Genomic DNA, 144,179 nt, shown 5'->3' with positions numbered 1-144,179 from the left:
TTTCTGCAGCTCTTGCACTTTTTTGTTTGTATCTTTCCTGCTTTCCTGGCAGGAACACCTGGTCTATTGGTCTCCTTTTCTCTGTACATATACCAGCTTTATAATATCCTCTAACAATAAAAGAGAAATTGGGGTCATCAAGAGGTCGTTTCCATAGGAAAAGAAGGATGATTATGCTAAGGGATTGGCAATGGAAAAATCACAAAGACATACGAAAATTGTCTTGGGAAAATGGGATTCATATGGCTCTATTTCTAATAAAGAATAGACATTGGAGGGCAGAATCCTGTTATGTTGGTAGCTTTTGCACAATTGAAATGATAAAAAATTGATTGTGACCTAACCTGATCTCATGAAAAATTGTTTATTCAAACACAGATGAATAAGTATGGCATTGAACCTTTGTGGTCCAGATTTAATATTCAGCATCAATCGTAATTAAAATAAAAAATGCCACATGTTGTTCTAATTGTCATGATCTAAAACAGTGGTTCTCAACCTTCTGGCCCTTTAAATACAGTTCCTCATGTTGTGACTCAACCATAAAATTATTTTCGTTGCCATTTCATAACTGTAATGTTGCTACTGTTATGAATCGCAATGTAAATATCTGATGTGCAGGATGGTCTTAGGCGACCCCTGTGAAAGGGTCTTGTTCTAAAACAAGATTGGTTTGCTTTAAAAACAAAAAATCCCCCAACTGTCTAATGATCCATAAACTATGAGCATTTTCCAGAGATTCAAGGGATGCTTATACTTATTTTTCTAATGAGGTCTTGGAGGCAATACCAAGAACATCAGTATCCTTTAAGGACTAGCGTTAGCAGGGTCCTGTGACATTCCAACTGGGCTGGTGTGGGGAGATTTTGTTGGCATCAGTAGCCCAGAGCACACATCTTCTATTTGTGTCCCTGTTGTCCGTCTTGGAAACCAGTGCCCTTAAAACGAAAGATTAATGAGTTCGTCTTCAGCCCTGCTTTAGGCAATCACATTTATCCCTCATCATTCTGCTTCCTCAGCCCGGCCATTTAGCCTCTCCTTACACTCCTGTCTGATATTACAAATTGTGCTGGGTAATTTCCCGCAGCCAAAACAGGAGATTTAGAAGCACCTGGGAGTTCTGGAAATCTATCCTGCCCGTCATGAAATGCTTCCTGTCCTGGCTTAACAGCCCAAGGGAGAGAAGGAATGAGACTACGTCAGGGTATTGGGACCACTACAAGTAATAGAATCATAAAGCCCACATATGGAAAAAAAAAAAAGTTTTCTTTGTAAGAATTACTATCTTGACACCCTATAACTAATATAAGTTGAGAAATTTCTTAAACATTACTTAACCTACCTACCTTCACATGACAAGATTAGTTTCAGCAGAATTATTTCCTGGAAAATAAAAGGTTTTAGTGGATAATTGATACTCCTAACCTTGGTATTAAAGAAGTTTTTGTTAAAAAAAAAAAAAAAAAAAAGGAAAAAAGAGGCAAGGTGTGGGTGGGAATTAGCTTACTTGAACCATTGCAATGAACATATAGTATATTCCTAATGTACAGGCACCTTCAAGCTCCTGTTTCCTCACCAAATGCTGGAGGAAAGAGATTTATATTAAAGGTTGGCTATGTAACTATGGGAACTGATTATTTTTCTTAAATCAAGGAGAACAAAAAAAATCCACTCACATTTTATTCATCCACCCCCCAAGCTATTTATATAGTTGAGATTTAAACTTATTAGTAGCTTGGAAAAATTGTACATTTATTTTCTTTTAACAATTTTTTTTTGATAAATTTTGGATTGTAGTGAACTTGCCTGATTCTTTTCTTCAAGTGGATGTAGAAGATGTGGGAAGAGGAGGCATAGGATGGTTCAGAGTCCTGACCACCACTGTCAGTTCCCACCTCGGTTTTACCAAAGTAAAGCACAAGCATGAGTATCCTGACTTAGAGAATCTTTTCAAAGTTTCCAAATGGAATTTCTACTGAAAATATGCTGAGGACTATTTAGCCAACCAATTACTCACTATAGCTACCCTCCGAAAGCAGCCCTCCCAAGTAGCAGATGCACAGAGTGAGTTCTTAGCCTCCAAAATACTTGCCAGTAGGACTAAGCATTATCAACATGGGGAATTTGGTCAAATGTATATTTCCCTCCAGAAACAAAGAAAATCAATGGTCAAAACTGTTAATGACTTTGACAACACAGAGTTACAAAAGAACATCCCAAAGAATGTGCAGGGGCTGGAAGTACCAACATCTTAAGGGCAATTTCAAGTTTCTTTGATGCCCCTTCCCCATATCACATGCAGAGTCCATGTGCTTTTAGACAAGGATATACAACGATTATTCACACTGAGGCATAAGAGGTGAAACAGCTTAATGTGTCCCTTTTGGTATGGATTATCATTCCCGAAATGCACCAGGACTAAAACCAGTTAAATCTGTAAAAATGCACAGTGAGATGACAGGTGAAGAAGGTCATAAAATTATCTGGGCCCTTAAAATCTCATTAAGTTCATATGCCTCCTCTCTCTATATATATTTAGGAAGCATTGCATGGGAGAGAAGTCTAGAGGAGGCTAAGTCAGAAGTCTGTTCATCTTTTTCATTCTATTAATTCCATTTCCCAACTTCAATTTTCCAGGTATTCAGTAATTGAAAATTACAATTCAGCCAAGTCCATAGGATGTATGTTATGGATTGACTATCTCCCTTTTTCTCTCTCTCTCCTATCTCTATCTCTATGTCTCTCTCTCTCTCTCAGTGAATTACCTAGGTGTTTGGTTTTTTTTCCTAGCATCACATACACACGGTTTGGGCTAAATTTTGCATGGGGTCAACTTATTTTGTAAACCTGCTATATGCTTGGCAAATCAAAGCTGCACTACCCACTGGGATTTGAAGCCAGAAGACTTGAAATCCAACCTCTCACTTCTGACACTTCATCGCCTTTGGGAAAGTCATTTGACAAAGATGATTCACTGACAAAGAATAAACTTTGGTCAGTTTCCTCTGCGCTCTCTTTCTGACTACTCCTCAACGTTGGGCTTCAATGCCATTCCTTGTAAAATCCAGTCTCAGCAAGAATCCTGCCAAGTCAGTTTATTGAGAAATCCCTTCCTCAGTATCTGATCACCCTCAGTATCTGATCTATTTCCTCATCCCTCACCCTTGGTATCTGATCACCCTGGCCTACCTTCAGTTAGAATTTGTCAAGTGAAATAAATCTAGCCAGAATCTCCCCTTAGCCTGAAAGCTTCTTGTTAGTAATTTTCTATCCACCGGAACCCCCTCCCACATTCCCTGTTCCTTGTCTGTAATTCCCACTTGTTCTTGCTGTTTCCGATTTGAACCCAGTGAAATATTGAACCCTCTTTCCCCCTATTACACATTGTTTCTATAAAATGTATCTTCCCTGCTTTAACATCTGTGTTGCTCTGCTTTTCTTTAACACACGTACCCTCTTTGAGCATCAGAGTTTTTACTTGTGAATAGAAATAACACCCTCTATAAAAATCTTTGGTTAGGCTCAGGTGAGAAACTAAGAGGCGTTAGACTATTGTTAGCTGCTATGATCATTGCAAGTTCATAAGCCCTTTCAGAAGAGCTCCAAAATTTACAATATTTTGAATTTTAAAAAATTCAAAATTTTCAGCTGAAATTTGCTAAGGAAATGCATCTTAAGTGTTCTCGCCACAAACAAAATGGCAGCTATGTTAAGTGATGGATATGTTAATTGATTGTGATAATCATTTCACTATATATGTATATTAAATCATTACATATGTATAACTTAAGAAAATAAAGCTAATTAGCATCCTGTGTATATATGCCAATTATTAGATTCAGTGGAGTCTTGGATAGCATCTCATTATTAAACCTATATTTATTTGTGAAGCAAAATGGACTACTGTTCCCACTCAGTGGGATGAATAAAGACTATCTCTACTTTTATGACAGTTTAGGACAAGTTTTACTCACAATTAAATTACAAAAACTTTCATTTCAATAGCTTCTCGGATTTTGGAATAGATGATGAGAAATGGCCAACCTGTATTCTCACAACTTCAGTATTTAATGCCATTCCCCACTTTGGGAAGTCCAAGCAGGTTCACTTTTAAAGAACATTTATTAAATGTCTTAATGTGTGAGGCACTGAGACCTGCCCATCCAGTTGTGTGAAAAATAGAAGAACAAAAAGAGATAAATTGGACATCACCAAAATAAAAAATTTAAAAAAAAAAAACACTTTTGTGCATCAAAGGACATTCTCAAGAGGGAGAAAAGGCCACCTGCAGGATGGGAGAAAATAACTGCAAGTCATGTATCTGCCATGGATCTAGCATCCAGAATAGATAAACAAAGGAAGCTCCAAGAGCCAGAGACCCGTGAAAAATCTGCAATGTTTGGGCCCCTCGACAACTGAGTTACCACAATTAGGTAGGTTATTGTGAAAAATGATAACAACTAGAAGATGAGAAAAGGGAACTGCTAAATAAGAATTGTTTTTTACAGTTCATAATTTTGAAATGCCTCGTACCCCTGGCCTGAGTTTATGTCAATTCCAGAATACAGTCGTTCATCCAGCAACAATGGAAATCTCATCGAGTTGATAGGTGGCTCTGCTTGCGTTTTCATTGTTCCTCATTTAAGCATCACTCCCACTCTATTTTCCCCAGCTTTTTGTGTCTATTGTATACTATATGAAGCCTTTCCAAATAACCTTTGAAGGAAGCAGTTTGACATGCTAAATTAAACGGGGCTCCAGAAACGTTTGTTTTAGGCAGCAAAACAAACTCAACTAGACAAAAATAATGCCGAGCCCATCGGATCTGAAACCATATTTCTCCTTGTCTGCATGTTAAAGGGCCATAATGTAAATGAATGTGAATCGCTTGGTGAGCTGCGAGGAAATAAGCTGCAAATTGCAGAGCTGGCCAGTGAATGTTGAACTTGGTGGGAAGTGATGCTACCGCAATGGGTGGGGAGCTGAGCCTTCATTAGAGAGTCTCATTTCTCACTCATTTCATTCCCAGTGATAAAGGCCAGTGAAGTGGATCTGGGTAATTGCAAACTTCATTGCTACATCCATTTAGGACAAATGAAAACTGCTAATACTTTTTTCCTTTCTATCTCTTCTTCTCTTGCTTTTTTTTTTTTCCATCCATGGGATTTTCAGAGAGCATTTCCAAACTATTGGGAGGATCAAATTCTTTAGCAGTTTGGACATTTCTATGGCCTGTGGGCACCAGTGCAATTTTCTCTTTTTTAAATGAGATGTGATAGGGTCAGCAGATGATAAAGCAGAGTTATGTTCTGATGGCCTAGATATCACAACCCTTTCTACTGCCAAGAAACACACACACACACACACACACACACACACACACACACACACACACACACCGTAAGAGTTTCTTCTTTTATACGGCCCAGTAGTATTCCATTGTGTAAATGTATTGCAGCTTTTTTATCCACTCATCTACTAACGGCGGACTTGGGCTACCCATCAGTAGGAGAAAATCTTACCTTTTGCAACAACAAGGATGGACCTGGAGAGTGTTATGCTAAGTGAAATAAGACAGAGAAAGACAAGTACCATATGATTTCACTTATATGTAGCATCCAATGAACAAAATAAACTAACAAACAAAAAAGAAACAAACTCATAGATACAGAGAACAGATCAACCGCTGTCCGAGGGGAGCAGGTTTAGGGGAGCTAGATGAAAAAGGTCAAGGGGTTAAGGGGGGGCGGGGACTCATAGACACAGACAAGAAATGGTGATTACCAGAGGAAAGAGGGGTGGGGAAGGTAGAAGAGGGTAAAGGGGCTAACTGGTGATGGAAGTAACTTGACTTGGGATGGTGTACACAATACTATATACAAAGGATGAACTATAGAATAAATTCAATAAAAAAGAAATACAAATTTAGAAAAGCCTCAAAAGAAAAAAAAAGAAAAAAAAAACTCTACTTATCTAAGTAAAGGCTCCATAAGGAAAAGAGGGAAGCACAGAAGCTTTTAGATATTATTGGCAACAGAAAATAGACTTTAAAACCATTCACATCAAAGGTGTCCCTTCAACTGCATTCAAGGCTTTTTTTAAAGTTAAAGATATTACAATTTGATAATCACTCTAAGTAGATTTTGTGGGATTGCTCCGATTGTCAGTTTTTTTCTAATTAAACCAAGGGAAATAGCCCCATTTTAATCTCCTAGCAGTAACTAGCTAGTGTAACCCTGATTCACGGTTTTATAAGGTAGATATTATTATTAGTCCATTTTCCAGATGAGAAAATTGAATCAAAGAGAGGTTAAGTAATATGCCAAAGTCAGAAAGTGGTAGAGCCAAATCTTGCTCCTTAGTTTTCCAAATCTGAGTTCTATTACCTCTTGCTGTGCTGTAGGCTGCAGACTAAAATCCAGATCACTTGCAACTCACATCTCTCCCTCATTGGCTGAGTTCTGACAGGTCTCTTGAAAAGAATGCTGAATTTCACTATCAAGGTCAAAGTCCATAAAAAAGATTTATCTTATGCTGATGCCAGCACTTCCAGTTGCTGGAGGGAAGATAGAGACATTTTCTATTGAAAATGGGTTCCAGATTCCCTTTTGCCTCCCTAATTCCTTAACTTTCAGACAGTATGTTCCAGACTCTCAAAATCACTCAAAAAGAGCAAACGAAATCAAAGAGCTAAATCGGGGGGGGGGGGATTTTGTTTGGGCATTTTGATGAGAGAGAGAGAGAGAGAGAGAGAGAGAGAGAGAGAGAGAGAGAGAGAACTTTTGGATTCATTTTCTAGACCCTAGAACTTAAAATTCCAAAATTAGTGTCATCCCCAGAAGAGTTCATTACCTCTCCTTCTCTCACATGCCAGGAGCAGGCACAGGGCTTGTTTCCCCATTGCCAGCTGTTTCAGAAGCCTGGGGCCTGCTTCACCTCTAGGGACGTTCGCTTTAACCTTTCACTCTCTTTGATTTTTATCATATAGCCATGTAACTAAATTCCAATAGTCAAGTTTCAAGGGCAGGGAGGCAAAGGCTGGGCAGTTGCATGTCGCCCAAGCAGATGGCAGACACTCTCCTGGAACAGTGTGCTCGGATTCCATCTTGCCCAGCAGGTATGGGGAGTGCTCCTCGTTCAACACATGGGGCGAAACGATAGAGTCAGTCTATCTGCCTAAAGAATGAAAGCCTCTTCACCTACTTCCGGGAGATAAGGGGCAATGTATTTTGAATGTACACTTTTATCTCTCCTTGGCAGTAAAGATGGTTTCCATCTGATAGCCAAACCATAAGGCAAGCAAAGCTAACGGGTCTGATTTGGAGACAGCATATGGACCCCTGGGTTCAAATAAATGCATCCTTTCTTCTTCCGTTGCCTAAAGCTTTTCAAATGTTGAGGAAGAGCTTTCAGGATGGAGTTTAGAGACGCTTCCTCAATTTGTTTAACTGTTGCTAATAGCCAGGTGTTATTTCAACATCTGGTGGAAGTCTGTTTTAAGATTTTACTAAGAAGACATCGGCAACATCTCCAACCTTGTTAAATTAACAATGTGTTGGGAAGGCCAGAGTAAAATTGGGGTTACCTCCACTGCAGGAAAATCTGTAATTAGTACAGACTGTGGAACGAATGTGATACTATGAAACAAAAACTTTAATATATTCATACCTTTACCCAATTTTCCCAATTATTGGAAGTGTACAGCAAGAAGATATATATGTTGCCTTATGTATAGTACCAAAAATTAATTGTAATATTCTTTATTGTTTAAATAAATGTTGGCACATCAATAACATAGAATATTGTGTTCTAAAAGCAAATTTCATAAATATAAATTGAAGTAGGATTCAAACCTGTTTAAATAGATTATTCAAATTTATTTTTTAAAATAAAGAATATACACACAGATATGAAAAGCATAACATTAGGTAGCTCTGGATGGTGAGATACAGATAATCTTTATTTTGTATTTTATGTGTTCTTTCAGCAATAAATATATATGATAATTAAATAAGGAGAGAAAGTCATTTACAAATTAATACCATGCCATTTTCATAGCTGTCTCAGATCTATGCTATTATTTATAAAATGATCACAAACAAAAAAGCTGGTCTCGTCATTGCATCAGAAATCCACCAAGATAATATTTGGCACAAATATAAATGTCAAGGTACTTTTTTTTCTTTTTTACCAGTTTTTATTTTAATGTCCCTTGCATTTAATGGAAACATTCTGATTTTCATCAGCTGACTTTTAAAAACATGACAATATATGCCACTAAGTCAGTTAATTACAAGTAACATTAATATGAAATGAGAAATACAATTTTGGGATCATATACTCTTAATATCTCACACAATATCTACTGGTATAGCGTCTTTGTATTTTTTTTTAAAGGCATTTCCCCCACGATTCATTTCTTTAAAAACCTGCTACACAGCTCAGTCCCCAGGTCTCCAAGAGCAACACACAGAGAGGAATTCATATACAGGTTAAGTGGCAATCAAAGTCACTCTGTGGCCGAGCTCTTAATAAAGTGCAGGTCTCTGTGTCTCAGGGAAGGTTCTCTCCAAGGTGGTTTTGGTGAGAACACAGCGTATTCGGAGCTGAGTATTTTTCATGTTCTTCTAGGAAAAGGCAAGGAGTTTGAGCAGCACTGCAAAGAATACTAATAGGTCCCCTGGCTGAAGCATTTTTAGCTTTGCTGGAGGTTTTCCTTAAATCTCCAAAGGACACAGTTAAATTGAGATTCTAGAGATCACTTGCTGGGCAGTTTGGTTTAAATGACTTAATGGAGCATCCTCAGTGGCTTGACATAGAACCTCCGGATATTCTTCACCCGAGCGAGACTGGCCAAATGGCACTCTATTGATGCCACCAAAAGATTTGTCATCTAGGATGACCATGTTGGCACCATTCCAAGTTACATCTGTTCCCTGGCAATACGATGCTGTGTGTTGGGTTGTAATTTTATTACAGCCTTGCTTAAAACATTTCATTTATGTATATGCAGGGTGTCCTAAAAATGTATACATACTTTAAATAATTATTACTTCCAATGGGTTAAATCTGAAAAGAAAGAAACATCAATTGAGCTATTAAAAATGTATTTGTATACATTTGGGGGGGGCATCATATATGACTTTGGAAGTCTTTAGCCTATCTCTGCAAATCCTCAGATGAATTATCAACGGAAAATGTTATTTTTTTAATGCGTTTTGAGTTCAGATGTATCAATGTAAATGTCTGGAATTCATTTGCTTTTTCCCTTCATGTAGTTAGTGACCTTTATCACAGCTATTGCATATCAGCTGACTTGGGCTAAAACCTTGACTTTCCCCTAATTGTTGTCATGTGGTTAAAGTTAACTTATAGTCACAGATTAGAATATGACATTCCTCAAGAAGACCAAATCAAAGGGAAAAAAGTTCCACAACTTCAGAGTCAAATGATTTTAGGGTGTTATTATGTCAATCAATGGCCGAAAAATACTTGAATCTCTTTTCTTTCCTATATTTAAAAGTTTGGACAATTATATACTTTACAAAGTGTTCTCCCTGATATTTCCAGTACTCAACTGGCACCATACATAGTTATTACAATATTATTGACTATATTTAGTATGGTCTACTCTACTTCCTTGTGACTATTTTGTTACTATCAGTATATGATTGTTTAACCATTGTGCTGTATACCTGAAACTAATACTGAATGTAAACTGTTACTGGAAAAAAATTTTAAGTTTAGAAGATTTGAGAAGCAGAAATTGTTTAAAATAATAAGAAACAAAATGCCTTGATAATTTCTGGGGTTTTTGTAAATCATTACAAGTATTTTTATGATATTAGTTTAGTTATGTATTCATTTTGAGAAAATTAATTTGATATAACTTAACACAAACAAAAAAACACAATGTTCAACTCCTCCAATTAGATGAAGATAATTTTTAAGTTGAAGCCTAATAAAAGACATGATCACTTCTTTAATTTCAAGAAGGTTTTATACTACTTTCTTAGGAGAGTTACCATCTAAAAATAAAGACTGCTTTTGTTTGATTAATCAGATGACAAACATTGCAAGAAGATATTTCTCGGAAAATATTTTCTGCAACAACAAAGAAAACCTACTTCAAGGTGGAAATGCTCATGGCTTCTAAAATAAAACTTGCTATCTTGGATATTCTTCAACGAAAAGGAAGCATGTCAGGAAATACAAGCCTTCCCCAGACAATTAGAAAAAAAGTTACTCACCAGTATAGATGTCACTTCATAGCAGAGCATTTAATAGTGCTATTTAAAGATTCTCCAAATATGTCAGCACAAATCATTAAAATGTCTTCTGAGTTAAGATCATTAAAAACAGAATTCTAGTTGACTTTTAAAAATGTTTATGAATCTCTAGTAACATTAAACCTATTTCAGTAATACTTTGTTTTGCCTTGTGTCTAAGGAATACTTGATATCCTTGGTTCATTACTTGTCTTATAAACAGCTAACTTGATTATTTAATCTGGATAATGTTCTTGGTGTTGTTTAGAATCTCATATTTAAATAAAAGGAGGGGTTTTTGGTGTTTTTTTTTTTTTTTTTTTTTTTTTTTTTTTTTTTTTTTAGCTGTAGTATATGTGAGCTTCTAACTCTACCTGAGAAATGTGTAAGTAGACATGTAAAAGAGGACAATGATTTGTTTGAAATTCCTCTTATTACTAAGGAGAAGTGAGAAGTATTGATTAATTTTAGAGTTAAAGTCAAATATGCATGCTGAGATTTTCAGAGAACCACTAAAAGAAATAAAAATAGAACACATATCTTTCAAACCAATTCCAGTAGGAAAAGAAAAAAAGAACTCATAAAAGACAGAATTTAAGCATAAGAATAGATGAGATAAAAGGAAAAAGAAAAAGGAGAGCAAGAAAATAGACAAAACAGAGCTGGTATAACTACATTAATTATAATCACAATAGAGTTTAAGACAATAAAACAAAATATTTATCTGAGAAAGTAAGTGGGTCATACATAATTATAAAAGTCATATCTCATCAAAAACATGTAACTATTCTCAAATATGCCTATTTAATAGTAGTCAAAATATGACACAAGTGACAGAAATTGAACACGCCCAATTATTTAACACATTATCCCAATTATTGATAGAAAAAACAGGCAAAAAAAAGTGGCAAAAGATAAAATGGAGATAACTTTAGCTCAATCTGATGGCGTTACATAGAATTCTGTAGAGAACAATTAGGAAAAACAAAAACAACAATACTTGTTTAAAACAATTAACCCAATTTTACTAAACTATCAAACAATTCACAACACATACCAAAAAATTAATATGTTTCATGCTGTATTCTCTGACTTAAGTGAAAACAAATTGGGAATAAGTCATTAGTAATATCTACCTATTAAATAGATATAGACAGTCAAGATAATTTATGGATCAAATAAGATATGAGAATTAAATTAGAAAAGTTTTAGAGCTGAGTGTTAATTTAAAATTATATACTAAAAATTAAGGAAGGCAGCTAAACTAGTACATAGAGGAAAATACATTTTATATAAAAATTTTAAAAGACAAAATTAAAAATTACTACAGGGACTACAGCAAACTAACATTTACTATGGAGCATGTGTAGAGGACTTGAAGCAATAAAAAAATAATAAATAAAACGCATGAACAAATCAATGTAAAAAGCTCAAACATAACAGGAATCAAGGAAATATAAATCAAAACCAAAATGAGAGACCATTTCCATTCCTGAGATAGACAAACATTTAAATGTTTTATAGCAGGAAATGGCAAGAATGTGGAAATGAGAACTCTCATATATTCCTGGTGGTAATTAAAATTTGTATAAACACTTTGGAGACCAATTTGGTAATATCTAGTAAAGCTAAAAATAAAAATTGAATGTTTAATCTAGCAACTGAAATCCTACATATAAATCTAAAGGAATTTTCATTCATGACATGAGATATTAAAATAATGTTCAGTAAAAGAGATTTCATGATACTGAAAAATGTAGGACAGCTGAAATGTTCATCAATATGCTAAAGTAAAATTTAAATTCTTATATATTTGTAAAATACTGTGTTTATACAATAAAATATTAAATGTGCCCAGCTGTGTGTGGCTCAGTGGTTGAGTGTTGACCCATGAATTATGAGGACATGGTTCAATGCCCAGGTTACAGGCTCTATGCCCAGAAGAAGATGTGCAGGAGACAGCTGATCGGTGATTCTCTTTCATCACTGATGTTTCTCCCTCTATCTCCCTCTTCCTTCCTCTCTGAAATCAATAAAAATGTTTTTAAAAATATAGTAACTATATTTTAAATGAATTAATTAAAACAACCCTCCTCAAATATAATCTTAGGCACACAAAAAAGCAAAATGCAGAATGATTCATAGAGTTTGAAAACTTTTAAGTTTAAAATATGTAAAACAACACTATATACTATTTATTGTCACATGTGAATACAGCAAATATTTGAGAAAGGAAAGAGGTTAGTGTAATAGGTGAAGCGCACAAGGGCTTCAATTATATTTTAATTTTTTAATGAGTAAAAGATCTGAAGCCAATTTAGGATAACATTAAGATCAGACAAAGTTAGTTGATGGGTACACAAGTACATGAGTACTCCTGTTACTACTTTGTACTTTACTGGGTGGTGAAATAATTTATAAATTTAAACTATTTCTTAATACATAAAAGAATAAAATAACAAAACAAAACTTTGTACCGTCAACTGGGACAAAAATACATTTTTCCTCAAAATACAAGAGAATATTTTATATGTGTATAAGGTGTATGTTATAAAAAGAAAAATGACTTATTACCTTGGCCCAAAACATGGTGCCTTCTTTACAATTGTTGAGACAATTCAAATAAAGATAAATGAGGATCTGAAACTGGACACAAAATTATTAATGATATGAGAAGGCTCATTAAATTTTATAATGAGGAAACGTGTGGACAATATTAGCAATTTTATTATGAAAGAATTCATCTTAAAATGATTTGGCTAAAACTAACACAGTAGAAACAAAGTTCTTGCTTTGGCCCTGAACTTTCTGTTTGATAGAATCAACTTGACACCGTCCTCACACAATAGTCAAAAACTTAATCCAATGTATTTTGTGCTACTGAGAACAAATGTAGTTAAAGGAGTTCATGGGACAAAACACTCTGTACAATTTTGAATTAAATTCTGCCTTGAGACACACATATCTAACTCATTTGGTTTCTGATTATCCTCTTGGTTTTCAAATTTCTAAAGCTTATAAACCAAGAGACCAATGGATGAAAAGAGGAGAGAGAACATTGGCAGCAGATTCTGAAGTTACTCACTTCAGGCTAGTTCTTTCAAAGAGCCATTATATCATCAAAATGTGGGTCAAGTGATTTCTGCTCAAGTAAATTGTTACCCGAAATAAATACACTGGGGCTTTCTGGAGGAAACTGTAGAATAGAAAATTAGTAATTAGTACATTTCCAGGTTCTTACATCATGTCTAAAATGTCTGCTTTTACACTTAGGATTCTGAAGCCAGACTTCAGGGCCGCCGTATGTCACATTGAAGTAATGGGCCTGATGACAGGGACCGCGCCAAAATTCCCCCGGGACCTGGAATTTTCTGTTCACATCACTCCTGGAGCACTGTCTGTGGGCAGAATAGTCTACCTAGGTGCCCTGAGTTCAAAGTAACTGGCAAGTTAGAAAAGAGAAATACAAATTCGGTACCTGCTTGCACATGGTGTAAAATCTACTCACTCAAAAAATATTTGTTTAGGTTCTACTATGTGTTACAGTCTCTCTGATACTGAACTTTAGACTCTCCTCTGAACCCTATGTCCTGTCCTCAAGCCTACCTGGCCCAGTTACAGCAAGAATCCTGCTCAGTGAGTTTAGAGGGATTCTCCCAATGTTGATATCTGATCTCCCTGGCCAGGTCTATGGGAAGAATCCTGTTAAGTTGGCTTAGCAAGAATACTCTCCTACCCTTGACATTTCTTCTTAGTACTTTTCTATCACTAACCCCTCACCCTGATTCTTGCCTTGCTCTATTCAGAATGGAGCCCAGTTCCATACTCGGGTCTCTTCCTTTATTGCAATAATTTCTAAATAAAATATGTCTTTACCATTTCAACTACTATCAGGCTCTGATTCTCACTGGCAGGGCGAAGTATTGTGCTAAGTTCTGAACAAAATGACTCTTGTCCCTACTTTCACGGATCATTGAATTTACTAGGAGACCAGCATTAAACACAATCACAGACATAAATGACCACTTAGAGTCAGTGTCCTTGATGTCGTTCTGGAGGCTATGAAGGAGGCAGATGCAAGTTCTTATCTCTATCTAGCCAGCAAAGGTTCAGTCTAAAAAGTAAACCAACCCGAAGTACTTAGGCAAAAAGGGAAAGGAGGTACTTAGGGAATTGTAGGAAGAATTAAAGGAGCAGAGAAAGGGAAGTGACAATGGAAGTATCAAGATCAAGAGCACATCCGAGTGACTGTCTCTGGGAATTAGGTACACGCTGCTGCACTGCAGCCTCCATCCCATCACAACCATTCTAGACATGCATGTCTCAATGACCTTGCTAGCTGAAACGACACAAGGAGGGCCTCTGCCTTTCAAAATGTCTGAGTGAAACCTAATGGTGAAACCTAACTCCCATCTAGACCTCTAGCAACATACTAGGAAATGCATGTTTAGACTTAAGACTTCTTTAAAAAAAAAAAAAAACAAAAAAAAAAAAAAAACACTTAACCTGACCTACCAAAAAAAAAAAACCCCAAAAACAAGAACAACAACAAAACAAACAAACAAACAAATACGTCTTTAGTGCAGCAGGGCACCCAGAAGGCTATAGGAATGAATGCTGAGAGCCAATTGACTATTTCCCTTTGGCTGCTCAAGACCTGGAACTTTTTTAAAAATAGCAATTTTAATTTTAACATGAGCTTGCCTATCATAGAGCAACTATTCTTTATATCAATCGAAAGAGGCTTATCCTCTCCCCAAGTTTTATTAGTCACTGTATCCATAGCTGGGTTATCATTATCCTTCATCTCCAGCCAGAATCCTAACCTGATCATCTGTAACTTAAGAACCAAATTAGAAATATCACATTTTATATAAAATTGTAGGGGAAAATAAAAGAGGTAAAAAGGAAACAGGGCAAGGAAGGAAAGAAAATTCCTTATTCTGGCCATAGCTGGTTTGGCTCAGTGGCTAGAGCATTGGCCTGCAGACTGAAGGGTCCCGGGTTCGATTCCGGTCAAGGGCACATACCCAGGTTGCAGGCTCAATACCCACTAGGAGGCATAGAAGGCAGCTGACCAATGATTCTCTCTCATCATCGATGTTTCTATCTCTCTCTCCTCCTCCTTTCCTCTCTGAAATCAATAAAAATAGATTTTTTTTAAAAATAAAGAAAATTCCTTATTCTGCAACTGAGCTCAAAACCACAATTGTTGTTTATGACACCTTATGTCATCTTCTTATTCATTTAGCTATCGACTTCAGCCAGCACCATAACTAGCCAGGGCATCTTTGCCAAAGTGATGTCACAACTGAGTCTTCAATAGTTGTAAAGGCCAGTTGCTTCAGGAACCTCGTGGCACATGATAACATAAGTAAGTTTTATTGATATAAGTCAATTTTTCAATATTTTTACTATAAATGAATCCACTGCTCAAAAACAATGTTATATGGGTCACTATGATGCTACCTCATTAAGTCAGTCAACAGATGCAGAGGCATGGTGATGAGAAAGGCAAATCCATATGCAGCATAATTGCCTGTTCCAATATGAATACATAATTACCCTCCCCACGTGGAAGGAATCCAGTGCCATTGGCTGTCATCAGATAGATTACTGACACTCTAGTGACTTATACAATGTGAGAGTATCAGCATTTGTCTCTGAGATTGTCAGCCTGGGTAATAAGTATTGGCTATACCCAATAAGCCATGTTGTTGATTCTGTGTTTAACCTACATCCTTGTTGCCATGAACTCTTTATTCATGAATCCATTGATCAGGCTGGTGAAAGAAACTGCTTACCAATCATATAATGGGTCATTGTATTCATATAATTATTGAGAGGGTCCTCAGCTAGGAATGTCTTCATAAGAGAACTCAGATAGGGCATTAATATCCATATAGGCTCTGCCAGTTCTGAAAGGTCCCTCCATATATCTGTTTCCCATACCTCCTATTATCAACCTTCCAAATTTTATCCATCTTTCCAGAAACCTTTGTTTTTAAGCAAGGTAAGCAACAAATGTACCGCCGAAAGATCGTCTCACTTGAAGATTTCTCTTCTCTAGTTTTACTGGTGAATAGGTATTCATTGAAGAAGTGGCAATGCAACAAGATAAAACCCATTGGGAGAGTACACCATTGCTCAAGCAACAAATTGGAGCATTCAGCTAATCTTATATATTTTGTCTCCAGTTGATATAGGCGTTTTGTTGCACAAGCTCAACTTTACGGTAAGGTGATAAAAAACATAACCAAACTGATTAGCGTGATCACTTTGTAAGTTATATAAATGTCTAATCACTATTTTGTATACCTGACACTAATATAACATTGTACATCAAGTGTAATTGAAAAATAAAAATATGTAAATAATAAATAAACATAATAATTGTTGCATGATCACTTGAGGGGCCAATGGTCAAGTGTTTGGCTTCTCTCAGCATCTGTTAGCAAGACAGGATATTCTTCTCAAAAGGAGATTAATAATTTCAGGAAAAAGACACGATTTGTTTTAAAACCCCAAAGGTCTACATTATTAATCTCCTATCAGATTTGCAAGATTTTCCAAACGGCATGGCCATCTGCCTCAAACACTTTGGGCACCGTTGAGCTTGCTGAATCGCTGTGATCACCACGTGGCAGAGAGAACAGCTTGCACCACAGCCTGGATAAGCTGAAGAGTCTACTCTTGTTCTGGAACAAACTGAAAACTCACAGATGTAGTGATTACTTGGTAAAAGTATTAAAGGAGCACATCCCCAAATAGTATATGTTGCTTTCAAACATTCAAGAAGCCCATAAAGAACTGGGACTATTTATTTGGCAGGGATAATCACACATGCCCCCACTGAACTCTCAGAAATTTGAACAAGATATCAGTTCCTGAATTTTCATGAAGGATTTTCTCCTACTTTCTGGCATGTGAATCCTGGATCTGTCTATATCATTTATTTCCAGCTCTTCAATTTCAGTCACTTGATGTCATTAAATAGTAGAGCTGTGTGACATCCTCTGGTACAGTGAGATAATCAAGGGCCCTGGGAGTAATTCATGCTATCACCCTGAAACATGTTAATTAAGATGAAAGCAAACCACTTTGGTGTTCTTTGCTTTTTGAGATAAAAGTAACTAAATTTCTAGGTTAATGGCTGAATATGAGATGTCATAGTTCAGTCGATTTGGTTTCAGTAGAGACCACATCTTCCATAACAGCAGCAACTGGAGTCACCACTTGATTAAGTGTACATTGATCTGATATTTTCCCAAACATGCCAACTTTTTCATGGGTGAAAGAAACAAGTGAAATGGGGCTAAGACAGAAATCACCACCCCTATACTTTAAGTCAGGGAATTGGGTATGTGGCTGTATTTGACACTTCATTGTGATCATTAAAACCAGGCTTCTATTTGTCTTACCTGTGCTATTTCTTCAGTTGTACAATTTAATACAAGTTAAATTGATTGAACATCTATTTTACTCATAAAGTTATGATGAGTGATTGTCTACTCTTAGAAAATTGGTCAATTTTTGTCCTACTACTTTATTTTTGATGACCATGTCCTCTCTGAACTTGGCCAAACTGTTGTCCTTTGACCTCTGTCACTCCAAAATTCCATCATTCCCATTGAAACATGAAGCTCATTTCAAGGGTCTACAGCTTCATCTCTGTCCATAAGAAAACAGCCCTCATCAATGTATTGATAAATGCCTTGGAAAAAGAAATACCCTACGGACTCTCTCATGAGACATAATTAGAGGTTAAAGTGAGTCACATGATAGATAAATTACTCCAATGTTACTATTTCCCTAAGTTTCAGATTCTACAATATGCCAAAGAACTCCTTCCCTCTCAATTTACTTTTGTGTGAGTTATGATTGAGTCCAGTTTTTCAATCAACCAACCCAGAAAGCAGCTATCATTCAGGACTGCTTGGGCAAAAACATATTAGATGCAAACTCCGATAGGTGCACCTATATTGGTTAATTTGGACCAATGTATTTATGATTTTTCTAATCTGCTGCAGTTCCCTTCAAATCCAATGCCACACATACTCCCCAGGTTTTTTGCTGATAAAAACAACAAACTCTTGCTAGTTTTTTATGTCTTAGCCTTTTCCTACTGGTGCACACTTTGACCTCTACTGACACACTGGGAACCAATTCTAACTCTAGGTCTGAAGACAGTGAGTTGGTGAGATTAGACCATGACGAGAAATGGCATCCCTTACACATTAGTGACCTCAATGGAATTAGTTCTCCAAGGAAGGAAGAATGAGAGGCTTCTATTAGTGCCGGGAGCCAGTCCATCCTTGCTGTTTCAATGGACCTGGCATATATGGCATACTGTTCTTAAAATGTTTGCTCACCTTCTTGGCACTATGTGTTTTAACCAAGGTCTCCTCTCTGAGAAAGGTTGTTTCCCCAGGTAGGGATTTTCCCCTGAAGTTAGGGAGGGAATAAAACCCCTCAACTAAGTGCCAGGCGGGTAATTAATCACTTTAACTATGAACAATCATGTTTAAGCTACATAATCTTTACTCCCTGGAATGGAGATAAGAAACGCCCTAACCTTTGTAATAGAGATTGATAGGATTGAATCAACTGGTATAAATACAGATGTAACAAGACAGAAAGAGGCAGAACTTAGAACACAGAACCTAGTCAGAACCTAGACACAGAACCTAGAGACAGAACCTACACAGAACCTAGAGACAGAAGAACTTCACTGGAGAGAACATGGCAAAAGATCCTGGACAGAAACTGGACACAGAAACCTAGAGACAGAACCTGGCTACAGAACCTGGATAGAACATGGCAAGAGAACCTGACTAGAACCTGGTGACTGAACCTGGCTGGAGAACCTGGAGAATCTGGCTGGAGAACCTAGCAAGAGAACATGGACACAGAACCTGGCTGGAGATCCTGCCCAGAACTTCGCTGGAGATCCTGAACAGAACTTGGCTGGAGATCCTGTTAGAGATCCTGGCTAGGCTGCTGATCAACTGAACGCTGTCTCCGTGTCATTCCTTCTTCGCCGACTCTGTCCACACCTTTGGGGACCCCTGGACCTGCTGGGGCAGGACCCCAGCATATTAGCAAGGTAAGTTAAATGGATTTGGGATGTTCAGTATAGTCACAATCATCTAAATCCACCTAAAATTCACATTCAAATTCTCCTAATCATTCCCAATCAATGCCATAACTTTCACCAAGAAAAGACCTGGTGAGGCTGCGATTTAGCTCAAATTATAATTCAGCAATAAACAGGATCAGATACTCTACATTTTTTCCCCCAATAGCAGCCCTGCAGCTACAAGATATATATTAAAAAAAAATATGGGAAATAGTCATGGATGCTCCCTAGGCCTCTGAGTTGCCTTGAGCAATGTATTTAAAACCCAGAGATTGTTATCTTTTTCTACACTCTTCAGTTCAGCCAGAAAAAGTTAGCCTACCCCGCAATTAGTATATTTATATTTCCATCATAAAATTCTATTGAAGAAATCACAGTCCATCAAAACCTTGGCTTTGTAGGTATTTCATATCATGTGACCTCAGGCAATAATTTCAGTAGCTGATTTTTTTTTTCCTTTTCGATGCAAGCCAAGAATTACCAGTGTTCCATTATGCACTAATAGGTGAGTCTTCTCTTTTATACTCAACCAGGTTAGGCAACAAATACCAAAGTTATATCTTTGAGTAAATAGACCACATAGACCTGCAACCAGTTTTGGTACCAAATACATTATCTGACATGATAAAATGCAAAAAAAAAAAAAGAAAGAAAGAAAGAAAGAAAGAAAGAGAAAAGAAAGAAAGTGATTCCAGTTATTTTAAGCAGGAGAAGATTTAATGCAAATATTAGATTGCACAAAATCAGTGAAATGGCTGAGGGAGGAGAAATCTGAGGCCACCTCCTACACTGTTGTGTCCAAGGTCATTCTGCTATAACCTTTATCCAGTAATCAGGGCTCTCCTGCTACTGCTCTTGACCCCTGTGAAGTTAATGACTGGACACTGCAACACTGATGATGGATGGCTAGCTACTTCGCCTGACTCCCTCTTATACTTAAGCCCAAACATTAAAAAGAAGATAACCTCCACTTCACTTCTGCCATGAAAATGTTGCACATGCGCTTATAGTGGGCAGAGCCTAATTCACATATGGAACCTTATAGGCCAAGGGGTCTAGCAAATGTGGTTGATTCCTCCTGGAAAGAAAAGTATCCAGAAAAAAATTAAAAATGATGAACACCAATCAGACATATCTAGGGCATTGTCTAAAATATTGACTCTCACAGCTTGTCACCCCGGCATTAAATATTGGATTCTCTTCTTTTATCCTTGGAGGTTGTCATGGTTGTAAAAGCCCTCTCTATTGTTAGTTTTCACTTTAGTGGGTTTTAGCAGAAATATGACAGACTGAATATATTGTGGGAAGAATAATAGTATTGCCACCCACGTCATGGAGAACTACACTGGATGCCCATGCTTCCCAGGCATTTAAACTCATTTAGTACTTACACTGAATCTACAGGTGAAGCAACTCGCTCAAGCTCACATGACTATCATAAAGCCTGGCACCTCCGCTGTGCTGCAGAAGAGCCTCTGGTAGGATCTGCACTTTAGAAAGCTTGACACTAATTCTCTCAAGCTATTAGTGAGACGGAATAGGCGGTGGCTTTTAGTGATGTGTTTGCCAGGTTGTCTGAGTAGTTTGCTATGTTTTAATCAAGCGGCTTAAATCTCTTTGCAGAGATGCCAGACTCTAAGCGAGAAGGCTGATCCTGGCTAGTGAGAACTCCGCACATGTGTGCAGTCAGAGTAATATTCACAAGGCACATTGATTAAAAAGTGGGGGATTTATGGCAACAAATGGTTCTGCAATGGCAGAGGTCTTCATGAGAGGACGTAGTCTTTATTATTATTATTATTATTATTATTATTATTATTAATGGATTCTGACTCTTCTAATTTGCTTTTGGAAAGAAGGTTCTCAGTGGCTTTCCCAAGGACTGAAAACCTCTGAAGATATCTAATTCTTGCTATATATACTTTGGTGACTCAATTTTATTTCCCAAGGGAAGCTGGGTCGTGCCCTGTATTAAAAGCTAGTAATTGCATGATTCTAAATATAATCAGCAGGTTGGTGGGGTCATTAATCCACTGAGTGCCTTGCTATCCTGATAACATACACATTTTGGGGAATAAAGTACTCAGGAGTGTCAATTCCAGATTTTCTTAGCTTTTTCTGCAGGATGGTCTCCCCCAAGCTCATAGCAGAATTGGTGCGAGGGAAGTGGATAGCTTTTAATAACAGTAGTGCAACTGTCTAGTACTTGGAAAGTTAATGCTTTAAACTACCTTGGAATGTTTTTGATAACTTCTTGGTGTAGATGTAGATTTTTTCGCATTTTATAAACCTGATTATTTAACTTATACTCATGCCAGAACTGATTCGTATGTTTAAATGTATTTATCCATATGTCCACAAAACATGCTGCTTTTTTCCTAAAAATGTATGTCACACCACAATTTAGTTGCCTACACTTTAATAACTCTTCTGTAAAACATGGTGGGTTTTTTTGTTTTGTTTTTTAAATTTTGTTTTTGATGGGTTTGGGGGGCTGTTAAAATGCTAACTATTTTGCGTGATCATTTTATTTTTGTCTTTCTTTCCTCTTTATTCTAGTTTATTATTTTTCAGGTTACTTTTCTTTTTAAACAGACTCATTTTATAGTAATTCTTTCATTCCTAAAAACTTTCTTTATTAAAATAAATTATTTCAAAAAAGCATGTCTCTGAAGTTTTGAATTTTTCTCACTATAGAAAAATAGTTAAGATTAATAAGAATGTGTTTTTACCCCAGACTTGACCTTTGACTTACTTGTATTTAAGCAGCATGAGGGATGTTCCTGAACTGCCAGGTAAAAATTTTATGTTTGGAAAAAATACTATTAAATAATTTTATAATATATACTTTAATAAATTCCTTTTAAAATGCTATTTTGGTCTTTTAGGTAGCATAGCACTAAACTGATTTTTAAAATAATTATTTTACTAATTTGGTTACATTTTATTAAATTCTCTTTATAGAATAAACTTTTTAAATTTCATAACAAAGAGCTAATGAATGACTGCCATAAATAATAGCTTGTAAGAGAAGTGAACGGATAATAATACCTCAATCTGATTCCCAAGGAGCACTTTCCAACTATACAATTAAAAGCCATTCATTTAAAATATCAATCTTTAGACTGTTCCAAATTATTGGAAAGTCTGAATTATATAAACATCTTTAATAAAACAATATTTCATTATAAAATTCAGGTGTGTCATGTAATCAAATGAGGTTATTGTTTGCTGGCAGGGATTCTTAGGCAACAACTTGAAGGCTAAACATTTGGAAATCAACATCCATTCTTATCTTTAAGCAGTTTTATAAATGTTTTTAAAGGTTCTCGAAAGAAGTATTTTCTAATTATTCAAAACTCATCCTTTATTTTTAAGACCGTATTGTATACTATTTTTAAGTTTCAATGATAAGAAGTGGAAGAGTCAAGTGTTGAAATCTGTTCTGTTTCATCAAAAATAAAACACACTTAGCATTTTTATGGATATTCTTCTCATAATTCCCTTTATGCTGAATATTTAAAGCTTAATCACTATTGCATAAAAGCCCTGCAAAGACAGAAAATGCATTCAATATTTTAAGAAACAGTTCTGCTTTATACAATTTTTATTGTAGAGAAATCTATCTTTGATAATTTATGGAAATAATAAATTTATAAATATGCCTATTTAGTAATATGGCTTGACTTTTCATATTTTGAGGGAACGTTAATTGAGTGACAAAGAATGAATTTGTTTCACTTGCTTTTCTTTCTATTCATTTGTGATTTTGAGTCATAAGAGACTTAAACGAATTCCAGTCACTGCACTGAACTCTTGATATAAATTACCCCTTTGACTCCTTACAAGTATCAATACTCCATTTTACATATGAGCACAGTGAGGCTTAGAAATATGAAAGAATAGCACACGGGTATGAAGTCGAAGTTCTTCAGGATTCCACAAGTTCTGCTTTTAATGACTGAGCATGTTGCTTCCCAAACAAATTGAATTTACTGTTGCGATAACTAAAGGGGGTCATACCAATCTTTCAAATAAAGTTAACAGCACTGAGTGTTTGAATGCTTCCTATTTTCTATCCTATACACATCTCCCTAAAACGTATAAAAACATAGAACATAAGTCAGCCCGATTAACTAACACTAAACGTGGAAAATTAACAAGGATGAAATAGAACGTAAAGTCCAAAGGGACTTAAGAAATCAACCTCTATTCCTTTCACTAGAAGAAACAAGGCAGAGAGATGAATCCAAGGGAGATCCGAATTAGGAGTTGGGTAGCCTGACTTTTTGGACACTAATTCCATATATTTCAGAAAGGAGCTGACATAAACTGAGCACTTGGTGTGTGCAGGCATTATGCTGCACTGTTCTTGCTGAGATGAGTTTTGTAATTACCCCTTGCACAGAAAACAAAACAAAACACAAACATAAAGTTGCCCAGAGGCCCAAGGTCCTGGGCTTTGGCTGCAGCAAGTATGAATTTAGCCATAGACAGCTTTGAACTCAGAATGAAAGGGTTTCATCATGTTTCAATAATTTAGCTCCCCATCCAATAGGCTGCAGAGAAATGGCTCTTCTCTCCATTGTGATTGACCTCCATCACAAAGCACGAGATTCTCCCTTCAGATACATTAGTGGAGCATGCTCTATTTCAGCCATGAGAGCTGATATGTGAAATATTTAAGAACAGAAAGAGATGGGGGCCAATCTATCAAAACAGACACTGGCCCAAACAGAATAGAAATTGGCTGTGGACCACAGGAATGCCAGTATTGATTTATAACTGCCCTGAAACCAATTAAACTCTGCAGTCAAGGACTCAGAGAGAAAATAGTTTTCCCTCTAGCATCCAAATATCCCACCTTCTCCATCTATTGAGCAAGGAAAACAGGATAAAAAAAGAAAAATAATGCTAACATAGCCCCCAAGGAGTGTGCTGCTTTGAGCCTATTTTAACTACCATCAACAGAAAGTGTACAGAAGAAAAAAACTACCATGATCCAGCCAGAGCGGATGCATTCTTAATTACAGCTAGATATCAAGATTAAGAATGGTATTGATTGCAAGAAGTAAGTGTGGGACAGCTGGTATACCATCATGTCTGTAGCACAGAGCCATGGAAAGTTCCTCCTTTGGACGCTACCATCCCCACTATCTGCCAACCAAATGTGGATGTAGATGCCATGTTTGATCATGTAGTAGAATAAAATAAAACTATGTCATTTTTACATTAGAGATGTTTGAAACCAAGCTATTCCCTTGATTTTTTTTAAATGTTTCAATGTCCCAATGTCTTCTGGACACTCATTTTAGGGACTATTTGATACTCACATTTCCTGAATTAATTTTCAACTATAACCACACCTGTATGTGCCCTTTAGATCCAAGAGGAAATATAATACACTGAAGGGAAGGCTATTCTTTTTCTCTTCAACAGTGCTGTTCAGTGGTCCCATTCACCATGAGACAGAGGACCTAGTGCTCTGTGTCACCCTGTGGAACCTCACTTTCCCAGACACCTGGGGGTGGAGGGGGCATGGAGAGAGTCTAGGGAAAATGGGAAAATGGAAAACTCCCTGTCAGACTTGTACTGATAATGTTTGCACAGATTTGTAGGAGATTTGGGATACTAATTACATTTAAAGAGCTGATCTTTACAAATAATTCTGATCTGAATACTCAAGAAGTTTGGTGTCATCACGTAAAGTTGGCAGTATGTCACCCTGTGCTTGTGAGTTGGGTTTGGCTGGAAAATAAATGGTGCTTGATATCATTTATTCAGTCCCAGCGACTGTGTTAACTGCTCTATATGCCTTCAATTCTGACAACTACCATATGTGTTAGACTTCTCTGTCTCTGTTTACAGCCAAAGAAATCAATGACCATAAAGTGTAATTTATTAACAGGGCCAATTGGCAGGTCAGTGGCAGAGGCAGACTTCCAAAAGAAGCCAGCCTGATTCAAGTCTGAGTCCTTAATAATCACCACTGTCCCCGGCCTCCTTTATGGGGATATCCTTTCTAGAAGAGAACTATCTATTTTCATGATAATAACCCCAAATGGCACAACATAAACCTTTAAATAATTTATGCCATATTTTAGAAATAGGCTAGAACACAGTGAATAAGCACTGTCTCTTTTGATATTGCTGATGGAAACAAAAAAAAAAATAATCTACCTCTGCTTTTACAAGTGAAGAATTCATTTTGACTAGCAAACTGTCAAAATGTTTGACTTTGACTTTGCGTCTGCCATACTTTTCATGATGGTGACATTATGTTACAACAGTTCTTTAAGATATTTCTATATATGCCATTCTGCAAGCTGGCTCGGAGCTTTGAGGTTGTCTGTGAAATGTAAAAAGGATGTTCTTCAAGTCATTGTAATCGTTCTCTTAGCCTTCCCTGTGGGTGTAGACATATCCTGATTCCATCTAAAGCTTTCAAGTCAGATTAATGTGCGGCCAGCCAATAATCCCAAACATAAAATTTCTGTAAAACATGGGCAACCGAGAGCTTTTTAAGAAAATGTGTATGTTCTGCTGCTTCTTGTAAAATGCATATTGTGGTGTTTGAACAAGGCTTACTGGGCATATTTCAGAATTCCACAGCTCTGTCTGAGGCTTATTTTGAAGTCATCTAGCCATAGGGATGGACAAAGCAGCTGGTATTTGAGCTGCTGCTGTGGGTGGAGACCTTATCCCACAAGGAGCCTGCAGGGCCCCATGTGCTCCATTTACACTTTCTCCAAAAAACGTGTGCTGGGCACCAGCCAGAGGCTAAACACCTTACTCAGCTCGGAATGAGATACAATTGACAGAATATGTGTTCTGTCTCCATGGGGCCCAGAAATCAGGCCTGGAACAGACCCATGAAAAGTTGTCTTACAGAGGTGCATTAAACGAAAGTGTTTAAAAGTTATATTAACTGCACCAGGGGAGTCAGTTACTGACAGGTGTGATTCAAGAAGCTTTAGGGTTAGGAGCCATTTGAATTGTCTTAAATGAGAACCATGTCACCAGGCAAAGGAGAAAAATCAATGTCATAGTATGAAAGACCTTGAGCAAAACTAGAGCAGTATGAGGATCTTGGGATCGCTTGAAGGTAGCCTGAAACCTTGTTTGTTTATTCACTTTAAGCATATATTGAAAATAAAGCACAGCCTGGCTGGGTTGCTGCGGTTCAGTGAGTGAGCATGGAACTATGAACCAGGAGGTCACGGGTCCATTCCAGTCAAGGGCACATGCCCGGGTTGCAGGCTCAATCCCCATTAGGGGGCATGCACAAGGTAGCTGATCAAAAATTCTCTCATCATTAATGTTTCTATCCCTCTCTCTTCCTCTATGAAATCAATAAAAATGTATTTTAAAAAATAAAGCACACAATGACTGAGGAAGAAATACTTGTAGAAATGCCAGAGAGAAATGTGTGCTTTGACATATATGTGACACAAATATTTTTTAAAGTAAGACGGTGTCACAATCAGGCATTCAGTTCACCTGGTCACAGACTGGAGGAAGGGTCTTAGCCGTGATAGAGTTAGGAAACAGAGAAGCAAACACATGTGAGAGAGCAGGTACTAGTAAGTGCTGGGCTATGACGGTTGGCTGACTAAATGTTGGAGGGTGAGCGCTCAAAGAGGGCAACATGGCAGCAACAGCCTAGGATATGGATGTAAGAGAAACACATCAATTGGTTGCCTCCTGCACGTGCCCCAACCAGGGCCCAGGCCGGGAAGGAGCCTGCAACTGAGGTACATGCTCTTGACTGGAATAGAACCCGGGACCCTTCAGTCTTCAGGCTGACGCTCTATCCACTGAGTCAAACTGGCTAGGGCCTGGAGAGATTGATGGTCCAGTTAGCTCTCCTGGAAAACAGGCTCTTTGGCAACAAAATGTACCTGGCTCAGCAAATATTTACTGAATGGAAACAAAACTAAACAAAGGCCCATGCTACCCAAGCCAAGGAGTTGAGTAGACTCTGAGCTAGCACAGTATTTGATTAGGAAAAGATTGACCCAATATGGAGTTTTAAGATGTCACTGAAATGATAAGAATCCTCCGAAGGGTATATTGAAATTTTTATCTAGTTTAGACTTTATACCAAGGGAATGGATACATGGAATTATCAGCTGGTGCATGTGCTAAAATGACATCTGGTTTGGAGTATGACATTAAGAATGCTTTATCAAAAAAATGCTTTATCCCTAATGTTCATATGACTAGTGAATATAAAGCTTGTGTAATATCCTCTAAAACATTCATTCTCCATTTGTGCTATGAAAACAGCATAAATCCAAAAACTGTTTTGCTAATGCCCTAATAGATTCTGACGTGTGAGCATCTTCAGCAAGATCTACAAAATACTTAGAGCAACCTCTCCAGTCTAAAATGAATTTATTACTAAAAATAACCTGACTCACATCCTTTTAATAGTTTGCTCAGCTCACCCTGTGGGTGTAGACATATCTGATTCCATTTGAAGCTTTCAAATCAGATAAATGTGCAGCCATCACATAATCACAAAAACAGAATTTCTTTTAAAATATGGGGATGGACTACCAAGGAAGTTCAAAAACATAGATATTTTGAGGTTTATAAAAATTTTCCCTTGATTTGTCACAAACACTATTTAATATATGCATCCAGAGTGAAGAGATATACCTCCATTATCAAAAGTCTAAAAAATCAACTACAAATTTGTCCTAAAGGCTAGTCAGTGTTAAGGCTAGTCAATTTATTAAGAGGCAAGAAAACAGTTGAAAGTCCATAGAGTCATGCTTGGGGTTAATTCCTGACTCTGCCATTTTCAGGAAGCTGAGTCTTAAAATCTGAAAAAAATAATAATAGAATACACCTTACAGAGTAAAAGACAAAACGCAATCACCTCTATCAAAGCACTTGGAATGCAGTCTTACATATACAGTGATGCTCAACAATTTTGGGGTGCTATTATTATTATTTTAGTTTGATTTCCATTCTGGCACTCAGTGGAAGTTTAAGAGGTTGCATGTGTAATTATCAAATATAATTCTTCCATTTTTAAAGTGCTTGGTATAAATTTGAAAAATTAATTAAAATTGAGTTCTGACTTTATCCATGTATGATCACTTTGTTTCATCTATTAAACACCAAGATCATCTAATATATGACAGATGTGTCATTAAATTTACCAACATGTACATATGTCTCTTTTGTTACCTTGGATATTTTGTTGAGTTTAATGAGTGTTAAGTTATTACATAGGCTCTCAGACACTAGAATGAGTGAGAACATGAGTTTATTACATGATCTGTGATCTCCTTAGCAGTAGGGTCATACTTTTCTCTGATCCCCTCTATAACCTAACATAATCCTTTGTATAAAGTGGATGAGTAGTAAATACATTGAACAAGCAAACATATTTCTTTAGGAACATTGTGGAGTAGAAGGTATATTTGATTTGGCTAAGGCTGTATTTTAGTCGCCTATGAGACCTCTAAACACAGCCCAGTGCCTGGAAAGAGCAAAAGTTTAATAAACTTTTTTGAATGAATGATATTCCTCAACTAAGGATCTGGTCTTCTTAGAACAAGGTCTGTAACTCTTGATAGAAGTAACCCAAAACACATGAACATTATTTTGAATGAAATCTCCCAAACTTAATATGAATCACTCATTACCACTGCCTTTCATAGTTATTTTTCCAACAGAAATTCTATAAATAATTAATACTAGTTAACTGAAGTGTCGTGATTTTATTTCCTGATTTAATCTCTAATATATTATTAGTGAAATGGCCAAGAGGGGACTTAGAAAAGGGGTCGGGGCCTGGAAGATCATGAGATTAATCCAGAGTCATATTTGGGCATATGGGTAGATATTTTTCCATGAGTGCTAATTAAAAGTATAGGTAGATGAGCGATAAAAAAAAATTCTGAAGTAGAAAACCAAAAGAATTCTTAAAGAAAATTGACATTTAAAGCCAATAAGGTATAAGGGAAAAGACTACTCTGATTAGATAACTACATTGGTGTGTACCTATATGCTAAACAACATAGGCTTCACAAATACAAAATATGTTCAAAATATGTGTTTACATTTTAAAGACATTTTTAGGAACACGCAATTTAAGAAATAGAAGAGAACATGAAGATTTCATGTAAAACCCCTACATGAAAAGAGTCAAATGATCTTAAAACACCAATGCTGTCTTCAAGGTCGGAGAGAACAAAAATCCTATTCCCTCCTTCATTCCTGCCCGCTTCCTGTATGATCTAGAACCATCCCTCGTTTCTCTACCATTGACAAGCATTGGCTGTAACCCAATAAACTTACTCAGATAAACACAATGTGGTTTTCTTTTAAAATAAGCCTTTACTGAATATATCAACAAGGTACTGTATAGTGTAGAGTGAATTTGTAGTTAACAAAGTGTGCGACATGATAGGTCTCAGAGGGTGAGCGATGCAGAATCTTCCAGCCCCTTGCAGTCCCTTGTCAGCAAGAACACATGAAACACAAACCAGAAGCAAATCAACATATGATTCAAACAATAACACATCATCAGGGTTAACTTTCAGTGAAGATATACAGGTCCTCTGAGGGACACACAGTGGCAACGCCTTCATCTTGCCTCCGCGAGGTTATAAATCTGACATCTCATCTCTCTACAAATGCCCCAGCGTGTGTGTGTGTGCACACGTGTTTTACACTTGTGTAAAAATGCCTGTTGCGATGGCCTTGCATTGTGCTCTTCTGGAGGGTGTGCTGCTAGAAAAACGAGGCGCTTAGCAAAATGACATAATTGGTGTGTTATAACAACAGTGTCATACATGTACAAAACTTTCTCCCCACACTCAAGTGACAAGCATCCCCATCACCAGTACTGTCTTTCTATCCTGCTGAAGACATCAGAGAAGGATATAAATGACAGCTTTCTATATTAGAACTTGGAGTTAAAAATAAGAGCCTCAGGCAAGGGTTGACAGGATTGAGGATTGGAAGGGGTCTTTTGTTTGTTCTGTGTATATATCTCTTTCCCAATTGGGCACTCTTTCCTGCTTTGCTTTCCCAGGCAGCTGGAAAAGTAAGTCATGAGCAAAGTTATTCTCACTTTCTAAAGTAAAACGTAATGTCTCCTTGTTAAGAGTTAGAGAAAGGTGTTATGAACAAAGAAGTCAATGGAAAGTAACCACTTCACTGTCAAAGTTTGCAATGGGCTCTGCAGCTGCGGTTCGCTGGTCAAGGACCACATCTGCTCCCTGTGTTTGGAATGGATGCTCTGCTCACACGAAGAGCATGTCCTCCGTGGGGAAGTCCTGACTCCTGTGAAATGTCTGAGACCATTACGATCTGCACTGGTAGGAAATGGACCTGTAATATTAGCTACTTCATTAATACTTCTTACCAGACTGGTCACATTACACCTTATTTTTAACATCAGGAGGGGAAATTCTAATGTATTTTCAACCAACATCCAGGTAATTAGAAATTGTAATATTTTCTCACAGGGTAGAATGAGGGGAATACAGTCCAGTCTCTGCCTGCGACTGTCCCATGTGATGGGCCACTAATGCATCTGCTAGTTTCGAGGGAAGCCCAGGGTCCCACCATGATCAAACACATTTCCTTAAACAAGGGGTATTCATGATGACCCTGGGCATGACTGATGGTCAGTAATATCTCTATGATCATGACTATGCCTATTCCTTTGAGAATTTCCTCTGCCTGTTGGTGGCCTACTCTCTGAAATCATCTCACTTGGTCAGACAGCATCAAGCTCTTTATAAGCCAGTGGGTATGGCTTTGCTCATGGTCTTGGCCTGCACCTTCAACTTTGACTCTCAGCTAAACACCTCAGAATACATAACGATGCCAGCAAAACAGGCCCAAATACATCAAAGCATAGTCCACCACTGATGGTTGCTTACCAGTTTTCCTAAAACACATACCACATTACAAATCCCACGATGTGTTTCTCATCTTGGTGTAGGTGAGCGCCTCGGTTATGTGATTACAAACCGAGACCGATTTTCATTTTGGCCATCTGTGTCATGTTGCACTACAAGATGTAACCAGGTTCTCTCTCTTCAGGAGCATCTTCTAGCAAAGAAACCTTTTGCGATCATCCTGATCATTTCACATGACTAGTCCCCTACAGACCACGTAAGCCCCAAATAATTCTGTGAATCCCATAAGATGTTAAAGAACCTCTCCAACCTTGGCCCAGAGTAAATCATTTTAGCAGCCAAATACCCCACTAGGGGTTAGACACACAAAACAAATAAATAAGAGTGATTATTCTGTGAATAAAAGGAAAAACAACCTCAAAAGTCAAAGTACCATCATTTGAACACATAGTTTTATCTACACAGCCAAGGTGAAGAGGGTGGTGGAAGTGAATTATCCAGTTGAATACACAAAACCCCATGTCATTGTCCTGAAGTTTAGATGGTTCACTGCTTTACTGATCACCTGCACAGATTGTCTTATCCCTTCACTGTGTGGACCTAGCTCTAGAAAAGCAACAGCCAAAACTCACTAGCTAATCAACTAAAATGGAAATCAAAATCACTGTAGAATTAATTCAATTAATTCATAGTTAATTTCAGCTCAACTGACTACACAGTTTCAATTCTTGTGTCTAGAACATGATATCATCAGTTATGTTTTCTGCTTATTCTGAGGGACAAGGAAGGTTAAAACATATAAGTTGGGGCTATATTATTAAAGAAAATAAAGCTCTTACTATAAAGAAAAACTTGCATAGCATTTTATACCTTAACTTACAAAGAAGACACATCACAGTTCTATTTTGTTAAAAGTGAGTGACAGAGAGAGAGAGTGTGTGTGTGAGTGAGCACAAGCACAAAATGATTGTGACATTAACTTTATGGGTCCCTAAAATAATGGCCAGTGGTAGAGGAAATATGCAACACAGAGTGAAATGCCTAAATTTGACTTTGAAAAGAATTTTCCAAGGGTATATTTTTTTTAGAAAATATATGAGATCTATAGCCCTTCTAAATCTAAAAGATGGAAAGGAAGAAATTATATACGCTTTCTGAAGATGGACATTGCCTCAAAATGGTCCAGATTGAAGCACGAGCATCCCTCTCTTCTCTATGCCCTCTGTTCTGTGCCCAGCCCTGCCAAAATTAGGGGAAAAAAATCTTGGCTCTCTGACTTGTTCATTTTTCATCTGTTATCATGTTAATATAAGATTGATTATCCCTCTCCAATCCCCAAAGAAGAGGAACATCTGAGATTGAAAAGGAATAAATAAAATTTCAAAATGGGACAGAATCAAAGTCAACCCAAGGAGAAAACTCAATATTGCTTTTTTTAAAAAAAATGCATTTTTTGGTCAGTTTTGATGTGTCCTTATAGAATTATTAGCAGTGAAAATTAGTATGCATTTTAAAGTGTATATGGATATTTTGTGAAACCAAGACTGGCATCCATAACTTTCTTTTAAATTTTGACTAGAGTGGGGAGAAAAACAAAGAGCATAAATAGCTAATTATGAAAATATATGTGAGGTGATTGGAAGACAAGAATTTGCGAGGGGTTAAAGGTATTAATTCAAGCTATTTCAACATGATACTAACAAAGGCAGTTGACAGTATAGCAGAACCACTGATCTCTTGCTGTTGTCTGAAAAGTATCAATACTTTTTAAATACCGAGCTGTCTTAGTATATTCCAAACACTGATGACCCCTTGTTTGTCTCAATATCATGTTGACATAGCTGCAGCGACTCTACCAAATAATTCTCATTATCAAAAATAATTCCATTCAATATAATCTTCCCATTATTTTTATTAGCCTCTTCTAAAAAAAGTATTCTAGAATATATCTCTGTTGAATGTGATTCAACCTGACATATACTTTGAATAGTAACACTTCTAAAGGGAATTTTCTTGCTGGGACATCGTACCTGTCCCCGAAGATGAGTGGAATCTGACTCGGGTCTCTAACTCTGTTATCACATAAGACCAGGGAAGCACGAGGAGTGATTTTTTATAAATTCCTGGTCAGAACACCAACCCCCAGGTTTGAGGGTCTGTTCAAAACTCGCCTCATTTTCTTGATGCCGCCAGTTTGGATTAACTTATCTCACAGGAACTGACTTCCTGGTGATGCTCTCTCCATTTCCTGCTTTGGGTCAAATCAGGGTAACTACCTCCTTTCTTATATTTTGGCATTTTTTTAAACTTTTTTTACCAGACTAGGAAGTATAGAAATAGCATGAAGATATCTGGGCCATCCTTTGTTTGACCCCTATTATTTCTCCTACCCCGATGAGTCCATTTTCATGGCCCCTTTCATCTGACCACCAGCTCTAGGAAAAGGAATGGATCCTGACAGCGTCAACAGCAAAGTGGTGAATGTGCATCGGAAGGAAGAATCACCGGTTCTCTCGCCTTGGCATTGGGTTCTCTTTGTACAACCCTGTACAGTACTTCAGCAACTATATATATATTTTGTAAGATTTAAAAAGCAAAGAGTTACAAAACCGTCTGTAATTAACTTGAAATAGAAAAGATAGCACTTTTTTTTTTAAATCCCATTATATAGTACACCGTATAAATTACAGAGTATTCAAATGCACAAATGCATCTGAGTAACATTTATCAAATGTAATCTGCGTGTCTCTATGCGCGCACACGTGTGTGTTCCCGGAAGTGTCCCCGGGCGCCGGCGTGACGCTGGCCCCGGGCCGTCACGTGTGGCAGTGCTCCAGGTCCGGCACACTGCTGTTGCAGTATCGCATGTTGTTGGGGATGTGGCAATCTGTGTAATTAATGCCCCCGTTTGGGGTGTAAATGGGCTGCAGTCTGAAATCTCCTTTAAGGAGCTGATCGTTATTTAAGGAGACGATCTGAAAGCTGGTTTCTGTCATCTCCAGGATGGAGTTGTCCTTCTTGGTGCCCGCCTCGCAGTAGTCATCTTTCCGCCGGCCGCGGTTGTATTTCCACTTCTGGGACGTGTAGCGCCCCTTTTTGTGCATGTGCCAGCAAAACACGCTGAGCAAGACCACGAGCACAAAGATCACGGCGCCCCCGATCAGGCCCGCCAGCAGGAACGGGGAGCCCAGGCTGTGGGGCGTCGTCTGCTCGTGGCTGGAGGCAGTGTTGCTGCCGTTGTTCAAATACGAGGCGTGGGTGGTGACCTCCGAGCAAACGGTGTCCTCCACGGCCCGGTAGTTAAAAGCATCCAGGGGCACCAGGCAGATCCGGTAGGTGGATCTGGGCTCCAAGTTGACCAGGCTCAGATGCTGCTTCTCCCCACTGACGATGCGCTCCTGAACGATGCCCCCGACTAAACTGTGGCCCATTTTCACCCACGTGAGTTTGTAGGCCATCACCGCGAAGAGAGACAGCCAGCTGACTTGAATGGAAGTGTCGTTCACAAAACGCACGGACAGCTGGATCCGCTCCGCAAGAGGCGGGGTCCCTCTTTCTCTGCCATCCCAGTCGGGGATCGTGGGGAGTCTGGAGGTGGTCGGAGTCGGAGGCGGGTGGCTTTTGCCAGGGGTGGGGACAGCGGGAGTGGGCGGCTCAGTGGTCGGAGCCGCGGTGCTGGGCGCTGGGGTGAAGACAGGCAGGCCCGGGGTCGTGGTGGGGCACGACAGAAGATTCATATTCAGCTCCCTGACGGCCATCCCCCGGACCTGCTCGGGGCCTTGGCACATGAAGCCGCGCACGTTGAGGGAGGAAGGGATGTATTTGAGCCACTCGGTGACCCACTTAATGCTGCAATCACAGAACCAAGGGTTATTCCGCGCCGTCAGCTGCTTCAGGTTGGCGAGGTTGTCGAAGACCCCTTGGGTCAACGCGCGCAGCTGGTTGTTGGAGATATCCAGGCGCTCCAGCTTGCGGAGGTTGGCGAAGGCGGTCAGGGGGATGTGGTTGATCTGGTTGTCCTGCAGATACAGCCGGAGCAGATGCGTCCCTGGGAGATCGGGCGGGGGGTGGGAGAGCGAGTTCCTCACCATGGAGAACTCCTTGAGCTTGGTGAGATGGCTGAAGGTGCCCTCGGCGATGCCCTTGTTGGTCAGGAGGTTCCCGTCCACAATGAGGCGCTCCAAGCTCGTGAGGTTCTGAAAGGCCATGTCTGAGATGACAGCGATCCGGTTCTCATCCACTCGCAGCTCCTGCAAGTCCACGGGGAGCCCGACGGGGACACTGCTCAGGTGGTTCTTGGAGAGAAACAGCAGCTTGAGGCTGATGGCCTCCCGGAAGGCCCCGTCTTCCACCCCCACCGTGGAGATGGAGTTGTCATCCAGGTGGAGCTCTTCTAGCTTCAGGAGCTGGGCGAGAGCCACCCGCGAGATGGTCTGAATGTTGTTCTCCTGCAGGTGGAGGACGCGGACGTTCTTGGGAAGGTTCATGGGGAACTCATCCAGTTGGTTGCCGTACAGGTAGACCGTGTGCACCGACTGGACGTTGTGCAGTTCTGCAGGGAACCCCGCGTTATTAATTTGGTTGTTGTGGAGGTAGAGTACGGTTACGCCCTCCGGGATCCCAAGAGGCACTGAGGTCAAGCTTCGCTCGTTGCAGTAGACGAAGTTCCGGTCACAGCGGCACACGCTGGGGCACGCCAGGAGTTTGGACACTTGCGAGTAGAGCCCCAGGGAAATGAGAAGCCAAGATTTCAGGAGGAAGGCCCCATGGCTGGGCCACTGTGTGGTCTGCAGGCCCATTTCTGAAGTCCAGAAATAAAATACAATGTGCTGGGCAAAAGAAAAAGATGAAAAAAAGCAAATCCAAAATGATTGGATGGGATCTGTCGAAGTCCAGAAATCCAACCAGAGGAAAAGTCCCAAAGGCCCACACTGGAAGGATCTTCCTGCGGCCTCTGGTCTTATGAGCCTGTGGTGCACTCCTTACTATTGTCCTCCATGTGCAAAAAAAAAAAAAAAACGAAAAAAAAAAAAAAGAAAAGAAAAGAAAAAAAAAAAACTTCAATAGAGAAAATTTTCTATACAGATGCTCCAAAAAATAATTTTCTGCACAGGCAACAAAGGAAGCCGAGTTATGAGCGCTCAATATGGGCCCAGCTGGGCAGGCGGAAGACCCTTCTCCAGTTGTAGTTCCGGGCAGCGTTAGTCAGCCTAAGACCTTCTCGGTTAAGCTCGATCTGCAACCTGTTGTAGGAAAGCAGAGAGAAAAAGTCAGTTAAGGGAAGTAATGGAAGAAGTGTTGACCTGATTGTACACCTTTCAAGAATGATGTAATTGGGACTAAATGACTAGAGGCAGGTGATTGGCATTAAGTGATACTTTAAGTAAGAACGATTTAGTTGCAAAGATATTCAAGAAATGAAAATGACTCAATTATCTTCCAAACAAAATCATACTGTTACCTCTTGCTACAGATGATCATATTGTGTATTTTACAATCCCAATCAGCACATTCTCTTCAGTACCTATTTGCATATCAAAATAGATAGGCACACTGCTGAACCCACTGAATTAAATATGGAGGTCACCTACAAATCCAACTGGTCCAAGTCTTATTTCAAGATGAGACAAGTGAATGAGGAACTAATAAGATTTAAGGAAAAACAATGTGAAACCCTTTTGAGTTATAAATAAACCAATGCAAAATAGGGACTGACAAAGTCATTTTAAAAAATGCAGCCTATATATATATATATATACACACACATATATATGTGTATATATATGTGTGTGTATATATATATGTATGTGTATATATATGTTTGTGTATATATATATATGTATGTGTAGATATATATGTGTGTGTATATATATTATGTGTATATATATATGTGTATGTGTATATATATATGTATATATATGTATATACATATACACTAGAGGCCCAATGCAGGAAATTTGTGCAAGGGTTTTGGCTCTCGCAGCCCCAGCTACCTCAGTGGGCCCTGGCAGCCCTGGCTTTGTCCAGAAGGTCGTCTGGAAGGTCATTTGGCTGTCCTGTTAATTAGCATATTAGCTCTTTATTATATAGGATATATATATATATATAATTTTTTATTGATTTCAGAGAGGGAGAGAAAGATAGAAACATCAACTATGAGAGAGAATCATTGATTGGCTGCTTCCTGCATGGTCCCTACTAGGGATCGAGCCCAAAATCCAGGCATGTTCCCCAACTGGGAATCGAACCGTGACCTTCTGGTTCATAGGTTGACATTCAACCACTAAGCCACCGTGGCCAGGCTAAAGATGCAGCCTTTTGATCTGACACCATGATGAAGCACTATAAACATAAGGTGCCAACGCATGAGTGATGGCAGAGAAATGACATTTCTTCCCCATTTCTTGCCTCCTCTCATCCTTTGTCTTTCTCCAAAATAGCTTACATTCGAGTTACCAAGTAGAATGACCAAACTCCAGTCCATAACACATTTTCGCTTATCCTTTTTGGGACCTCCAGGTATAGATGAGATATGCCACTGTGATTCCTTAGAACAGTGGTTCTCAACCTTCCTAATGCCGCGATCCTTTAATACAGTTCCTCATGTTGTGACCCAACCATAAAATTATTTTCGTTGCTACTTCATAACTGTAATTTTGCTACTGTTATGAATCGTAATATAAATATCTGATATGCAGGATGTATTTTCATTGTTACAAATTGAACATAAAGCATAGTGATTAATCACAAAAACAATATGTAATTATATATGTGTTTTCCAATGGTCTTAGGTGACCCCTGTGAAAGGGTTGTTCAACCCCAAAGGGGTCTGGACCCACAGGTTGGCGACCCACAGATTGAGAACCGCTGCCTTAGAGGGTTGCAGAGCTCATGATTGGGAATACATTATTTTTCAACAGCAGAACTTCTTCCCACCTGTGAGTTTTTCCTGCTTTTAAAGAAGGACTTTCATTAAACTTTGACACGAGAGAAGACACAGTTGCGGAAGTGAAGGCAACCCACAGGTAGCAATCGTGCCTTCATGCTCCTGGATGAGTCTCATCTGTTTTGAGATTAGCGCAGTAAAGGAGCTAATTGAAAGGTGCCAGATTTGATTTTCCTATAGGATAAGCTAACATGACAGGACATGGAAAGCTATGAGTCTCTTAATTCTCACCAATATCCAGAGATTGAAATAACCTATATCAAAACGCACAGAGGAACAATTTGAAATTGTTCCCTTAGCTATCTTTAGAAAGATAATTAAAAGAAAACACACACCACTGTAAGTGCTATTGAAGTGTCAAGGATATTGTAAATGTCTTCTACAATTTAAAAAATGGTGAACCATCTAAAAATGCCTTTCATGACCAAAATGGTCAAATTCATTACTTATTGTTCAGAAACCTTTTCTTAAAAAAAAGGGGGAGTCTCTTTCTAGGCATAAACAGATGGATGTATCAAACATTATTTAATTTGTTAACCTTCCAGATATATGGTTTGTCACTGAACGGGAGCCATCCCCTCTAGTAAAATCCTTCTATGGTTGTCCTAGCTGGTTTGGCTCATTGGATAGAGCGTCGGCCTGGGGACTAAAGGGTCCCAGGTTCGATTCCGGTCAAGGGCATATACCTTGGTTGCAGGCACATCCCCAGTAGGGGGTGTGCAGGAGGCAGCTGATCAATGCTTCTCTCTCATTGATGTTTCTAACTCTCTATCCCTTTCCCTTCCTCTCTATAAAAAATCAATAAACTATATTTTAAAAAACCCCTCTATGGTTAAAGAATAATTTATAATACAACTAAGTGTTGTATTATAAGAAAAATGAGTTTAATGCCATACGATTGGTGCCTTCTTTAGCTTAGGTTTCAAATTTTCAAACCATCTCAATGTTCCCCAATAGCCTGCTACTCAAGTATGATCCTTGGTCCAGGACCGTAACCTTGACCTACATGTTAGTGAGAGCCTCGGGTGTGCGCATTAAGATCTGAGAAGCACTATTCTACACACAGTGCCATCTCATTTACTCATTCAGTTTTAATTTATTACATGCAGAATGAGTGTAAACCCATGATGTCAAATGACTCTTTTGAGAAAAGTAAAGGCATAAGGCTTACTAACCACTTCTGTCCCCAAGAGATAGACTCAAATTACATCTGACATGCAAATGACATTTTATAGGTGGGCCAGTGCAATGACGACATATGTCACCTGGCCTCAGCAGATTTTTGAAGAGTGTTTATCTGACTGACAAGCGCTATGTCTGGTCTGAGTCATTTGTAATCAGGACTCTACTTGCATGATTTATTGAAGAACAAAAAACTGCAGCGCTATTAGCATTTACTCTTCAAAGGAGAGAGGAAATGGAGACTGAAAGAATAAAATCTAGTCTGTTTTTGAGTCCTCCACAGGAAGCTTCCCAGCGTGATAGTAACCCACAGTGAATAAAACTTTTCCTAAGGCGGGGAAAACAGGTGCTCTAGGGGCTCTACGTAAGTTCCTACATAAAAAAAAAAAAACAAAAAACAGTAGATGCTTAACTGTGCTGACTTGCCAAGATTTTAGGGCCTGAGAAACAATAAACCAATTCTTGAGGGTGACAGAATTGACTTGGAAAGTTCCTCAGCTAACAGCCTCTCTAGGCAATAATCACTGGGAGTGAACGCAGTGCTCAGGACTAGATCCGGGGACTCTCATTATGTACCCAAATTGTAAATCTTCCACCTGCCTGAACTGTGCCCTCTGCAGGAAGCGAGTAACTCCCTCTGCCCAGGCCTTGCGCCCTTGCAGGTATATGCTATCAGGAGTGCTTCTTTTCTAATTGCATAAGAAGAGGATTCGGTCCTGAGGAGGGCTCCTCACAGGATTGCAGGGCAAACAGCTACTGTGTATCCACCTTCCTAGGAGAAAAGTCCAATCTAGATCACAATATTCTGGTCAGCTATGACAAGTGCAGTTTGGAGTGACAACAAATTCTCAGGGTTTTCGCGGAGCTTCCTGGGAACCCCGTAAAATAACAGTGCACGGTAGATTTTTTTCTCATCCTTGGATCAACAGCAGCCTTCATATTCTGCCAGCCAATATACTGTGTCTTCATGCAAAGTAGCTCAAGTGTAAAATCATGAACACATAGAAAAAGACATTGTTTGAATTTCAGTAGGCTAAAATTTCCTCTATATTTTCAGCTCTGATTCCTACTGAATATTGAAGACAGAAATCTTGTTAGACCTCGAGCTGGAGACTGTAATTACAGAGAAAGTTGTACAGAGCAATAGCCAACAGACAGGGCCCTGAGTTCCTATCCTACCTCTGACCCTCAGTGGCCATAGGACTTTTGATAAATTAACCTTTTAAGTCTCAGTCTCCCCATAAGAGAAATGAGTTTCTAACTCACAGCATTCTTGAAAGGATTAAGTTTGATAATATTCTGAAAAGCTTATATAGTGCCTGACACATCGCAAAAACATAATAATTACAAACTGTTATTCTCTGTGTACTTATTATTGGTACTATCCAAAGAGGTAAGCTCCAATATATAAAACAAAATAAAATCACCTTTGACCTGCCACCATCTGTGCCCATTCACTTACCCCAGGATTTCTCAACCTCAGAACTACTGACATGTTGAGCCCTATAATTCTTTGATTATGGAGCTGCCATAATCACCCAAACATGTCTCCAGACATTGCCACATAAATGTTCCCCTGGATGCACATCTCCCCACGTTGAGAAACATTGACCTGCCCCCTCATCTGAGCACCTGAAAAGGTTGACATTATTATTCTGATTTTACAGAGAAAATTAAAGGTCAGTTTCTAATGAACAAAACCTAAAAATGCTCCTTGCCGCACATACTGAAAACGCAGTATGTTTTTCATTCATTTCCTCAACCAACATTTACTGGGCACTAGACTGAGGTACAGTCTTTTGCAGAGCTGATGTGGTTTTTGTGAGGCTTAAAGTTTAGTGACTGGAGAATACTGGATAAGCAGGGAATTACGGTACTGCGTAAAGAGCACCAACTTTGGGGCATCCGAGAATTATGGTACTGTGTAAAGAGCAGTAACCTATTCCATGGGTTATCAAGCAAATCACTGATGGAGAAGGATCATCTATGTGACAACCTGAAAGATAAGAAGCTGCAAGCAAGGTAGGATTCCAGAAGTTCTGCGTATGGATCCAAGCTGGTTGTAATGTTGGTCAAGAGGCAACACTCAGCCCAGCTGAGAAAAAGAAGAAAACTTGGACTGCACAGCCCTTTGCCCCAACTCTGTCTGCTCCTCACTGAGGTAGTCCAGTTTCTAGAAGGTCATAAAGGAGCCCATGTTTCATAATCACTAGCCATTTCCTTTGTAAGTCTCTACTGCTGGGAATAAAAAGATTCTGCTTTACAGGATGGATTTCAAAGATTGAGAGCCAAAGGGGTGGTGTTTCTTTCTTTCCTTTCCTATTTGTTTGAATGCTGCATTGACTATGTTTCCCCTCCAGGAAACTGGAGATTACGAGGACTGGCTCCATGGAAGGCGCTAGGTAAAAACATAAATTTGTATTTAAAAGCAGAAAACACAGTTGCAAAAACCTGGGTGTAAATCAACGCGCAACCACCGCTCTCTGGAGAACAGCAAGACCTGGCCCTGCCAATCCGTTGGAGATGACAGTAACAGCAGTTCCTCCAGCTACTTTACTTTAACTCTTTTCCTGGGAACTTAGACTCGAAGCACACAAATCATGGAAAAGCGTTCTGCAAAGTGTTTCCCTCCTAGTGCTGCCTAAGAAGATTTCTTTTTAATTAATTCCAGGAGCCTCTATTCCAGGAGCGCTTAATAAACTCAGGCTATAAAAATCATAGTTCAGAACATAGGAACTGTCCATAAGCACTGGCGATGGCGTAATATAATGATACCAGGACAAAGCTAATAAAATCTTAATGGTTTCAGCATTGGCTGGATTGTGACCAGACAGCACAGTGTGTGCAATGCGGTACAAATGCAAAAGCTCACACGGAGAGGGATTCTCCTAGAGGTTTCCTACTGTACGTGGGACTCAGAGCTTCTGGAGATAGGCAGTTTGTGCTTAAAATCAGACACACGCAGGTGCAGGATCCACAGGCCTCCCTACACTACAAATGTCTCTGTTGCAATCTGGAAACACTAAAGCAATTTTAGATCTTGCGCACATTTCCACATTCCGGAGGATAGGTTATAAATACTGTGCGTACGACAATCAGAAGAGCGCTATAGTTAGTTGGCCAAGATGTGGGGATTAGCAGAGGAATTTGGAGGAAAATACAACAGTAGTCACCCCCTCACTTGAAATTACTTTTCCATCTCATTCACTGAACCTCAACCAAGCCCCTTAGAGTTTCTCATTAGGCAAATATTTTTCTTTGCTAAGACAAAGAGAGAGAAAGAAGGGAAGAGAGAAGGAGGGAAGGAAAGAAAGGAAACACTTTATTTAAACAGTTGACAATTTCCTGGCTCCGGTCCATCTAGAATTGAAAACATTAAAATTTGACCAAAAAAAAAAGCTATTCTCCCGGCAAGCATAAAACATTCTAACACATTTGAAGAGTTGTTCTCCCAAGATTTCCAATGCAGTTGGTTCAAATAATAGGGATAAACTTAGAACAAGCAACCAATGTTACAAATTCAAATGCATAAACTTTGAAGACACATTCATCACTGCCACAGGCTGCTCTAAATCTCGAAATCCACTAGGGAGTTCCCACTGACCATTCCTTGGGTCCATTCAAATCTGTGTAATCTAAACTACAGACTGAGCCTTTAGAGCAGGGGTGGGCAAACTTTTTGACTCGAGGGCCACAATGGGTTCTTAAACTGGACCGGAGGGCCAGAACAAAAGCATGGATGGAGTGTTTGTGTGAACTAATATAAATTCAAAGTAAACATCATTACATAAAAGGGTATGGTCTTTTTTTTTTCAGTTTTATTCATTTCAAACGGGGGCCCGTGGGCCGTAGTTTGCCCACGGCTGCTTTAGAGTCTTCAATAAACCCAATGGTGAACAAACACTAACACAGAAGAACTTTATTGAGACAGCAGCAATTGAATTAAAGGAAAGAAAAAAGTACATGGTCCATAAAGAATGAACCCACTACGGCTAATCTATATACTTTGAAACCATTTCAAAGAGTTCATTAAAGTTCATTTATTCATACATTCATTTCTTCAAAGAAACAGATACTGAGCACCTCCTGTTTCAGGCATGAAAAAGAGATAATTTCTTGGACTCTCATCTTTGTGAGAGATTTTTCCCAGCATCAGATCCAGCGATTCCCCAACCCCAAGAGTCATCCAAAACACTAGGGGAAGATAATGAAAATTGAAGATTTCTGGGTCGCACCCCTGCAGATTCTGGTTTCATAGGTCTTCAAAGAAGACTAGGCATGCACATTTTATCAACTTTCCCCATTTGGGTCTGATGATTAGCCACTCTAAGGTTCCACTAACCAGACACTCACTATCAGAAATTGCTTTCAGGGCATCGAGACAACTGGTCTTTCTCTCTTCTGGATCAAACCAACATGTGAGAGGAAGGTACAGAACAAAGGGCTGGGAGTCAGAATTCAGCTTTGATCACAGCTCAGCCACTCATGAATAGCATGACAATGGGCCCTTGACTTAACCTCTCTGAATCTCACTTTTTTCATCTCAAGAGAGGATAATAAGCCATGCTTATAAAATTGTTGGGAAGACTAGCTTTAATGCATATAAAGTAACTAAGAGTGCCAAGTAGGGATTAAGTTAACTCAATAAACTGTCATGTAAGAGAGGTACAGACGGTATAATGAACGACCTGAACAGCTTCCCCACTTATCAGCTATGCTAACCTGAGCACCTTGCTTTACCTCCCTATGCCCCAGTGAACTCATATGTAAAGTGGAGAAAGTGATAGTATTAATCTCTCACTGTTTAAGCAATTGTAAGGTTATAAAGCACTTAGAATATTACCTAACATGTGGAAAACATAAACTAATTATGTGCTGATCAGTCCTGCTTCAAAAGCAATTATAACAATAATGGAATACTACTCAGCCATAAAAAAGAATGAAATCTTGCCATTGTTAACAACAAGGATGGACCTTGAAGGCATTATGCTGAGTAAAGAAGTCAGACAGAGACAAATACCATATGATTTTACTCATATGCAGAATCTAAAACCAAACCAAACCAAACTCATGGATAAAGAGACCATTGATGGTTACTAGAGGGGAATAGTGCTGGCTGGGAAAGGGACAAAATGAGTGAACAGAGTCAATTATAGGGTGAAAATGGAAAATCGAATCTTGGTGGTGATTACTTTATAGTTCACATGATGTCCAATTACATGCTGTACCCCTGAATTTATATAATGCTATATACCAAGTTTACCTCAATAAAAAAAAGTAACAAAAGCCTCTTGTTTCAGAGCTTTTGTCTCTAATATGGTAGAGAGTTGGTTCATTTGAATCCATCAAATTTTATTGTCCTCTACCTTTCATTTGCTGTTTGGATCACAGTTCTTTCTTTTGGAGATACACACATACACCTTCCCATCCATTATCCCTGCAAATATGTGGAGATGCTTATTGGGTCTCTGAAATCTTCTCCTTTCCTTTGTAAAAGTTCTGTTTCTTCCACATCCTTCAGACTGTTTGCAATGGTAAAGCCTTCACTGGTAATATTTTTCTTGATATGTGTTACCCAGAATGGGGAAAAAAACCCACAATGTGGTCTGGCCAGCACCAAGTACAGCCCAGCAAATACTTGGGGGCATTCCCACTCCCTGCCAGGCATAGACTAGCTACTAGAAAGATAACCATGGCACCACCCCTAGTATTGAAAAGAGCTCTATGCCAGATCAAATAACTCTTTGCATAAAGCTCTTTTTAATTCCCAAATCATTTTAATGTTTTGTTTCATTTACTTCAACAACAACATAAGAAATATGTATATCAAGCTTGAATCAAGTCCACATAAATAAAATAAATTACCCGAAGCCATATAGGTGGTTTGGGTAGAGAATGGTATTATAAATGTCCTGTAAGAAAATAGTAGCTTCAGGTGGGATGTTATGAATGCTGTTAATTATAATGGTATCAAAACCAACACTTACTTCTCTGTAAAAATGAAGGCCCTACCCCACTATTCAGACTTATAAAACCAGCAGTTTCCTGACACTGGAAGCAGGTAACACTTCCAAGCTGGACTTGTGTATAGGTGAAGGGTAATTGGGTAGGTACCCATTATCCACTCTCCCCAAACCACCACAGGGAGTGGGGAACCAGTGGCCTGGCTGCCTAGCCAAAGGGCAGCACCGCGGTGCCAAAGATCAGGAGTGTCTAAAAGACTTGACAGCTACTTACAGGATGGTAGCAAGACAGGCAACAAGGTGTCCTTGCTTACCTCAGTGTCAGAGTCCCAAGTTCTCTGCCACTACATTATATAGCTTGAGAAAGTCTTTCTGTGTAGCCATTGTGGAAAAAGCTGTTGAAGGTGAACCTATTCACCAAGTGCCCAACATATGGCCACCTTATGTATGTATACTAACCACTAAGGATGAGACAGTATAGGTATCATGAGTTCCTTGAATTTCAAAGGAAAAAAACCTGTAGAAAGTGGCATCAGTAATCCACTAAACAGAAACTTTAGGGGAAATATTGCTAGATCTGCTTTAGCTCCACAAAAGACAGTGTCCAGGAAATTCCATAAGAGAACTTAACTCCAAAAAGTCTGAAAGATTTATCCTTCCATCTTCCACTCCACAGTTCAAACATGCAGTGGTCATTCTAAATGTGAGTGTCCCTTTCTCTGCTGCCCCCCATCTAGTCATGCACCCAAGTGCAATCTCCCAGCATTTATTTACCTGGAGGGGGAAAGGAGAGAATAAGTCATCCTGCCTCTCTCTTCTTCCCCGCCCCCCTTTCTGTATTGGAAGGAAGCTATGTTAGCATAGAACAGAGAGTTGTTGCCAAACATATGAGTCTACCTGAATCTGTACCCACTTTCTTTTCTTTAAAGATTGACCACATGTTTACTCTCCTGGAGCCCTTGCCCTCCAGGCCTCTCCAGAACATAATTCTCTATCTCCTCCTTCCCTGTGTGCACAACCTCTTGCTCTCAAACTGGATCCACTTTTGCACCTTCTCCAGTATTTTTGACTTAAAAATAATCCCCAAATCCCATCCCCCAGCTGTTGTCACGTTTCTCTCCTTACTTTTTGCCAAATTCCTAAATAGAATAGGCTGTCATTAATATCTGTTTACTCACCTCCCACCCATCTCTCACCATCACAGCTCACACTGGTGCCTGCCCTAGTTTCCCAGAAGCATCTCTCACTGATGCCAACATTCGGCCCCAGGTTGCAAAATGCAAAGGGTGTTAACTGTCTTCCTCCTACTTGAGCTCCCAGCACCATTTAACTTGTTGTGCATACCCTTCCAGAAACATCGTCGTTCCTTTGTTGCTATGATATCTAGTGTGCTGGTTTTCTTTCCATTCTCCCTGCTATTTCCTATTCTGCAGGCTCTCCCTCTTCAATTCTAGCCATTTCGTGTGAGTCCAGGAAGCTCGGGTCCAGGCACTGGTCTTACTTTCCCTCTGTAAGACATGGTCTCCAAGCTTTAAGCTTAAATTATCATCTTATGCAAATACATCATTTATTTAAATCTCCATCCTAGACAGTCCTCTCAGCTCCTTACCTGTACATCCCAACACCCCTTGACTTATTCTCTTTGGGGTTTCAAGATCACTTCCAAGTTTGCATTTATAGTTTCAGATATTTTGAATAACTTTACATGCACTGACTCATAATAAAGCAATGCATTTTGTATTGTTATTGCTCCCAAAGAAAGAATGCAGTGGTCATTCTGAAGTTAAATAGCTTCTTCAGAGCCAATCAGCAGATAAGTGACAGGGATGGGATTTGAACTTGGGCATGGACTGGAGAGCCTTGCTCCTAACCCATGTCCTGCCTCCCTGTAAGCTCCATGCAGCTGGAGATGGCTCTATTTTTACTCACTATTGTTTCTCCGGAGCCTAGAGCAGCAAGTAGCTGGCATTCCAGAAGTGTTTGTAGAAGGAATGAAAGAATCAGATGATTACTTTGTTTGAAGAGGCCCTCTGGAAAATCTCTTTGACATTTTCAGTCTGAGGTCCCATAAGGAATCATCAAGATTAATATCTCTGAACAGACTTCAGGGGGTTTAAGCTACACTAACCTATCCAGAGACATTGAGGAATAGATGGAGAAATGGGTGACTAGTTCCTGAACACAAAGAAGCTCGATGCCCTTAGAAAAAGGTGTAGAAATGCAACTGGAAAATAACTGCAATTATGACAGCACTATTTTTGTTTTACAAAATCACATCAAATCATTGACCTTTATTGACCGACAGTACTGCTGACATAGGTCAGTCTGACCCACAGCAAATTTCATTTGCTGAAAGGTATGTTGACCATCGTGGACAAAAATACTGCAGTTTGATGATGTTTATGACCTGAATTTGGGTCTTTGTAATCTACAACACACACACACACACACACACACACACACACACAAAAAAAAATACATGTTTCTGCTCATATAATACAAATGGCTTATATATTTGCATAGATTCACTGTGACAGTTGAACTGTGCTTTAATGTATACCGCTGTACTGCTCCAGAGAGTTAGAATCAATACAACATAGGCCTGTGTCTTTGAGAGCTATAAAAATGCTTATGCAATAATTTGGAAGAATATATGCACCCCTATGTTCATTTTAGCATTATCTGCAATAGCCAATATCTGGAAACAGCCCAAATGCCCATCAGTAGATGAATGGGTAAAGAAGCCATGGTACATTTACACAATGGAATACTACAGGGCAGTGAAAAATAAGGAAATCTTACCTTTTGCAACACAGATGGACCTGGACAGTATTATACTATTATACTAAGTGAAATAAGACAGTTAGAGAAAGAAAATTACCATATGATTTCACTTATATGTGAAATCTAATGAACAAAATACACTAACAAAATAGAAATAGACTCATGGATACAGACAAGAGATTGACAGCTGTCAGAGGGGAGAGGTTTTGGGGGGCTAGGTGAAAAAAGATGAAGAGGTTAAGCAAAAAGAAGAAAAAAACACTCATAGGCACAAACAACAGCATGGCAATTACCAGAGAGAAAGGGGGTGGGGGTGGGGGGAGTGTAGGTCGAAGAGGGTAAATAGGGGATAAGTGGTGATGGAAGGAGACTGGACTTGGGATGGTGAACACAATACAATATACAGATAATGAATTATAGAATTGTACGCCTGAAACTTATATAATTTTATTAACCAATGTCACCACAATAGATTCAATACAAATAAAATAAATAAAAATAAGGTGTTTGTAAGCAAAAATAAATCTTATAAAAAATATAAATTGAAGCCCCAAATATAAACATGACCTACTTTCCTATGAAAATATTGCTGCATACATAATATGCATAATAAAACAGGTCGTCGGATGTCTTCTTCACAAAAAGAATGCAGATTTCTGTCAGTGATATTGATCAGCACATGTAATGAAATTACACAGTGTGCATTTCCAGGTGAGCTATCTGATTTTGAGTCTAAAATATGAAAAATTCATTGCTTAATCCTATATCGGTATCATAGGGAGGTTCTGAATGTAAATGCTATAAAATTTCTTCGCTGAATAAATAGGTTTTATGTGCGGCTTCTTGTCTTCAGAACACCTGTCATGCTGAGGTGTCAGGCCATGTTTAGGGAATTTAGGGGACAAAAAAAGAATTATTTTCTATCCTTGACCTCTCCTTCTCTCAAGGACATCTCTCCCCCCTGAGACATGATCCATGTGGGAGCTAAAATAAAATCAATTGATTTCCAAAACATAAAATAAGACCCCCAATGAGAAGCATCTGTATCACATCCAGTGTAGCTACAGAGAGCACATAAGGCATAATTCAAAGGAAAATAGTAAGAAAAAAAATAATTGTAAAAGCTACCTTTGAAAAATCTATACTGGTGGCCTTTCTCATTTGAAAGAATTCTGAAATATGTTCCCCAAATACAGAGGCATTTAAACATCCTTCTAGAGGTTTAAACAGTCAGAGCACTGCTTTCACCAATGGGCACAGCAGGTTTCAAACTTTACCTAAATGCAAGATGCTTGTATTTCCTTAAGGATATTCTGTTTCTAAAAAAGAACTGCCCCCCTGACCCCCAGACACACACACAAATCAGAAAAAACATAATTTTCTTCTTCTTTTTTTTTTTTTTAAAGAAAAGCAAGTTAGTATGATTCAGTACATGCCACCCAGGTCCCTGTGCACATCGTTGCCACCAGAGGGAGGCAACACAGCAGAAAGATGGTCCCTTAACATACATGTGCACACTCACACACATGCACACATTCACACACATGGACACATACTCACACACGAGTTACAGGAGAGGATAGTTTTAACTGGTTTCTTATCTTTGTCTCAGCTACTCAATGGCTGTCCAGAAAAGAGTTCTAATCGTCACTTGTGAATACAACTAAAAACTGAAATTTTATAGAGTAATGTGAAATTTGGGGTGATAATCAGATTAAAGCGATTGAGATTGAGATCAGATTGGATTACTTATTCCTTCCTTAGCTAAAATCACAATTGGCCTCTGTTGCCTCTCAAACTTTTTCTCACCAGTTCCCTGAGACTTAAAATTTTATAATTATAAACCACTTTCTTTGGATTACAATGTTACCCTCTCTCAATGGGCAAATGTTCTTGGCAGACCTTCTAAATCAAATGAAGTGTATCAGACCATTTCCAAAAATCTAGAACTTCACATTCATTCATTCATTCATCAAACAATTGTTGGATGGCTGCTCTGTGCCTGACACGGTGATGGCCAGTCTGTGCCTGACATGGTGCAAGGCCCTTGAGCTGCAAGGTGAACAAGACAAAGTCCCTACTGTGAGGAAAGTGATGTTTAGAAAGCAAGACTGAAAAAAAAAAAGTTAAAGAAAAAACAACAGACCTAAGACTAGACATAACAAATCTGTGAGCCATGTCTTGAAGGACATTATGAAGTGTGACAGAGAATATTGGGAGGGTGGGGGTGTGGGTTTAGATATGGTGGTCAAGGATGACATCAGGGACAACGGGATTCCAAGAGAATGAGGAACTGTTGCTGGGAATCCAAGACAAGGGAGGGAGATGCATGGGCGGAGAGAGCTAAGGCAATAGTCAGGCCTAAGAGCAGGTGCAAAGGTATAAGGGAAGAAAAAAACTAACCTCTTCCAGGAAGGACCAATATGGCTGGGGATGTCCTGTGAGGAGTGGGGTGAGTGGAGGACCACAGGTTCTGATGGGCCTGCTCAAACCAAGCCCCAGGACTCTGGAATACTACCTGGATTTTTTTCTAAGGGCAATGGAAAGCCAACACTTAAATGGACTAGAATAGGGGCGGTATGGTGAGAGAAGAGAAAGAACAAAAGCACCCACTTGAATCTGTACAGCAGAGTTGAAAAATAATGGGCCAGGAAAGTAGGGATGAACTCAAGCAATACATTTTATCAAGAAAAGGAGTTTGGGGAGGAAAAGCAAGCTCCAAACTCATCCTGTCAGAATTTTCTCTTCCAATGTCCCGTTTTAGAGAGCCTTTCCAATATATACACCCACACACACCACACACACACACACACACACACACACACACACACACACACAGGCACATTTTTGCAGCTGTCCCAAATTCTCTTTGGAAATAGTTGATGTGTGAATAAGAAATAAATAAAAGAAATACAGCTTTGACTAAATGAGAACTTTGATGACAAAGTGAGATACCCATGCTGGGTAAAGACAGCCATGTGATTAATTCCAAGAGTCTCTCCCCTTCTGCGGGGAGAGCTAAAGCCTGCCACCCTGCTTAGCATAATGGCCCTTCCACTGGGAAAGGCACAGACCACCCGCTGTTCCCTAGCAAGCAAATTGCTCCCTACCTATAAATTATTCTATGTGGTGAAGAAAAGCATTGACTTGTTTTTCTGAAGTTATAAGCACAGCCTGGCAAACAACCATAGATAATTTGAAAAAGTGGCTTTTAATGAGCCTGGTGACAAAACCGTCACTAGTGCTGTGCAGTCCAGGGTTTGACATGGCTGTGTCATTAATGAGCATCTGTACAGGTCAGGTTGGGATCCCCTCAAGGAGTCAGGAGCCCACCCATTGCCTGCATTTACCTGAAACCTGTTCACACATTTCTAGACCCAAGTCTTCTCACAAGTGATGAGATGGTCTTTTGGGAGACTCATGGGTGCAGGAACTAGGGGTATGTAGGGTCAAGACTTAATGAAATAAATTCTGAGGTGCCTCCCTTAGCTGCCTTTGGATGTGGCCAAGCCCTGAGCCAGGGTTTTCTCAGAATGTTCTGTCCCCCTGACTCTCTTGCTCACTCTTCACGGAAATAATCTTAAAACCAGTGGGAGATCCTGTAGGACCTGAAACTGACCGCAGTCCCACCTTCAGAACTATGACCCACACCCTCCCATTAGGGCAAGGTGTGCTCAGGGCCAATGTGGCATGATTGTCTGAAGCCTGGACAGCCCCTTCTAGGCTATGTTCTAAGTAGCCAGGTTCCAGAATTTCATGCCCAAACCTTCTCCCTGGGCCAGGGTGAGCTTTCTCCCCTGGGTCCTTCCTTCCAAGGTTATGACACCTGTAGGCCCGTTTTCTGGGGAATGAAGAATGTAGATCTGGTGGTGTGTATGCGCACGCGCACAAGGTTCCTTAATGTTCAGGATGGAACCTCCTTGGGGGGGAAAGAGGCTTGGGAAAGTAGCGCTGCCACTTTCCATGCAGAACTTGGTAGACTTTCAGAATTCTAAAGCCAAACCTGCCTGGCCTTCTAGAACATTCAGAAAGACAGCAGTCACAGGAGAACTGGGCATATTTTTTACACAATGTGTTGATAAGATTTATAACTTATGAAAGATGAGAGCTATGGTGGGCCTCTCTCTAAACCTTGCCCAGGGCCCTACCAATGTCTGGGCAAGATGCTGATGGTGTGGCTCTTCACATGATGAGTCACTGAATAAATAGAAACATCAGCATGGAATTTTATCTCCTAAGCATGTCTTTAGGCTGAAAGAAATATGCACATTTTAATAAATGTATTAATAACTCACAAGTATTGATAGAATTGCTTATTTAACAAATTTAGCAAAAAAATTATTCATTCATTCGTTGTTGAATGCCCATTACAAGACAGATAGCTATAGACTGAATTGTGTCCCCCTAAACTCATTTGTTTAAATCCTAACCCTCAGTATCTTAGAATGTGGTTGTATATGGATACAGGGTCTTTAAAGAGGTGATTCCCTTAAAATGAGGTCATTTGGGTGGGCCCTAATCCAATCTGACTGGTGTCCTTATAAAAATACAGAGATATGCTCACTTTAGTAGTTCATTATTGGGTGTAAAATAAAAATATGCCACACCCAATCATAAGACAAGGTGATTAAGAAACATCTCACACTGAACTCTCGCAGCAGAACTTGCTCATAAACTGAAGTCAAGTGTTCCTTCCGAACATTCATTTTGAACCTAATTTCAGCTTCCAGGTCTCCCCAGAACCAATTCTCATTCTTGAAGCTGAAAACCTTTCCCTGGGTGCCAGGGTCACACCCCAAGCAGTTCCAAGAATCCATCCACTCCTTACCTTTCAGGCCAAAGAATAATGACTTCCGATCTTCAATGACACTCCATTAACAAAAAATGAAAACTGCTAAGTGATTGCTAAGAAATGTAGTAATAACTGACTCTAATTACCTTTTCAGACTCTAAAAATCATTGATGTGCCTCAATCCTTTACTGGGTTCTCTAAGTCAATAACTCTCAAATCTAAGCATCTATCTCAGGTGAGAAACATCATGGGAGGAGAGAGTAAACTCCCAAGCCAAAGCTTGCTCAACCCTGTATTTTCAAGAGTCAACCCCAATTTAACATGGTGCCCTGATGCCTTGGGTGGGGGAGACACCATCTGAAATCCAATAGATCATGCATTCTCAACAAGGGCGATATCATCTCTGATGGGTAAAAACTGAGACTTGGGGGCGATATCATCTCTGATGGGTAAAAACTGAGACTTGGGGGATAGAGAAGAAAACCTTAGATACTATGAGAGTGTATGACCCTCCATGTGGAACATAAACACATAAACATCTACGGTATTATAATGTCATGAGCGAAGGCGATCTTTAGGGAGGAAAATATAAACAGCCTCCTTATCAGAGTCAATAATGAAAAAATTTTCTAGAGACACTGCCATAGCCTACCAAGGATCAAAGTCAGAATAATAGCTAACAAGCTGAGTGCTGTGTGAAACAATGAAATGCACAAGGCCAATGCTTGAGGTCTGAAAACTCATTTAATTCTCATGGCAACCCTATGAGATGGACATGACTGTCATATTACCATTTTAGTGATGTAGAAATTGAGGCATAAAATGTTTAAGTAATTTCCTCAATATTACAGAGTTTAGATATATAGTAGGTGGCCTATATGTAGCAGAAAGTTTCTTACCAATATTCCACTTGATCAATATTTTGATCAATATAACAGAAATCTCTGTGCTCTCAGGCACTAATGAAATACAGGCTGCACCATGATGCACTCGTTGTTAGCGGCTGCTCAGGTACTCTTCAAGCATTTTCACACATGCTCTTGACTGTTTACCAAGAGATCCAAACCATATTATGCTTTTGTACTGTAATTATATAATAATAACACATATTGTGTAAAGCAATAAAATAAGAGTACCGAAAGGGAGTTACTTGTGTGGAAACCTAGTTGAGTGGTTTAGAAAAACATGAATGGCAAATCAGCTGCAGTTGCTGGCAAATTAGGGGCACGGGGGGGCGGGGGGGGCGTGGAGATGGAGATGGAGAAAACAGAATCTTAAAAATCTGTTATGATTCTACACTCAAATTACTCTCCATGTGCTTAAAGGTTTCACTCAAATATAACAAAGCAAACAGGAAATCAGAATTGATGCATCTGGTGGAGAAAACAATATTAATTCAATCAGTGGTTCCATATGCAGACAATTACCGGGCACTACATCAAAAGCTTGGCAAATTCATTTCCACTTAAATGTGTGTGTGTGTGTGTGTGTGTGTGTGTAAGTCACAATTAAATATTTTAATGATTTCTTAATTTAACTAAAATAACTTTCCAATTATGCTTGATTGATATTAGATGACTTGTACACTGCATATCATGGTTCCTCCAGCCTTAAAACCTGGAAAACCCTGTGGCTTATTGAGGCAAAAATTCAGGAAAAAATGAGTTCCATTCAATGGGAAGAGCTACCATTACTGAAATAAACAATGCTCCTCATTTCCAACTATATTTCTGAGTTATTGAAGGCAAAATGTAGCAGAGAAAAAAATCAAACATTGGGCTCCCTAAATGGCCTTTCTTGACAAAAGATAAAGAGACAGAAATAGATGGAGATAGAGATGATAGCAGGGAGAGAGAGAGAGAGAGAGAGAGAGAGAGAGAGAGAGAGAGAGAGAGAGAGAGAGAGAAGGGGTTTAAATAGAAGGAGAGGCCTAGGCTGATATTAAAGAGAAAGATGAAAAAGCACAGTGGAAGTCCTCTAGATCCAGGCACACTTCGGACTACCTGAATTATGTATCAGGTGCACTGTAGTTAGATCCCAAAGAGCTCTGGGTTCTTAACAGGGTCCTTTTAGTGACCTGTGATGATTCTGAACCCTTCATGTCAAAGTCCAGCTTTTGCTAACCAGCTCTGACAGCCAGACAAAGCTGGGGAGGCCATTGCCAGGTCTTCCTATTTCCTTTGCTAATCCCTGCATTCCACCACTCAGTGTGCACACACAGCAGGAAAGACTAATTTCTTCCCATTTTCTAAACCCTCTTTGAAGATATTTCTCTAGCACTGCTCTGAACTACAGCTATTTAGAGCAATTTACTTTATCTGCATCCTTTATTCCCTCTACCGTTAGTCCAATTTCAAAAACGTTAAGAACAAAGGAAATTATTCTCAGTTTTAAAAAGTCCTTGTCGTATTTATCTTGCTTCTAATGTTTTTTTCTCCTTTTAAGTGAAGTTTTCTAACTCTTTATTTCTTCAACCCACAGCAATTTGTGCAAACAAATGCTGCCCACGGCCATCATTAATCTTTAAAGTGTGACCTATTGTGAATAACAATGTTCAAAGAATTGGGATTGTTTGTGAGAGGTCAAAATAAGTTAAAAATATGGAATCCTTGAAAAATTTACAATTTAGTTGGATAAATAAAATACCCACATTAGAGAAGATTACCAGGCAACAGAGAAACATAAGAAAAATATGTGAAATGAGATAGAACTAAAAGAGGACTTGGGTACGAGTTTGGAAATATTTTGCTCCCGAACAGTCCACTGAAACAGGACTGTCACTTCACTTTCCTGGGCTTCATGTCACACATCTCTTTGGAAGAAGGTGGATTTGACTATATCTAAGATCCTTTCAATTTTAAAATGTGACAATTTGCAACCATCCCACCACCCACAATCAAAAAATCAATCCCTGGGAAGAGATCAACCAATGAACTTGTATGCATGTATGCATGACCTATGGACACAGACAATTTGTGGTGAGGGCTTGCGGGGGGGGGGGGGGGGTCAGGGGGAGGAGGACAGGAGCAGGCTGGAAGAGGTTAATGGGAGGAAAAAGAGAACCAATGTAATACTTTCAACAATAAAGATATTTAAAACCGATGTAATACTTTCAACAATAAATATTTTTAAAATTTTTTAAAATGATAAATCCCTGCAAAAATGTTTTTTTAAAAAACTGATAAAACAGGCTAGGATTAATTTAGAAAGGATAGCATTTGAAGTTCTTGAGTTCATGCAAATATATTTAAAGAAAAACAATGCATGCAGACTTCAGCGAAAGCAATACATTTTAACACGTCAAAATGGTCTCATCAAGATGCAATTAAAAGTCACTCTTCTTTGTTACCCAGAAATCTGGACAGTTTTAATCTCTAAACTTTTCTCTGTTCTGAATCCAGGTCTCAATTACCTGCCAAGATCTGATAGAAAAAGAAAAGAGAGAAAAAACTAAAGAAGGAACCCCTTCATCTCCCATCAGAAGTTATTTATCTGTCCTAATCTTGTCCTCAGCAGAGAGCTTCAGTCATCAATGAACAATAAAGACAGGGTCATTCTTTATACACTGGTTTTGAGCTTATCAGTTATTCAGTCAATGCCATTATTTTAGAAAGCATTATGACACGAGTCTCCCCCCACTTTGATAATCGATGCCCCAGAAACTCAACTTTCCTCTTCCCCATGGATACAAGCAAAGGGGCCCCTATCTATTGTTCTCTGGAGTTTATGTCATTGAACAGCTCCCAGTTACCAAGTCAGCACATACTAAGTGGAGGACTCTGTACTAAGTGCCTTCAGGGCACTTACAAATATATCAGTTTGCACCCTTGCCTACGCATTACTTAGGAGACAGGAAGACAAGAAAGATGAGTAGATCCATCATTGAAGGCAAAAGGTCATATATGTCATAAATAGAGGTATCCACAAAATTATATCCAGGCAGAAAATAGAGGGAGTATTTGATTGGAAAGATCTGAAAGACTTGAAAGAAAAGTATCATGAGTTGTAAAATCACCTTAAGACTTCCCCCAAACTCCCAAATAAACCTGAGAACAAAGATGATCATTAATTTGGGATTATGATAGATTTTCTCTGCAAGATATCGTTCAAATGGTGATTAGTTTTATTTTATACAGGAATGAAGGAAGGGTCCCCACACAGAATGCACATGCATCAAAGGATACATCATCCACTTATGACATTTTAGAAACGTGGTTCCTAATAAAGAAATTGCAGAACCATTCAGCGACCAGACAAATTGGTCGTTGATGTGAATGAAAGGTTCCAAAAGCAAAATTATGCCTATCCTTTCCCTTTCCTTCTTCATAATAACTGGATGTTTTACCTAATCATAGTTGTCTGTGCTGAAGATAGAGTTCCCGGAGCTACTCTTGCTCTGGACACTTTTTGACTGACTTGGCTTTGACCAAACCTTAATAAAGACAACGAGAGAACAGAATGTAATCATTCCTGATTTCTCCCATTTGTTCCCTGAGCTTCAGGGTGATTTCACAAATTGGAAGTGCCACCTAGCCTTCCAATAAAGAAGCTGGGCAGGGAACTGAGCCAGGAATAATTCCACAATGGGAACTCCAAATCGGATCAGAGATAGGTTGTTTTAGCAAGAAACTTACACTGGAAGAAGCTGGAATAAATGTACCATCACTGGAAAAGACAGTTTTGTTAGGAGTGAGCAAAGAAAATAAGGCAGTAAGTAATGTAAATATCTTCATGTAACATACATGTACATTTTATATGCGTTTATGTGAATATATTATGAATATATGTACAAATACATTTATAGTCACATAATACATTTTATTACCCTTTACTAAAATAAGTATTTAATGATAATTTTTATATATGCTTTAAAAAAGTGTTTATTGTGAAAAGAACATTTCCTCCATATCAACCAAGAAGCACTGTTTGTCATAGACAATGAACTCTTCTACCTGACCTCCATGAGCAACCGCGTATATAGCCTGCCATTCAAAACATTCCATAGTGGACTCAAGGATAAATATCCCTTTTCTGAGTACTGTACACCAGATACAGAACTATCAGAACTGCTTCCTAGCAATCTACATCTATGTGGCTTTACCAATAATAATGATTATTCAAGGCTCAATATTCACATACAATTTACAAAGTACTCATGCATGTTTCTCTCTCATTGATGTTTCTAGCTCTCTATCCCTCTCCCTTCCTCTCTGTAAAAAATCAATAAAATATATTTTAAAAAATAAAAATAAATAAAATAAAATAAAATTCAAAGGGAGTTGTAAGCAATGCTGATAAAATGGCTCAACAATGGTCTATGAGTCCATGGTGAGTTCAACCCAGCCCTGATGAGTTGGGACTGCCCCTTTACTGCCTGTCTCAGGCCACATTCATCAGTGATCTCTTCCAAGTTTTCTTTCCCTTCAATACCACCCTACACCCCCATTTAGCACGTTAGCCTCTATCTCTGCATCTTCACTGCCTTCCTGAGCCTTAGCCCATCAGCTAAACCTACTTCTTTATGAAGTTAACATGTGTTCTTCATTCCAAGCCCTCCTTACTCTCCTGCCTACTATAGGACATGGCTCCCACTTGTTTATTCCATTTTTTAACATATAGAATGTGGGTAATAACTATCTTTCTGGACTGATAAAAGAATAAGTTAGTCATTCAACTAACATCTACTAAGCATCTGGAGTAGATCAGGTGTATAGCATATGCATAAGTCAAAGACTTGACCTCAAACTACGTCTTCCCTGATGACAAAGATGGTCAGGTCTTCAGTATTCCAAAAACCCTGAAGTTCACCAAGCTCTCACTCCATCTTTCTCCTTGCATTCATGTAAATTATCTCTATTTCTTACCCTCTGGCTCTTACACTATCCTGAAATATTTGTATAATTCCTCCCTCAAAAGTCCACGCTATGATTTCAAAATCCAAAATCCAATGGTCTCTTTCACTCTTTCTCATGATGACTTTTCTGCAAGAATTGATACTCCTGACACTTTCCCCTTCCAGGAACGCTCCCCTCCACCAGTGTTTCTGATATCCTCTCAGTCTTCCTCTTACTTTTCTGACTACATGTTTTCTTCCCAACCCCTAAATGTGAACAGTCCTTATAGTTCTAGCTTATATACCTGCTCTTTGATGCATGTTGAAATGCTACTGCTTTACAAAGCTGGGTCCCAAACTCCAACCCAGCTCCATTATCTGATCAGAAATACAGTCCTATATATCCATACCCATTAATAGCCATACATCCATTTGGAACTTCAAACCAAATATCTCAGGCCCTTCCTCTGACTTCTCCGTTTTGACCAATGGCATTGACATCCTGTTACACACAGTCAAGAGGTCACCACGGCTATGTGCTCCCACTCTGCCACCCAAATGAGTCACCAGTGACTACAATTCTTAATTGAAAACTTCCTCTTCAAATATTTATTGCTTTCCCCCATAAATGAGTTAATCTTGCACTGGAAACTCATTGTCTCCAGTCTCTCTTTCTTAACCACCCTCAACTACTTACAGGTAAACATCCTGACAGTATCATTGTATTGCCTGACTCTAAACGTTGTTTCTACTGCCTGTGAGGATAATGTCATTTCGACTTTTCTATTGCTGGATGCAGCCTATCTTTTTACTGGGGTCTTGGATTTAAATCCCAGATTTACCACTTCCTAGCTATGTGATCTTGAGGAAGTTACTTAATCTTCCCGTGTCCTGGTTCCTTCATTTGTAAAATACACATGCATTTGTTAACTCACTTATGAAAGAAAGGATGAATTAATGATTATACTAAATTTCTAAGGGACAAGATAAGCAGGAGGTAAATTTTATTATGTATAGCATTGTTAGACCTACTTGATAATTCTTTAGCTTTAATTCTTTAACTTTAATCTTGTTAGTCCAATGTGGTACAGAAGGAAATATGCAAGCTTAATAGTTAGAGAAACCAGTGTTTAATTCCTGAATATTCCAGTGAACAGCTGTGTGACATTGTTAAGTCATTTAACTTTGCTGAGTCAAGGTTTTCTCCTGGTGAATAGCGATCATGATACTTACCTTATAGGTGACTTTAAAAATTGGGAATAGCAGACATTGTATCCATGGTAGCTACCAACTTGGTAGTCATTAAGATTATTCTTGAGAATGGTTTAAGGAAATAGCAGACATCTCTGACACTGGAAAATATTTTTTTTATCTCATTGGGGCAAGGATGTTTCATGGACTTAAAAGCTGTTTGCATTTTTCACATGAATTTAAAACAAAAAATCCACTTCCCTTATTTCATCTTAATGCATAGCTGCATAAAATACATTGTATCTGATTAAATCTGTCACTCAACACTCCTTTTTAAAGAAAGGCTATCTGAATAGTAGAAAGAAGTAAAACTCCAGATTCCAGAGACTTAGGTCTCTGGCTAAGTTTTGTCACTAAACAGATGAGATGTGTGGCCTTGGGAAAAGTCATTTCCTTTTTCTGGCCTTGAACATTTTTACAATGTTTAAGGATTCTTGCAGTTTGAAAACCCCATGCGTTCCAGAAATGGAGCACCAGCCACGGTGTCCACCTGAGAGGTGTCTTTAAGATTTGAAGAATTCAGTGTCACCATCAGAAGTTAAGCTCTATGATGAATAGAGTGGACATAACATGTTGATGATGATGACAAAGACTTGGCTTCCTGAATCTGCTCCCAGCATCCAGATTCTCATAAGTATCACTTATGAATGAAAACCTAAAATCTCATGAACATCTAAGGAAGTTTAGAATTCCTTTATTCAATTAAAAAAAAAACGGTTTAGCCCTAGCTGGTTTAGCTGAGTGGATAGAGCGTCAGCCTGCAGACTGAAGGGTTCTGGGTTGGATTCCCGTCAAGGGCATATGCCCCAGTTGTGGCTAGATTCCCAGTAGGGGGCGTGCAGGAGGCAACTGATCAATAATTCTCTCTCATCATTGATGTTTCTGTCTCTCTCTCCCTTCCTCTCTGAAATCAATAAAAATATATTTAAACAAACAAACAAAAAAACCACACAGTTTAATTCTAGGATGAATAAATGCAATCATAGACTTGAGTGTCCAAACATTTCCTCTGCCATTAATATTAGGCAAATCATTTAACTCCTTTAATCCAAAATTTCCTTACCACATGGCTATAAAGATGAAACGAGGGCACTTATGCAAAGCCTTTATTTAGTAAATGGTCTGAATGGAGTAAGAGCTCAGTAAATGCAAATCACAATTTTCATCATTAGACTTGGGCTGTGTCTGTATCAAGTAACTAGATTAAGTTTTGAATGAAACGACTGAAGTGAAATAGTGATGAGTGTAGACAAGCCATTAAAGAGAGTCTCAAACTGAGGGAATCAAGGGTTTATTTCCCAACTGCAGACAACAATATTTATGACTGTACATAAGTCAATTTTGCTGCTGTACAAAACAAAACTGCCAACAGAGCATATCGTCGCCACAGTCCCGCTCAGCTGTAACATCCTGTCAGTATGAAAGTTTAAGCCACATGTCTTACTATATAATTCACTGACACCTTTAGATTTCTGCCGAAGCAGAAATGACTGAAGCGGAGAGAAACACGGTGTCTCTGTAAACAGACCAGACCTCTCACAAGTTCTTTACACCCTCAGAATGGCTGGCATTTTGTTATTTCTGGTATTAGGCTTTTAACTATGACAATAGTCCAGTTTAAGAAAAAGAATAACCTCATTGACTTGTTATTTAGCTGGGAATGGCAGCCAGGAAAATCGAGTAGAGTAAATAAAAAAACAAACTCATCACAGCACAACTAGGATGTCTTTCCTTGTAAAAAAGCTCAGTATCTCCTAATGGCTCAACATTTATTCACATGCTGCTCTCAGTTGGTAAGAGCAGTTGGTATACATGTACTGAGTAATATATAGAAATGTAGTTCATGCCTTAATAGCTCCTATTTTTCTTCATCTTTCTTTCATGCCTTGACATAGTTTTGCTCATTTTCCAGATCCTTAAACTTCATTTTTCCTTATTATGTTTTAATTGACTTTTCATAGTACATTTTGCTAGAAAGGGTGCTTTGAGTTGCAAACCACCAAAGGAGTCAGACCTTTTGAGCAAAGCCTTATGTCTTATTTAATTTGATCCAAATTTCTATTGCAAATGCTGATCTGCCTCTTTATTTTTTCCTATCAACACAATAAAATATAATAAGGGCATAGCTTAAAAAATAACAGAGAAGAAAAAATGGTTTCTGTCACTCAAACACTCTGATTTTACCTTGACTTTCACTATCATGAAAATCTATTATTTTTCAATGTTTCCTTGCTTTCTTAGAATCTAACTGTTAAGGCCATATGCTATCTCCTAGTTCCACATTCTCATTACCAAGTAAAGTGTACTTAAAATCAATTGAAAGCCAGTACATCACATAACGAGGCGCAATTAGCATGCTCTGATCGGGGCAGTAGCATGGTAAATGTTCGCCCATGAAACACCCAAATTCTCCCAGGTACCATGGTGATAGGCAATGGAGAAAATGTTAAAAAAAGAAAAAGGAAAAGAAAAAGAAAAAGTCCTTCAAATGATAATGGGTTCAATTACTTTACAATTTCTAAATCTGAAATTCTTTTATCATCTTGCACATTGGACCAATCAATCCAGAAAATACATTCTCACATTGAAGTCCCTTTTTCACATAAAGGAAAAAAAAAGAGTTGCTTAAAACAAAAGAAAACAAACAAAAAAAAAGCTTTGTCTTATGTTTGGTATAATCTGCAGTTTAGTCCATGATTTACAAGGCATCAGTGTGGCAAATAGCAAAGGTGCTGGAGCATCTCAAAAAAGATTTTAACATTTTACATTAGAAAACATGTGTCCAATTGTTTGACTGTTTCCAGAAACATTTGGTTCATTTTAAGTTTCTTGTGAAGATGAGGGTCATTTCACTGACCACACCTAAACCCATGAGGACAGGTTCTGTGTCATTCTCCAGATCTGGAAGAGAAGATAACGTTTGAAAACAAACAACTGTCAGATTCAGGGGAGCCTGTTTCCTGGCCCCTGGGTGAGATGCAGCCTCCTTGCCCTGTGCAGGGAAGGAGATTGTTTGTTGGACATCAGTATTTTAAAAGGCTCTTCCTGAACAGTCAAAAAATGACCTGTCATTTCCCCAGAGATGCAGCCCCAATCCTGTCTAAAGATAATGAAAAAACGCCTGGTCCCAACTGCAGAAACCTCAAAGACCTCCAAACCTACCCCAGGGGACTCGTGGGGGTTGCCGCTGAGGGACAAACCAAGCCAGGACCATGCTCAACTCTTGCTATTTAACTGAACTGTCCTCAACCTTCTTCATGGCACCAAGAAAATATATATGTGAAAGAGGAAAATACATTGAACCGAAAATGGCCTCGTTTTCCTACTGGGCCTGTTATTTGATATTGAGGGCTTATCCCCCTGTAGAACTATGGGTTTTATTTCCAGGCTCTTCTATATTAGGACTTCAAAGAAAATTCTGGATATTAATCCTATTGATGCCCTTTGAACTTGGTAGATGCTTATACCTTGGATAAAAGCAGGACAGTAATTCCTAAGCTCTTTTCATATAGACTTCAAAAGGTTCCTCCCTGTCTTTGAAAGGAATCATGATTTCTCGTGGCTATGTGCACATACACATCCATAATAAATACACATAAATGTACATTCAACATATGTGCGCACCAATGCCGTGTGTCTTGTCAGGCATTTGTTTACATCTTTTCACTAATCCTTACAAAACCCAGGGAGGTCGTTATTCCTAACCCGTTTTTTCAGACTTCTTTTAAAAATCTAAAGTTAAAAAAAAAGGAACACACTTCGTTCAAATGCACACAGATTATAAACAATTTTTTCTTCAATTCAATTGCTCTTGGATTTAGGGTGACGCAGCTCCTCTCACCGAGGGCAAACCTGAAAAACAGAGAGGACCTGAGCAAGACCTCCGCGCCCACCTCAGTCATCCGTCCCTCCCCGCGTTTCCAACCTCCTGCAGAAGCGCCGCTTCCCTTCATAGACTTGTGGCTTGTCACTTTCCTCAGGATCAAGCTCCTGCCTCTTGAGTCTGTGGAATTTCTTATGGCTCAACTCCTTCGCTGTCTCCTCCTTGAGTCAGTTGGATTGTTCCATCTGTCCTTTCCCCAGACACCTTCCCTGGGCTCACTCTTATTCTAAATCAGAAGTCAAACTTGTCCCATTTTAAGGGCTCATTAATATTAGAAGACTCTCTCTAATCAAGATAAATGTTTGTAAAATGTATTCTTATCTGCAGAAAAGCCCTGGGGGATGCAAAGGAAGGAAGCCATGCTGATGGGTAACAGACAGTAGGGCTGGTATTTAGGGCAAAGCACGAATTCCATGTGTCGCCTCCCACCAGTCTGTGCTTCATGTTCTCAACCACGGGAAGATGCTCATCTTGGTCATGTCAAGACAGCACCTAATCTGTTTTCACATGACTGCTGAATTACCTGGGTCTACCGACTGCGATTTGAATTTTTCTAGAGAAACTGGATTGGGGGGCTTAAATGTAAAGTCAGTTCATGAAAATATACAGAAGACCATAATTTGAGCAGACTTAAAATCTCATTACTATTGAAAACATAAAATGTAGCTTAAATTCTTTTAGATTACAAAAATGTGGTCATTCACTGTCAAAAGTGCCATTACTTATTTGTTTTAATATTATTTAAATGATAATATTTAAATATAATATACTTATGTTAGATAAATTTGGAAGCACATTAATAACAGATACCTGTGACCTGAATATTCTACATAAGCAGACAAATGATGGGATACAGAGACTGTAAAGTGAATAGGAATTCTAAAAAGATTATTTTAAAAAATCAGATGCAGAGTAACTGAAATGCTCAAAGCCAGGTGTAAAATTACTACAGTCTAAGAAAGAAAAAACATACAGGAAACTAAGAGCTATGTAAACAATGCTATAAAACCAAAATAAATTGTTAGGGTTGGCAATGATGTAAAGAGTGCAGGATCTATAAAACTTTATTCATTGGTTCCCAGGTAGACTATAAATACCCAACAACACTCCTTGGTTTTAGTCCCCAAAAGTACATGACATATTTTAAATCCTACCAGCACTTATTGATTTTAGCTAACCACATTTTCAATCATATCGAATCAACACGGTTTCCCTAGTATTTAAGGAGAAATCATACCAAAGGTATGACAAGTCTTAAATTAACCTACTGGCCATGGAGACAGGAGATGAATTTTGAAGTACAGAAAAAGAGTTTGAATATTATAAGGGAGAAATTTTAGGAAAAGTTTAAAAACTTGTTAATCATTTCAAAGCCATGTTCAAAGAAAAGAAAAGTTAATCTAGAGATATCATAGAGACATCTAGTAAATAACTTTTTTCGCCTTTCTTCTGAAGTTAACCTAAATGCTCTGAAATAATCAGAGTATGACTCAGTGGCAATTATTTGTCACAAGAAGAAAAGAAAACATTATCCATATATGAACTGAGATTGAGTGTGTTTAATGGATGACAATGTACTTTGTGTATTTTCCATCTACTTATTTAAAAGTATCATGCAAACTCTCTATATAATTTGAAAATATTATGGATTGACTACAAAAAAAGCTCATGAAACCACCGATTTGGAAGCTTCTCCACCTCTGTTATGGCATCCTGCATGCACAGGTGCAGAACTGATTAGTTTTTTTGATTGAGCAATACTCAATCAACGCCATTACTCAAGTAATGCCAATACTTCTTTGCACACACCGGACCCTATTTATTCTCAGAGTTGACATACGTTTACCCCCCAAGGGAAAAGGATGTACCCGTCTTATACCTGTTAAAGAAGGAAGAGAAGGTCCTCACTTATTGTGTGTCCCAATTGCTACCAGCATGGGAGAGAAACCAGGAATGTGGCTTTTGGGATGGAAAGAGCAGTAAAGAGGAGGAGCTACCCCCTTCCTTTTCTAGTAATTTCCTTCCTTTTCTATACCATTTTCCATTATCATAGAATACATGGATTAACATTAAGAAGCATGAAAGCCGTCTTTATCCTATCACTTGCTTTTTTTTTTTAAATCTCATAAAAGATTTTTGTTCTCTTCTTGTCACATTTATTTTAATCACCCATCTGAGGAAGGATGAAAGAAATATTAATTTGACACTTTAGCAATCAATTGGTAATTTACTTTGTTATTTAAATTTAGTGTAGTGAGTCATTCATTTCATAACTGTCATATGTGTTTAAAACAATGAGATAAATGCAAATTAAAGTTATATAGCATTCCGTGTAAGCATAATGTTCCTTTGTTCCCCACACCCGTAAGAGTCAGGGCTTAGCTCACAAAATATTTATTATGCAATAAAAATGCTATACATTCAGAAGACAAAATGCCAACTCGTTTATAAATTAGGTAGCCATGTACTCCTGTCACTCAATAACGAAAAAGCAATTAAGAAGAACCATTTAGCTGCCTACTAACAAAGATATAGAAGGATTTGTTCTATGCTCAATGAACTATTTTTTTGTACTAACTGGCAAAAAATAAGTAGATGGCTGTTTTGCAGGCCCAAGGTGATGGGATTTCTGATCACATAATCATCTACCTTAGTTATGTTTCCAGTGTTTAATCAGAACCTGCACCGTAACTTCCCCACACAAGGGGCAAGGCTGGGGTCTGTCCCCTGGCTTTGCATCTTCAGATCTTCCAAGTTCAAGCTCTTTGGCACCGCATACATTCTCTAACCTGGAGAATGGATTCCCACAAGACAATGCACTTCAAACACCCAGGATGAGAGAGGGCAAGATGTACCCGCAGCTTCTGTGAAATGAATGGGTGACACCAACATCAACACACCACGGGTGTGTGCCTTCATTCTGTTTTTCCAAAATGGTTTTGTATGTCTCCAAATGCTCAGTGACTAGAAAGGCTGAGAAGGCATATACCACTGAGAAAAACACAACCGGCCTGAGGAGGGCTTGAAAAAGACTTGTGTGCTCCCTCTGGGCTTTCTTATAGCGATGGCTGGCCAATGGAAGGCTGATCTATTTCATCGCCAAAATTAATTCCCAGGTATAATGCTTTTTTCCCCCCAAATTATATTTACTTTTCAATAAATGGAATGTCAGAATTCCTTTCAAAGTGTTTTGCAGTTAAGAAGCCTTATGATAGAAAGATGGTTTTCATTTTGTCAAAAAGAAAAAAGAAGTAACACAAATGATTCAGTGACTTGCTCAAGGCCACTCACAATTCAGAGGAAACAGTGATGAGACCTCTGTCCCAGTGACCACATGACTGTAACACAAGGACACAATCAGCAAGGGAAGAGAGAGGAGCAATTTAAAAAATGCTTACTGTCTGGTTCCTCACTCCTGTAGCTATGCCTATGTGTCATCTTCACAATGCCTAGACCTCTATGCCATTTTTAACTGACCGCACCCACCAATAGAATAAGGAAAGTATTTATCAATGCAATTAGTTCATCTTTGAGATGAACAGGCTGATGTTAGTGATCACTTATGAAGGACTAACACTCTCTGTTCAGGAGAGAGAGAGAGGGAGGGAGGGAGGGAGGGGGAGGGAGGGAGGGAGGGAGGGAGGGAGAGGGAGTGGGAGAGAGAGAGAGAGAGGAAGAGAGAGAGAGAGAGGAGAGATAAGAAGAGGTGAGAGCTGTAGCTATGCACTGTATAAACAGAGAGAGACAATATTGCACAAGAGTTAAGAAGAAGGGAATTCGTCTAGCAGCACCCCATAACTAAAGCAATGGTATTCAACAGGGGAGATTTTTGCCTTCCTCCCCTTGGGGACATTTGGCAATGCTGGAAAATTTTTTGTCATAAGCAGGGTCGCTACTGGCATTTAGTGAGTAGAAACCACGAGTGCTGCTCAGTCTCCTATTTTGCCCAACACAGTTCCCCACAACCAAGAGCTACTCAGTTCAAACTGCTGACAGTGCTGCAGGGAGGGACCCCAAACTAGTGATAGATATAACATTGAACAAGTTATTCAACTTCTGGAAGTCCAAGTCTCCTCCTCTGTGTAATATTAATAATAATATAGCCATACCTACCTTGAAGGCAGGTTGGAGGTACCACAAGAGATAATTCAAGCGAAGCATTTTATCCAGTTCCTGGAATGCTGATTGAGTTGCTATTATTTTTTTATTATTTTTACTATTTATACTGCCCATGTCTTTGACTGAACAATTACTTGAAGAGAGAAAAGAGATATAAAATGCCCCAAGAATAAGCACTCATTTTACATTGACAATAGTATTAAAAAATAAAATGCAGTACATGAAGAGTTAAATTTGGTTCATTCTAGAATATTTAATCTAATCTCATCACCACCATTTAAAAAAAGAAGAAGTTAAAATAAAAGCAATCTTCCAGAACATTCCCTTATCATTCAACGTGGGAGAGGGGCAGAGATCTCAGTAGGGGGACAAAGCTAATACAGCCTTGTGGGTAGGGTTTAATCAGGAGAAATGTATGCTAAAAGGGGCTGTTAAAAATTATTATCATTTTAATATCATCTTTGAAATATGAGCTCTCATTCCAAGGATGAACTTTTATTTCAAGTCTTAAGGGTTTTGATTTCGCTCTTTTGAACTGTCAACTGTGAAGACCACATCTAAAGAGACAGCTTGCATTTGTCCGCTGAACGTGTGGTAGGGTTTGAGTAACAGCAAAGTGTTCACTTAAGAAAAAAAAAAAATTCCACACTCAGGTCCTTTGATTTGTTGAAATAGTCAGAACTTGAAGAGCAAGTTCCAGTTCAAACGGCCTAAGAACCCAATATGTTTTTCTGCTTTAGGTGGTGAAGGGGGCCAGAAACCACAAGATCATACATTAAGTGAGCAAACAAAACAAGTGGGGGAAATCTAGGCGGGCAGAAGTCGCCCTTCCACAGGAATTCTTTGGCACTGTTGGCACACTGGTGTCTGCTGTCGGTGCCAATTAGAGTGACCAAGATGAGTTCTGCTTTTTTTTTCTTTCCTCTAGCCAGCTGCAAACTGATGACAAAGCAGTTTCAAGGCTAAAATCTACTCTTGCCCATTTCCTGAAACGCTGGAAGAATGTAAATGTGGTAAGTTCTTTTTTTAAAATATCCTTTTGAAAACAGAGTAAAACTGAACTTCCTCATTTGGTGGAAAAACTGGAAATTATGACACGTAACCAAGATGCTGGTTATATAAAAGTGGTATAGATTTCCCTATGGCCAACTCCAAATTGTTTTTAAATCTCTACTATTTTTTGTTTTCACAGGCTACCTGGGAATTTCTTTGACTTACCTAAACTCCATGAGAACCAGTTTACATTCTGATGTTGACCTTTCAGAAGTGAACTCCTCTCTTGTGACTAAGAAATATCATGGCCCCATTGTACAATCCTGGCCATGAGGAGTTGCTGAACCAGTATTCTACCTTCAATTGTTTTAAAACAATATTAAACAAAGACCCCATTTTATCTTTTACTTTTACTAATACCATATTTTCCATTCCTAAATTGTTACAGAATTGACACATAAATAGAGGTGAGTTTTATCAGAATTATGAAACACCAATTTGGGCATTATTTATTTTCTTCTTTTTCTAAATTTTACCTTACATGTGGTAAGAATACTTAAGATAGACTCCTTTAACAAATTGTAAGGGTAAAATATTGTTAGTAAGGGTAAAATATTGCACAGCAGATGTCTAAAGTGTATTTCTCGTGCACAGCGGAAACATTTTGCCTGTGGACTGAGTGGTAGTTCTTACCCCAGCACTGCCAGTGCAGTAGGCAGGGTAGATAAAGACACAAGCTCTGCATTCCCCTGGGATGAAAGCCTGGCTCCACTCCTTAGTGGCTGTGGGACTTGTGGGCAAGTTCTTAACCACTCTGAGCTGCATTTTCCGCTCCTATAAATAAATCACATATATGTTATATGTATATAACATATATAACATATATGGTGTTTGTGTGTCTTATATGTGTACTAGAGGCCCGATGCACGAAATTCATGCAAGGGTAGGCCTTCCTACACCCAGCTGCCGGCATCCAGGCTTCCTTCCACCTGTTAGCACCCGGACTTCCCTTCTGGCTGCCGGCAACTGGGACCTGGGATTCCCTCTGGCTGCCCGCACCCAGCACCCAAGCTTCCCTCTGACTGCCGGCAGCTCCCCCCCCCCCCCGCCCCCGCCTTCATCTGCCTTGGCCTGGCATTGCGCGTCTGCCGCCACCACTTCTCCCTTCACCCTCATTGATCACCCTGCCCGGTTGCTGGCCTGGGCCTCCCTCTGCGGGGCAATCATGGGGCGAAGGCAGGGCCCCCCCCCCGACCAATTGCATCGCACCCGCCTTGGCTGGCCTGATGTCAGTGTGTGTCATAGCATGGTTGTCTGGACGGTCGTTCTGTTCAGCCGTTTGGTCAATTTGCATATTACATTTTTATTATTATAGATGTGTGTATAGCATGTCAGACCAATGCCAATGTAAAGATATTTGCTTTCAATATCACTGATAACCAGCAAATGTGAAGCATTGGTTTTAAAGATCATTACCAAAAAAGTATATACAATTACATTTGTCATGTATTTCTCAATAAAGTGTGTGTGTGGGGGCGGGGGGGCATTAAAAGGAAAATGCACCACTAATTTTTTGTTTCCCAGCTTTTTGCCTAGACCTTCTAGAAGGCTACAGATGGAATTGTCAAATCTCTTGTGATTTAGATATATCTAAATATGAAGAAAATAAAATCCATCCATCCTCAACCTCAAAATATCTCAATTTTGCAGAATCCAGACCATAAGTTATATAAGTAATATAATTCATGCCATGTTAACTCTCATGCATATATCATACACATGCATATATATAATGTTTCTTTCTGTGTATTGAGATTATAAGTGCTGGTTATTTTACTCTTTAACTTTGGGTTTTCCAAATTATCTATAATCAGCTTGACTTACATTTGTCATCAGGAACAAAATGGTTTGTGTTTTTAAATTTTAGTATTTAGGAGATAACTAGTATCCTCATTGTAACTGAACACCATTGACCCTCCTTTGAGGGTGTGGGGGCAGTATGAGCACATTGATCATATAAATACTTCCCTGAGAAATGACAGTCTCCGATAAACCAAATGTGGAAAACATTTGAGCAAACGATCTTGCTCCTTCAACTCAGAGGGCAGACTCAGCTCAGTCCAACCCGAGGAGCAGTGGCTTCAAAAGGCTGAGTGACTGGAGACACTTATTAACTGCTGATGACAGATGACAAGCATCATCTCTCTTCATCTCATCTCCACCCTGTAGAGAGCTCTTGGGACCCCAGTTTTGCAAATCAGGAAACCAAGGTTCAAGGTCACACAGCCAGTCAGCAGCCATTCCGGGCTCTAAGTTGAATATCCGTAAGCCATGCCTTACTTACCTCAGCCCTCTCATATCTTCTTCATTCATTGCCTCTATCATCTTCCCATTCAAGCCCACCACCTCCCATGCTTTTTGGATGCTGCCCCATTTGCAATGAAAAGTGAGCAGGGTTACAAAAGCCTCCTATAGCTCCCACACAGAAGGCCTGCCTAAGGTAGGGCAGAGCTGCCTGAACCCGCCAGTATTCTCCAAAACATGCAGCTGCAGACAGGCTCACGGACTCTGCAAGGCTCATAAAGCAGCTTTCAGCACCACTTAGCACCCTGTGTTAGGGGGCATCTGTGGAGGCGCCTGCTACGGCACAGTAAGTAATTCTCTCCCAGGCAGCACTGCTGTGTGAGCAGAGAAGCGGGCACGGGAGGGGAGCCCAGAGAAGAATGTCTGTCCTCTGTGGCTCTGGAGGGCATATTGTCATGCCCTGGAAGGCAGGAAGGGGAGAAAAGAGCTGCAGAAATGTCTAAGAACTTCCAAGTCTGAGCGTCAGAGACACCCCAGTAGGCACTGGATGGCTACTGCTTTAGGCAAGCACAGAATTAACACATCAGAGAACAGGCCTTTAGCAGCTTTCACTGGCCACAGAATTTTTCTCACTGAGGCTTCTCAGCAGGTTTTTTTTTCTTCATGTCATTTCTTCTGCTAATTATTTAAACAAGGAACTAAGTGCAATGTCCTGAGTCAATACTCTGTGGCCTGGTGCGTGCGCATTTCATTCATAAAAGGAGCTTCCTAGTTCTGTGCAAATATTAACCAACTCTTACATTTTGTGAGGCAAGTTGCTAAGGAGGACCCAGTTCACCAGTGCTTCAGTAGGGAAGTTAAGACAATAGAGCAATTTAACTGTGGAGCCTTCCTGAGATGGCAAGCTTCAGGGGAGAGGAAGGGGGAGCTCATATTCCCTGAAGGAGAGATGAACCCTCTCGCAGGGATAAAAAAACGTCTAGTGCACTACAGGAACCAATCAACAACCAAAACCCGGTGCCAATCACCACCTGTTCTTCAAACATCCCTTATAATCATTGCCACATTCTGATTAGCTCAAGAAAGACCCATTTTCTCTCCCTTTTGCCTGATTTTCAGGAGGTGGCTACGCTCCCAAAGCATCACAATCAACAGGCAGCACTCATGTCATAGAAAGTACGTTATACATTCTTCCCTGCACAATGCCATTAAGGATTATTGTAAAGCGGGCCAGGTGTCTGATCTTGACTTATTCTGACAAGGATGTGCTTGGAGCTTCTCCCCTTGGCATGTACTGCCTGATTCTGGGTATTTCTGGGGCTTCAAGTACCTGATGCCAAAACAGAAGCATTCTGCTCCTAAAATGCACTGCTGTCACCCACAATTGAATTCTGTTCAGGGAACAGAGCACCCATCCCTTGCTCTATGGATTAACTCCTTGGTGGCCACTCTTGGGGAACTCTGCCCACTCCAGCTTACCAGCAGCACCGATTTTGGATGGGTTAAAGGTGTCTTGTTTGCTTCTGCTTTGACAAAACAGATGAACTTTATATGTTCTGTCTCATTCCCTCTGGCTCTTTAAGTAATATGACATAGCATAAAAATAAAATGAATTAAAATCAATTATCATAAATAAATGTGCCTCCAGTATTTCCTGTTGGAAGTAGTGGGATAGATGGATGGTCTAACCATCAGGGCTGATCCCACGAATGTTCAGCATCTTATAGAGATTACCTTTCAATCATTTTCTGCTCAAGGTTCCTAGAGCCTCAACCCTTCACAAATACAATTTCATGCCTCACGTGGGAATTTTCTCTAGGGTCTTCTCTTCCAGATGGCTTTCTATTTCAGATAAGGGCAGGGAGAGGGGAGTAGGGGTAGAACTTTAGCTTTCACCTCCAAAGTTGTGCAATGAAACAATGTGAAAAATTTTATGCTAAAAAAATCGGAAGAATATAATAGAAATACATAGTAAAAAACTAAAATATATTTCACTTACTCAGAAATAAATATAAAACAATGCCCTTTTCAGAGTCACTACTTAATATCGCTCAAAATCAGGTGATTTCCACCCAGGTTACTTATAAAAACAGCTGGACTTTCCTGAGCACTTTCTTTGCAAGACAAACCTACACATGAATATCTCATGTAATTCTCAGGACTGCGTACCATAGGACTATTATGGCCATCATATCTATCATAATAAGGATTATAATAACAGCTATTTATTGAGTGCCTAACTGTGTGCCAGACACCTTATTTAAGATGTTTCATTTAACCCAAGCATTAAATGGTTGGTTCTCTAGTTACTCCCATTGTACTGATGAAGAAACTGAGCCCACAGAGGTTAAGTCACCCAAGATTCATACTCATAAATGCCAGGATTTCAACCCAGATTGACCTGATTCAAGACTGCTTAACCATTCTTGCTATACTGCTTCAAACAAACACTAACTACAAATTAAAATCAGTAAGGAGGGTTGAAAAATATCTAAAAGTTATAGGGAAAATATTTTTTGTAACTTTAGTTTCCCAACTCAATCTTTGTATCCCTTTCATGGATGTTCCCAAATTGAAAGAAAGAAACCACGATTCTCTCTCTCTCTCTCTCTCTCTCTCTCTCTCTCTCTCTCTCTCTCTCACACACACACACACACACACACACTCATAAGGCAATATTGCACATGTATCAAAATAATGCTCCTCTGGCTATTGAGTAGAATGATATCCAAACTCCATTTATTTCACCTTCCTATCAGCCTTTATATGTAAGAACAGGACCTAAATATACCTTAAACCTGGTATATCCCACAGAATATGGAATGGTAGTGGCTATTATCTTCCACTGTTAGAGGTCTGTTCCCTATAAACACCCTCTCAGTAAACTTCATGAGAACTTGCGGAAAGAATTCTTATGTACAATTTAGAGACACAAAAACCTATATTCAGAAAAATAAGATCAAATAAATATTTAAGATTAGTTCTTCCTCCAAAGCCTTTGCTCTTTCCAGGAACACACTGAACCAATGCTGCTTCCCATTTGCTACCCACCCCCCAGGAAAAAAATAGCCGATGTAAATTATGAACTCCATGAAAGGAAAGTCATAACCCATAAAAGGAAACATATAAGCCAATGACAAACTGCACCCATCTTCGTGGGTATAGCTGTCATCCAGAGCCAAGATTTCATCCATTCAAAGGTTATGACCCAAGTTGAAATGAAAGGACAAAAATCGCATTTGTCACACATCTTAATTGCACTGCAAAATGACCCCAAATATTAGACCTTTCTTCATTCAAGTAAAATGTGTTAAGGATCTTTAGACACCATCTTCACAACCCTCATAAGTAAACACATCTATTTTTTTTCTGAATAAAAAAAATTAAATCATTAAAAATCGATTCCTATAAGTTTTAAAATAATTGATAGTGTAAAACAAACTTTATAAACTGCATGTAATGTCACCATTGCATAAAGAGAATTTAAGCCCTGACCGGTTTGGCTCAGTGGATAGAGCGTTGACCTGCGGACTGAAGGGTCCCAGGTTCGATTCCAGTCAAGGGCATGTACCTTGGTTGTGGGCACATCCCCAGTAGGAGGTGTGCAGAAGGCAGCTGATTGATGTTTCTCTCTCATCGATGTTTCTCACTCTCTACCCCTCTCCATTCCTCTCTGTAAAAAATCAATAAAATATATTTTAAAAAAGAGAAAATTTAATATTTTATTCCAGAAGAACATGGACCACTTCAGTCTGGGATCAACCTCCAATGCTAACATTATTATGCTCCTGACTATCAATGTCCCTGAGGACTGGGGTTTTGAACCCGAGGGAAGGGAACCACGGCCATTTTGTTGCAAGTGGAGACGTGGTAGAATTTTCTAAACTGTTTGAACTAGGACTCCTTGGTACTGTCAAACTATTGTTTTCCTTTCTCTAACCACTAAATATAGAGGCTGGTCTTTTCTGGGGATAAGTGGCATCCTGCGTGAGCCATATGAAGCCACAGGCTTGTCATTCAGAGCACTGCTTGCTCCGGTCTAGAATTTTGGAATACTGGCTGGCTGGCTGCTGCTGTTTCCGGACCATCTCAAACAAATGGAAGGCTAATTTGCATCAGCCTCGCTTTCATCTTATTCGTCCTCTGCCCAAATCTAGATCAGGATGGTTAATATCATCCCACTGTGGGAGGTTTCGGGAATTTAAAGGGCATTTTGTAGTCAATGATTAGAAGGCATGGGTTCCAGAACTGAGTTTCTTGAAATTAAAAGCTCAAACAAGAGAAAGCCTGTTGCAAGATACAAAGGAGGAAAAACAAAAGGTCAACTAAAGTCTAAACATGGAAGAATTCAGAAGCATCACTAAGGTCTTCTATCTCTACTAATGAGTTACAAAGCCGCTGTTGAAGGAAAGACTGATGTACGCCAGAGCCTTTACGTGCATGTCCACATTTAATCTATTTTTACTCTCTGATATACAAGTAAAGACCCCGAGGAAAAGGAAAGTCAAAAGGCAGGTGGATTCCTCAATGTCAAACATCCCCTAAGCAACAGAAGCAAGATTCGTGCAGTAGTGTCTGCTCTGGCCCATTCCCCTCACCCACCACTCCAGGTGGCCTCTTCTGCTGACCGGCTGTTTCTGAAATCAGCCCTTCATGTGTCCTAATGGGTGTCAACAAAAACTTCAGTGATTCACTCAGTATTTGAGTGTTTTCTTCTCCTTGAACATGAAACAGACTGAGACAAACTGTTAACTCAAACTAAACTCTATTTAGGTTTCTGAGTCAGATGTTTTGGTGTGTGTGTGAATATTATTTTCTAAGAAGAAATTGGCTCGGTATCATAATAAACGAATACACACAAACATACGTGTGCATGCCTACCTATAAACGCCTATTTCTTGAGCAAACATGATCCCATTAGAAGAAAGCAAATTTACTTCTGAAAATGCTACAAACATCGAGCAACACAGACAGCACCTTCCACGGCTCATTAATTCTGGCCTAAATTTGCTACTGTCAGGCAAATCAGAAGCACTGGCCAGCAGACACCCACCTGCTATTAGGCTGAATGTGCCTGGCATCTTGACATTCTATTGATTCCAATCCAAAGGTTATGTAAAAAAGGCAGCTCGGAGTCCAAAATGAATTTTAGCCACAAATACTTTGGGAGAAAGCCAAACAACTAAAAACAGAAAGAAAGACAAGATGCAAACCCGAGTGACAGAATTGAAACAACCCCAACCAGGCTGGTGAACGTTCAAGGACAAATCTACACATGGTCCAGGCATCCTCTTTGGATAACGACTTATTTTAGGAAATACCAGTAGCCTATGCATTGAATGGCCATCCTTTCTAACCTGGACTGTGGCAAATAGGTTCACAAGGGCACTCATTATTATGCCAGTGGTGTTGCTTTTAAAGAGGACCCTGTTCATTTCTACCCTCTAGACCCCTGTGTATAATTCATGAAAATTTGCTATACCCTAAATACAGTCATGATCATGACCAAGGATTCTAATTAAGCAGGTAAGTTGAACCAGAAACTGAAATGTTTAAGAATGCTGCATACTTTCATCTGCAAAACAACCCACCATCTGAGAGTTTTATTTCCATTTTATAAGTAGGAAAGTTGAGATTCTGCGAGGTAAGGAAATTTTCTCCAGGTAGCTGGGGAGGAGATATTAAGAAAGGGAGAGCATCAGGAGTCCTTTGTAAATTTTCTGACACCTCCCAGTCCTTCTCCTCTCCCAAATCACCTAAACCTGCATGAAATGGGTATAAATCTGATTTTCAAATCCTGGCACTCATGGCTTTGGCAGCTGCCTGTCACCATCAACTCTGCATACATACACTGCCTCTGGAGATGATCTGTTAAACCAGACCGATCCTCTCTGTCTTATTATAGTCAAGAGACCGCATACATTGTGAAATAAAAGTACGCATACATTTTTTTTTAAGAAGGAGAAAGAGAAAGCTGTAATCCCAGGGAGCAGCATGAATTCCAGCTGCCCCTGCTCCTCCCCTCCAACTCCCCACTCCCACCAGCCACCGCACAGCTTTGCCTGACTTCAAAGACAGCCCAGGAGAGGGGAGCATGAGGTCTGTCAGCACCTGCTGGAAGGAGGACCTTACGCCTGAGGGAGGGTGGAGGAGAACTCGGGATTCACTGCAGACACCAGTCATCCCCAAAAAAGACTTTCTGTGTTTCCAGGAGCTGATTTCTATCAGGGCTGCTGGGGAGGATCAGAAGGCATGAGGTTCCAACTGGGAGGGTGTTTCTGCTGCCCAGACATTTCCCAGGTTTGCAAGATGGTTCCAGGTTTCTGAGTGCCAGTCTGGGTTTGAGGAGCAGAGACAGCGATCTAGAAGGCAATCAGACCCCATTTACCCCCTGTGCCATGAGAGACAGGAGCATTTCACCCGCCCAGAGAGCCAGCTGTGACTCCGTGCATTTCTGTCATTTGAAGCAATCCTCTTTTTATAAAAGAACGCTCCTGAAATGAGCCACATAAAGTAAGTAAGTCAGATAACCAAAAAGTTCCTCAAAATAGTTTGTTACATTCCCGACCCCCATTTGTCCCACACTGCTGCCCTATTTTCTTTTTTAAAAAATACATCTTTATTGATTTCAGAGAAGAAGGGAGAGGGAGAGAAAGAGAAACATCAATGATGAGAGACAATCATTGATCGGCTGCCTCCTGCACCCACCTCTCCCCCGGGGATCGAGCCCGAAACCTGGGTGTGTGCCCTGACCTGGAATGTAACCATGTCCTCCTGGTTCATGGGTTGACGCTCAACCACTGAGCTATACCAGCCAGCAGCCAGACTGCCTGTCTATTTTCTTCTATTGTATCCTGTGTGTGTGTTGGGGGGGGGGGGGGCAGGGAAAGGGATGAAGACTGCCTGTTAGGTAGCTAATACATCCTTCCCTCTGCTCTGCCTCTAATTTACAAGGTGACTTTCTTAGCGAGCCATTTAGCCATCTAGTCTTGGTTTATCATCCATCGGATGTCACTGTTACTGCTGCGATTATTATTCTACATGATTATAGACTTATAAAGATGTTCTCATCTGATGATAATGTGATAATGTTTGCAGTATGCTTTTACACTGCTGCATTAACACAGTGTGCCTGTGATTGTTGTGCCGGCACAAGTCACAAAAGCTGATACAGTGGAATGTTTAGCAGTTTCCTGAATGGTTGCATGAAGAACTGGGGGTGGGGGGCGAAAGGAGGGACTAGATAATGACAAAACAGGCCAACAATGCACAGTGAAAGGAGGTTTAGGGTAAATAAAATAGGCAGGCTTAGGGAGTTTGGGGAATTAGGGGGTCCATGGGGGAGGAAGGCATATAGGTGGGGCTTGGAGCTACCAAGAGGCATACATTCACAGAGAACAAAAGGTGCCACAGGATAAGGGGAGAGGAAGACATCCATTCATAGAAGATAGGGACAAGCCACAGGGAATGGGGAGAAAGAGGAAACAAACTTTCACAGAGGGTAGAAAAATGCTGACAAACAGGAGAAAGAGGAAAACAGATTTTCACAGGAGACAGAGAATTCTACCACTGAAGGGGGAAAAGAGGGGGACACCAAGTGGGGTTTGAGCTTTGAAGCTGATCTAGTGACCAATCAGAAGGGAATATCGAGAAACAAAGAATTGCAGCCCTTTGTACACCTTAGAAAGAAGGAGCTTAGTGGGCTACCCCCTTTGGGACCCCCTCCCCAGGTGGGAGTCTATTCTTGTTTCCAATAAATTTCCATCCTTTTCATCTACCGCCTTTTGTCCGTGGCTTCATTCTTGGAATCCACCTGGACAAGAACCCAGGAAAGAAACCACCCTTGCATCCTGCTCAGGAAAGACCACCCGACTCAACGGGACATTTAAAATATCTGGCCCTTTGCTCCTCCACTCACAGTTGAACAAACTCTCTAAGGCAGTGGTTCTCAACCTGTGGGTCGCAACCCCTTTGAGGGTCACAGGGGTCGCCTAAGACCATCGGAAAACACATATATAATTACATATTGTTTTTGTGATTAACCACTATGCTTTAATTATGTTCAATTTGTAACAATGAAATTGGGGGTCACCACAACATAAGGAACTGTATTAAAGGGTCGCGGCACTAGGAAGGTTCAGAACCACTGCTCTAAGGGAAGTGATTGCCATTTGCTGAATGAAAGCCCCAAGTCTGTCCGTGACCTTCACACTCAAGTCCTATTGCCATTAGGGGAAGTAGAACACAAAAAGTGAAGTCAGGGCATGCAAGTCAGAGGCTAATAAACTGACCAAAAGAGGGCAGAAAGCAGAATATTCTATGTGGAGTAAAGCTGCAGGAAATGAATGAAAATCCACATGTCTCTTTTAAAAGACAGTGGCAGTGGTTTTGAGACTAGAATTCTTCCCTACATGCATGCACTCAACTCTCCTTAATGTAGCAGGAGAGAAGGGTATCTACATCATTTCAAATGAACCATTTCCCTCCCTCTCCTCCTCTTGTGTACATATTGACAAAATATAAAAAATACATTTTCAGGAAATCGATTCAGCTTTCTAGTTTTCTCTTCCAGCAGCAAAAGCACACATCAAAATGATAAGATCCAATGGCCCTTGAATAATTAGTTAAACGGGGTCACCCACAGGGGAATTCCAGGGACCTCAGACTCACCAACCCAAAAGGAAAAATGCAAATGGCAACGTATTACCAATCGCTTGCTCCTTATTTATTTTGAGATTTGAATTTCCATTTTATTTTGAACAAGAGCTTCACAATCCACTGACAAATGTCCGAGCTATATTTAGAGGAATAACAATATGTCAGATCAGGAGCACACATGTCCAGAGCTGGCTTTTCACTCTTTCTTTAAAAAAAAAAAAAAAAAAGCAAAGCATGTGCACATTGGCTACATTTCACGTCGTGGATTTGGGTCTGCCATCAGAATCCCTGCTCCCCTCTGAGCGCAGAGAGCCATGCCCTTTCTCTAATGTAAGAGATATTCCCACCCTGAAGCAAGCAGTTAGTTTTAATACAGAGAGCTGCAAGTCTGAAATGAGTTGAAAACAGAAGGACAAATGGCTTGTTAACCTACCCACAGAAGATATGGGCGGTTTGTACTGCCATCGGTTTAGGAATTAGATTTTCAGAAATTGGAAAACACAGTCTTTGGCTTTCCTTGAAAAAATGCCAGAGGCAAGGAATATGCTGATTATTTTTCAAAGGAGGAGAAGAAGGTGTTGAAAGCTCTTTCTAACATATAAAGTTCCCAGTTTGCAAGCACCAAACACACAACAATGATGTTTTTGCACTTTATAAAAATAAATCACTCTGTCTACTGTTTGGAGAGCAAATACTTTTGGACAAACTCTAATATCTCTCTGCCTCTATACCCAAGTAGAGGAAAACAGCCCAATACTTTGAGGCCTCAGAAGATACCCATGGTGATAACAATACATACTTCTCATCCTGAAAGGAAAATAGGAAAACACATATAATTAAAAGGCAACCAATCTGAAAGAAACCTGAATAACTGAGGATTTAATCAGGAGTTGCTGAGGCTGCCTCTGACAGCCAGAATTTTAAATATAGCATACCCAACTTCCAGTTACAAAATAAATAAGTCATGGGAATGTGATGTGCAGCATAAAAAATAGAGTCAATAATGTTGTAATAACTTCTGTGTGGTGACAGATGATCACTAGACTTATTGTGGTGATTGTTTCATAATATATAAACATCGAATCATTATGAAATACACCTGAAACTAATAGGACATTGCATACCAATTATATTCCAAAAATTTTTTTAAAGAAATGTTTATTACAAAAGAAAAGAAAATGCTATCCTTTGTCTCTAGTCATAAGAAATATGTATTGCATAGATTTAGAGTAAAGGAAGATCATTTTATCTCAAGATTGGTCACTGGGGAACTCCATGGTAGATTACCAATCAGAGGAAATGCAGATTATGAGTAAACAAGTCCATGAAAAATCTCTTAAAGAGTTAGTGCAATAAGCAACCTTTCCTATTCTAGAATGTGCCCTCACAAATGTGAGTTTTACAGACAGGAGGGAAATAAGGTTTACTGAACTCCGTAAAAGTCTTCCCCCTCCCAGGCATTGTACTAAGCATTTAACATATATTACTTGCTTTCATCTTCTGGAATAGCCTAGCCAAGCAGGCAGTATTATCACTTCATCACAGATGAACACTGGACACTCAGAAAGAAGGCGCTTGGTAGCGGAACTATGGCTAGAAGGTGGCTGCGGGGACAAAACTGGCCCCATTCTGTCTCCCCTCCTGCACACTCTCGCTGTCCACAGCTCTTAAGGAGAGGCTGGGAATGGCTGCCGCAGGTGGTTCATTTACTAGCCCATTGGCCCTGCGGGGAGAAGTACAGTCTGGGGCAGGGTTTCCCATACTTGTCAACATTGTCGCCTCAGGGATCCAAACTGTTTATCTCTGACAGTTCCATTTAGCTACCCCTGGTATGAGATTCCACTGGGAGGCCATTTCATTTCCCCAGTTCCAACTTAGCATGTACTTACTAAAAAGGGGAGTGGATTTGGGATCACCTACTATATCTTTCTTGCGCTGCAAAGCCCTTACTCCATTCTAAAACAATGATCTGAGGGAGAAACAGAGGTATTGGTAGATTTTTTATTTTATTTTATTTTATTTTTTTAATTTGAATAAATCTTTCAATAAGAATGAATCAAATTGACATCAGCCCCAGAAAGTGGGGAACGGGGCTCTAAGTCAGATTCACATATTCCACCGACACACTCCTCTCCAAGGTGCTGAGACATAGCATACATATTCAGTAGTGACCTGCACTATAACGGAGGGCCTGTTTTAGATGGAAGGATTGGGTAGGATGATCTGGTTTCAGTTTTAAGATTTCAGTGAGAAGGTAAAAGTTTGAGGTGCAAAGGTTGGGAATAAACAACCATCATAGCTGAACTGGGCAATCACTGCCATCTATTACTGGATAGTATCTACCAGTCACAAGATCAGTGTGCCCATTCAGTGCATTGAAAATCCCATCTATCACTTATCAATAAAGGCCAATGCAAAAGTAGAGGATTATCTAATGGCCTTTTCTGCTGAGTCAGTTTATACTAAGCACAGAGGTAGGTACCCAGAGATCAACTTGGGTGGAAATGAATGTCAGTGTTGCTAGCGCTGACCTTGTCTGCTCTCAAACAATGGCCTATGCTTCTGTTTCTTACCTTACCCAGTATGTCCAATGTTTTCCAAAGGAGACTAAAGTGATGCAGGTCAGTGCCAGTAGAAAATATTCCACTTGGAAAAAAAACTATTTGGGAAGACAACAAATTGGTCAGTAGGGAGGTCTTAGATTCCACATAAAGCCTCACATCAAAATAGAGTTGTGCAATTTAAGAGAAGGTGGTTGTACCCACACGAGAAACGCTGGAACAAATTTCCACATGAAGTGATGGCTTAATAGGAGCCATGCGGCTAAATTCCTTTGCACTCTAAAAAAAAAAACAAAAAAAACCTTCAATTTACTTTAAGAAATAAAAGTGAATGCAGTACTGGCAAAATGCAGCATAGAGGTAAGAAAATGAATGAAAGATATATTTTAAAATATTCTATTTTTTCCCCTAAAACAATGGTCCTCAAATTGATCAAGATAGAGTTCAAGGACAGGGCCAAAGCCTCCAGAAACATCTCTTTGTCTCAGGATCCTTTGTGAACCCCTCGATATTAACACGGTCAAAGACCTAGAGTCTGTCCTGGCTTTCTATAGCATGAAAAGTTGCCAGGTGAAGGAAAATTTGGATATGGTACATGGGGCATAGGTGTACAACAAAATAAATGTTGTTTATCAGAAATTCAAACTTAACTGGGTATCCCGCATTTTTAATTATTAAATCTATTATTTCTATAACCAAACAATCAGTCATGAGCAAATTTTGAATGAGCTCTATTTTTGACCTGGTTAATGGTGCAACCAGAGGTCCTTCATCACTAGTATACTTCACGGTTTCCTGGGAAGCTCTTTGGAAATGCAGACTCCTAGAAATTTCCACTTGAGATTAGCTCTCCTCTGGAACAGAATCACTGTTTACAAACTCCCACATTGGGGAATGACTATTTGAACGCAGCGTAACAAAAGGAAATGAGGAAGACACAAGAAGCCAGATTTCTCTGATGGCTCAAGTTACTCCATTAGGCCTTTAAAAGTGGCTCAGATGTCTTCAATCTTAAGACAGTGTTAACCTGAGAATGTCAAAAGGAGATCACGTAAAACCCAAATACTGGTTAACAAAGTATATTGTCAGGGACCACTTCCACATTACCCAGATGAGGACGCTGAGGGAAAATCACTCACTCTACATTAGCAATCCAGAAGCACAACCAAGAATAGAATTGCTGACACCTGATGCCAGAAGTCACCCCGTGCTGTCATTTCTAAACCAGTCCTCCTAACATCCTGTTCCTTGAACAGCTGAAAGAGTTGGCACACCCAACAGAAGGAGCTGAGACATTCTTCTACCCTTAGCTAATGTGTACACTCCTTCACTACAGAGTAACTGTCCAATCAGAATGCAGCATGAAGAAATCCACATTGAATCGGGAATTACCTCAACAGATGTAAGCTGCTTTTTCATTGTATCAGCAAATGCCAATAATGTAGCATTAAAAGTGAGTAAAGAAACAATCAGATTGCACTTCACTGAAAATAAAACTCAATTACTTTTTGCTTCCAAGGATGTGTGTGAAGTGTGTAGCGGGGAGTGTGTGAAGTGTGTAGGGGGAATGATGGAGAAGGGAGAGTTTTCTTCTCTTACCATCAGAAAAATCTCATCTCTGTGATATAGTAGCCATTTAAAATAACTCCCCACCACCATTCCATTTATAATTGATAAGAACTTCCCTCCCATGGAGGCTATGTTTGACGATCCTGGATTGCTAACTCTGAGGTCCATGTGTCCAAAAGGAAGACTCAGCCAAGGAAAGATGTTAACACAGAAGCTGTGGCTAATCAGTGATAAAAATGACCAAGCACTGGAAAACTAAAACTGAAGCAAGGGCCTGAATGCAATAGGAATCCAGGAGAGTGGGGGACTGCTGTCTGTGTGAAGTATCTACCACAGGGCATGGTACATGGCTTACTAAATGGGAAGAATGAGAGGCAAGAGTGTGCATTTCTGTGGGTCTGATGGGTCAGCAAGTCACCATATATTTGCCGGTAACTTAAGTACAAACTTACTCTGTGTCAAGCTAAGTCCAGAACAAATGAGCTATAAAAGATATCAAGACCTACTTACTGTCTGTACATAATTGTCTTATAATCAATTATCCATTTAAGCAATTAACCAATGCATGTTTAGTAACAACCCCTGTGGTGAACATGAAATCTGGTTAATTGATGAAGACAATGCAAAAAGTTCTAAGATATGCTGCCCTGCTCCCCAGATCTTGGTTGAGGAGCTAACACATACCTGGCTTCAGAAGCTAATGAAAATGGCAGTTAGACAGCAACAACAAGAAGGCACATAAAAGTACAAGTGGCAGTTGATGAATAGCTGATGAGTAGTCAGAGAAGATATTGCCTATGAGCTCAGGGGAAAGGGAACGGCCATGAGTTGAAGCAGTCTGGGAATTCACAGAAGATAAGTCACTGGAGATTGGCCTTGAAAGAGCAGTAGGATTTAGACAAGCAGAGAAGAGGAAATCCTAGGTTCACGATACAAGTAGAGCCACAGGCATGAGAAAACAGGGCTAAGTGATGACTTTGAGATACATGGCGCATTATCCATGTCCTTGGTAGCACTGAGAGCCAGGCACAAAAGTTGCACCATTGCTATAGCTTATGGTTCTCAACATTTTATTGTTTGTCTCACCACTATAGACCTGTCGGATCAAAACTGTCCATTATCAAGGGTCCACTCCAAAATTTAGGGGGTTGCATAAGATTGGCTGTAGATTATATAAAATCCTAGTAAATTGGTACTAACATCCTCCTCCCCAAACATACCATACACACGCATTTCCATTTTACTGACTGAAAAACCATGTTGTCTCTTGGCTGCCTTAGGGAGCAGGAGCCATGAAGAGCTTTGTTAAGCCGAATCAGGAGACATTTGATAAGGAAAGAACTGTGTTCTTCTATATCAATGCAGCCAGAGTAGGAGAATGCATCCTCTATGGCTCTGCCCCAGTGGTCTTAGCTCAGCCCACCTTGTTATGACTCCTCTCACTGTACCATGGTAAGAAAGTCAAGGAAATATTCAGTCCTGGTGAATAATCATTACTTTTGAATCTCTTTATTGGAATCAATCTCTGAACTAGACTTTGGACAGTTCAATGGAAGGGAAGAGCCCAGAGATTAGATAATCCATTTCTCCTTTTTCATTCCCCCATCAGCCACCGCCCCCTCCCCTGCCCCCCCCCCATCAGTTATACTCACTTAAACTGCCAATTTTGAACCATTAAATATACAAATGTCATAATATGCGCAATCAGGCAACCTCATAAATCCATATCCTCCGTACCCCACAATGCCCTTTATGTTATCATTTGTTAAAACTAATCTAGGAGTGTGAAAATTTCCATTTTAAAAGGAATTCGACAATACAAAAATTTTATAGCAGATCCAAATATAAAAACATGATAGCTGTCAACATAAGAAACATCCAAACCTATAGAGAACTTTTATACGAGTTAATTTGAACCAAACTGATGACATATACCGGGGAGCAAGTCCCCAAATTCTCCAAAGAATAATAGTTTCTTTTGTTCATTTGAAATTAAGGAGGTCATGTAAATAAGATTACATGGAGGTGGGAGAAAGCAAGGTGGGGATTGGATCACAGGATAGTTAACAAGGTTATGTACTTGAGGGTAGTCATGCTTTTGAAGGCGGGGTCTGAAAGGGTGGTCAGGTATTAGAAGAAGGGGGTCTGAAAAAGGCATCTCAAAGGTATGTTAACCTAGATGCACAGACACAATGGACAGGGCTTGCTTAAAGCAAAGATAAACCTTTTACTGAAAATGCATATGCCTAGAGCATGACTACCCACCATGACCTGCCCAGTTAGGAACTTATGATTTATTACAGCACCCTGTTTTCTCCCACAGAACCGACCTAAGCTAATATCATGGTGACACTTAAAATGATGAGACCTTCTGGAGAAACACATTAGCAGACAGCATCCTGTGCTTAAGAAAAGTATATCCATTATAAAGCACTTCAGCCTTGAGCAAAACAGATGAAGCAAAGCCTTGGGTTTCAAGTCCTTATGATGTCACCAGGGCCCAAGATACACCATTATCATCACTTTACAGCACTCAAACACAATACCACTGAGAACCACGAACAGACACTCTCCTAAGAGACAGGTCCCACAAACACTTGAAGTGACACATGCTTTCAAATCAAACCCTTGTCTCAGTGTAGAGTGCAAGGAAAAGCAAAGTATAATGGAATACATTAAGCCACCAGAAATGTCCTCAAGAAATAATGACAATTTAAGGGAAAACTAAGATAAAAGATTCCTTAAAACCACACACTTCACTCTTTGCTTGGCCTCTAACTGTGAAGCAAACTGATGACAGATACCGGGGAGCAAGTCCTCAAATTCTCCAAAGAACAACAGTTTTGCAGTTTCTATTATGCTGCTTCCACTACTGTGGTCAGGTTGAGGTAAGGGGGTAAAACTATGAAACTTAATGCCGAAAAGGAAAAATCATTATGTTTAATATTCATACGTATCTCCTGAGTTATTTACAATATCGTCGCATAAGTGCTAATCTGGAGTTGGAATTTGAAACCAAGCTTTCACTTTTAATACTCAATGCAAACTTGACAAGAGAATGAGGGACCATCTTTGAAGGAGCCAAAGTATAAGTTATGTATCAAAACGACAACTCTACCCTCTCCGGTGAAGGTTGTCAATACTGGAAGCTGGAGAATGAGGATGTTGGAGATACATAGACTTATTTGGTGTGAAAGCTGGTCACTTTCTGTTCTTGATTTGTTTTTCCTAAGGCTGAAAGATGATAGGTGCATTTGGAGAAAGCTTGTTCAAAGATGACTGTGGCGAATGCAATGGGCATACCAACATTTTATAAATGCCACTGAGACTCATTGTCCGATTTAATGAGCATGATCCCCAAATGGAACTGGTCAAACTTATTTTAAAAAATTATTGGTAATAACACTTGTGATCACTTTTATGGCTAATGCAAAACTGCTCCAAAAGCACAGGAGGAAAAAATGCTTTCAAAACATTTCAGGATTAGTATTCTGCCATGGTGTCACTGGTGTTTAGCAAGATAAATGTATTTTTTACTAACTCTGATAAAACCAAAACAAACCATGGTGATCAAAGGGCTTGGGAACAAAATAAGCCCATTTGAAATCCTTAAAACATACCCCTAGTGTGAAGTCTGCAGACTTATTAGAACTCTGAAGTGCATGCCCAACGTTCTGGTTCTAAGGTTCCTTGTCTAACGTTTGTCTCTAAGGGCCAAGATGAGTGCATCCACTGCGGTGTTTGCTGCAGGAAATGATTTCTTGCTTCTGCTGTCCTTGCCCTGCCCTGGTTCCACAGGCCTGGAACAGAGGACTGACTCCGCCCTGCTTGTTGCTCCTGGTGCCATTTCCTGGTCAGCCCAGGGAACTGGTCGACCTTTACTCCAGCCCCGGCAAGAAAAAGGAAACCCGAGTGGGGACAGGGGTGGGGGTGCCAGGGCAATGGTAGCCTTAACAATAATGGTCAGTTGCCAAGAATATGGGGTGATGGCAAAGCTGCCATGGGGCAGACACATTTCCTCTGTTCTTTCTAGGGGAAATCCAAGAACAGCGCCCCAAGGCAAAAGGACAATAACAGTCGGGTTAAAGTGCCCTCCATTTGCCCACAGAGCCCTCATAAGTTTGCTGCCATGTCCAACAGGTCCATCATTAGTATAGTCCTTCTTTTCAGTGGAGGTTGTAGTTGCTAGGAAATTACTGTTAAAATGTTACTATTTACCATTAAAGAGTTTACTGATTGCCCTGACCGGTTTGGCTCAGTAGATAGAGCGTCGTCCTGCAGACTCAAGGGTCCCAGGTTCGATTCCAGTCAAGGGCATGTACCTTGGTTGCATGCACATCCCCAGTAGGGAGTGTGCAGGAGGCAGCTGATCAATGTTTCTCTCTCATCGATGTTTCTAACTCTCTATCCTTCTCCCTTCCTCTCTGTAAAAAAATCAATAAAATATATTTTTAAAAAAGAGTTTACTGATTTATTCGTATCACAGCCCAAATTTCTAAAATAAAAGATAGTAACTTTGGAGTTTCTATTGTGTACAGACACCATGCCAGTGATCAGAATATCTTGATGTTCAAGACACCACCCAGAGGCCCACGGAATTCTTGAGGGGACAGGTCAAATGTACCAGCTGAACTGGACTGGTTTAAAAACCATTTCTGTAGAGCTTAAGTCTACCATACTGCCCCCAATTTATGGATGTGTTTACACATGCCTTTCCTGACCTCAGCTCTTTTTGGAAAAACAAACAAACAAAATGACCACTAGGCACAAGCATTGCCGCAAGGCCCATCGGCCCCCCGCATTCCTTGGTGCACTCTCATGAGGGTACTGGCAAATGGTGGCTTCCACAAAGCATTATCATATTTTTCACGTAGTTTCCAACATCTGTGTCCTTCCTCCAACTTTCAACAACACCGTTTGAATCATGAGAAATTTTGTGTGAACAGCAGAAACTATGTTCACTACTGTTTAGTCACAACACAAATATCAATACTGTTTGCAAGTTCTACACTGCATTACCCTTCATCTGGCAGAAACGGGCTGTTTTATCATTATGAGTAATTCACAAAGGATCACACTGAAAAATATTTACTCTTGCTTCATTCCTGGGAAGCTGATACATAGAAGGAAAATGTTCTCTGTTATTCATGCCAAAGTTTTCATAGTACTCAATACTGAGACTATTTTTTCAGCCACCAAATGACAGTCTCTTCCCCTGCACCTAGGCCAGAACTATAAACCATGTGTGTTCTACCATACAAATTTGGATCAACCACAGAGTAATACAATACAGAATATTGCATTTTCTAAAATGCTTTCATCAAAATAGAAGCAGAAATGTCCACCTTTCTTTTAGACACAAATACACACACACACACACACACACACACACACACACACACACACAGTGAGCACATTTCCTTCAGGATTAGACATGAAAATTTAGTAAGTATGATCTTATGGGCTGAAGAATCAAAGTGATCCTCTGGCTGCCTTTAAGGAGCCATTTTCTTCTTGGAGAATAGCTCCTGATTTCAGTCTTGAATGGAGTAGAAATGTGTTACATTTCTTTCTCAATGAAACTTTCCTCAGACTCAATAATCACCTAGTGATACCATCTTCTCTCACCCATGCATGCAAGGTTTGTCAGGGTTACTTCAAGCCACAACACTCTTGACTCACCACCCCGCCACCGCCCCCCCGCCCCCCACCACACACACACACACACTCACACACACACACACACACACACACACACACACCCAACACAGTCTGAAACTATAGTTTGTTGGCTCATGGCCCTGAACCAGAAAGAATTAGGCCAGTGAATTCTCTGGAAGGCCCTCAACCAGAGAGAATTAGGCCATGGAATAATGAGAGTGGGTCTCCCTGGTCTCTCCTACTCTGTCCTCCACTCTCCATTGTAGGAACCCTCAGGATGACTCATGAGAAAAAGACTGCTGGCATAGTAGCATTTGCAAATTCCCCTACATTTGTCACCTTCCTGTTCTGGTTTATCTGTCAGCATGGCCTAGATTTGGCAGAGGACAAAGACCATCTTTCTTATTCTAATGATTGGGGGTAGGGCAGAATCTTACAAAAACTGGTACATTTGGCTTGTTCATCCTCTACTCAAAGGAATCCCCAAGCAGTGACATTTCTGTCTGGAGGACAAAGAAATTGCTTTTTTTTTTTTTTTTTTTTTTTTTTCCTTGCCTTATGGTATGGCCTGTTGGTAGGCATTTTGTAATAAATTCCATTATTGGCTCTAAACCTTCCTAAGGCCCCATGGATTCAATAGGTATGAATACATCAGTCACCACAAGTACATTTTCCCTCATGACTTAGAACATCCCTTTCAATCTAGGAGTCTTTTTATGCTATTTCCAAGTATCTTTTCAGCATGACAAGCCCAAAATAGCAACTCTTTTTATAAGCTCACAACTTGTATTTTAATACCAATAACCTGGGGACAAGGACTCTCAAGCATATACATCTTATGCATCTCCATTATTTGGTTCCTGAAATAATTTGAAAATTTAAAAAAAAATAATAAATTTGGACACTAGCCATGCATATAGGAAATAGGTGGTAATAACTCTATTACTGAGGCTCCAGATGCTAAATATTACTCTGAATAGTTCCATGAATGTCATTATCTTTACAGCCAGCCCATTAAAACAACTGCAGAATCCACTTGCCTCATATCCACATTGTAACTTAAAATAAATATGACAGATTTCTTATGAAAAAAGTAGAGGCACAAGAAATATTATGACAAAAGCTATTTTTATGACTCCATCCATACTGAGGCTATTAATATCACTCTTTCTAGGCAAAAAATATATATTTGGGTCAGGAAGACTTTCATTGTACCCATCCTAAAATGAAAAACAAAACAAAAAGAACAAACAAACAAAAAAACACATACAACAGTTTCTAAAGTAGGATATTTCACTCATTTTTCCTAAGATCCCTGAAAAGAATTGAGATGAGAGAATTGAAAGTCTAGCTTAAAATAGAACTTTAGGGTTTCTGTGACTTTGTACCTTGACTGTTCTGTATAATAGCTTATAAATTCTGTTCCTGAAACTGACATTGTTCATAACTCCACTACTCTTTTCTTGCTGCCATACAAACGGTAAGACAGAGACAAGATAAAACCAGTGATCATATGATAAATATATCTTCTCACTATAAAATGACCAGTGCACATTCGGCAGCTTCCTTTTCAATATTATATATAAATTAGGTGGAACCCATCAATTCAGGAGCTTTAATTCTCTTGAGTACTGAGGAAGAAATGTTTTAAAATCCCCAAAGACTTGATTGAATTATAAAATTTATATATATATATGTATACATATATATGTATATATATATATATATATATATATATGTAGCCCAGAATTGCACTTGAGAACTAATTCATGGCTGTACAATAAATACGAGAAAGTGATTTATTGAAACAAAAGGAAATACATTTAAAATAGGTATTATTATATACACTAAAGATATGACAAGATAAGCCACATAAACTATGCTATAATGTATGAATTATCCCATAGAATCAGAATAATAATCACCACTAGGACTTACACATGAATAGTAATCTTCAACTTGCAAATTACTTTTAGATATGGTCTCTCATTTTACCACTACAAAATACGCTTTGAGATTAGCACTATTATAATCCTCATGGTATAGATAAAGAAGCTGATTTGCAGAAAGAATGTAGAGTGGCATAATTTAAGAACTATTACATTAAATTACATGTCATTTGTTTCAATCATGATAGGCCTAGTAGTAGTTTTCTATAATAGTGTTATCCATGTCTACAAAAGACAGAGAAGATGGTTTGCATGAGAGAATCTTACTTTCAAATACTTTAGTTTATGTTATCCGTGAATCTGATGGCACACTCAGAAAACCAACCTTTTTTTTTCTTTGTCAAAGTCAAGATGTTTTCACATAAATCTTCCATAAATACATTTGGAATTGTCTTGGGTGGCCCAACAGAGTTGGGATGATTAGGCTTTTAATTACCTAAATATATTCCTAACTTGGGTTGCTAGTAATGGTTTTTTATTAATTTAGTTTTCTATTATCCTCTCTTTTTCTCAGACAATTACTTTGTAAATTGAGGGAAACCAGCATTTTTTTTAAAGCTCCCAAATTGCTACTCATAATAATAATAAAAAATAAATAAATAAATAAATAAATAAATCACAAAGCTTGTGAACCTACCTGCCCAATTCAAACAATACGTAGTCATTGGGGTAATCAGTTCACAAGACGTGAAAAGAATGTCAATTGGCTATGCTATTCCCCATATCCTGGCAGAGAAGAGCAGGTAGCTAAGTGCCCTTTTGGTGTGCTGCCATGTAAACACTGAAAACACAGCCACTGCAGCACGGAACCCCCTGCCTTCTCTTGATAAGATCATCTCATGGATCAATCAAAGCAAGGGGACCAATGCCTCACTTCCGGTAGTCCATTCAAGTGTCAAATGTAGGACTGCCTTTTATAAGGGCCTTTCCATGCTGGGATTTTTACACATGCCAACACCATCTTCCTTTTAACTCTAGTACCTTCAAGTAGTGTTAGAGCCAACTACCATCTATTAAGTTAGGTACGAACACCAGGCACATCCTGCTCTCTACCTAGGAGAAAATGGATACAACATTTTGCTTTTTGGTTTAGAAATCCCTTTATCTGTGTTTGTTTTTCTTCCCCAACGTGACACAAAATACAGGGATTTGAAAATATTAGAAGACCTGAACCCTGTCAGTCTTAAAAGGCCCGGTGTGGGGAGGAGCATTCAATGCATCTGGCATTTGCATAAACTTTGGAATCAGATACAGCTGATCCTGTTTCAATCTCAGCATCACTTCCTGGTTGTATGGTCCTGGTGAGAAGGATAACTGCTGTAATATTACTGGGGCATACCCATGATAATTTATGCTTCATAAGTCTTCTGTAATGATTAATTTGAGTAAGGCAAGTGTTTAAAAAACCAAATTCTGAACAAAATAAAACCAGAAATATAGAATCATGGAGCAGACTGTTAAATCTCAGAGGATGGGTGGGTGGGAAGAGATTAACCAAAGAATTTATATGCATAAGCTATAGACACAGACAATAGTATGGTGAAGGCCTGGGGCGAGAGGCAGTGTGGGCTAGAAGGGGTCAGTGGGCAGGGGAGGGACATCTGTAATACTTTCAACAATAAAGATTTAAAAAATTAGAAACAAATAAACCAACAGAAAACATGCTACGTGTTTCTTGTAAGTAGTGGATATAGATGCTTCTGGATGTCTAACTTTACATAGGAAATTGGTTTTAAGAATGCATTCCTTTAGTGTTTATCTTTATATTTAACTAGACACCCGGTGCACAAATTCATGCATGAGTGTGGTCCAGCTGGCCCGCCCTGATGGGGGCCCATGGGGCCTGGGCCAGCAGGTGGGGAGGCCGCAGGCAGTTGGCTGGCCAGACCCGCCCCCGATGGTGGTGGGAGGACTGGTCAGGGCCTGGGTCAGGCTGGTTGGTTGCTGCAGTGCATGTCATAGCCAAAAGTTGTTCTGGTTGTTGTGGTTGTTCTGGTCATTCTGCCATTCTGGTTGCTGGGCTTTTATATATATTGATACTTTGGAAACAGTCTTGGAAAAGCAGCAAAGGAAGCCAAGGCTCTAGGCCACAGGGCTTCCCAATCGCCTCTAGGTCTCTAGGACTTGAAAGCCTTGTCCCTTCTTGCAGGATCCTGTTACAATATATTGATTTTTCCTCACAGTATAGCATTTCCTTTATTGAAGTTCATTGGGCTGTTTCCCCTGCATCATTCTGACCAATTATGTTCCTTGCTGTTTATACTGTTCAAGAATATGATGCAATCATGGGATGGCATTCTTTCCTGTTATTGAACTGTTGGTGCCTGAACAATGACCTAAAGAACAAAAGCAATCGATGCCCATGAACAGCATAGTCTTTAAGACAAAGCTGAAATAAATTAGGAGAGTTGGGAATTAACTTCAAGTAGCTGATATTACATACCCATCTACTCTCTCCCTCACTCCAAATATAGATAGCATCTCACTTGATCCTCAGAATGAGTCTATGAGTTAGTATCATTAAACTCAGTTTACAGAAAAGGAGATTGGGTTTCCAGAAAGTCAAATAACCTGAATTAAGTCTTCACAGAAAAAAAAAAAATGGTAGAGATTGCATTCAAACTTGGACTTCCTGATACCAACTGCCCCACATCTTCCATTGAAAATTCAGAAATCAAAAGACAGAAATGTAATTTTCTTACATAACGTTCCAGTTACTTTTGGTTTGAACTGAAGAAATGTCTATGTCCATGTGAAGTGAACTGTCCTTTAGGAAACCTAAGTCAGATGGACTCAACAAGCTGACCATATGTTCAGTAAACTTTCAGAAGAGCATGACTTTCCTCTCATGAACATTCTTCCCAGTGGTCCATTAGCTGCTAAACAGTCTATTTCAGAAACCATCCTCATTTACTCCAAGGCCTTATTCATAGTTTGAAAATGGAAATACTTTCAGAACACTAACATTTAGCCTTGGTGTCAGTCATATACACTGTAGTGAGAATCAGTTTCCAACTTATCTTTAGGCCAGTTTTATTGGTATGACAGCTCGAGGACAGAAAAGAAATGTGGTGACAGAAGTGTCCCCTAGACATGAAGATGGGGAGCTCTGGAATATTAGGGACACTGAAACCACACAACAAAATTCAAAGACAACATTTATAACAACAGAAATGATTTCATAATTTTATTAAAGACTGAGGCTATCTAAAAAACTCATGAATTAAGGCTACATTATTATACATTTTAAAACAAAGGGAATTTTCCTGGCTAGTGTCACTCAGTGGTTTAGCACTGACCTATGAACCAGGAGATCACGGTTCCATTCCCAGTCGGGGAATTGCAGCATGCAGGAGGCAGCTGATCAATGATGCTCTCTCATCATTGATATTTCTATTTCTCTCCCCCTCTCCCTTTCTCTCTGAAATCAATAAAAAATATGTTTTTAAAAAGGGAATTTACCATTCTATTTGGAAAGTTTTATCTCACCCCTACTTTATCACTGTGTACTACTAGGCAGCCATTCTGCAATGTTGTTGGTTGTCAACAATTTCATCTGCTGTAATAATGGAGGGAGAACTTCCACTCAGGCAAGGCCATGTGTGAGGATGTTTTGTCGTTTACCTGCCAGGGCTCTGCGAGTGGTCTAGAATATTCCCAGCCCTCATTCTGCACAATTCATAATCTAGCAGATGGCACCATTAAACAAGTGTTCCTTGTAGTCAATCTCTTTGAAAATGAGGGCAACAAAATGCAGAATAAAATGAAGTTGACTAGAATAATACACACCCTCATCCCTTACAGTATGTTGACAACGGCTGACAAATTTCTAGTGGATATAATCTCACAGAACATGCACAGTAACGTTTTACAGCAACATAAACTGAGATTGTAAGATACCTTGATAAATAGCTACTTTCTCACCCCGGGCTGTACTCTACTCTCTCCAGATACATGCACAACTCCCATTACCATCAAACAGCCAGGGGAGAATTACATACTGCTCAGGAGATAGCTTCTGAAACAGTGAGATGTTAAAAAGATGCAATTCAAATCATGGGGTGGCGGAATACAAACATGTTATATAGAATGTAATACCATTTTAGGAGGCCAAGAAATATACAGGACATGGTGCAACAGAAAGGTAATGGGGCGGGGGGGGGGGCGGGATTCAGTGTTCTCTGCTCTGACAGTGAGCTGTTAACAAGGTAAAATTACCCAATATTGGTGCAATCTGGAACTTGCATTTTGTGTTTGGGGAATTATGATAATGTGACATGGTGATCGTTATAATTAGGAGAGTGATTAAAGTAACGGAGTAATTGCTCTTCTGCATTTTTCTTAGTCAAAAAGATCTAATTGTAGATAAAAAGAAGAGAAAAGAACATTCTTCATTTAGTTTAGTTGTTTTTTTTGTTGTTGTTTTTTAATTTCTCACAAGCATCACAGAACCCAAAGCAGCAAGACTAGTCACATTGGTACATAGCACCTTTCAATTTCCTTCTCATGAACAACTTATTTTTTTAGCTGTTACAAATTCCTTTTTACACAGCATGGATTCTATGTGTGAAGACTGTCTATTAAAGTCTTTTTTTAAACATATTTTTATTGATTTCAGAGAGGGAGGAAGAGGGAGAGAGAGATAGAAACATCAATGATGAGAGAGAGTCATTGATCGGCTGCCTCCTACATACCCCCACACTGGGTATGTAGCCCACAACCCGGGCATGTGCCCTTGACTGGAGTCAAACCTGGGACCCTTCAGTCCACAGGCTGACGCTCTATCCAATGAACCAAACCAGCTAGGGAAGAAGTCTGTTGTTTTTTTTAAAATATGATATTTCTAATTCTGATAGGTTAAAATATTTTTCTCCTTCATGCCTCCTAATGCTGGACTTAGTTTCAGTTAATCATATGTCTCATCAGAAAAAAATTAGGAAAAGCAAAATTGTTTCACCAGGACAGATATAACTCCACATGTAGACAAGTAAAAATCTTAAAATAAATAAATCAACCTACCCATCCCTGAAGAGTTGAGCCAGGACAGACAAGGTCTGTCTGGCAGAAACACTTTACAGTACAGAAATGAGAATGTACATAGTATTGAGAGATTTGTTTAAATTCCTGGATGACACAATTCAGTATATAGGTGATATATTATATAATTGTACACCTGAAATCTATATAATTTTTAAAATATGATTTTATTGATTTGAGAGAGAGAGGAAGGGAGTGGGGGAGTGAGAAACATCAATGTGAGAGAGAAACATCAATGGGCTACCTCCTGCTCACCCCCTACTGGGAATGGAGCCACAACCCAGGCATGTACCCTGACTGAGAATCAAACCAGTGACCTTTTGGTGCATGGGACAAGGCTCAACCAACTGAGCCACATGCACTGGGCTAGGGCTGAAACCTATATAATTGTATTAATTAATGTCACCCACAATACTAGTAAATTCAATAAAAAACAAATTAAACCTCAGAGGGAAGGTAGGGGAGGTGGGGGTAAGGGGGATATATCAACCAAAGGACTTGTATGCATGCATATAAGCATAACCAATGGACACAGACACCAGGGGGGTGAAGGCATGAGTGGGGGGGATTTGGGGGTAATGGGGGGATAAGGACACATATGTAATACCTTAATCAATAAAGAAAAAAAATAAAATAATTAAATAAATAGATTCCTGGGGCAGAAGGGAGCAGATCTGGAAGAGCTGTGAGAATGTCCACATTTTTGTTCAAATCCTACGGCCTTCCTAAAACAGATGAAAAGCTTTTCCTATTCAACAGGAAGTGAGAAAGACCGAGAGAGATCCAGGAAAGTCACTGGCTGAACACTGCTTATGCCCAAGAGGTCCTGGCATCAGAGATCTCGCCTGTAAACCGCCACCTGACCTCAGGTGGCAAGGACAGCACAGACCGGGTCAGAGTGGTAAGTCCCAAGGACATTACTGGAGGGGAACTGAGCCATGTGACTGTGAGATAGTACCAATTTTGTGAGCCTCCCTTTCCCTACCTGAAAAATGGTCCCATCCATCTAATGTGCTGAGCTGCCATGAGGTAATAGAAAAAAGTGTAAGAGGGCTTTATAAAGAACACATGAGTTACATGTATTCACATGTACACACATTGCATATCACATATAACCATTAGTACATGCACCTACAATTTAGTTTCCTGGCTCCCTTTCCTCTGGGCAGTAATAACAGCCCAAAGAACACCTAAACTATTTGGAAAGAAAATAAGTCACATTCATTGTAGTGTAAATTAAGCCCCAAAGTGATTGCTCACTGCACCTGGTAGACTTTTTTTTTTGCTTATCTGCTTATTTCTGTTCCTTCATCAGGGGCCATCTCTAAGGTTACCTCCTCAGGGAGCCTTCCCAGGGTCCTAGAGGGGGAATGAGCCCCATTTCTACTCTGCTCCAGACACCTACCTACAACCCCCACCATCACAGCTTATGACACTTGTTCTTTTATCTTTCCTGCGCCAGACCATGACCAACATGAGCCATGGACTGAGCCCTCTGCACCTCTGTGCCCTTAGGCTGAGCCGATGCTCAGAGAAGATGTGTTTACTGGGCTGAATAGCAAAGTCTTTAGCATGAGTAGCTATGACAGCTATACATGTGTGTCTATCTATACACCTATATGTGCATAACTATTTGTATGCATGTGCTTATATGTTCATTCATCTGCCCATATGAATATATTTTAAATACAACTTCCTTTGATTAGGATACTAAACCCTTAGGAAGCCACTAGCCACCCACACTACCAGATCCAGAGAAGACGATGTGAAGAACTGTCCCTCCCTATCAGAATTCATTAGTTCCCCAAGCTTATCCTCTGCTCCAGCAATGGTAGAACCACAGCCACCCTCTAAAGAAACACTGAGTCCAGTAGGCATGATACAAAAGCACCAGGAAAATAAAATGGAAATCTGGAAAGGAATCATGTAGCAGGGACTCCCTGGTGAGTAAACACCTCGCCGCTGCTGATGCTACCGCCGCTGTTCTCTGAGCAACTGCATCTTCCCCTCTCTTTTGTGATGGGATTTTAAACTGAAAGCATTAGGTAGCAAGGAGCACTGTAATTAAAGCTTCAAACAGAAGATGATTGAATGCTGAAAAAGACTTCTCCTTTGAAAGTGCATTTCAATGCTCCCCGTGTCTCCAGAAGAAAAATGCTTCTGACAGTCTGTATTTTACCCGTTTCATTTAATAATGCATATCGACATTTATCCAGGAACATCGGCCGTTGCTTTACTTCTGGTTTTAAATCAGTGAAGCGCCAGCCCAACTTCATGACTCCAATTCTCCACACCCCCCACCCCATACCTACCTAGTTTTTTTCTGCTTAATTTTCAAATTAATTTTTGAAGCAAGGAGAACTGTTGCAGGGTGAAAACACAAATTTCCTGAAGATGCTAAACATAACTCGGGGGGGAAATGAGAGGCCTTTGCCTCTTTTTCTGCTCACAGAATGACAATGTCATAACCCAAACGAAAACACAGACACGCACAGGACATATACATTCCAACAGCAAAACATCCTCTGTGCTGAGAACATCATATGAGACACTTTCTACAGGACTCCATGACCTACTCCCCTGAAGAGGGCCTCCTTTAACTTCTACTTCTACAATCCCCATGTTCCTTCTAATCTGAACTAGTGCTATACGCAAAATAGTTTTCAAACGTGTCTTTTTTTGTTTTGCTTTAATTTTTATACTGTCTGGGTCTTTTTTATTTTTATACTGTCTGGGACACCATTTTGTCTCCTTTTTGAAAGTCGGGGTACCAAACTCATAAACCTAATATTCACAATGTAAACTTAGGGAAGTGGAAATTCAAGCAGACTTGTTCATCCCTTCATTCAATACTCGGTTAGGAGCTGTGGAGGTTTTGCAAGATGATGAATATGATACGAACCTTGCTCTCAAAGTATCTGCAAACTAGTGACATAACTACCTAATAAAAAAAGGGGGGAGGCTCTGTGAATTAGCCATGGCTTTAAGCGTCCAATTGAGTGAGAGGGTCTGTGTGTTTTGGGTTTATCGCTCAGAAAACAGGAGGTGTTCACAAAGGCATTTACTAGGACAGTTACAAATGGGATAGAAATTGTGCTGGCAAAGCACTATTTGTAACTAATGGCAGCAGCTACTAACTGTGCACATACTATGTGCCAAGTCCTGTTCTGAGCACATTGTATGTCTGAAGTTCTTTAATCCTCAGAACCATTTTATCAGGCAAACGTTGTCTCCATGCTCTAAGTGAGAAAAATATGACTCAAAGAGACAAGTAACCTGGCTAAGGTAGCAAAGTATGAGGAGAGATGGTGTTTAAACCCAATGAGTCTGGTTCCAGGAAGAGCTTAACCATTTCCTCCAACTGCCTCCTGGTGCAGGTGCAACCCTGCAGAGGCCACATTACTGGGATAAAAATGGATTATTCTCAAGGAACACATGTGGCCCCCAGACCAAGCTCAGGCTCTGATGCAATTTTTAAAGTGAAAATATCTTTATCAATAGAATTTTATCACTAACTTTTTAAAATTACTAAAAATTAATTTTGCCACTTGTCCATGAAATTTGGGGAAAGAAAGCAGGGTATTTGGGATGCAGAATAGAGTTTTTCAAAAAGTAAATAAAAGCCATAACCAGCATGTGAGGCCATACCACCCTGATTTCAAAAGGACAAGGCAACAACATCTAAAATAAAGCTCCTACCAAAGAAAGTTCTGTGCCTTGCACAAATCCCTTGCCAGACCCCGTGGGGCATTGTCTCAGACAGACAAATACTGCCGATGAAAGCTGTACAATTGTCTCTAAAATACCAAACTATTTTTTAAAAATTTTAAACATCCAGACAGCACTCCTTATTACTACTGTTTTGATTTAATTTTAAGAGAACCATCTGTATATTCCAGACAGTTTTATGTAAGTAAAAAACGTCTACATTCAGACAACTGAATTTAGCAACTTCATGGTAAATTTCTTAATTATATGCCTTCCATCCATATTTGGTTAATACCTCACTGCTAGAAAATACAAATGTGTACATCCTCTCCTTTAATCGTTTGAAGTTTTAACAGTTAATCTTTTTTCTAGTTTTTGATAGTTGGCTTTCTTCCCATTTTCTTCTATTCCTACCCGAACCAGTTTAAGATTTCAGGTAGGGAAGAAATAGTTATGTCGCTGATCTATAGCACTTGGTAGGAGTCTAGGCATAATCTGACCTACAGACGAGTCATTTCTGAAGTTATTAGCCAGGTTATTGAGGCTGCTAATTTCCTTTGGCCCCTTCCATCAGGACCTCCATCTACTATGCAATTTGATGAGAAAAGCCTGCAATACTCTGCCACCTGTAGACTTTCTGACTCTCCCTTTCAATGAAAATAGCTTTTCACAAGGAATAAAATCAGAGTCCTAACTTGCATGCCAAGTCTCTAAGGGCGCAAATTGCATTACCAGAATGATGTCTATATCCATTAGAGAGGCGTTATTAGATGATGTTATAGGTCTTTATTCCACATCAGAGCCTTCTGTGGGGGTGATGTATACCCAAGGGGTGAGGGGTATGAGCTGGCATGGCTCAGAGGGCCACCTCTGACTCGCAGGCGGTAAACCACCTCAGGGAAAGGGGACCTCAGAATCAGATCTTAAAGCTCATCCTGCAGTGATACTGAACTGTTCCATGAAACAGTCCAAATTAATTGAAATCCATGGCAGTAGCTCTCTATTTTTCCATTGAGAAAGAAGTGGCTGAAGGACCGTAAGCATTCATTTAAGTAAACACCATATCCGTATACACAATGCTAATTGGTTAGGTCAAAGACCATAAGTTAAATTTTACAAATAATGGTTCAAGGAGAAACAGCACCATTTCAAGAGGGAGGGAATCTCCAGTCTATGAGATGAGTTGGCTGTGTTGTCGGCTTCAACTGAAACATGAGGTACCAGTTAAGAAATGGGGTGGAGGATTCAAAATAGGTATTCAAACCACATACAAGTGGTCAGATAGGACCTCAGAGTCATTTGTATGTCACTGGCAAGCTTCAAAAAAAAAAATAGCCCTAACCGGTTTGGCTCAATGGATAGCGCATTGGCCTGCGGACTCAAGGGTCCCAGGTTCGATTCCGGTCAAGGGCATGTACCTTGGTTGCGGGCACATCCCCAGTGGGGAGTTTGCAGGAGGCAGCTGATCGGTGTTTCTCTCTCATCGATGTTTCTAGCTCTCTATCCCTCTCCCTTCCTTTCTGTAAAAAATCAATAAAATATATTTTAAAAATAAATAAATAATGTTGTACATCCTGGGCTGCATTTCTTTCTTTCTTTCTTTTTAAATATATTTTATTCATAACCCTACTGGGGATGTGCCCACAACCAAGGTACATGCCCTTGACCATAATCGAACCTGGGACCCTTTAGTCCTCAGGCCGACACTCTATCCACTGAGCCAAACTGGTTAGGGCTGAGCTGCATTTCTTAGGTGCACTAATATGTCGGGAAATGAAGGAATAATACCTCCCCTCTGTAGGAAGGCCATTTGCAGCCTGTGATCACTCATTGTCAAATGTTTATCTTCTACAATGTCTTTTTGCAAGATGACAGTTTACTAAGTCCCTCGGGAAGGCCACTAAACTAGCACTTGGAACTTTCTGGCATTTGGGACTTCGATAAATACTTGTGGATTGCTGGTCCAATGATGAGGCGTTTTTACTTAAATATATGTGGTGTCCTACAGAGCATACTGAAACCCTTTAATCAGTTAAGCTCTTTGAAAAGAATAAAGAAAAACGTTTTCTCCTTTCTTCTATATGAGAATAAAGACAGAAGGGAGGCTTGGCTTTCTATTCCTGATGAGATTTTCTTTCCAATTTAAACTCTCAAAATCACCTTTGAAAAGTATCAGACCCACCCTATAAGTTAATGAATGTAAAATTGAGTCTTTTCTGGTTTTATAGTAATCTAGACCACTGTGTCAAGCACATAGGCAGAGCTGAGTGAGGTTTAATGCACTGCAAACCTCATCTGTTAGGCTATTTCTTCAATTAGGACAAAAAGCTCTGTCCTCTAACAAAATTACGGTGCAGAAACACCACCCCCGACAACAACAACACTATTTACAATCACCTATTGGAGATAATCTGAAACCCTCTTTTTTCTTTCTCCCTCCATCTTCCCATTCATTTCTCTCTCTCTCTCTCTCTCTCTCTCTCTCTCTCTCTCTCTCTCTCTACTCTCTCACTACTTCTTTCCACAAATATTCACTGAATCCCTACTGTATACCTGATCAGTGCTGGAATCTGAGGCTAAAATTATGAATTAGAAGGTCATGGTCCCAGGGTATTCAATGAGGAGAAATGACCCTAGTGCAGTGATGGCGAACCTTTTGAGCTCGGCGTGTCAGCATTTTGAAAAACCCTAACTTAACTCTGGTGCCGTGTCACATATAGAAATTTTTTGATATTTGCAACCATAGTAAAACAAATACTTATATTTTTGATATTTATTTTATATATTTAAATGCCACTTAACAAAGAAAAATCAACCAAAAAAATGAGTTCGCGTGTCACCTCTGACACGCGTGTCATAGGTTCGCCATCACTGCCCCAGTGGCATAGCCCCCTGGAGGAGGGAGAAGAGAGAGGTAGAGATAGACAGAGACAGAAACAGAGACAGAAATGTGTGTGAGAGAGAGGGGGAGGGGAGAGAGAGAGAGAGAGAGAGAGAGAGAGAGAGAGAGAAACACACGCAAGTGTATTATTGAGGCAAGGCATTTAAAAGTTGACCACTACTAAACACTGTTTGCAATTAAGATTTTATCATCACATCTGTCCTCATTTCATGTTTCTGGCCACTAAACCTTTATCACTGTATTACCCATTGCATCCTTTGGCTCTGTCTGAATGCAGTAAAGGAGAGTGGGTGTGCATTTCATAACGAGTAATGCAGATACTTGTACAATCTTACCCAAATCAAAAGAAAAGAGCCAACAGGTAGAAGGTGGCTGCTCTTTGAGCATTCCCTGCAGTATTTACTGTATCTGCTTGGCTGCAAATCTTGAATTTACAAAAATCCCATAGGTAAAATTTAATGTGAGAGTCCAATACTAATCACTGCATCAAAAAATGCCATTACCCCTGTAGTCTTCTAAAACTAGATCCTGGAGGTTAGGCTGGTAAATATTTCAGAAACGTAATGCAGTGGCAGGAGCATCAGATATATGTGCAACAAGACTCATTAGTTACAGTAGTTTAGGCCTCTTGGAAGGATTTCTGGAATAGCTCCTTCATATCAAAGGCTTCCCAATCAGCCTTCTAAACCCTGCCAATAAGCCAAAAGATCTCCTTGCCTTACTTGTTTATACCAGGAAACTCCATGCCATCTACAAAAGAATCATTAATGTTATCACTCAGCATTTGCTGAGCTCCTATAGGGACTTAAAGCAGTGGTTCTCAACCTTCCTAATGCTGTGGTGACCCCCAATTTCATTGTTACAAATTGAACATAATTAAAGCATAGTGATTAATCACAAAAACAATATGTAGTTATATATGTGTTTTCCGATGGTCTTAGGCGACCCCTGTGAAAGGGTCTTTCGATCCCCAAAGGGGTCGCGACCCACAGGTTGAGAACCGCTGACTTAGAGGAACCATATCTCTCTTTGAAGAGGCCTGCGGGATGTCCTTCCATGATCATCTTCCCTTGGTAGCTTGGAAGGCCATGACTTAGGCTGTTGGGCCAGTATTACAGGAACACGTTAATGTCTATTATTTTCTGAGAACATCAGTGACACCTATTTTTGAATAAGCCATGTTGGAAGACTTGTTAATATTCATTGAGCACTTAGCTGACCCAGGTACTATGACAAATACCCACAAGTATCACTTCACTTAATCCTCATTGCAACTCATTAAGGAGGGTTTGATTTTGCTATCCCCACTGCACCGATGAGAAAAGTGAGGCTTCTAGAGATTAAGTGCCTTGCCAAGATGCCAGAATTGTGAAGCTGTGAAGGCAGCTCAAGCCCAAGCAGATAGAATCCAGAGCCACGCACCTAACCACTAATGCTAGTTCCCTAGATCCTAACCCTTAGAGAATTACTAGAAATGCTCAGTCCTGACTAGATAAAAAAAACAAAACAAAACAAAAAAAAACTAGGGCTCAAGAAGGTTGAGTAATTTGACAGAAATCAAAGATTTTTAGAGTCAGCACAAAAACTAGAACTCAGACCTTCTGTGCAGCAACCAACTGAGCTTTTGAGTATCCCATACTGCTTGTCCAACTCAATTCATGGCATCAATCCTATATAATAAAAGGCTAATATGCAAATTGTCCCCTCGACAGAGGTTGACCAGGAGTTCGACCAGGGGGCGGTGCTGGCTGACCAAATGCCCAATGCCCGTGACTTCTCCCTCCTGCTGGCCATGGCCCCTCTCCCCAGCCTGCCCAGCCTGATCAGACCCAATCAGTGCAGACCAGCTGGACCCCAGCCATGCATGAATTCATGCACTAGGCCTATAGTTATTAATAAGATGACTATTTGGCCAAAACCGGTTTGGCTCAGTGGATAGAGCGTCAGCCTGCGGACTGAAGGGTCCCGGGTTCGATTCTGGTCAAGGGCATGTACCTGGGTTGCAGGCACATCCCCAGTAGGAGATGTGCAGGAGGCAGCTGATTGATGTTTCTCTCTCATCGATGTTTCTGACTCTCTATCTCTCTCCCTTCCTCTCTGTAAAAAATCAATAAAATATATTAAAAAAAAAAAGATGACTATTTGGTACATAGCTCCACAAAACAGGAAGAGACATGACTTTAAGCATTTCATTTTCCTCTCTTGGAATCTATGAGATAGGAATAATTGCACATGCCCTGCCTATTATGAGAAAGTAAAATTATATACCCCAAATAAAAATTAATAGAAACACTAGTTACAGAAATGGAAAGAATTATTATGAAAAATGGTTCCCATCTTCAGTTTCTCACTTCATACTGTTTTCTCCCTGGCAATAATTATATTAGGTATTCGGTTATTCCATTAGGGTCTATTGAAATCTTAAATAAACTAAATCTTTTATGTATTTTAGGGTAGAATCACTATACATATTTACCCATGCCATGCGTTTATCCATCCACTGATTAAAGAATTTAGAATTCAGTGGTAAGTAACCAAACACACATAAAACCAACAATAATGAACTAAGATCATCTTATGTATAATATCTTCCATACGTTATTTTTCTTAATCTTTTTAAGAACTCTGTAAGAGATTAATATCTCATTTTACATAAGAGTTGGATAAAATGTATAATTTCCACAAAGTTTCACAGTCAGTTAACAGCAGAGCTGGGATTCAAACTCAGTTCCACCTCATCCCAGCACTGAACAACCATGCAGTCCTTGACATTCTGTTTACTTGGAATCATGTGTGGGTGTACCCATGAACGCAAGGTACCAACCCCTCCATCCCTTCCCATTACACAGAACAAAGTGAACCTCTATTGCTATCACTTGGGCTTTAGAGTAAAATCATGGAGTGACATGAAAAAAGGAAACATTTCTCTTTTTTTAAATTAAGCCCCTAAAATGTCATTTGGAGAAGGGTAAGAGATAATATAAGCAGAAAAGGAGATTCTAAAAGGTTATTTCTACCAGTGGCATGCCTGTGCACTTCTTAAGCTTCTCCCCCACTGCAACTTCCTAATTTTCCAAACAATCCCATTGTTTTTAGCATTTCAGTTATAACCTGATGTTCCTGTTCACATTCCACAAGCGCCAACTATCATTCCTCCACCAAGAACGTGCTCTGAATTTTGAAGACAGAAGATAAAGAGACTTCAAGTTTAAATCCCTTCATCTTTCTTGTTAAGTGTTCAGGAAAAAGATGGAGTCAGAATCAAACCCAACTACCAGTGAAATTAAGAATGTCTCTCTAGATTTCATTATTTACAATTCTCTCCCTCACTTAAAGACAAAGAATGTACAATTTCCTCATGAAAACCATTCTAGATTTCCAAAGCATTTAATACAACATCAATATTTTCACACATAGAAAAATATAATCAAGGCTAGGCTCTAACATCTGTCTGTTAAAGGAGGAAAAATAATGTTCTATATATCCTTCTTTTGGGGGGAAAATATATTTACTTTTAACATAAAATGTGTTAAGGGGTTTCATATGGTTACTTTATGGTATTTATCTTCATTGTTAAAAGCATTACAGATGTTCCCCTTTTTTCCCCAATGACCCCCTCCTCCCTACTCCAGTCATTCCCTCCCCAGGCCTTCACCCCACTATTGTCTGTGTCCATGGGTTATGCATATATACATATAAGTTCTTTGGTTGATCTCTTCCCTCCTCACCTTCCCTCCCTACCCTCTCATTCCCTCTGAGGATCCTCAGTCTGTTGCATGCTTCCATGTCTCTGGATCTATTTTGTCTGTCAGTTTATTTTGTTCATTAGATTCCACATCTGAGTGAGATCATGTGATACTTGTCTTTCTCTGACTGACTTATTTCACTTAGCATGATACTCTCCAGGTCCCTTCATGCTGTCTCAAAGGGTAAGAGATCCTTCTGTTTTACAGCTATATATACTCCATTATCTTACAACACTGTGTTTGCAGACTATGAATAAGCCTTAAACTGAAATCTAGATTAAGGATAAAACAACACTGACTTCTTACCAGAAAAGAAGCCCATACATATAATTGTGCATAACTGGGGGTTTTGATATGCAAAACACCTTCATCACTTTTGATGACACTAATATTATGCAGGAAAAGAAAAAAATACTCATTAGCCAATTATAATTACATCCGTCATTCATGCTAAATGAAATGTGGCTCATAGCGCTTCATTTTTTCCACTATGTGCTCTGCATTGAAAGGATTTACTTGATTTGCCTTTTTGCTTCCCTTTGTAATGGCTTTTGCTTATTGTTCACCTGGTTCCTCACAGACATTCCCTAGGGTTCTCGCAGAGTGAATGCTCATCCCTAGAAGCTCTTACTTGAGAATTGCACCTAGTGGAAACACTCACAGCATTGTCCCTGAAGAATATATCACGAGCGTTGCAATTTTCATGTTTATAAGTGACAAGCTAAAATTTGGTAGAAAAAATTCCCTTGTGCCTGGTGATAAGTCGACTCCTCTGCCGGCAGTTGTTTTAAAGAGCACTTTCTTTGGGTAATTCTTTTCTAATGATCCATGATACCCACTGTTTTTTGAGGAGACTTCTGGAAAGATTGCCTTTTTTCCCCCAGAAAGAGAAATGATTTTAAGAGTTCTTCAACAGTGGGTGTCCTAATTGAGACAGAGTGATAACTGTTTCTAGGGTAGCCAATCCTCTTCTGGCCCCCAGAAAGAAATGTTATGGAGAAATCAGGCAAAAGGCACCATGGCTCTACAGAGAGCTCCTTTGGAGAAATAGTGACATAGTATTACAGAATATCCTTCTACATGCAGGATAAGAAATTGCCATTTATAAACCACAGCATTCATATTATTTCAATTTGGAGGGAAAAGAGGAAGGGAGCCAATGCTTACTAGTACTTGATGTGTGGCGGGCATCACCTAATCTATTCGTCACAGTGATGCTATGAGATGCGTATTACTTTCCCTCTATTTAAAACTTGAGGAAGTAAACAAAAAGACGAAGAAACATGCTTAAGTTACCCTTGCTTGTGGAGGCAGAACAAATCTGGTCCGTCTGAATCCAAACCCCTTGGACTTTCTATCTCTCCCACTCTGCATCTGTCTGCAGATCCCCTTTTAAAGGAATACTGTTATGGAGATAATAAGAAGCAAATGATTGTTGTATTTTTGAAAACATCCAGATGTCTTCCAAGATTCCAACAAGCCAGAGTCAATGGTTCTGCAATACTGCAAGCATCTCTCTCTCTCTATCAAACCACTAATTCTTGCTATCAAGCCTGAGTTATAAGAATCCAATTCAACATAATCAAGTTCTAATGCCTGATTATTTCTGTTTGCTCTTGCCCCAAGGCCTGGAAAGAGTACAGGTTTTACAAATATAAACAGAGGGCTCATGATGCTGTTGGAATGTTCCACCTTCCTGTTTTCAAAGCCAGGGCACATTGCTTCCACACAGGATTCCGCAGAGGGAACAAAGGGAGCGTCTATTAGGCAACTCTACAATTCAAATACATGAGTTGTTTGTGCAAACTTTGTTAATGTTCATTTGCTCAATATTTAAAATCTAGTGGGAGGTAGTATATAGAGGGGAGACACAGATTTGTGCTAGTATGTATATTTCATAGAAGAGGTTGGGGTCAGATACAGGAGTTTAATTTAGCTACTTGGACATTTATTGGGCATGGCTTTTGCCCTAAATGAGCTCACAGACAGTGAAGAACAAGTATTTGGTACAATGTTTCACCACCTTTGGACCACTATAAAGGTAAAAGTAAGGACACACCCTAAATTTAGTTCCTAAGAGGAGATTAACTTTCGGGTGGGGAGATTAGGAAAAGCCATAGAAGGGAAGGCCTTCAGTGTCCAGCTAAGAAGTTCAGACTTGACCCTGTAAATTATGGAGAGTAATCTCATCAGCACAGGACTGGGGGAGAGGAATGGAACTATTGTGTGAAGGTCACAGGTGGGAAACCACACATGGGCTTAACTACCATGGCTACAACAGAACCAATTTAAAGGTCAAGAGCAGAATTTTTTAAAGATGCATAAAACTAGGAATAGAGCAGCTGAAAATGAATAAAAAAGAGTAATCAAGATGACTCAAAGTGGTAGTTCTAGACAGCATATTTATTTGAGAAATATAAGCAGGATGGGACCTGGTTGGAAATAATTACCTCATTCTAAAACATACCAACACTGGAGCCCAACAGAAAATTCAAGCGAGTTCAGTATTCAGAGTAGAGAGGGAAGAGTAACGCTGGGTAGCCAGCTGGTCCTTCACAGATGCGTGTGATCTAGGCAAACCAGGCAGCCATTTCCAGTGAGAGTGACACTGGCATGCGTAGGTTTCTTTCACATGGCCTGATCACATCTCCCTTGCAAATTGCAGAGAGCAAATGTTTTGGTTCCACCCAATTCAGCTAGATTTCCACCATCATAGACAGATACACCACAGAATTCACCTGAGGGCCAAACAGAGCTGGTGTTTTCATGTGGTCTTGGAGCTGGCTGGCTATGGAGCCCTTCCCCAAACTGCTACCACACCTGGGCAGAGCCTGCTTTCATAAGCAGCCACATCAGTGAGCCCACCTAGACTGACCTAGATCAGCAGTAATCTCATGCCACCCCATCCAGAGTTGCCTCATGACAGATCATGGGCAAAGGGTGACACAAGGATGTAGAAATAACAGTAGCCACAGGCTAGTTACCTCAGGGAAATTAAGGAACTAAGGAATAAATCACTTAATTTGGATAGTATCAATAATATTTACATGGAACTAGGAAAGACCAATAATTGGAGGGCCTCAGTTATAACCTCTGAATTCATAAAATACAATTTTGACATACACAGGGATGAATGCATCAACAGAAAGTGGGAAAAGGGAGTGATGGTCAAAAATCAAGTTCAACAGAGTAAACACAGTATGTACCTATACTGTGCTTCTTTGGGAATTATCAATGTGGAACAACAGCCTTCTCCAGCCCATCTCTGGGTCATTTTTTCACCCAATAAAGTCTACTGCCCGAGCAACTACACAGATTTAGAAAAGGAGAGAATCTGACCTATTTATAACACAGTCAATTCTCCATTATTTCCAGGCTCACAGAGGCCATTCGCTTTATGTTATTATCTGACCTCTGGCCATTCCATTGTCCATTATCACCTCCACAGGGAAAAATAGGTGCATCTCAAATCCATCTATTTAACTTTTTATTAGTAGAGCTGGTAAAAGGGTAAAGGCGAAAATTTCAAGTATTCTCCACAATAAATGCTTTCCTCAATCATTAGGCATTTATCCACAGCTTTCATTAATACTGAAAACATGCTGGAAGTTGTCAGTCACACTTTATTTTTAAAATTGTAGTTCTTCTCGCTTCTCATTTTACATAACTAAATTGAGAGACCCAAGAATATTTTTCGTTCTGAAATGGCAAAGAGCAAATCATGACTTTTTAGATTATTACCCCTCAAAAAGTCAAATATAAAATGCTGGACCACAGCTTACCCATGGACAGTGAGCAATCACCCTGAACTTGATTTTAGGACATGAGAAAATAAATTTAGAGTTGATTTTGGAAATTAGCCAGTGCTCACCTATCCTATAAAGATAATTAACAATAGCTACAAGATAAGCAATCTCGGGCAGCTTTCTCCACTTTAGTGTAAAATGGGTTACATGTATGCATTCTTTTAACCAATGGACACAGACTAGGGGGTAGAGGGGGAGGGCATGTGCTGGGGGTAGGGGCAGTCGAAGAGAAGTCAATGGGGAAAAAAGAAAGCTTATGTAATACTTTAAACAATAAAGAATTTAAATTTTAAAAAAGGAATATTACTGGACAGAGTCTACTTTATAGGCTTTTTGTGAAGATTTAAATGTGATAATATACATAAAACTGCATAAATAGTACTCTAAATCTTCTCTATGATCAATATCATTAATTTGATGATGATGATGATGATGATGATGATGATGATGATGATGACTCCTTCTGGATGTGAATGTGGCCTTGCTGATACTCAGTATGACTCAAGAATCAAGAGACACTGACTGTTTCTAAATATTCCTATAAATTAACATAATAAGACCTTCTGGGGTTGTGTTGTAAGTCTCCAGTACTAAAGCATAGTCACTTATCAAAATCATCTCGTATGTTACTCCATGTTTCCTATTGGCATGGAAAGAGTTGCCAACATATAGACAGTCCGGAGGGCACAAAGGGTTAAGGTAGGGGCATATCAAAATATGTTCCACCAGAATCTACTCTTTTTCACCATTAAAAATTTTGCTGAAAAAAGGGGCGAAGACACTAGAGTATACTTACAGGTGCACCCCCCCACACCCCCGCATTAATGTAAATCACCTCTGTCCATCATTGATAATCTACCATGAAAGGGGCAAGGTGTTGTTAGAATGCTCTTTTGGTGAACAAGAAGGAATTAAAGCCCAACTCTGTCACCATCAGGATCACATTAAACTTTATAAGTTTACGAATTGACTGTAACTTCACATGATCTTTGCTGTAGTCAATGTCAAATCATAAAGACTAAGGTGGATCCTGCTTTGTGAAGACAGAATCATTAGGGAGTTATCATTTCTAGGCTTCTTTTCTCTTCTCTGAGGGGCCCTGGCTCCTCAGATATCTCCATCAGGAAATAATGTGCTTAGGATAAAATAAAGAAAATAAAAACACAGAGAGAGAAAAAAGGAAAAAAAGAACTGCATCCATTTTTCACAAGTCCTAGGCTCTCTTTAATCATGCCAAGATACACAAAGTTAATGTGATGAGTTAAATGTCTCCTTCTATGTAAATCACATCTGCATGAATATCTACTTAACCGGTGGCTTTACTTGGTGCCAAGAAAGATCACCAAGCAAAATGATTTCTTCTTTAAACAGATCATCCAGTGTGGCATCTGAATTGCCTCATGGGTGGTTTGGAGAGCTTGACACTGATCTGGGTTGGGTTAAGCGGCAGGCATTTGCCTGACAAACCTGCTTAGAGTAAGGGAGAAAGGTGGAGGGTGTATATTTTTCCCCCATATGGGAAGAAAAAAGCACTAGATTTTTTTTCACACCGTATCACTAGATTATGAATCTCTTTGTCTTCCAGGATTGGCCAACACGATTGTTCACTCAATTACATTTGTGCAGAACCTGCTGCATTGGGCACTGTTGTGTGCACTGGGGAGACAGAATGAATGAGCCACGGTTCTTGGAATCTAATGGGAAAGAAGGGCATGTGAACAGAAACGTTGCAATACAACACAAACAGGGAACCAAGAAAGGCACAAACAAAATGCTGTAGAAGCCTAGAGAAAGGAATGATTAATTTTGACCCGGAGGGAAGGTGACATTCATGAGATCTTAAAGGAAAAGAGTCTGCCAAATGGAGAGTAAGCAGGTAATGTTCTACACAAAGGCTAAACAACCTGGGGAATGCTAAATATGAGGAGGAACATGTTTTACCGTCCGCGGCACATGGATACACAGGACGGATGCCTGAGAATGAGGCCTGAGTGAGGATTGACTGATATCAGAGTGTCATAGATCGCACATGTTAGGGTAAGTTTGGATGGACTTTGTATAGGTGGACAGGAAATTAGGTAACATAATATGATTTGTCTTTTTTAGAAATTAACTCTAGGGACACCTAGAACAAGACATGCAGTACAATGGTTTAGGACAGTGATGGCGAACCTTTTGAGCTCGGCGTGTCAGCGTTTTGAAAAACCCTAACTTTACTCTGGTGCCCTGTCACATATAGAAATTTTTTGATATTTGCAACCATAGTAAAACAAAGACTTATATTTTTGATATTTATTTTATATATTTAAATGCCATTAACAAAGAAAAATCAACCAAAAAAATGAGTGAGTTCGCGTGTCACCTCTGACATGCGTGTCATAGGTTCGCCATCACTGGTTTAGGAGATACTGATGGATGATGGAAAGACCATACAAAAGGTCGTGGCTACCAAGGGCAAAGTCAGCCCTGACGTTCTTTCCTAGGAGAAGTGGGTTAAATCTAGAACGATTTCCTATGTGGCAAAATACACAGCAAAAATACTCCCAGAAATTCACAAGTGACTAGAAACCAGGTGATTATAAAAGCATGGCGATTCTGGATCAGGAAAAAAAAGTCTAAAAATCATCTACATCAGCGATCTCCAATCCTGAGCTTTTCAGCGTCCACATTCCCATTCCTTTATCGAATCTAGGCTTGATCATGGATTTAAAATCAGAATCTTCAGGCCTAGAGCTCAGGAACTTGTATTTTTAGCTACTTCCTCCCATTAATTAGGATGGATGAGTTAAGTTTGGGAAGAACAACTTGGGCCAACCCATCAGACTTCTTGGTGATCAGGAATGAGTTCTCCTTTGAAAGAATATCCCAAATGTCTGACAGGAAGCTTAGCATGGTGCCTGGCATTGGTGAAGGACCAATCTTGGTCAAATCCCCAGTTATAAGCGCGTGACTTGAACGGATGTATGCCTTGCATTCCTTCGGGGCTCAGAGATTATTAGAACAGAGTTTTAAATCCCATTGCTGTCAGCACTACTGGACTTGTTCCTTACCTATTTGGGTAAAAACATTTTAAATTATTTTCCAAAGAATTTTAATCTCTCTTACTGTTCTAGAGAAACAAAACAAGGTCTTACTGTTTTATGTTGGGGAAAATGTTGGTTCACAAGCTAGTTGCTAAGATGTTAACAATTTACAAAATACACTCTAGCGACTGTTTCTCTTTGCTCCAATTGGATTAATTATATTATGTGATTTTTATCAGAAAAAGCTTTTGTGCTTACAGACTTGGTGGTCTGGGGCATACCTAACATCTTGTTAAACTTTCTACATTAATAAGTTTACAGATTCATAATGTCAATAAAAAATTCCAATTGGTGAGTAGAATGAGAAAATTATATTATGTACACATGGAATTATAATAATAAAAAATAACCCCAGCATTATGTATCTTTACCAATGTCGAGCACTGCATTTGTTCAGAAGTATCTGCCATACAAGCAGTAAGAAGCTCCTTTACATAAATTCACGGAAAATTATTTTCTGAAACAAATATTTTCACACTGAACTGATAACCCCCATGCATCTATCATTAAACAAGCCAGGTATCATCTTGATCTAAGTACAAAATAAGTATTATATACACATAATAATCATTTACATGTTAATCTTCTACAATACAATATTTTTATGACTCTGCCAAGAGTCATGTATGAGATGAATTGTGTGAGGAAAGTGTTTAGCGTCCGTTTTGATAAACATCTTTGAACAGTAGCAAAGACATAATAACCACAGCTCACTGTGCCTAGTGTCACAGTCTAGATCAGAACATGCAGCAAGCTGCATGCGTTGGTCACCTGTGAAGGGCGCATGGAGGTGGGTGGGGGGGTGCATGGAGAAGCACCCCTTAACTGCCAAAGGCAATGTTTTCAAAAAAAACCTGCAGTTGTCCGGCCTGCGTGGCTCAGTAGTTGAGCATCAACCTATGAACCAGGTCACAGTTCGATTCCCAGTCAGGGCCCATGCCGGGGTTGCGGGCTGGATCCCCAGTGTGGGGTGTGCAGGAGGCAGCCGCTCAATGATTCTCTCTCATCATTGATGTCTCTATCTCTCTTTTCCTCTCCCTTCCTCTCTGAAATCAATAAAAATATAGTTTTTAAAAAAAACTAGAATTAAGCAGGACTCAGACGACACCATTTTCTGATTCCCAAACTGAGACACCTTTCTGTCCACCATCCTTTTTCTCTGTCCCTAATCACAGCATCAGCCTACCCTGTGCACCACCAGCTATGAACTCATTCTGCCCCTGCGTGGAGTGTTTATTTCCTTTCTGTCCTCACATGCTCTGTTACACACAGAAATAATGACATTTTATTTTGCAGAAGGGGCTGTATCCTGTTAGTGAACAGGTTCAAGGAGTCAAAACCTTTCTCTTGGATTCCAGAGAAATGACCAAAATAATGTGTAGAGGTCTGAGAGAGCAACATAATGGACTTGTTATCATTTTGGAATGATCTGCAGTCAACATTTATTAAGCTTCTACTGTATGCCAGAACATAGACACTGTACATAACTATCTCTATCCTCAGAAGAACAACTCTGTGAGTAGAAAGTATTTCCTCCAATTTTCTACTTGAGGAGACAAAGACTAAAAGACATTTAAAAATTTGCCTAAGTAGCCCTAGCTGGTTTGATTCAGTGGATAGAGCGTCGGCCTGAGGACTGAAGGGTCCCGGGTTTGATTCCAGTCAAGGGCACATGCCCGGGTTGTGGGCTCGATCCCCAGTGTTGGGCATGTAGGAAGCAGCTGATCAATGATTTCCTCTCATCATTGATGTTTCTATCTCACTCTTACTCCCCCTTCTTCTCTGAAATAAAAAAATATATATATATTAAAAAAATAATAAATAAAAATTTTGCCCAAGTTTACAAAATTAACAATAGCCAGCTATCTCTTTCCAAATGTAATGCTCATGTATTCCTGGCATAGTTATTGGGATTGGCTGCACTGTTTTCAAACATGTATAAAACTGCAGTGGAATTAGGTTTTGTGTCTCCTCTCTTCTCGTCAACCCGGGTAGACTCAAGTGGATAGATTCTACATTACCTGTTTGTTTCTCCAGTCTTACTTTAAACCTGGGACATAGTAAGTGCTAAAAATCAACTTCGAAATGAATGAAAAGGCTTTCTTCATCATCTATTGTATGCCTTCTGCCTCTACAAGAATAATATCTTCTTCATGATTACCAAGACAGCCACACAAAAACATATTCCCTCACTGCATTTTGTGCTTTTCTTTATTTAAAGTTTCCCTAGGACCTACATGGAAAAGAACATCTCCAATTAAAAATAATTGGGGTTATCTCATTACTCCATTATGTTAGGGACCTATGGGCGAAATGAGCACCATCCAGCTGAAGGGTATAACAGTCTGCCCTCCCCTTAGCATCTAAGACTTAGATTTGTGTGTGCATTTCAAAGATGCGCACATGCACACACTCACTCCCCACACACATACCTACAGATTCATCACGTTTTATTAGCAGAACTCTTCAGAGTAGTAGTAAACATTTTTCTTCTTCAAATATCATTATTCTATCATTCAGCACTGCCAGAACAAAAGGTATTCAGGTTCTGTGAAAGTAATTTGTCATGTTAAAATATAGTGCTGTGGCCAGATAGTTTATAATGCTCTACTAAAATACTAATCCACTTAAAAAAAAGAAAAAAAAACAAGTGTCAGACCTCTGGCAAATACAAATTAGAAACTGAAAAGAAAATTGTCAGATAGAGACTGTCATACATTCAAATTGCTGATAGAAACATTCCTTCTGACCAAGAGTCATGTACGAGATGAATTGTGTGAAGAAAGTGTTTAGCATCCGTTTTGATAAAAATCTCTGTACAGAATCATGACCCTAATCACATACTTCATAAATACGCACTTCACTTGGGAGTGTTTTCTGCAGGCTTCAATTAAGCAACCTTAAACTATTAAAAATTAACCTTGACAAAGGCCTACCTGTATACAAATTAGGAAAATAAAACCAACACAGTCACTCTCAGAACATTTAAATTTAAAAGCATCTCAGATTGGACAATTATAAAAATAACAACTGAACATAATATGAAGAAATAAATTGTAAAGACTGTCCCACAAAGGTTTTGTGACACTAACAAAGTCAAAAGAAGGCCAAGTTTTGGAGATTATGTTGGTGTCAGAATAAATCAAGTCTTTTTATTTATTGGTAATGGGCCCAGGAGCTCTGCCAAACTACTGAAAAGACAGTCTTGTGCCCTAACCTGCCTTCTATTGCAAAAGAGGTCTTAAAAAATCATCATATATCCTATTAATGACTGTGTGTTTGCAAAAGGTAACTTGAATGGCTAAAGTATAAACCCAGCCTGAAGGGGAAATGACTTTATTTCAGGGAATGTTGATGGTTTCTTCCCAAAAGATCTTCAGTGGAATCCATCTGTGATAAATTCAGTGTCCAACATCAAGCCAAGCTGTCAGGAGAGGCAAGCTTGGCCCTGGCACCCAACTCACCCCATTTACCCTTGATCCTTGAAAAGAAGACTTGTATCAAAGTGGAGCAAACTCTAAAAAGCAGACAACGTACCATTAAATGAACGAAAGGAGTGATGAAAAGGGCCATCCACACTTTACCAGTTGGGTGATGTCCCACGGAACCCAGAAAAAGGCTCCTGAAGGGCAGGCACTCTACCTTGGTTACTATTTTATTCATACAAAACCTGGAATTAGCCCTAGCACAGGACAGTCATGAAGTGATAAACGGTATCAATTTGAATAATGCCTCTTTATGGGAATATAAAACTGTACTGTTATCAAGGTATTTTCACACACATTAATCTTATCCGACCCTGGAACAACCCTGTTGAACTCTGCAGAGAGGAAATTAAGTCTCCAAGAGACTGAGTGATTCGTCCAAGGTCATAAATGTAGAAAGGAGAGTGCTGACATGAGAATGCGAGTTTCCATTATAGAAAGACATCCTTTCTTTCCCCCAAAACAACCTTCCCACTGCTCATTCCCATTGCTCAATTAAGGTCCCAAGTCTCAATGCCTACATCATAAAATTATCCTCCTCCAGAACAGGCAAGCTTGCATCTTATATCATGTTGGAGAGGGTGAAATCCTACTATTTAAATCTAAATATTTATAGAATTGCTGTATTTTTTTTTTACTCTTTTAATAAAAAAAAATCCAACTCTGATCATTTTGGGTTGCTTTGTAAAGAAGGAAACTTCTATGTAATAAAATGTAATGTCCATCATTTTGTATAATGTCAAATGGTTTCAAGGAGAACTCTCCATAGCCATATAGGTAGCCTTCAACCTCTTTCTGGCTCCAATTACCCAATGAGGAGCTAGGTGAGTAGGGCTTTCTATACCAATTCCTAGAGGCAAGGGTTGAGGAATAAATGATATCCTCTATGTGAGAATTGGAAAATTCAAGGGAGGAGGTGCATAAATGCGAGGTCTGAATGTGTTTTAAAAACAGTTTCATTCCTCAAGGCCTACACAGAATTTCCTGGAACCTCTATGCCAAATGCTTAGGCAATTTACTCTCCTATATTTCATTTCCTCTTTATCTAATATCTATGAAGAATATTACTATTTTCTGCATTATTTCCTTCTCCAAAATAATTGAGAACCCTAACTCTGGAGCAAAGTGAGAGAGGAAACTATCCCAGAAGCTATTTTGACACCAGATTTCATGAAAGTGATGCCCATAGGCAGCTGAGGCTAAGAGTGACACCAACACGTGGACCTATTTCTGGACTGATATGAGTCTAATGTTTTCCATTCAGCCACATGACCTCTGGTGACTTCAATGGGCAATAAATTTGTGAACCAATTTTAGGAGCCACTCTTGAAACAGGTTTCAGTGTTCTGAGGCCTAATAGCATCTATGAACTTTGGTACCTGATATTTTTCGATGGGTTGAAATCCAAAGCCCTAAGGTTCTTAAATGGTTCAAACAGAAGATTGTTTTATCTGTGTCTTGAAAGCTCTAATAAAGAGAACTGAAATATAACGCATGACCTGGGACCTGGGGGGAAAGGGGACCTTTTGCCAAGTTTCTTGTACATTCTCTTAAAAGCACCCAGGGAAGAAAGTGAGAAAAACAGCTCAGTTTTAATGAGTGGCTAATGGCTAGAAACACCAGATATTTTTTTTGTGAATGCTTCAAAAAGAAAAAAAAAAAGGCTCAGGACTTTAACCACTAACCTTCCAGAAAATGTGTGCCCTTATTACAAGCAGAATAACTGACCAGTGTGTGATAACCATGAATGTGGCCTTTTGACTTCCCAAATTATGCAAGGATATTTTCTTTGACCTTCCCTTATTACAGAACGGTAAAAATGACACTGCTTTGTTCAGGCGACTCGGGACACATGGTGCTGCAAGCTTCTGCAGAAACACATCCCACATTAAATTAAGGTAGAGGCGGTATTTGAAAAATAAATAAATAATGGAGTTCCAATTCACTGCAAATGGTACAGGATGCCAGTGAGTAGGAAGCCTGGAAGAGAAGGACTTCTTTTAAAAAGATGTTTTACAGGACTTTTTCTGCATCATTAACTCTTCTGGAATCCTGAACATAGCATGATGAATTTCCCGAAAGAAGTAGCTACTGTTTAATTTTGAATCACTTCAAAGACCCACAGTAGAAGAAATCAAAGAAAACCAAAAAAGACCAGTAGATGCGAAAGTCGCCAAGATGGGGGGGGGGGGGGGGGGGGGGGGGGGGGGGGGGGGGGGGGGGGGGGGGGGGGGGGGGGGGGGGGGGGGGGGGGGGGGGGGGGGGGGGGGGGGGGGGGGGGGGGGGGGGGGGGGGGGGGGGGGGGGGGGGGGGGGGGGGGGGGGGGGGGGGGGGGGGGGGGGGGGGGGGGGGGGGGGGGGGGGGGGGGGGGGGGGGGGGGGGGGGGGGGGGGGGGGGGGGGGGGGGGGGGGGGGGGGGGGGGGGGGGGGGGGGGGGGGGGGGGGGGGGGGGGGGGGGGGGGGGGGGGGGGGGGGGGGGGGGGGGGGGGGGGGGGGGGGGGGGGGGGGGGGGGGGGGGGGGGGGGGGGGGGGGGGGGGGGGGGGGGGGGGGGGGGGGGGGGGGGGGGGGGGGGGGGGGGGGGGGGGGGGGGGGGGGGGGGGGGGGGGGGGGGGGGGGGGGGGGGGGGGGGGGGGGGGGGGGGGGGGGGGGGGGGGGGGGGGGGGGGGGGGGGGGGGGGGGGGGGGGGGGGGGGGGGGGGGGGGGGGGGGGAGGGGGAGTGAAGTCCATGAAGGTTCTAACAGATTTTGACCATGTACTGAAAATACCACTGATTATTTTGCTAATACAGTGTTTTACTGTTCCATGAGGCTGAAATAAGTCTCTGTATTCATCAGAACACAGGATATTTTTATTACAATATTTGTGTCATAGTTCTTTAAAAAGGAACATATTTTAAAGCCTTGAAAAGAATCTCTGTCTTAAAATGGTTCTTGATGTATATGTATGTGAGTGTGTGTGTTTTCCTCTACACAGATACTTAATTGGAGCTCACATTGATGGAAAAAAGTAAAGAAAAAAAATACTGATAACTTACTCCAATCCCCAACACGTAGTTTTTAGGAAAAAAAAATTATTTAAAATAAGCAAAGCAATTTGGAGGGTGGAGAAAAAGAAAACTAGCTGGGGTAGTATAATGATTAACTTTAATAATAATAATTGGTCTTTTAAAAATGTCTTTTGCACAAAACCTGCCCAAGGGAAAAGAAAAAAAAAAAAACTCCTAAAAATCCCATATCCCCAAATACCACTACATCAAAAACCATCTGGAAAATGTCTGATAATGGTATCCGCCCTCCTAAGAAATTCAGCAAACTTTGTCTTCCATTACCATTAGAATAATCAACTCAAACTGAAATTTCAACTTGAAAACCCTGAGAAGACAAAGCTGGATTCGGAATCAGATTTTGAAAGTCTCCTTAAAATACCATCTGTTTATAGACACCCTTCTCACACCCGACTCGCCCTTGATCTTACCATAAGTTCACAGCTCAATTTAAAGACATACACACACTGCTACTATGAAGTCTAGTCACCACATACATGTTCTGGGCTTGAATCAAGTTTCCCTTGTTATGTAAGCACTTAGGGGCAATAAAATTTCACTGACATGTAGAAGCTTTGTGAGTCTCAAAACATTAGTCTACCTGACTGTACAACCCCTTTATTGGCAGTGGATAACACTGCTGTTTTATTTATGTTGATCATATTGTCAATGCTCCATAGAAGAGCCGTTTAGTAGTCTATTACCCTGTAACATTTTTATTGCTGTTGTTAAATATCATTACTTGCACTGAACTCTGTATTCAAAAAATCAAGTTTGAAAATTGGAATATCTGGGAAGAACTACAGGCTGTTGGTTTTCTCCCCATCGCATAATCTGTAGATTCTGATGAGAAGAAAAACAATGAGTATTCACATCTCACAGACAGAGGTCACTAATGGACTGAATTTGAATCACTGTGGCAGTAACCACAAAGTTATTAAAGTAATCTAGTGAAAAATGGACGTGCATTGAAATTAAAGTAAAAATACCAAAAGATGATTATCCAGGAAGGTCTGACCTGAATGGAAAATAAAATGACATCACCTTGACCTTTTTTGGAATCTTTGAAACAGAGAGAGAGCAAAACTAAGAGCCCCTGGCACCCTAGCTTGCTTTAACTTCAGACACTGCTGATCTTAGAAGCAGCAATTCTTCTTTTCAGAACACAAAGCTGAAGACTCAAACTAGATCACAGGTTCACACGGAGTCTCTACAGTTTAAGGCTTCTGGACTCGCACCTACTTGAGCCTTTCTTGAAACCACAGCTTCAAACTGGGAAGATGTAAGGTTGCTTTAAGGAGCTATGTCTACATCCTAAATCAAACTCTCCAGCAGGCCAGAATATAAATGGAACAGGCATCAGAAGAGCTTCCAATTAGATCCAGCCGGGCCAAGTCAAACTCGGATAAGATCACATCATCTGAAACACAGCATATAGAAAAAAAAAAAAAAAAAAAAAAAACCATGACTGTCTTGGGAACTAACTCCAAGGCACCCAGCATGGTGTCATTTGGGAATCTATTTTCTTCTGTCCAAAGCAGCCCCTGAAATCTGTAAAACTGCAATGAAACTAGTGAAGTGTTAAGAGGGGTATTAAAAAAAAAAGAGGCTTTCTTTCCAGCTAGGTTTGTAATAGGTTCTGCCACAGTACAGCAAGCCCAGGTCTTTTCTACAATGCCTTGTATCCCCTGGCACAGACATGGAATCCTGTTTGAAATTTCATCTCCAACCTCCTCCAGTCAGATATTTGCGACTCAACATGACAATATGGTGTTGCACTGTCACCTGTGGTTGTTAGAAACCCTTAAATGGCTTAACCCTATCCTGTGCGGGGCTTTTGAGCAGGGGAGGAAGAAAAGTGTGCTCTGGAGAGCAGTCACATTGTGGGGAAATTAGCAACTTTCCACGGTGGGTGCATGCATTACCCACGGATTTATTCTCTTCTAATACGGTGGCCTGTCCATCTTAGGGATCTGGTGCATGTTGCTTAGTGATTAAAAAAAAAAAAGTCCAGTTCTAACACTTTAGATGCTGAACTAAATTTTTACATGCACACTGCAGCCACCAAATATATATATCCCTGGACAAATGCCAAGCTGCATGCTGTTCACCTCATGTTTGGGGGATCCTGTCACTGGGGATTTAATAAGGTCACACGGACAATATCTTCCCGATATGGAAGCTAGCCTTCATATTAGCTGTTGGCTGGGAGAAGTTAGACATAATAAATTTAGCAATAAGCTCAAGAGCTGGTGGCCATGCCCCGAAGCTCCCTGAAACCCTGTGTGATGAAAGAGCCTCCCAGCTGAGCGGGGAGCAATAGATCCCATTTGGAAGAGGCTTTGCATAGCAAATGCAGCCTGTAAAGAAATCTAATCAGCACCTTGCACTCCTGGGCGAGCATTTACACGGATTTGTGCCTTGCCCCTGATTAGCTTACTGTAAGCTTTACCAGGGGAGTCCCTCCACTGAAATTAATCAAAAGCTCTGGGAAACTGATTTCCATTTACAAGAGAAGGCACCATGAGTTTCCAGGTGAGTTAATAACGATCCTAATTTAAAAATAAAATAAAGATAATAATAAAAAACGAGAGCAGCGGCAAACCTGGAGCCGCTTGGAAACTCAAAACTCCACTGGGGGGAGAGGGGACGTTGGGGAACCCGGGGCTGGAATCCTTTCGCTCTCAGAGTGAAAGGCAGAGCTATTTTCTTAGCCTAAGTGAGGCTGCGGTTCCGGACGTCTCTCAGCTGCCCCCTCCTCAGTGCACACTCGCGACCACTCAGCGCCCCCCGACCCCCCCCCACACACACACACACACACATGCACACTCACCCCAGCACTAGGACGCATCAGGCCGCCAAGGGAAAATCAAAACCTCTCTGCAACACCACCATTCACCCGCGCCCCCCCCCCCCCCACACACACACCCCAGCACACACGCGCATTCCAAATCACAGTGGTTAGTGTTTCATCTCGCCCTTCAATCCAAATGTGACTTCTAAAGTTCCTGTTTTATGATGCCATAAACTGAATGGTAGGAGGAGACCCCCCCCCCTCCCAGGATGTCAAAAGGGGGGAGGATAAATGTTCCCCCTTCCTTGAAATTTTCACACAGCCCCCCCCCCCATTGCTTTCCTGCACCAGCTAAACGAGGCAGGGGAATGCGAATGGGCGCTTGCTTTTTTTAATACGCTCAACGAGAGTGAGAGGGTCAAGGTGAGAGTGAGTGAGATCCATCCATCATTTCCCCAGATTGAAGAATACTGAGAGCCTCTTTACCCACCACGTTCTAAATTCCCAAGGAGCTGCACGATCGGGCACCAGCTGGAGCCGCGGGTTCTGATCCCTTCCCGGGGGAGACTCGCCTCGCTACCCAGCTGCCCCCCGGACGCCAAGAAGCGCCACGGGCCCTCCACGGTGACTGTGGATCTCCCGGCGCTGGGTGCCCACGCCCGGGATGGGATCTGGAACTTCGCCTCCCACTTACTTTCAGCCAGAGCGGGCGAGCGACGGAAAAGGCGCTGGGAGGGAGCCGGAGCCCAGCGGAGGGACGTGGGGAGAGAGGGTGTGTGTGTGTGGGGGGGGGGGGGTGCCCGTTACCTGCCAAGGTTTCCGAGGTATCCTTCTGGCCTGCTGGTAATCCCGCTCAGCGCCGCGTCCTCCCCCAGATCCAAACTTTTGCCCGGTCCTCCGGCTGGAGGCGGCGACGACCGTGGCGGCTGCGGGAGCCCGGGCCTGTCGCCCGCAGCGTCGGGGCGCGGGGATGCGGAGGCCGGAGCCTCAGAGAGCGGCTCGAGCCTCCCCGCAGCCGGCCGGCGCCCGGGAGCCCCGCTCGCCTCGCTTGCTCTCGCCTTTCTCCCCTACCGAGCCGCGGCATCGTCTTCCCCCGTCCTCCGCCACCTCCGCCTGCAGGGCTCGGGCATGCCACTTTCTCGGCGCTCCGGCCGCCGGGCCCCCGCCTCCTCGGCTCCTCTGCCGCCCCCTCTCCGCCTCAGCCCAGCCCACCGGTCCCGAAAGAAAGAGGGCGAGCGGAGAAGGCGGTGATCAGCAGCCCGGTGGGGTCGGGGATCCTCGGAGAAGGAGGACCCCGGGGGGCGTCTGGAGAGCCGGGCGGGCGGGCCTCCGACGCCCGGGTGCCGACTGTGCGGACCCCAGCGAGGGGCGCTGCGCCTGGCTCTCTCCGAGCGCCGCGCGGGTCCCGCGTGGGTCCGGAGGCTGCTCCGACCTCACTGCTGCCTGGATCCGACGCGGCCGGGCTTTGTAGGCGCCGCGGCCCCCACACCCACCCCTCCTGACACCCCCGGGAGATGTTTACAGTAATGAATTCACGGGATCGCCTCTGCCGCTCCCGCGCCCCTCCTCTCCCCCGTCCCCAGCTCTCTGGCGCGCTCCCCTTCTGGAGCCGTCTTTCCCTCCCTCCCTCCCTCCCTCCCGCCTCCCTCCCTCTCGAAGTCCCTCCCACATTTCGGGTTTAAAGAATGCTTGGGAGGCGCGGCCGCAACCCAAAGCTTTCCAAGAGGCAAAGTAAGACTAAGCGCTTAACCCTGTCCTCCCCGAAGAGAGTTGCAGAGCGCCAGGCTAACACCGGGATGCCACTGTGACCAAGCACGCCTCCTCCTCTCTCTCTCTGCCCTGCACCATCCCACCTGCCCCCCAACTGTTAGGGATCGTGCCACCACCCGAACGCTCAACGTCAATTTCCTCCCTGCCCGCTCGGCGTTGTACTTCCACGCCAGAGGGTCTAGTACTCAGACACCGAGAAATGATGGAAACGACAAAAAATATTACAAGTCTCTCAACCAAGATGGCGTTATGTCAAATGCAAGCAATCTTGGTGATTTGCCCCCACCCTACCCCCCTACACCTCATCAAGCGTTCCCTGATCCCCGGACCTTCTTAAATAACTTTAATTGGGAACATCATCCAAAATGAAATAGCGTTATCTTCAACACCCCATTTTCTTCCTTCGCCTTGGCCGCTGGAAAGAGCGTTGTTCACTTTGCCCGTAGGTTACAGCGGACAAACACATGCAGCCCTCAAAGATTTAGGAAACGGGCTTGACAGCTAAAGCAGCCTGATTTGTAAGCAGGCAACGTTTCCACGCGCAATCTCTTGGTAAAGGTTAGAGAGTAATATACGAAAGCCAGGTGCACGTCTCTCTCTTGAGGTGGGAAAGGGGGTTCTGGTTTCCCCCCTCTCATTTCATCGCCGCTGCTCCCGCCTCCAGTAAGTTGCTGTCATGTTCTAACAAGTCTGTAGAGAGGCAGAATCTGAACAGAAGAGGGAGAGCGAGCTCGCGCCAACCACCGGGCTGCGCTCCGACGCGCGCCGTCGGCGGGGCCGGGCCTGAAACACCCATGAGCTTGAACCTGGCTCTGGACCAGCTCCCTAGGGAGCCTCTCCGCTAGCGTCGCAGAAGAGCTGGCCAGAGGCGGTGGCCGCGACCTCCTCGGGATGATTTCCCCGTCCTCAGTTCACAGCCTGAGTCACTTGGCACCACTTTCCCCAATTGTTTTTATTTCCTTCGCATCCCTGTTGGGTCTCCCGCCTTCACGTCTCTGAGCGCCTCGATTGTGTTAAGACGACTTGGAAAAATGCCCGCTTTGCCTCCCAAGCACAAGCCACGCACGGATCCACCCAGACGCACGCCCGAGACGCACGCACCCTGGCCCCTAAGCACACACCACCCAGGTTCGTGCCCGCTAGTCGCTGCTCTTGCTGCGTTTTGCAAAGGTGGCTCGGAGAATTCTTAGACTGACTTATACACAGCCGCTCTTCTCCCCAAACTCGGTGTGTGACTAATGTCCGGAGGAGGAGGGGCATGGCTGGGGGCGTTCATTGGACTAGGACAGACTCTGAGTGCCATCTTGCCAGGAGGTGCCAGGAGCGACCACACCAGCAGTGGCCTCCGCCTCCACCAGCAGCTTCCGCCGGTCCGGCCCGGAGGGAGCTCTAAACGCTTTAGGAGTTTCCCAGTACGGGTCCAGCCCGCCTCAGTCACCCGCTTCCCCATAATTCCTTTCCCTAGTTAGCATCCCCGACTTCAACTGCAACCTTGATCTTGCACTAATTACAAAAGAGAAGTGACCGAGCCGGTGCCGAAAGCAGACATCGAGTCAGCACCGCGGAAGTTCTTTCTAGCTGGGTCCAAGCCTTCGCGGGGACTGGATGGTAGCTGGTGAGGTTCAGCCCCTGCCCTCCTCACCTTCGCCTTTCCCCTGGACTCGGCGCCAAGGGGGGAGGTATCCGCCCCCTCCCCGCGTCCCACCCACCCACCGGGTCAGAGAATGCATTCGGGTTCAGCCTGACACCCGCGCCTTCCTGGCCGCCGCTGGCGCGCAGAGGATGCGCTGGTTCCAGCTCAGTGCCAGGCCACTGAAGACCCGTAGATCTGGAGAAAGAGTTGATTTCGGTCAAAGTAACCACGTCCTCAACTCGAAGAAAAAGGAGCTAGCAAACCGCACCCCCCCCCCCGCCCCATCCCCTCATCTTTTTAGCCACTAATAGATACCGGATTGCGGGCAGGGGGCGTGCTGGTGGCTTTAGGCGCCAGCTCTTGATAATCAGGCTGGTGACATTAACAACAGATGGAGCGGGCGCAGAGGTGGGGGCGTCGGGGGATGTTACTGCTGGAAGTTAACAGATTCATTCTGGGGAAGTGAGAGGCTGGATTCCGGCAAGTTTAGTGGCTCTGGAACCCCCAATTTAGGATGATGCTCCCAGCAGGCAAGCAAATTTACGTTTTGACGCCGAGCTCAGTTAGAAAACTCCTTGGAGGAAGTGGATTCGACCTGAACACAGATCTCCCTAGAGTCGGGGACCAGTTAAGCAGTCTATTTTCTCTCTGGATGAAAGATAGCGACTGAAACATCCCATCCACCCGCTAACCAGCCCCCCACCCCACGCCACCTCCCACCCCCGCTGGTTAAAAAAAGAATCCCTCCTCCCCCAAAGAGACCGCGCGGTGCCCGCGTAGGGGCAGTCCCGGCGGTTCCTGGCAACTCCACCTGGCACCGCAGCCCCTTTACCTGGTGTCCGCGTCTCCTTGCCGCGGGCTCATCCGAATCCGACAGGGTCGGGGAGGTGGAAAGGAAAGAAGCTGGCGCGGCAGCAGCGGGGCTCCCGGGGCATGGTATTGTTTTAGGGGTCGCCGCCAAGGTCCCTCCTGCCCATCGTTGAGAACTGCCAACCTGGTTCCGGGGCTGGGTGGGCACGGCGGCCGGCGTGGAGCTGTGGCCTCGCTGCTGCTGGTTACCCCGGACCTAGGACCAGAGACGCACCCGCGCGGTAGCAGCTCGGAGCCGTGGCGCGGAGACTTCGGCCACCGATGTCGTCTCGGAGCGCTCGTTCCTCTGCGGCGACCATGGAAGATGCCAAACTCGAAAGTGATGGCGACAGGTTTCCAACGTACAACTAACTACAAGGTACCCAGCCGGAGACACTGGGCTGCTTTCCCCCCACCTCCCTGCCCCTCCCTCCGACGGGGGAGGGACCTGACTTAACCCTGTGTGCGCCCTGCGCTCCGGGGAGAAGCCGGATTCAACTAGGAAACCGCAGGCGGCGGCTCCCGAGGCGAGAGCTTTGTTCACGTGCGTTTCCAGTGGGTGTGTTGCTGTCTGGGGGCACTCGCGTGGCAAGACGCCAGGGGCAGGCTTCCAGCCCCAGACTCCGGCATGGGAAGGAGCCCTTGCGTTTCATCCGGACCAAACCCAGCCCTCCGAGGCTATTTTTTGCCCCCGTTACCAGATTTACTGAAGTTGCCAGCGAAGTTGAGTTTTATTCCCTTATTTCAAACACCCCCCACCCCCATCCCCACCACGCTGTCCCCGTATTTTTTCCTTTGCTAGCGGCACATTGAACATGTGGAACTCTCGGCTACTCCAGACTCTAGTTTTATAATTGTTTGGCGTGTGCGAGAGGAACTGTGTAAGGAACCCACCCACCCACGATGCATTTAAATGAAACAGCGAGGAAAGCTGCCTCCCACCCACGCACCCAATGCCCGCCTAATAAGACCACAAATAAGATTAAGACACCGGAAAATGGGGGAGGACTCGGGTTTGAGGAGCCTGAGATGTGTTTAGGCAGATGGAAAGGTGGGGGCTGGGGCGGGGGAGAGAAAGAGGCACAGAGCCTTCGAATGGCATCCACAGGAGAAACACGAACAGAAAAGACGATGCAGAAGAGTCCCAGCATTGAAAGCAGCGGGTCAGCTCTAAGAGCTGAGATTTTGATCGGCGTTATTGCCCCGTCGCTCTCTTTTGGGAGCGATTTGGGGGGGAAAATAAATAAATAAATAAAAGAGAATACCGGAGTCCCGCCTTGGCCACCCAGGTGCTTTGCATTTTGTAAACAAGCTTCAATCAGCGGTTCTCAACCTGTGGGTCGAGACCCCTTTGGGGCTCGAACGACCCTTTCACAGGGGTCGCCTAAGACCATCCTGCATATCAGATATTTACATTACGATTCATAACAGTAGCAACATTACGGTTATGAAGTAGCAACGAAAATAATTTTATGGTTGGGGTCACAACATGAGGAACTGTATTTAAAGGGCCAGAAGGTTGAGAACCACTGAAAGTGTTCTGGACTCACAAGAAGTTAACTGGAGTTGGAGCCCAGGCATCTTGTGGGCACGGCGTGGAAGCTTAGAAAACGGAGGGATGGCCGAGCGCCTCTGCATTCGCCATCACACCCCAGTGAGCCCCAAAGTCGCCCAGAGCGCAAACTCAGGCATCTTCAACCTATTGCTTCTTCCGGCGTTTCCATTCCGGACTGAAAAAGAAGAAATACGGAGCCTTTCAAAATAACTCCGAGGGGTAACACGTGGATCTTGCGGAAACTGAATTATGTTTTTAAAGAAAATCTGTTTCTCCACCGCAAAGATGTTCTCATTTCTATCTGCAACATACCCAAGCCAAGGGGAATCTGTAATAGCCATTTCGAACACCTCCGAGCCAGGCCGGCCCACAGAGGAACAGTTTCCAGCCCGCCCTTTGCAGAATTCCGTTGTAAATCCTTCTAGTTTGCCAAGGGGGCAGCAAAGCACAGGGATAGCTCCTCAGGCTGCAGAATCAACAAGGAAGACCACATTGTAGGACAAACACTCACATCTATCTGCTTCTAAACATGCATCTTCGCATGTTTGTAAGTTGCATAAGTATCCACACCAGGCTCTTTCATTGATGATACCTTGATCTGAGACAACAGTATACTTAGTTCATCTTTAAGAACGCATTTTTGTTTAAAGACAAAACAGAACCTTACAGGTTTAACTTCCTGATTTATGCTCCTGGAAAATGAATGAGACTGAAAAAGGGAGAGGGGTTCATTGCAGATGTACAGAATTTGCATTTTATTATTGCTGTTCCTAAATTGTAAGAAAACAATGTCATGTGGATATACTTCCTATTCAAGATGATTGTAATCAGGACAAGGAAAATTGAGTAGGGGAAAATATATCAAATAGATGAACAGATTCAATGTAATAAATGTGTCATCCACAGAAACCATGAGTCAGCTTTAGAAATGGGTGATGGTGGGCCAGAGGTAGCAAAGAATAATAAATGTCATTCAGGGGCTCCAGAATACAATGATTTTGCAGACTCAGAAAACTGTGATCATTAAGTTACTTTATTTTTATTGAGGAAACTATCACTCCTATATAAATTTGGGAAGTATAGAGATAAAAACCAAATCTGCCAGCCTCACATAACAGAAAGTCAGCTCATTAGTTATTCTTAGGCTTTCAGTCTTCAGTGGAGTTTTCACTTCAATGGAAATTTGACTGCCATCTCAAATCCTTTTCTACCCATGTTTCTTGTGCCCTTCCTCCTCTATCCCTGCACACATTCATTGGCCTTTCTAATACCTGGTGAAAATAAAAGTAGTGCAGGACTCTGATTCAGAAGATAGTGGTGGAAGCCCAAGGCACTGAAATTTCGATCTTGGATAAGTTTAGTTTTGAGCCACTGTTTACTCATTTATAAAATGGACATAAAGCCCTAACGGGTTTGGCTCAGTGGATAGAGCATCGGCCTGCAAACTCAAGGGTCCCAGGTTCAATTCCGGTCAAGGGCATGTACCTTGGTTTCAGGCACATACCCAGTAGGGGGTGTGCAGGAGGCAGCTGATTGATGTTTCTCTCTCATTGATATTTCTAACTCTTTATCCTTCTCCCTTCCTCTCTGTAAAAAATCAGTAAAATATATTTTTAAAAATAAAATAAAATGGACATAAAAGTACCTCCACTACCAACTTCATAATATTGTCACATCATGAATCAGTGTATGGGAAAGTGCTTTAGAAATTTGAGTTGTTATTGCTAATGATATTATTGCATCACCTAGTCCCAGACTTCAAAACAGAGGAAAATTACATCCATCGAAACATACTCAGTTTCCCCTAACATTATTGTGTTACATTATCTTGGAACATTTAACAAAAAGAAGAAACCAATGCTATGACAATGCTATTAACTAAACTCCATATTTTATGTACATTTCATCGGTTTTTCCACTAATGTCTTTTTCCGGTTTCAGGATCCCTTTTAAGAAACTGCGCCGCCTTTAGTCAGCATATCTCCTGTACTCTGTGACAGCTTCACAGTCTTCCCTTGTTTTTGTGACCCTCAGACTTTTGAGGGGGTAATGGTCAGGTATTTTGTCTGTCAGATTGGATGTGTCTGATGTTTTCTCATGACCAGACTGTAGTCATGGGTTTGGGGAAAGAACACCACGGAGTTGGAGGGTTCTCATGACATCATATGAGGTGGTACACGATTTCAGCATGACATCCCTGATGATGACATGGGCACTCTCTAAGGTATTGTATGAAAGGTTTCTCCACCGCAAAGGTATTTGTCCTTTGCTACACTCTATCCTTTGGAGGTGAGTCGCTAAGTTCTGCGTGAATTGAGAATTTTAAAATGAGCCAAATAAGCATCTAGTTCAACTTGCAAACAGCCCCCACCTTCATCCCGCCATCCCAGATAGCGATTCACCCAAGAATAATCTCCCAGGAAATTCCTCCTGTGTTTTATATATTTAGGAAAGTGGTCAGCAATTTCCTCGTGGCTATATATTTCAAACCCATCTTTAACAATCCCCCAACTCAGTCATTCTCTAAATCCTGTTAACTCTTTTCAGAAATGCTCCCTTCCTTTGGAATCCTCATTGCCACATGTGGCTGATTCAGAATTCCAACTTCCCTGTAAAAAGATGACATCCATGACTTCTTACCCTTTTTTTTTTTTCATTCATGGTTTTCTGACAATATGGCATCCATATCATTCTCTCTTAAAGTGAAAATGGCTATCTGTATGTCTGTCTCTGGACTACATCTGTTTCAGAGAATTGAGTTGGTATTAGTTTTTTATTCTCCTGGTAAGTGTTCAAAACAAGCTTGTTGACTTCATGAATAAGCTCCTCCTTTCTCCTAAGATGAGGATCTTTGTAAGGAAATTCATGGTTAACACACTATGAAGAGGTAGCTTTTCATTTCTCTCGTGAGTGTAAAATACTCCTAATATATTTCAGACACCCTTTTTGTGAGTGTAGCTTGATTCATATGAATCCATAACATTATTTCAGTACCCTTCTGATTTTGAAACACCTCACTACAATATATAATTCATCATTAATCTAATAATCATTTGTAGAAAGTACAAAATACATAGCAGGACTTTGATGAATAGACTCCATCACTAGTCCCTATTCTGTCAAAACTCTTAGTCTAATGGAGTCAGATAGACAAATATTTACACACTTGTTAGGTAGATATAACAATTCGGTATATGCAGATTACTTCATTGCCTTGAAAATGTTTCTCTCTACAGGAAAAACTTCATCAAAGTGATGATGAGGTTCCTTTGAAAATGTCCTGATTTTATAAGGGAGTTTGCAACAACATTCTTATATCCAGCCTTCTGCATTCAGCAGTTTCAGGTACCAACTGGAGCTCCCTGTCTCACAGAAAGCTCTTTGGGCCAAGAATTGGAAAATCAGTGTGGAAGTAATTGTTTGAATCTCCATTTCCCCAAGCATTGGATTCTTTGCCTTTTCATGCAGGTTACAAGATGATTATGAGTGAACAAAAACAGAAGGCACACACTGACAGGAAACAAACGCACATTAAACCATGGAGATTTCCTCTTACAGAAACCTGCCATTTGTTAAGCAATTGCTCTGTTCCAAAGGGAAGCTGGCAAGAACTTGAAGCACACATTCTCCCACAGCACTGGGGAAGAATAAGAGTCGGGAAATGCCTTTTTAAAAGGGGTACAGGGTGATATAAAGACGTGAGCCATTTTAAGGAGAGATGAAAGATCTACCCAAGGACTTGTTCAAACCTGGTCACGACCATTGCAGAAAATGTTACTGAGCCTTCTATTTCTGACTCTAGGTCTGACGAAGAGGAAGTGCCATTTTAGTCTGAGAAAGCACATTTAGTAGACTGAGCGTATACTATTCTGAATTAGAATACATATACTTATATTTATACGTGTAAACATATACATGTTTATACATATACATACAATTAAAACTTCCCAATACTAGTACACTATATATGTATCTACACACACACACACACACACACACACACACACACACACACACACACACACACACTTTCCACTGTTTATCAACATATTAGAAAAATACAATTACATTCTTTAGAAGGTCAAAGAGAATTTTTGAGACTCATTATGAGAACAAATATCATATCCATTAAACTTTGTGTAGTTGCAAGGGCCCTGAACTTGGGCTTGAAGGATGGTCTATCACGTCCCCACTACTTTACCAGGGAAATCACTTAGTTGCATGAGCCTCAGTTTCTCTTCTATCAAATAAGCAAACCAAAAACCATCCTTCAAGGTAGATATATAAAGAATAAGTGAGGTGAGTTATTTTCCAAGTTCAAAATAAAAATAAGCTGTCCTTATTTATATAATTATGTTTTGTATCAATTAATGTGAGAGGTTTTTTACTCTGTATAACCTTAGACCATGGGATTTACTTATGTTGCTATTTTTACGTATTTCTGGGAAGCTTGTTTTACATAACGTCTCAGAGCTTCAAGGATACAGAGCTGCTTAATTCTGCTCAGTCACTTTGAAGGATACTTTTAGGCGCTAGTCTTTGTTACCAAGTTTTGAACTACTCCAAAGATAAACTTCCTCAGGGTAAGGAATTCTTAGTTTAACTTCACACTGTATCATTAAAAAAGTTCATACAAATTGCTGTTGGCCGATTTTCTTCCATAGTTCCTCCAGTTAGCTAATAGAAGTAACTAAAGTTTTTCAAGTGATTCTTTTATTTTTCTATTTTTTTTTAATCTTATTGTTGGATAATTTTAGTGCTTGAGTTTTCTGGGTTTAGTCATCTCATTTGCTTACTCAGTTGGAACAACTTGGATTTCATGTTTTCAACTTTCTCCACTTGAAATATTTTTGAAAAATGAAATTAACCCTAAAACTTGATAACAAAAAAATTTAAAGGGATAGTGTCTCACAGGTAGCGTCTCTTTCTCTGTCCCTCTGTCTCACCTTGGAAAGTGTCCATTAGTACAATATTTAGTCAACATGCCAGAAAGTCACATACTATGAATGTCAGTGAGCTTATTGTCATTTGATTTTTACTCTTTATCATAACACAGGGGCAGGAGTTAACTTCTCCTTCTTGAAAACTGAAGGGCCTTTGTGGATCACCAGTCTGTGAGGCAAGTTGACAAAGGCCTTGGGGCTCTTTTCTCTGAAGAAGTCATTAAGAACTTAATTTTGAAAGGCTCCATTTTCCTCTGTGTTTTGAAGAGAAGTCTAGTGAATCCCAAACACAATCTCAAACCACAGAAAGATCTGAACTGTTCTGTTCTTGGATTGTGTATTTATTTTTCTTTCTAAGGATTCTGCATTTTCATGTTTATATAGTGGAGTTTCCTCTTCCTTTCACTTCAGTGCTTTATAAAGGGTATAGTGTTAGATGATTAAGTGGAGCAGATACAAGAATATGGATTATAAATTGGAGTTATTACAAAGTTAAGTGGTTAACATGAAGAATACCTCCAGCCCTGGTCAGTTAGGCTCAATGGTTAGAGCGTTGGCCCTCAGACCCCAGGCTCACAGGTTTGATTCCAGGTTAAGGGTGCAAGTTGGAGGCAACCAATCGATATGTCTCTCTCATATCAATGTCTCTCTCTCTCTCTCTCTCTCTCTCTCTCTCTCTCTCTCTCTCTCCTCCCCTTTTCCTTTCCACTCTCTAAAAATCAATGGAAAAAATATCCTCACTCCTCAGGTGATTATTTAAAAAAAAATAAAAAACAAGACCTCCATTGGTAGAGCCTTCCAGCATCCCTAAATGAATGACTTTACCTGAGAGCTCCCACCCCACCCACATGTCCCAGGTCACAGAAACAGTGACACAGCTAGTGGTAGATGCCAGCTCTCCAGACGCATGTACAGAGTTTTGCTCACTGCCCTGCTGCAGATGTTATTCTCTTATCAGCAGGGGTACTTTTACTTGTCACTATGGATAAAACCAAAGGTATTTGAATTTTCTTCTAAATGTCTATGAATGAAAAGCCAGAACCCTTCAAAGACACTGTGCATTCCTTACATGTCTGTCCCAAACAGACAGCCTTAAAAATTACAGAAGTAAGCCCACAAAAGCTAAGGCAGTCTCAGCATCATTAAGGAAATGCAAATCAAAACCACAGTGAGATACCACTTTATTCCCACTCGAATGGCTATAATAAAAAACGTAAGCAATACCCAGTGTTGTTGAGTAAATAAAGAGACTGGAACCCTCGTACACTGATGGGAATGTAAAATACTGCAGCCAATTTGAAAAGCAGTTTGGTGTGAAGTTGTCTTAACAAGTTGAACAAAAATTGATCATATGGTACAGAAATCCCACTCTTAGGTATGTCAACCAAAGAGAAATGGTGACATATGTGTGGACAAACAGTTTCACATGAATGTTCTTAGCAGCATTATTCATGATACCCAAAAAGGGGACACAGCCCATTAACTGGCAAAGAGATAGAAAGTGTGGCATCTCTATGTAACGGAATGCTACTTGACAATGAAAAGGAAGAGTATGGATATGTGCTAAAGCGTGGATGAACCGCAAACATATTTTGTCCGGTGAAAGAAGCCATGCGGAAGAGACAATATATTGAGTGGTTTCATTTTTGGAAACGTACAAAAAAGCAAAGTTTATGAGAAAGAAAATAGATTAGTGGTTCCAGAGAGAGAAGAAACTGATGGAGGGGAGAAGGAACAAGGATTAATAGGGAACATTCGTGGAAGATTGTAATGTGATGATGAAAATGGTTTAACTTTGACTCATGGTGATGGATGCATAATTTGGTAAATTTACTAAAATAATCATTGAATCACTTGAAAGGAGGGAATTGTGTAACATGCAAAATATATCTAAATAAAATTTTTTTAAAAATGCTTAGAAGGTTGGTGTCAGTAACCATGAAATGTAATTTGGGTGATATTCTTGTTAGATCCTCCACATCACCAATAAATAGGACTTGGATTATCTTAAGAAGGATAAAAAGTATGGAGAGTACCTAGTATTAGAAATAGTAAACTAATATGCACGTCTAAACAACTCCTCCTGACATCTACTTCTTCAAAATAGCAGGTCATTTGCAATCTGATTAAATCCCCCACGTGATTTATAAAATTCAAAGTAAAATAAACAAAATGAAGAGTGACATATTCTTTCCACTTCATTCTTTGGAGAACATTTAAAAAATGTCTATGAATCAAAAAGGGAAAACAAATTTTCTGCTTTTGTATGAAGGACTCTGTTCATCAGACTCTTCTGCCAAAAGATTATTTTATTTTTACAACCTATGGTACATTCGTTTATGATGGCTCAAGGAAAGCCAATGTTTTATTAATAAAAATATCTCTTTGATTAGTATTATCAATTATTTTAATATACCCCTTGAAAGGTTTAATTCTTTCAGATATTCATCAATCAGGAATCTTCTTTTTTTCTGTCCACTACTTAGAGCAACATAAATATCATTTGTAAGGCTGTCAAATTTCTTTTTTCTGGCAAAACAAGAAAGCACAAGACAGATGGGTTAAGAAGAAAGTCAGACACAGTATCAGTTGCCAGAAGAGAAAAAAGAAAAACAAAGACAACATCTTGTCCATCAAGGAGCTCAGATCAAGTCTTCCTTTTCTCAAATGATGACAGCTCCAGAGCTGTGAAGCGATCAGAAAATAAATAAGCAAACCCACCAAAGGTGTTTCTCCAATGTCTGGAATAAGCATGCCAGTTTACTAGGAGGATTCTCTTTTTAAAAAATTATCTACAGCAAATCAAGCAAAAAAGAAGAAAAGACTAAGAGCATGTCACGTCTATTATTCTGGGATGACCTGTCATCATGCTTTTCTGGGTGCTGCTGATGCAAATGTCCGGGAAGAATAACCTACATCTACCTTCAACAATATAGAAGGATCCAAAAATACAGATTTATAATCCTCACCCGGGGAGCCTCAGGACAACTGGCATCGTTGCTGTCAGTTGCCAATGGGTCCTGATTGGTGTTCTGCGTTTATTTTTCCTCAAACAGAAGTTTACCCACTAGATGTGGTGAAACCGAGTTTGTGTGCTCTTTAATGGCCTTTTTACAGCCAGGAAGGCCTTGTTTTTCAGGCCTCAGGAAGCTGTTGATAGAATGAAGGAGGTTAGGACTGTGAATAGATCTACTGGACCTGGGAGTCATCCATCACCCATTCACAACACTATCCCAGATGGGAGAGAGATGAGGGTAGGCACATTTAATGAGGTGTGAGCTTTGAATGGACAGAAAAAAAACACAATTCTGAAGGTTTTGAGATCAACTTCTGAAATCGACTCAATGAAAAAAATATTTTATCTTGGATATAAATCACACTTTTTTTCACATTACTTTCAGGCTTTAGGATAAGAGTAGAGACTAGGCTTGAAGAATTGAGAAAATTTGCTAATTGGCCAAATTCTTTGCCAGTGCTTTGTAGGATGTGTTTAAGTATAAGAACATGTTGCAGTCTATTTGGAATCGAATCAGGCTAAGTTCTGGTAGCAAATATGTTCCCAGCTCACTGAGTATTTAGGAAAGCCACTCGATTTTCTTAGGTCCCAGATGTCTCATCTCATAAGGTGATAATAATTCCTGGCAAACCTTCCATCATTTTATAGGCATAGAATAAAACGATAAATGTAAAAGCAAGAGAAAAGCATTTCTCTAAGCAAAGGTGTCATTCTTATTAAAAAATGAGAATGTCTCCTCTTTAACCCCTTCGTTTGCTTGAGGATGAAAGCCAGGGCAACTCCTCTGGGAAATGCTCAAGTTCTGGTTTACATTTCTCATGTTGTGAGGGCGATAAAGGGCTGATCTTTAGATGTGACAAGTACAAAGTCTTATGCTTGGGCTAGAGCTTGGAGAGCCCCATTAATCATGCTCCATTGTGTTATAGGCTCTGTAAACATTGCAAAAGCATAAAGTATAGCCCTTCTATTAGCGACATCTTTCCAGCCTAACTCCAGGCAGCCTTTGAGATTTCCTTAAATGACTGGATTTCATTTCAGTCATTAGTTAACCCTGCCTAGTGGGTGACTCCGAATCCCACCAGGCAGGAGTAAGAGGATATGTATTCAAACAGAACAAACATGGCTTGTCCCAGTCACATAACCATTAAGAACAGTAGGGGGGCCTTCCTTTCTCAGGATAAGTCCCTTCATTTATGTGAATCTCATAATATTTTCCTTTATTTTTTCTTTGCCTTTGGAAACTAATACTATAAAGTTATAGTTATAGTGACAGTCCTTCCTATGGGTAGTTTGGAGGAGATTAAAAGGCAAGTATTATTTCTTACAGATTTATACATTCTACTGGCAAAGTATTTTTAGCTATACATGGGCTACTCTGAACAACTAAGAAGCCAGGCCACCTTTGGTACTACAAATCAGAGTATTTTGGTATTGATTAGGACTCATCTGCTTAAGGTTCCTCCCTGTATTTTAGTTACACTTAGCTTCCCAAGTCTCTAAAATCCTTTCATTTGTAAATATTTTACTAGTTATTAATAAGTTGATATTTCATTACTGTGTTTTTTCCCCGGAAATGTGTTAAAGCATATCTATCAATTGAAATCTAGCGTTATTTGAAACTAGAATAACAAAGATCCTAACAGAATTAATGTAAATGAGACCATTTAAATAATTGTGTGGGTGAAATTTGTACAGAAACATATCAGTGTATGTTTTAATACTGTTAATTTTGCAATTTAGTTGATGCAGAGTATGTTAAATTCCAGTTTCCAAGTTGTTTGGGAGGTCCAGATCTAGTAAATGGAATAAAATCAGTAATTTCTTAACTGCTTTTCTTGCCTTTGACCTGTCCTATTTATTTACACCCTAGTAAAAGCCATAGATATAAGAGTTAAATGTTGGACTAATAAAGCAAATTTTGGCATTTATATAATAAGCAAGCTATCTTCCTCCATGTAGACTACAAGGAAAACTTCATGAGTCTTTTAGTAGGATGACATTTATACACAGGGGGAGGGCATGTGGCTGGATTAGAGGCAACCCATAATGACCTATGCATAAGCAACTCAAGATATGAAACATGCTGACAATGAGTCACAATTAATATAATGTTCATGGAAAATAAAGCATGCATTTCCTATCCAGATTTGTTGGTGATCCTAATGTCTATCTTCTAACAGTTTTCCTCTTTCATACTAACAAATACTTCTCATGTATTTCAAAATAGTGAAATTCAAACTAAGCAATTACTAAGACTAAGAATACTTAATCAAAATGCATGTCTGAATAATTGAAGTGGGTCAGTTAGAACCATTAATAATAACAAGATACTATGTATGTGATAATGTCAACATGCTTATAATAATGGGCTGAGCAGCAAGAAATACAGCTATGGAATTGACTCCTGTTTCTTGCATGTCAGAACTCAGTAAATATGTATAGTTATACATAGTTATTACATTATCTTTCTCAAAGCTGTAGTATATTACCTACTTAATTTTAACTGATTTCCCAACAAAACTCTATGTTAGTGCTACCACTCTTGAGCCTTGTTTACTTCTCTTTAAATGTGGTTGTTCTCTTTCTACTTTTACAAACTTTACATGACTTTTTAAAAAATATTTTATTGGTTTCAGAGAGTAAGGGAGAGGAAGAGAGTGATAGAAACATCAATGATGAGAGAGAATCATTAGTTGGCTGCTTCCTGCATGACCTACCCTGGGGATCAAGCCCACAAGCCGGCACATGCCCTGACTGGGAGTGGAACTGTGACCTCCCGGTTCATAGGTCCATGCTCAACCACTGAGCCATGCAGGCAGAGCTAGGTTTTTTGTGTTTTTTTTGTATATGCCTGGTACAGTGTTTTATTGCTTACATTACTAAATATTTCCGAAACAGTACTGTGTGCCAGAAACTGTATTTAATGCTGGTAAAGTGGCAGCAAGAAGTAGATTATTGTAGAGGAATAGACAAGAAGTGAAATGTCAGTGCAGCTATAGTAATGCTAGATTAGGGGAAACAAGGTTCTATGGAAAAACATGGAAGCGTCCTTTGGAGTCACAAGTCCTTTCTTGTAGCGTGTGGAATATTACAGGAACGTAAAGTTGCCGAGGAGGAGGAAAAGAAAAGAGAAAGAGGTAGTAATGGGGCTTGCAAGTTGTGTTCAAAACGTTGAGCTTTATAGAGAGAAACTGGCAGCCATTGAAAGTTTTTAAATAGAGGAGTATTAAGAGTCAGTTCATGCTTTTGTTACTCAACTCTGCTGTAGAAAATATGTAAACATGAGTGTGGATGTATTCCAATAAAACCATTTACGAAACAAGGCAGCTGGCAGGAATTGACCCATATGCCACAGTTTGCAGAAGTAGAGAGTTACTGATGAGGTAAAATGGCAAGGTTTTGGTCTCTGGCTAGAAGTAAAGAAGAGAGGAATACCAGGTTTCTGGCTTAGTCAGTGCTTGAGAGATAACAACCAATGGATGACTCTGAGTCTGATAAAAGGTGTACGTATTTAGATAATATGTAAAATGTTGTAGAAGAAGGCAATGACACCGTAAGAGAGGTATCATAATTGGGAAGATAGTTTTAAATGTCCATACAAATGCGTTAGATTAAGCACTGTAGGATCAAAGTTTGAGCAAGTCATTCTATCTTTTTTTTTTTTTAAATTATCACACAAGTTTATACCTGTAAAATGAATAATTACTTTTTAAAACCACAATAGTTAAGAAGACAGTATTTGAACACTGACTTCTAAGAATAAAAGGTGCTAGATCTAGGCAAAGTAAATGTACTATTTTGAAATGCTCAACAAAGAGTCACACATAAGCTGCAGAAAGAGGAGGTAAATATGGAATCAGTTAAAGAAAGGAAGTGACTCACAGGAAGAGAGCCAATCTGAAAATTCAGAGAACCATAGGGAGGAGACCGAGGAGAAATCCAGAGTGAAATAACTGTTTGGAGAGCAGATGGTGCAATATCTCATTCTTAAGAGATAAGATGAATGAAGAATCTGCCCTTTCTCCTCAAAAAGTTACATTACTTATATTTTTATTCCATTTCTTTCCTTTGGGGGAGTAGGTTCATCAGTAATTCATCTTTATTCAAGTTTGGGATTTTACCAGTTTCCCATGTAATGTCACTGCTTTTACCTTACAGACTAGAATGCTCATGCCATTTTTTCTTGCCCACTCCATCTCCATTGTTGCTTCTAACCTCCGTATTCTGCAGAGGAACATGAAGTCAGTGAGGTTGCACCCAAAAATGATGTTAAACTATTTTTGCAACTCCTAATTGTTGTTTTCTGCAAGACATTTGGGAGACATTATATATTAGGACTAAAGGAAATCCTTTCACCCTCTCTTTTGGCATACTTCTCTTCAGCGATCACAGTTAGACCATCAATGGGAGAAGATGTAGCTTTGAAATTCTTGGCAAATATAACTTGGAACTTCAACCTTTTATTGGTTTTAGCATCCACAATCCAGATATCCTGCCTGTACCCCTCCTCCTTGCCACTTCACCCATCGCCATTCTCTGAAAACTTGGTGTCTGTGTCTTCAGCGTCTGGAAACTTTTTGGCATGGAAACCACCAGCAAACAATGAAACATTTCCTTTTCATATACATTGAGTCATGTCAATGTGCGTTAGATCTCGGGAACCCCTCCCAGAACTGTCTAAATGCCCCCATTTTAAAGGGGAGCATTGATACAAATGTCAAAAACCAATGACAGCAGGGTTGATGCCATCCCAACTGCTTAGTTCCAACATGACAAGCCCTGAGTACATCCAGATGTATGTGGATAAGGTTTCGTTTAACTTGCCCAGAAAAAGAACTTGGAGGAACACAACTGAATGCTGTTTATTTAGAGTCTAGATATACATATAGGCTATATATAAATGCAGGCTATATATACTACATTTCTCCAGAGGGGGGAAAGCCATTGTCCAGAAAAATAAAGTAAAATGCATGGGTTCCCAAAGTTCCAAAAAGGCTTACTTTTTTTGTTTTCATCAACTTCAAAGATCCTCCTTGTTATACTGTCCATCATGTAGAAGCAAGTACGCATGTCTAACAGCACATCCTGCAGCTTTTTTTTTCTTTCATGACATGATTCATTTTAATAAAATAGGACATAGGTTTAAAAAAAAAAAAAGAAAAGAAAGAGTGCTAGCTTTTTAAACCAGTAGATTGTTGGAATGTGGCTGAGTCTTAATTCCAAGTTCCCCTGGAGGTGGTCCATTTATTCAAAGTGTAAGGAATGTTCCATTCTGTCACACCTAAAAGCTATCAAGAATATGATATATGTTTACTTGAAAAAGTCTAAAGACTCATGTTTGACACTGTTTTATTTGTTTTAAATTATTTTAACATATCCATTACTTTATGTAATGAGGATTAATATGGCTTAGCCCTAATTTAATTTTCTCACAACTGAGTGTCTGCAGAGAGCAGGCAAATTATCATATCTCTTTATTAGGCTCATTAAAACCACTGAAAGGTGATATTTACAATTAGTTGTAAAAACTTATGTCTTTGGCTGAAACAAATCCAGAGTAGGTGATCAAGACTGTTATTCTTCAAAATGTCATAGCCACAGCGCATGCAATACATTTTAGATAATGCAAAACACAAAATCAATGCTTAAAAGATACCATTTAAAAAAGTCATGTTTCAAGAAGTAACTGGCCAAGTCACCAGAGAATGTTTGCTGCTGAAAATATGCTTCTTACTCTGTATTACAAGAGGTTGGTATTTTTAATGTAACAAAAATTACCCCATCTATGTCAACTTTGCTAATTATACCAATCTGTGAATGAAAATACATTCCCAGCAACCTCTAGCTCCTTCCCTCAAAAAAAACAAAAAAAAAATAAAATCAGAAAGCAAAGTCAACATGCGTCTCAGACTTTGCATCTGCATGAGTGTAGATTGTATGTCCTCAGAAGTATCTACATGTCTCCAAAGAGAAAACTGGCATTCTCCAGTCTCCTTCTTGTGCAAGCCTCTCAGAAGTAACCTCCTCATTGCTACTACACATAATCTAGATACTCATAGAGCAACAACTTTCCCGCAGCAAATAACTTCCTACACATGTGCCACCTGTCTGTGGTTGGTGTTGGGGTGCAAAGCTGAAGAAGAAGCTCTCCTCTCTGTGATCCTTCGGAGTTTGCTTAGTTGAAACAGGAAGAGAGAACATTCATTTGCTTTCCTTGACAGGAATGGTATGTAGTTATCAGATAAAACCCATCACTTAAAGTCCTCCTCCAAATTATTGGTTTGATTTTGCTCTAGACCTAACCTCTGTGTTTATTAAGCAGGTATCTGCTCATTTCATTCGCTGTCTGGAGCTTCTCAAAGTGACAAATTATTCTTAAAGTATTTCTCTGTTGATTTCAAGATAAAATATGGTTTTAAAATAGGTTGTTTCTGCCCTAACCTGTTTGGCTCAGTGGATAGAGCATCAGTCTGAGGACTGAAGGGTCCCTGGTTCGATTCCGATCAAGGGCATGTACCTTGGTTGTGGGCACATCCCCAGTAGGAGGTGTGCTGATTGATGTTTCTCTCATCGATGTTTCTAACTCTCTATCCCTCTCCCTTCCTCTCTGTAAAAAATCAATAAAATATATTTTAAAAAATAGGTTGTTTCTGTGCTTTGCACTTCCCTGTGAGTTTGCAGGATAAGCCACGAACTTAAAAATGGAATCTACAAAGAAACCACCACCCGGTAATTGAATACATTTTAAAACCTCTAAGGTTCAGCAAGGGTAAATGCCAGATAGAGAGGAGGTGATCCACTCTGCCTTTCATCGTATGTCTTAGTATATCTTTCTCTTATGGTTTCAATTCTGCTGCCAATTTACTCTCAAAACCAGGGTCCTCAAACTTTTTAAACAGGGGGCCAGTTCATTGTCCCTCAGACCACTGGAGGGCCGGACTATAATTAAAAAAAAAAACTATGAACAAATTCCTATGCACACTGCACATATCTTATTTTGAAGTAAAAAAACAAAACGGGAACAAATACAATATTTGTATTTGCATGTGGCCCGCGGGCCGTA

The 144,179-nt window shown here is 40.3% G+C and overlaps 1 protein-coding gene across 3 annotated transcripts; it reads right to left on the bottom strand.

The window, feature by feature from the left end:
• Positions 1-29,748: 29,748 nt before the first annotated feature.
• On the bottom strand, positions 29,749-128,108 carry FLRT2 (fibronectin leucine rich transmembrane protein 2). Of its 3 annotated transcripts, XR_004968405.1 has the most exons (3): positions 124,158-124,880; positions 116,461-116,576; positions 113,228-113,995 (listed from the first exon to the last, which is right to left on the bottom strand). XR_004968405.1 is itself a non-coding variant. In XM_036314701.1 (2 exons), the coding sequence occupies exon 2, from the start codon at positions 36,095-36,097 to the stop codon at positions 34,115-34,117; it is 1,983 nt and encodes a 660-aa protein (XP_036170594.1). In that variant the 5' UTR covers positions 36,098-36,541; positions 127,586-128,108; the 3' UTR covers positions 29,749-34,114. The 3 variants fall into 3 exon arrangements, 2 of the variants coding, with proteins under 2 accessions (XP_036170594.1, XP_036170585.1); XM_036314701.1 differs by lacking the exons at positions 113,228-113,995; positions 116,461-116,576; positions 124,158-124,880 and adding exons at positions 29,749-36,541; positions 127,586-128,108; XM_036314692.1 differs by lacking the exons at positions 113,228-113,995; positions 116,461-116,576 and adding an exon at positions 29,749-36,541 and having other exon boundaries at positions 124,158-124,868.
• Positions 128,109-144,179: the final 16,071 nt, after the last annotated feature.

The sequence above is a fragment of the Myotis myotis genome, unplaced genomic scaffold, assembly GCF_014108235.1.
Source record: "Myotis myotis isolate mMyoMyo1 unplaced genomic scaffold, mMyoMyo1.p scaffold_m19_p_1, whole genome shotgun sequence".
NCBI classification, from domain to species: domain Eukaryota; kingdom Metazoa; phylum Chordata; class Mammalia; order Chiroptera; family Vespertilionidae; genus Myotis; species Myotis myotis.
The sequence above is the reverse complement of the archived record's forward strand: the minus strand, read 5'-3'. Positions and strand labels throughout refer to the sequence as shown.

Bases quoted from the DNA above. Each gene is read 5' to 3' on its own strand.
- FLRT2 (XM_036314701.1), bottom strand. From the start codon at position 36,097: ATGGGCCTGCAGACCACACAGTGGCCCAGCCATGGGGCCTTCCTCCTG.